Here is a 144,179-nt window from a genome sequence, read left to right on the forward strand (position 1 = left end):
CTAGCTTATTTGTTTGTGCTCTGATTTAGTTTACACAGATGACTTTAGCCATATGAAAAACCTTCCATAGCAAAATATACCTAGCAAGCTAGCTTCCTTTGCTTCTCATCTACTGGTGTTAGCTAATGTTAGCTAGCTACAGCTGTTAGCCTGCTACTAGCTAGCTGCTACACACAAACCTAATTTGTTGGTCCATGTTATTTAACACATCATTGGTTCTTAATGGACTGAAATGTGCATGAGAGCGATAAATTATACATTTAATAAAAACTGTTACACCTACAAACATATTCCGTCCAAATTCATTCAAGTCTAATTGTCACCTAATTGACTCTGTAGCGTCGTTTTAATACGAATTCTAGAATTTGACCTAGGTTTGGGCAAAAAATGTGTCTGACGTCCCTATGACTAAAAATCCAGTATAGTGGTTCTCTGTAACCACTATGACGGGAGACAGGGAGTGTGTTGTGTACCTCCAATCAAGTTGATTTGCTGATTTTCCTCGACATTGGTGTCATATTGGCTTAGACATGACGGTAGGGAGATTTGAATTTAACATTGAGATTCAATCAATCCCTACTATAGCGTGACTGTAATCAATCAAAATCTTGATTTCCCATGTAAGAAAAAGATAACAAAGAGTTATTGCTCTATAAGTGAGAGTATGAGGATTATAATTCAGTCATAGGTGTATGGGAAGAGATGATTATGGCTCCCCAACTTCCGTTTGTCAGAACTATATAGAAAGTCTATGAACATTTGTAACAATAGATTATTATAACATAGATTATTGTAACAGATTATTCTCCAATATTTTGTTTACCTCTACACCTATCGCTCTCTCTCGCTCCTCTGTCAATCGTTCAGTCAGTGAGGCGAGGTGTCTGTTTGAGGGAGACCCTAGAACGCTGGAATTGAAACCCCACACTATGAAAACACCTGAGCTCTCCCCGTCTCTGTGGAAACACACTAAGGTTATGAAAACAGGGTTGATTGGCATCAGAGTGTGTGTGTGTGTGTTGGTGTATGTGTCTGTGTTTGGGGTGATGTCTGGTGGAGTGATTGGCTGTGTGCGCGTGTTTGAGGTGACGACTGGTGGGATAGCGTTACAACTGCACTCTATGGGCAACCGCATGTGGACACCTGCTCTCGAACACCTCATTCCAAAATCATGGGCATTAATATGGAGTTGGTACCGCTTTTTCTGCTACAACAGCTTCCACTCTTCTGGGAAAGCTTTCCACTAGATGTTGAAACATTGCTGCTGGGACTTGCTTCCATTCAGCCACAAGAGCATTAGTGAGGTAGTGCACTGATGTTGGGTGACTAGGCCTGGCTTGCAGACGGCGTTACAATTCATCCCAATGGTGTTCGACAGGGTTGAGGTCAGGGCTCTGTGCAGTCCAGACAAGTTCTTCCACACCAAACTCGACAAACCATTTCTGTATGGACCTCGCTTTGTGGTCAGGGGCATTGTCATGCTGAAACAGGAAAAGGCCTTCCCCAAACTGTTGACACAAAGTTGAAAGCACAGAATCATCTGGAATGTCATTGTATGCTGTCGCGTTAAGACGTCCCTTCACAGGAACTAAGAGGCCTGGCCTGAATCATGAAAATCAGCCCCAGACCATAATTCTCCCCTCCACCAAACTTCACAGTAATTACTATGCATTCGGGAAGGTAGCATTCTGCTGGCATCCACCAAACCCAGATTCGTCCGTCGGACTGCCAGATGGTGAAGTGTGATTCAACACTTCAGAGAACGTGTTTCCACTGCTTCAGAGTCCAATGGCGGCGAGCTTTACACCACTCTAGCCAACACTTGGCATTGCGCATGGTGATCTTAGGCTTGTGTGCAGCTGCTTGGCCGTGGAAATCCATTTTATGGAGCTCCCAACGAACAGTTCTTGTGCTGACGTTGCTTCCAGAAGCAGTTTGGGACTCGGTAGTGAGTGTTGCAACTGAGGACAGACAAGTTTTATGCGTTACTCGCTTCTACAATCGACGGGCCCTTTCTGTGAACTTCTGTGGCCTACCACTTCGCGGTTGAGCTGTTGTTGCACCTAGATGTTTCCACTTCACAATAACAGCACTTACAGTTGACCAGGAAAACTCTAGCAGGGCAGAAATTTGACGAACTGACTTGTTGGAAAGATGGCATCCTATTAAGGTGCCAGGTTGAAAGTCACTGAGCTCTTCAGTAAGGCCATTCTACTGTCAATGTTTGTCTATGGAGATTTCATGGTGGTATGCTCGATTTTTTACACCTGTCAGCATCGGGTGTGGATGAAATAGCCAAATCCACTAATTTGAAGTGGTGTCCACATACTGCTGTATACGTATATAGTGTATCTTCAAGTGTTTTTGAAATAGCATGGTTGTATAACTGAAAATACACTGCATCTCAGTGCTCGAGGTGCCACTACAGTCCCTGGTTCAAATCCAAACTGAATCACATCTGGCCATTCTCAATAACAGACTTGCCTAGTTAAATAAAGGTTAAATAAATAAATAAAAAAATAAAAAAATAGTCCAAGGGCTTACCAAGTAAGTAATGACAATTGTCTAACCACCAACTAAACACTAATTCTAATCACCTTCTAACCCCCATGGGATTCTAACCACCTTCTAACCCCCATGGGATTCTAACCACCTTCTAACCCCCATGGGATTCTAACCACCTTCTAACCTCCATGGGATTCTAACCACCTTCTACCCCCATGGGATTCTAACCACTTTCTAACCCCCATGGGATGCAAATCATCTTCTAACCACCATGGGATTCAAATCACCTTCTAACCCCCATGGGATTCTAACCGGTCCTCTGGCAGTCTCTATGGGGGTGCCACAGGGTTCAATTCTCGGGCCGACTCTTTTCTCTGTATATATCAATGATGTTGCTCTTGCTGCGGGCGATTCCCTGATTCACCTCTACGCAGACGACACCATTCTATATACTTTCGGCCCGTCATTGGACACTGCTTTCTATTCCGCAACAAAGCCTCCTTCACTCACGCCGCCAAGCTTACCCTAGTAAAACTGACTATCCTACCGATCCTCGACTTCGGCGATGTCATCTACAAAATGGCTTCCAACACTCTACTCAGCAAACTGGATGCAGTTTATCACAGTGCCATCCGTTTTGTCACTAAAGCACCTTATACCACCCACCACTGCGACTTGTATGCTCTAGTCGGCTGGCCCTCGCTACATATTCGTCGCCAGACCCACTGGCTCCAGGTCATCTACAAGTCCATGCTAGGTAAAGCTCCGCCTTATCTCAGTTCACTGGTCACGATGGCAACACCCATCCGTAGCACGCGCTCCAGCAGGTGTATCTCACTGATCATCCCTAAAGCCAACACCTCATTTGGCCGCCTTTCGTTCCAGTACTCTGCTGCCTGTGACTGGAACGAATTGCAAAAATAGCTGAAGTTGGAGACTTTTATCTCCCTCACCAACTTCAAACATCTGCTATCTGAGCAGCTAACCGATCGCTGCAGCTGTACATACTGTCTATTGGTAAATAGCCCACCCATTTTCACCTACCTCATCCCCATACTGTTTTTATTTATTTACTTTTCTGCTCTTTTGCACACCAATATCTCTACCTGTACATGACCATCTGATCATTTATCACTCCAGTGTTAATCTGCAAAATTGTAATTATTTGCCTACCTCCTCATGCCTTTTGCACACATTGTATATAGACTCCCCCTTTTTTTTCTACTGTGTTATTGACTTGTTAATTGTTTACTCCATGTGTAACTCTGTGTTGTCTGTTCACACTGCTATGCTTTATCTTGGCCAGGTCGCAGTTGCAAATGAGAACTTGTTCTCAACTAGCCTACCTGGTTAAATAAAGGTAAAAAATAAATAAAAATAAAAATAAAAAATTCTAACCCCCATGGGATTCTAAACACCTTCTAACCCCCATGGGATTCTAACCACCTTCTAACCCCCATGGGATTCTAACCACCTTCTAACCCCCATGGGATTCTAACCACCTTCTAACCCCCATGGGATTCTAACCACCTTCTAACCCCCATGGGATTCTAACCACCTTCTAACCCCCATGGGATTCTAACCACCTTCTAACCCCCATGGGATTCTAACCACTTTCTAACCCCGATGGGATTCAAATCACCTTCTAAAGTCCAGGGAATGGAATTCAATGGAATTCTAACCACTTAAACTCAACAGAATTCTTACCACCTAAACTCCACAGAATTCTAACCACCTAACGCCATGAATTTCTAATCACCTTCTAAACAACATGGAATTCTTACCACCTAAACTCAATGGAATTCTAACCATGTAAACTCCATGGAATTCCAACCACCTAACTCCATGAATTTCTAACCATCTTCTAACACCCATGGGATTCTAGCCACCTTCTAAACTCTATAGAATTATAACCACCTTCTATCCCCCAAGGAATTATAACCACCTTCTACCCCCCAAGGGATTCTAACCACCTTCTAAACTCTATAGAATTATAACCACCTTCTAACCCCCCATGGAATTCTATCCACCTTCTAACACCCATATAATGCTACCTAGCTTCTAAACTCCATGGCAATGTAACTTCCTTCTAAACTCTGGAATTCTAACCATCTTCTAACCCCCATGGAATTCTAACCTCATTCTAAACTCCATGGAATTCTAACCACTTTATAACCCCCATGGGATTCTAAACACCTTCTAAACTCCATGGAATTCTAACCACCTTCTAAACTCCATGGACTTCTAACCACCTTCTAAATGCCATGGACTTCTAACCACCTTCTAAACTCCATGGAATTCTAACCACCTTCTAAATGCCATGGACTTCTAACCACCTTCTAAATGCCATAGACTTCTAACCACCTTCTAAGCTCCATGGAATTCTAACCATCTTTTAATGACCATGGAATTCTAACCATCTTCTAATGACCATGGAATTCTAATCATCTTCTAATCCCACATGAAATTCTAACCATCTTCTAAACTACATGGAATTCTAACCATCTTCTAAACTGCATGGATTATGCTAACTGTCTTCTAACCTCAATGGAATTCTAACCATCTTCTTAACCCCATTGAATTCTAATCATTTTCTAAACTCCATGAAATTCTAACCACCTTCTTATCTCCATGGAATTCTAGCTTCCTTCTAAACTCTATGGAATTCTAACCACTTTCTAACCCACATGGTCATCCAACCACTTTCTGAACTCTATTGAATTCTAACAACCTTCTAAACTCCATGGAATTCTAACCACCTAAACTCCACAGAATTCCAACAGCATAAACTCCATGGAATTCGAACCACCTCCAAAACACCATGGAAATATAACCACGTAAACTGAACGGAATTCTAACCACCTAAACTCCACGGAAATCAAACCAACTAAACTCCACAAAATTCCAACCAGCTAAACTCCACGGAATTCAAACCACCTAAACTCCATGGAGATCTAACCACCTTTTTAATCCCCTTGTAATTATAACCACCTTCTAAACACCCCATGGGATTCTAACCACCATCTAAACTCTGTGGAATTCTAACCACCTTCTAACCCCCATTTAATTATAAGCACCTTCTAACTCCCGATGGAATTCTAACCAATTTCTAAATTCCATTGAATTCTAACCATCTAAACTCTACAGAGTTCTAACCACCTTCTAAACTCCATGGAATTCTAACCACATAAATTCCATTGAATTGTAACCACCTTTTAAACTTCAATGGACATACTTGCGCACACACACACACACACACACACACACACACACACACACACACACACACACACACACACACACACACACACACACACACACACACACACACACACACACACACACACACACACACACACACACTCAGGAGTGCCCTGCATTCTCTATTCTCTGCCCTCTAACGTGGTGAATGTGTTAGATGCCACACACACACACACCTCATCATAAAGCTCCTTACTAAACAAGATATCCCTTCTCTCTCTGATGAGCTGCCAGGATGAGATGCAAATGTGAATACAAAATGGAATCATAGCCTACTTCCTCACATCAGTTCTACCTCCCATGAGATGATGGTGATAAAATGTGAGTCTGGCCAAAGTGGTTAAACTGTAACTCCCTTCTACATGTAATGAGAATGACGAATGCAGACGTCCTCTACGTGATATACAGAGTTTCTTGTAGACTGCTAATTACTGGAAGGATTTAGGCCTGAGTCCTAAATGGCACCCTATTCCCTATACAGTGCACTATATAAGGGGTAGAGTGCCATTTAGGATGCGGGCCTACACATTTTGTGATTCTTGGAAGTGAGGAGTCGGTGAGATTGAAATCAAGACCGTACCTTACTTAATTGACGTCTCTCTTTGGAGAAAACCACTTATCTACATCATTCCATATGTATGTGATCCACAACTCATTTTCTCTGCCCTTGTTAATTGCAACCCAGGAACCCAGAAGGGAGAGAGACTGCCAAATAATATATAACATTTAGCAGATACTTTTATCCAAAGTGAATAGTTATGCGTGCATACATTTTAGGTGTGGGTGGTCCCGGGAATCAAACCGACTACCCTGGCATTACAAGTACCATGCTCTACAAACTGAGCTACAAAGGATAATTTAGGACAGCAGTGCCTTATAAAGGCAGTAAGGGTTCATTTGGGATGCACATGTCTAGTTTACATAGAGACTGAAAAAAACTATTATTTAATGGGAAAAATGTTCACTTTCCCTGAGCTGAACCCTAATGCTGCTGTCTGTAACTGTGTTGGTTGAACGTTGTGCCTGCCATCAACCCAGCACCCTGACACTGCCAACTCATTTCGATGTTCAGATCGGGCCCTGCATCTCGGCCATTGGAATCTGACACAAGTAATGTAGACCTGGTCTTTAATGACACCCAGGAAAATACTACCCAGCCAGGACATAATAATAATAATAATAATAATAATAATAATAATAATAATAATAATAATGGAGAAGCATCTATCAGTGCCTGCGAAAACATTGCGTAATAAACCTTATTTCTGTGAAAGGACCGACGCCGCAGATGAGAACAGATACTGTACATGGAGTTGAAATGTAACTAGGAACAGACAGGAACAGCATCAGCACACGGATACACAGTGACAAATGACAATCAATGCAGCAGATGAGAACAGATACTGTACATGGAATTGAAATGTAACTAGGAACAGACGTAGAACAAGACAGGAACAGCGTCAGCACACGTATACAATGACAAACGACAATCAATGCAGCAGCGGAGAACAGAGATGGGGAACTGACAAATATAGGACAGGCAATAAACAGGTGATTGGGTCCAGGTGAGTCCAATAATACGCTGATGTGTGTGACGGGGAAAGGCAGGTGTGCATACTGATGGTAGCAGGAGTGTGTAATGCTGGGGGGCCTGGCGCCAGGGAGGAGGAGCGGGAGCAGGTGTGACACTGCCTGACACAGGCAGTCTGGGAATAAGTCAGCCTGCCATGGAAAGGGAGAAGGAAAGGGAGTTTGGCTGAATCATAAAAGGCACCACATTCCTTATATAGTGCACTACTTTTCACCAGAGCCCTATAGTGCACTACATAGAAAATAGGGTACCATTTGTGAAGCAGACGGAATCTGTTTGCTGTGGAGGCTCTGCTGTCTGCCTGCTATCACAGCGCTGGTTAGCAACGAATAAATATGCTGTTTAATTACATTTTAATAAGGTAAAGCTGACAGCACAGTCGAGAGCTCTAACACAAACACCTAGTTGTTTCAGAAAGACCTTGGCTTCAAAACATAGGAATATTACATGTGTTTTTACTGCAGAATTCTAGTGGAGTTAAGAACAAGGATATTGTTTATGTTTTGAATATGTATGCCCCATCCAGTGTTCACTGCAAACACACACACACACACACACACACACACACACACACATACACACTCTCCTAAATGTTAGCCACAGACTGCCCCCCTTAAATATTTTCCAAATGGTGTTAACTGGGTTCAGCTGCAAAGCTATTTTGGATCTCATCTCCACTTTGTTTTTTTAAGAGAGAGGACTTATTGTTGATGTCTGTTTCAGTTCTTGTTTAACTGACTGTTCTCACCAGCCACCAGCCACCAGCCACCTGCCACCAGTCACTAGCCACCAGCCAGCAGTCACCAGCCACCAGCCACCTGCTACTAGCCAACAGCCATCAGCCAGCTGTCACCAGTCACCAGGCACCAGCCACCATCCACCAGCCAGCTGACACCAGCCACTAGACACCAGTCACCAGCCACCTCTCAAATTCCCCATTGTACTCTAGAATGGCAGGGTGATGTCATTGGCTCCAGAACACCTGGGAAATCCTTGAGCTTATGATGTCAGAGATTGTTTGGACGAGTCTTTTCATGGTGTGCATCCCAAATGACACCCTATTCCCTGTATAGTGCAGTACTTTGGATCATATGGATCATATTTACTATATAGGGAATAGGGTTCCATTTGGGACACACAAGGCTGCTTGGTGGGGAGCCTGGTAGAGGACCAAATAAAATAAAACAAAATACAATTTTATTGGTCACATAAACATATTTAGCAGATGTTATTGCGGGTGTAGATACATGCTTCAGTTCTTAGCTCCAACAGTGCAGTAGTATCTAACAATTCACAACAATACACACAAATCTAAAAGTAAAAAAATGGAATTAAGACATATATAAATATTAGATTGAGCAATGTCAGAGTGGCATTGACTAAAATACAGTAGAATAGAATACAGTAAATACATATGAGATGAGTAACATTATTTAAATGTTATTAAAGTGACTATGTGTTCCATTATTAAAGTGGCCAGTGATTCCCAGTCTATGTATATAAGGCCTGTAAGGTGCAGGGTTGCGTAACTGGGTGGAAGCTGGCTAGTGATGGCTATTTAACAGTCTGATGGCCTTCAGATATAAGTTGTTTGTTAGCTGTGATTAACGGAGGCACCGGATGGGCTTAATCTATTGTACGGGTAGTGTCACGTGTGCTCCCTCTGCGGCTTCTAGGACACCAGGCTGCTCGTTATGGTGCTCACCTGTCACCATCGTTATGCTCACCTGCGCGTCATCAGACTCACCTGGACTCCATCACTTCCCTGATTACCTTCCCTATAAATGTTTCAGTTTCATGTCTGTGCGTTGTTCGTGTTTCGTTTATTGATTAAATCACTCACTCCCTGAACTTGCTTCCCGACTCTCAGCACACATCTTTATAGGTAGTAGTATTAGTCGGCATCCCAAATGGCACCCTATTCCCCAAATAGTGAACTACTTTGACCAAAATTCATAGGACTTTGGTTCAAATTAGTGCACTATGTAGGAAATAGGGTGCCATTTGTGACTAAGCCTTAGAGAGAGCAACAGAGGGAGCTGGATGTTTTGCCAGGTCTATATAATGGAACCTTGTGTCACTACAGTAGTGAGTCTGAAATTAAATATCTAGCTGTCACTTCTTGGTGTTGTAGACATTCATCTATTCCAACTCAATCAGTAACACACCAGTTATTATGACTACCATTAAACTGATCATTAGATGAGCTATTCCACTGTGTCTACTCTGCAAATCTCTTTCCATTCCAATTTTGTCAGTCAAATATAATGGCTCCTGTCACTGGGTTGGAGGCAGACAGACGAGAAGGCCTATGGCTCCAGTAGGGCTGGAAAAACATCACATTCATTCCACACACAGAGCCCCTTCTAACTTTCAACAGCATAACACAACCACAATTCCTCATCAAAACACCCATTTACAGTTACTGTAGTTATCTCTATTTGAGTTCTCCAGAGCCACCGCATCAATAAGGATTTGAATGGGTATTAGGAGTATGTTTGTCTGGGTCCCCTGTACCTTCAGAAATGATGTATGCTCCACCTCACAGACTGAGCCTCACAGGGGACAAATAGAAGAGCCAGAGCTTCAGGAAGACGACAGTTTTTGTTTCACTCATGCGATTCGTCCCAAATGGCACCCTATTCCCCATAGGGCTCTGGTCAAAAGTAGTGAACTATATAGGGTGCAATTTGGAAAAACATCTAATGCATCAGATTTAGGACAGCCTGAGCACTAGCAGCACATGAGCTTACTCAGAAATAAAGAGGAGTAAAAATAATTAACAATGATCATTGAGAACACATACTGTCAGGCCCTGACCTTAAAGAGCCTTGTTTATTCTCTATTTGGTTAGGTCAGTGTGTGACTTGGGTGGGCAAATCTGTTTCTATTTCTGTTGGCCTAGTATGGTTCCCTCAGAGGCAGCTGTTTATCGTTGTCTATGATTGGGGATCATACTCAGGCAGCCTTTTTCCCACCTTAGATTGTGGGATCTTGTTTGTGTGTAGTTGCTTTCGGCACTGCATGTAGCTTTACGTTCGTTTTTGTATTTGTGTTTTTTCGGTGTCATTTAAAATCAAATTAAAATGTACGCCTACCATGCCGCACCTTGGTCCAATCCATCTTTAAACGATTGTGACACGTACCGACTATACCACTTAGCTAAGCTAAGAATGACATATAGTTAATAAACTGGCAAGTTCAAATTATTAGTAGTCAACAAATGTTAGGTAGCTAGCTAACATAGCGGTACTTACTGCTGTAATGATATACTGTGATTCGTATGGAAAGCACAGAAATAATGTCCAATAATGTGCTTGAATACTTCGTATTTTGGTGAATTTAGTACAAGATCCGGGAACGTTTGGCATACTAACTATATCCATACCATGACCAATAAGCATACTACATACTCAATTTACATCACAAGTAGTATGGTTAGTGCTGTTAGTATGGCTAATGTGAGTATTCGAACACAGCTCAGGGCTGTTCAATTCCAATCCTGAAGGACTAAAACACTTCTGGTTTTTGTTCCTACCTAGTAGTTAATTCAAATAAAATAAAATAAAATAATATTTATCACATAAACCGATGACAACAGTGAAATGCTTACTTCCAAGCCCTTAACCAACAATACAGTTCAAGAAATAGAGTTAAGAAAATATTTACTAAATAAACTGACGTAATAAAAAGTAACACAAGAAAATTACATAACAATAATGAGGCTATATACACGGTTACCAGTACCAAGTCAATGTGCTGGGGTACAGGTTAGTCAAGGGAATTTGTACATGCAGGTAGGGGTAAAGTGACTATGCATTGATAATAAGCAGCGAGTAGCAGCGCTGTAAAAACAAAAGGAGGGGCGTAAATATAAATAGTATGGGTGGCCATTTGATTAATCGTTCAGCAGTCTTGTGGCATGGGGTAGACTTGGTGCTCCAGTACCGCTTGCCGTGCGGTAACAGAGAGAACAGTCTACGACTTGGGTGACTGGAGTCTTTGCACTGGTGACGTACTGAGGCATTACACACGATTGTGCAGCTGTAGAACTTTTTGAGGATATGGGGACACATGCCAAAAGGGAAAGGATGTTGTCGTGCCCTCTTCCCGACTGTCTTGGTGTGTTTGGACCATGATAGTTTGTTGGTGATGTGGTCGACAAGGAAGTTGAAACTCTCGACCTGCTCCACTATAGCCACGTCGATGTTAATGGAGGGCCGAACAGCCGAACAGCTCCTTTGTCTTGCTCACATTGAGGGAGAGGTTGTTGTCCTGTCTTCTCACTGTCAGGTCTCTGACCCCCTCCCTATTGGTTGTCTCATCATAGTCAGTGTTCAGGCAAATGGCAAATGTAAGGCGAGGGAGAGATTTGTATGCGTTTTTCTGTGTGGAGTAAAGGTGGTCTTGAGTTTTATTTCCTCTGCTTGCACATGTGACATGCTGGTAGAAATGATGTAAAACAGATTTAAGTTTCCCTGCATTAAAGTCCCAGGCCATTAGGAGCGTCCATTCAGGATGAGCATTTTCTTGTGTAATTATGGACTTCTACAGCTCGTTGAGTGCTGTCTTAGTGCCAGCATTGGTTTGTGGTGGTAAACAGATGGCAATGAATAATATAAGGGAGAACTCTATTGGTAGATAGTGTGGTCTACTGCTTATCATGAGGTATTTTACCTTAGACGAGCAATACCTTGAGACTTCTTTAATATTAGACATCACGCACCAGCAGTTATTGACAAATATACACACACCCCCACCCCTCATCTTATTAGACATACAATTGAAGTCAGAAGTTAACATACACCTTAGCCATATACATTTAAACTCCGTTTTTCACAATTCCTGACATTTAATCCTAGTAAAAAGTCCCTGTCTTAGGTCAGTTAGGATCACCACTTTATTTTAAGAATGTGAAATGTCAGATAAATGATTTATTCAATCTTTTATTTCTTTCGTCACATTCCCAGTGGGTCAGAAGTTTACATACACTCAATTATCATTTGGTAGCCTTGCCTTCAAATAGTTTAACTTGGGTCAAACGGTAGCCTTCCACAAGCTTCCCTCAATAAGTTGGGTGAATTTGGGCCAATTCCTCCTGACAGAGCTGGTGTAACTGAGTCAGGTTTGTAGGCCTCCTTGCTCGCACACACTTTTTCAGTTCTGCCCACAAATTCTCTATTGGATTGAGGTCAGGGCTTTGTGATGGCCACTCCAATACCTTGACTTTGTTGTCCTAAAGCCATTTTGCCACAACTTTGGAAGTATGCTTGGGGTCATTGTTCATTTGGAAGACCCATTTGCGACCAAGCTTTAACTTCCTGACTGATGTCTTGAGATGTTGCTTCAATATAACCACATAATTGTCCCTCCTCAAGATGCCATCTATTTGTGATGTTCACCAGTCCCTCCTGCAGCAAAGTACCCCCACAACATGATGCTGCCACCCCTGCGCTTCACGGTTGGGATGGTGTTCTTCGGCTTGCAAGCCTCCCCCTTTTTCCTCCAAACATAACAATGGTCATTATGGGAAAACAGTTCTACTTTTGTTTCATCAGACCAGAGGACATTTCTCCAAAAACGATGATCTTTGTCCCCATGTGCAGTCGCAAACCGTAGTCTAGCTTTTCTATGGCGGTTTTGGAGCAGTGGCTTCTTCCTTGCCGAGCGGCCTTTCAGGTTATGTCAATATTGGACTTGTTTTACTGTGGATATAGATACTTTTGTAACTGTTTCCTCCAGCATCTTCACAAGGTCCTTTGCGGTTGTTCTGGGATTGATTTGCACTTTTCGCACCAAAGTATGTTCATCTCTAGGAGACAGAATGCATCTCCTTCCTGAGCGGTATGATGGCTGTGTGGCCCATGGTAATTATACTTTGCGTACAATGTTTTTCTGAGGTCTTGGATGATTTCTTTTGATTTTCCCATGATGTCAAGCAAAGAGGCACTGAGTTTGAAGGTAGGCCTTGAAATACTCAAATTATGTCAGTTAGCCTATCAGACACTTATAAAGCCATGACATACATTTCTGGTATTTTCCAAGCTGTTTGAAGGCACAGCCAACTTAGTGTGTGTAAACTTCTGACCCACTGGAATTGTGAAATAATCTGTCTGTAAACAATTGGATGACAATTAGATGTCCTAACCGACTTGCCAAAACTATAGTTTGTTAACAAGACATTTGTGGAGTGGTTGAAAAATGAGTTTTATTGACTCCAACCTAATTGTATGCAAACTTCCGACTTCTGTAGCTGCTCTTCCCTGCCGATGCACGGAAAACCCTGCCAGCAATATATTATCCGGGTCGTTGTTCAGCCACGACTCAGAGAAACATAAGATATTACAGTTTTTTAATGTCCCGTTGGTAGGATATTCTTAATTGTAGATCGTCCAGCTTATTTTCCAATGATTGCACATTGGCCAATAGTATGCAGGGTAGTGGTGGTTTACCTACTCAGAAGTGTTTTGGCTCACCAGGACCGACATTGAACAGCCCTGGGTTAGACCTATACTTGAAATCGCTCATGATATTGCTCCTCCTCTGTGTCTGTAACAGTAAAAGGAACTCTTTCTGGTTTGTAGATGTGTGATTTCCATATCTCATTAGTAGGTGACAGTCAGTCCCCTGGTAAGCCTTGATGAGACAGGATGAATCCCTGCCTAACATGTCAGCCAGACATCACGCCCAAGCCAGGCCTCCAGTCCGCACATCCCCATACACAGCTGTCACCTTTCCTGTAAAACACACTTCCTGTAATACTTGGTTACATAATAATCTTACACATAATCACAACATATGAGTCATAAATCCAGCGGTGGCAAACTGTGAGGAAAATTACTCAGAAGATGAGCCATGATATGAAATTTCTAATAAAATATACCAACAATAATGGTAGACCTCAAGGGTTGCCATGGGTACACACTGCTTCATCATTGTTTCTGGTTGGTTGTGACCCATAGCCTGGTTAAACCAGCCTGAATGCTGGTCTGGTTTGATCCGGTTTAACCCGCAGCAGCATTCATTCTGGTTAAACAGGCTACAAAACCCGGACAGCTTCACATTAAACACACAGGACAGCTGACTCCTGCTACAGGCAAATCAAACCCAGATCAGGGGACTAGGATAATAGGGACTAATGGATGAGGGTGTGGTTTCAGATGTGAAACCCTGAATTTCCCCAGTGCATTGTGGGGTAAACTCTGGCATTCTGAAGCCCTCAATGTCCATTAAAATAGTTTTAAGCGTGGCTGTGTTTAGTAAATACATGTGAGCTAATGTCAATGTATACGCTGTATTTATGTTTGTTGTAAGGGCATCACCGTTATTTAACGCTGTCTTTCAAGTATAACTTCCGTTGTGATCTCTGTCCCAAACTTGTATTTCTTATCTGAACCATTTTGAGCACTTATAGAGTCCTATTGATAACAGGCATATAGTACAACAGCACACAGCTGGTCCAGCTATAACTGTAATGATAGAGCTGCCCTCTAGAGATGTCAGCTCTCCCTTAACAAACGTGAAAGCTTTCCATGAAGACTGCTGCTTCGTGTCACGTACAGCTCCCGCTCATCAACCTCTATCATCCTACAGTCTTCTTTCTGTTCTCCTCTCCCACTTTCCTCTTCCCCTCTCCCACTCTCCTCTTCCCCTCTCCTCTCCCCCTCTCCTCTCCCACTCTCCTCTCCCACTCTCCGATATTAGTCAAGGGAACATCACAAATGGCCTCCTGTTCCCTATATAGTGCCCTTTTCACCAAAGCCCCATGTGCCCAGGTCAGAAGTAGTGCACCATAAAGGGGATAGGGTACTATTTGTGATGCAAACAAAATCTTTGATCAACAGGAAGCATATTACTTGCCAGCTTTGTGGGTCCAGAGCCAGCTAATCCCTGACATGCTAAATGAGTAACGGGTTTACTAACCTCTGATCTGTTGAGTTAGGACACGCACCAGGCCAATTACACCCCTGGCTTATGAGAGGGGAACAAGGGGCTCATTGAGACACAGAAGGATTTGGTCTTTGTATTATAATGTGAGGGTCGTTTCGGTAGACTGTCAGCATGTACGTAACATATGGGAGTTGTGGGATTGGAATGCCAAAGGAAAATTGGGGTTTTGTTCATTAATGTCTAAAAGCATGTGTATGGCTTAGCTGCCCACCGTAGTTTAACACTATACTCTGGCCCTGAAGGACGTTAAAAACACACCACCACTACCATCACCACCACCACTACCACTACCATCACCACCACCACTACCATCACCACCACCACCACCAATATCATCACCACTACCACCACCACCACCACCATCACCAATACCACTACCACTACCACCACCAATACCACCACCACCACCACCATCACCACTACCATCACCACCACCACCATCACCACTACCATCACCACCACCACTACCATCACCACCACCACCACCACCACTACCACTACCACTACCATCACCACTACCATCACCTCCACTACCACCACTAACACTATCACCACCATCACCACCACCACTACTACCATCACCACCACCACCACTATCATTATCACCACTACCACTACTATATCACCACCACTACCATCACCACCACTACCACCACCACTACCTTAAGCACCACCATCACAACCACTACCACTACCACCACTACCATCACCACCACTACCACTACCTTCAGCACCACCGCTACAACTACCATCACCACCACCATCACCACCCCCACCATCACTTCCACCACCACCACTACCATCACGACTACTATATCACCACCACCACCACCACCATCATCACTACTACATCACCACCACCACTACCTTCAGCATCACCACTACCACCACTATCAACATCACTACTGAGATTTCAGATAAATTGTTTGTGGTTTAGGTTTCTGGCAGTGGGCAACGGTATGGCCCTTGAAAACAGCTGGGACAGTACTTCGAGTGCATAATAACGCTATTTATTAGAGTAAACTCAGATTTATGTAATGGATGACTGTTAGTGATCTGCTCTAAAATATGCATTGGCTTTGTCTTTGTGCCCTAGGAAAGGCTGCATTTCCACCAGCTGGGCTGCTATGGTACCAGGACACCCAGGAGTACATTGAGCTGTAATGGGCAGAGAAGTGACGAACACTCCCTGACAGCCAGCCAGCCCCAGTGTTGGGGTAGTGTAGGTGGGGGATGGTTGAAGGGTGGTTGGCGAGTAGATAAATGTTCACTAGGGGCTCAGTCAGTCAGTCAGTCAGTCAGAAAACAAGACTGTGATAGGAAACCTCTCCAACCCTCTGTTCAAACATGTCAAACCCCTGTTTATAACTAACTAAGCCACAGAAGATACAAAGCACTAATTTAGTTTCTAAAACTCAATCCGTCAGGAGATGGATTTGCATAGCTAATTAGAGAAAGTGCTACTCTTTCTCTCTCCTCCTCTCCTTGTCCTCCACTGCATCCTCCTTTTCTACGGGGACTCATTTTTGTAGTGACAGCAAAGGGAGGTTGAGACTTGTGCAAAGACCGTCTAAACTAATCTTATCTGGTAAAATGAAACACCATGCTTCCAGTGTAAATTATTATTGTAACAGGTCTTTCTCTGTCAATGTCAGTTTATAATTTCCTGCTGTTATGTTATTGTACATGCAAAGACGTTTTCGCTGATCTACTTTTATGCAGGGCATGTTTGTTTTATTTTGTCCTGGATTGCTTGTTTGGGTTGTGTCGTTGATTCATTTTAGTGTCACATTGTGTGGGTTGGAGCAGTGGGATTTTATCCCAAATGCCATTTGCAAACTAACTAAGGTCCCTCTGTGTTCCGGCCAACCATACTGACAGATTAGCCGTCTTCTGAGATGAGCATTATGAAGACATATTAAGATGTCTTTAACAGCATTCCCCTATATCTAACTCCCCTCAGCTCTCTCTCTGTCAGTCTATAGCCCACTCCAGTGCTCTCAGCTCTCTCATCTTTCTCTCTCCTCACCTCTCTCCCTCTCATCTTTCTCTCTCCTCACCTCTCTCCCTCTCATCTTTCTCTCTCCTCAGCTCTCTCTCAACACAGCTCACTTTCATAGAACTACATACAAACAGCATGATCCATTTGATGGTTGTATAAATCCTTCTTGAATCGACGCGCTCTCCTGATTTCACCTTTTCTCTTCACTTGTGGACTTCTGTGTACAACAAATCAGCTGTCTGTGACCAGGCAAAAAATACTTCCCAAACCAAAACCTTCATATCATAACCGCTAACCGCTATACACAGCCTACATTGTTGTCAACATATTAGCTAACGTCATAGTCAACATAGCTACTAGAACTAACACGTGAGTAAACCCACTACAATGATGAAGTACAGTGTACAGTCAGCAATCAGTTTAGCAGTTACACATGGTAATCCCTGATCCAGAGCTGAGTTGGCAATACATTAATAAACCCAAAAGCATACCTTGACTTGGAAGAGTTTCAGTGTTTGATAGCCATGGCCACCTAGCTAACATAGCCCTCTCTGTTTGAGCTGGGTGTTTGAGTAGGCTAAACTAGCTAGCTGCATTTGCTAGGTAAATAAAAGTGAACACAATTAAATTAAATATCTCTCTCTCTCTCTTGCTTCTTCTTAATTTTTAAGTCAACTACTCACCACATTTGATGCACTGCAGTTCTAGCTATCTGTAGTTTATGCTTTCAGTAATAGATCAATTCTTTGATCCTTTGGGTGGATCAACATGTCAGTTCATGCTGCAAGAGATCTGATAGGTTGGAGGACGTCCTCTGGAAGTTGTCATAATTACATTGTAAGTCTATGGAGGGGGTGAGAACCATGAGCCTCCTAGGTTTTGTATTGAAGTCAATGTACCCAGAGGTAGATAGAACCTAGCTGTCCTCCAGCTAAACCATGGTGCTACCCTACAGAGTGCTGTTGAGGCTACTGTAGACGTTCATTGCAAAACAGTGCGTCATTCACTTAATTGGTGACATTTTAATATATTGTGTATAATTTTATAAAAAATATATACATTTCTGAATGTTTCACTATTTAAAATAATATGAAATTCACTGAGGAGGATGGTTCATCCCTTCCTCCTCTGAGGAGCCTCCACTGCTATGAACAATATCTGTTATGGAAGTTATATACAGTGTGGCAAAAAAGTATTTAGTCAGCCACCAATTGTGCAAGTTCTCCCACTTAAAAAGATGAGAGAGGCCTGTAATTTTCATCATTGGTACACTTCAACTATGTCAAACAAAATATTTTTTTAAATCCAGAAAATCACATTGTAGGATTTTTAATGAATTTATTTTCAAATGATGGTGGAAAATAAATATTTGGTCAATAACAAAAGTTTATCTCAATACTTTGTTATATACCCTTTGTTGGCAATGACAGAGGTCAAACGTTTTCTCTAAGTCTTCACAAGGTTTTCACACACTGTTGATGGTATTTTGGCCCATTCCTCCATGCAGATCTCCTCTAGAGCAGTGATGTTTTGGGGCTGTTGCTGGGCAACACTGACTTTCAACTCCCTCCAAAGATGTTCTATGGGGTTGAGATCTAGAGACTGGCTAGGCCACTCCAGGACCTTGAAATGCTTCTTACGAAGCCACTCCTTCGTTGCCCGGGCGGTGTGTTTGGGATGATTGTCATGCTGAAAGACCCAGCCACGTTTCATCTTCAATGTCCTTGCTGATGGAATGAGGTTTTCACTCAAAATCCCACGATACATGGCCCCATTCATTCTTTCCTTTACACAGATCAGTCGTCCTGGTCCATTTGCAGAAAAACAGCCCCAAAGCATGATGTTTCCACCCCCATGCTTCATAGTAGGTATGGTGTTCTTTGGATACAACTCAGCATTCTTTGTCCTCCAAACACGACGAGTTGAGTTTTTACCAAAAAGTTCTATTTTGGTTTCATCTGACCATATGACATTCTCCCAATCTTCTTCTGGATCATCCAAATGCTCTCTAGCAAACTTCAGACAATTGCGACCTGGCCAAGATAAAGCAAAGCAGTTCGACAGATACAACGACACAGAGTTACATATGGAGTAAAACAAACATACAGTCAATAATACAGTATAATTGTGGCCAAAGGTTTTGAGAATGACAGAAATATTAATTTTCACAATGTTTGCTCCTTCAGTGTCTTAGATATTTTTGTCAGATGTTACTATGGAATACTGAAGTATAATTACAAGCATTTCATAAGTGTCAAAGGATTTTATTGACAATTAGATGAAGTTGATGCAAAGAGTCAATATTTGCAGTGTTGACCCTTCATTTTCAAGACCTCTGCAATCCGCACTGGCATGCTGTCAATTAACTTCTGGTCCACATGATGGCAGCCCATTCTTGCATAATCAATGCTTGGAGTTTGTCAGAATTTGCGGGGTTTTGTTTGTCCAACCGCCTCTTGAGGATTGACCACAAGTTCTCAATGGGATTAAGGTCTGGGGAGTTTCCTGGCCATGGACACTAAATATTGATGTTTTGTTCCACAAACCACTTAGTTATCACTTTTTCCTTATGGCAAGGTGCCCCATCATGCTGGAAAAGGCATTGTTTGTCATCAAACTGTTCCTGGATGGTTGGGAGAAGTTGCTCTCGAAGGATGTGTTGGTACCATTCTTTATTCATGGCTGTGTTCTTAGCCAAACATGTGAGTGAGCACACTCCCTTGGCTGAGAAGCAACCCCACACATGAATGGTCTCAGGATGATTTTCTGTTGGCATGACACAGGACTGATGGTAGTGCTCCCCTTGTCTTCTCCAGACAAGCTTTTTTTTCCAGATGTCCCAAACAATCGGAAATAGGATTCATCAGAGAAAATGACTTTACCCCAGTCCTCAGCAGTCCAATCCCTGTACCTTTTGCAGAATATCAGTCTGTCCCTGATGTTTTTCCTGGAGAAAAGTGCTTCTTTGCTGCCCTTCTTGACACCAGGCCATCCTCCAAAGGCTTTGCCTCACTGTGCATGCAGATGCACTCACACCTGCCTGCTGCCATTCCTGAGCAAGCTCTGTACTGGTTGTGCCCTGATCCTGCAGCTGAATCAACTTTATTTTATTGATTTATTTATTTAACTAGGCAAGTCAGTTAAGAACAAATTCTTATTTTCAATGACGGCCTATGAACAGTGGGTTAACTGCCTGTTCAGGGGCAGAATGACAGATTTGTACCTTGTCAGCTCGGGGATATGAACTTGCAACCTTTCGGTTACTAGTCCAACGCTCTAACCACTAGGCTGGAGATGGTCCTGGCGCTTGTTGGACATTCTTGGGCACCCTCAAGCAACAATTGCAACAAAACAACAATTGAACTCCTCTCGTTGAAGTTCTTGATGATCAAAATAAATTGTTAATTTAGGTCAAATCTTACTGGCAGCAATATCCTTGCCTGTGAAGCCCTTTTTGTGCAAAGCAATGATGACGGCATGTGATTCCTTGCAGGTAACACGAATGACAGAGGAAGAACAATGATTCCAAGCACCACCCTCCTTTTGAAGCTTCCAGTCTTTTATTCGAACTCAATCAGCAAGACAGAGTGATCTCCAGCCTTGTGCTCGTCAACACTCACACCTGTGTTAACGAGAGAATCACTGACATGATGTCAGCTGGTCCTTTTGTGGCAGGGCTGAAATGCAGTGGAAATGTTTTTTGGGGGATTCAGTTCATTTGCATGGCAAAGAGGGACTTTGCAATTCATTGCAATTCAACTGATCACTAATCATAACATTCTGGAGTATATGCAAATTGCCATCATACAAACTTAGGTGGCAGACTTTGTGAAAATGAATATTTGTGTCATTCTCAAAACCTTTGGCCACGACTGTGCACAAACCTTGGGTTCTCGTAGCTGTAAATGTTCTTTCGCCTATTAAGTCACTTTGATGACCCATACTGAAACCAATGGCTCCATCCAATAACAGTTTGTAGTCTGTTCTGTGTCTGTTTGTCTGTCAGACTCTCTCTAGCCCAAACCAGTTCTCTCTCTCTCTCTCTCTCTCTCTCTCTCTCTCTCTCTCTCTCTCTCTCTCTCTCTCTCTCTCTCCCTCCCTCCCTCCCTCCCTCCCTCCCTCCCTCCCTCCTCCTCCTCCTCTCAGAATATCTGTGGTGCTGGGAGACTTTGTACTGTGTGTTATCTTAATCATATGCCAATTATCCCCTCGACATTGATAAAATCCACAAGTCCTTTCACCTTCCCTCCATCTGCCCTGAGATTAAATCTGGATTGTGAAAAACCGCTTGAAAAAATCTGACTTACCATTTGTTGTTTATTTTCATTGCCAGGGATAAAAGTGTGGTGTCTTTATGCACTGTTTGTGTATGTTAAAGATCCTCAGTGATAGGCTATACCTTACTCCTATATTCCACAGTGGTGTAAAGTACTTAAGTAGTACTTTAAAGTATTTTTACTTAAGTAGTTTTTTGCGGTATCTGTACTGTACTTTACTATTTATATTTATGACAACTTTTACTTTTATTTCACTACATTGTAGTACTTTTTACACCATACATTTTCCCTGACACCCAAAAGTACTCGTTACATTTTGAACGCTTAGCAGGAAATGGTCCAATTTGCACACTTATCAAGAGAACATCCCTAGTCTCCCTCCCCACCCTCTCCCTCCCTCTCTTCACCCTCTCCGTCTCCCTCCTCACTCTCACATCACCCTTACTCTCCCTCTCATCACCCTCACTCTCCCTCTCCTCACTCTTTCCTTCCCTCTCCCTCCCTCTATTCACCCTCTCCTTCCCTCTTCTTATCCCTCCCTCTCCTCACCCTCTCCTTCCCTCTCCATCTCCTTCCTCACGCTTTCCCTGCCTTTCCTCACCCTCACACTCTCCGTCTCCCTCCTCACCCTCTCCATCTCCCTCCTCTCCCTCTCCTCAACCTCTCCCTTTTCTCTATGTCTCCCTCCTCATGCTCCATCTCCCTCCCTCCCTCTACCCACCCACTCACTCTCTTCACCCACTCTCTCCCTCTCTGTTTTCCACATCACATCAGAACCATGCAGCAGCTCCCTCCTGTCAGGCGAGCAGATCCCTGATCCAGAGCCACGCTGAAATAAATCACAGGTTGTGTTATTCTGAGTGAAACAGAGCAGGCTTGTAAACGATGGGCGAAACTTAGTTCAACTTCTCCTCCTTGTCCTTTTTGTCTCTCTCCCTCTCTCCTCAAGTCTCGCTTTCTCAATCTCACTCCGAGTCTCACTGGCTCTCGCTTTCCCTTCCTCCATGTCTCTCTTTCTAACTCTCCCTTTTCCATTTCTCTCTTTCTTTTTCAGTGTCCTTGACTGTGGGACGGACTCCTCCTGTAAACAAGCCAGGAATCACATTCCTGAAACAACTCTGGATTTGATTTTACAACCCAATTAAAGTGTGGCTGTAAATCAGTTGGGCTGCGCTGCTCAATGTTCCATTTAGTTTCTTTCTCCTCTCTCTTTTCAGTGGGCCCCCATGTGCCACAAACTGAACGTGTCCCTTTAAAACCAATAAGGCAGAGAATGGGAGGTGCCTGATGAGGGCGTTTACAGTCCTCCCAGCTTGGTATGTCACACACACTTGGTATGCCACACGCACATGCACACTGTTGTGATAGTCATGGTAGTTTCAGACTTGTCCCATTGCTGAAACTCCCATATGGACTTGGGAGAGGCGAAGGTCCAAAGCCATGTGCCCCCGAAACATAAGCCTACCAAACCGCAATGCTTCTTGACACACTGCTCGGTTAACCCAGAAGTCAGCTGCACCAATGTGTCAGAGGAAACACCAATCAAATTTTCCAAATACAACAGGTATTTGGTACAGACCTTTTTATTTTATATAACTAGGCAAGTCAGTTAAGAACAAATTCAAATTTTCAATGACAGCCTAGGAATAGTGGGTTAACTGCCTTGTTCAGGGGCAGAACAACATATTTTCCTTGTCAGCTCAGTGATTTGATCTTGCAACCTTTTGGTTACTAGTCCAACACTCTAACCACTAGGCTACCTTAGAGTAAAATGCTTACTTACAAGCCCAAACCAACAATACAATAAAAAAAAAAAATGATTCCCCCCCCCCTCAAAAAAAGAAGAATAAGAAATAAAAGTAACAAATAATTAAAGAACAGCAGTAAAATAACAATACTGAGGCTATATACAGGGGGTATCGGTACAGAATCAATGTGTGGGGGCACCGGTTAGTAATGAGGCTATATACAGGGGGTATCGGTACAGAATCAATGTGCAGGGGCACCGGTTAGTAATGAGGCTATATGCAGGGGGTATCGGTACAGAATCAATGTGTGGGGGCACCGGTTAGTAATGAGGCTATATACAGGGGGTATCGGTACAGAATCAATGTGCAGGGGCACCGGTTAGTCGAGGTAATTGAGGTAATATGTACATGTAGGTAGTGTATTAAAGTGAGAATGCATAGATAATAACAGTAGCAGCAGTGTAAAAGAGGGGGGGCAATGCAAGTAGTCAGGATGCATGCGCCCGGCCTGCCACAAGGAGTCACTAGAGCGCAATGGGACAAGGACATCCCAGACCGCCAAACCCTCCCATAACCCGGAAGATTTTGGGCCAATTGTACGCCACCTCATGGGTCTCCCAGACACGGCTGGCTGCGACACAGCCTGGGATCGAACACGGGTCTTTTGTGACGCCACTATCACTGTGATGCAGTGCCTTAGACCGCTGTGCCACTCAGGAGGCTAAAAAGGAATATTATTCCACTCTGCCAGCCTCACATAAATCAATATAGGAATATTATTCCACTCTGCCAGCCTCACATAAATCAATATAGGAATATTATTCCACTCTGCCAGCCTCACATAAATCAATATAGGAATATTCTTCCACTCTGCCAGCCTCACATTAATCTGAGGGGAGATGAATGTGTCACGCAGAGCAGTGGAGGAGGCGACCGCCCGACAGCCAAGGATTGTTTTTCATACCCGTCATACGTCCAAGACAGTAATTGTAGAAGCCAATCTATAGGGACGTCCACGATTGTCATTTTTCATTAACGAGACAACAGGATAAAGGAGCGTGTCAAACAAGAGAGAAATGTGTGTTAATGTCTTGTCAATAACTGGAGGATATATCTATTACTCATGGTGCAACAGTGAATGACTGAATGGTTACGTCTCAAATGGCACCCTATTCCGTATATAGTGCACTACTTTTGTCCAAGATCCCCAGAGTCAAAAATAGTACACTATGTAGGGAATAGGGTGCCATTTGGGATGTACTCTTGACTCTGTCACTAAGCAGTTCCAGACCTATCTCCCTTGTAATTTTCCCTCTTTCAAATTAGAGGAAAGACTTCACGTACCTCTACAGGAAAGCCTGACACAATGCAATTACTGGAATGCATTCAGTTTATTGTAATGTTTAGGCAGAAGTCAGATATCAGCTGAAGGATGTTGGACATCTTTTTAAATGGCAGTAGACAGACTTCTGACTTGAAAACTAAACTCAACAGAGATGCAACAATTATAGACTGACAGTGAAAATCATATTCTGCTTCTCCCTTTTTGATGGGCAGCGTAAATTGCAGTTGGTAGTTAATGTCATAGCACACACACACACACACACACACACACACACACGCACACACACACACACACGCACACACACACACACACCAGATGTATGTACATACAGTGTCTGGCATTCTGTTTTAAGTGATTCATATGACAAGCGCCTTACAAAGACTGGATGACAAATTTAGTTTGGCCCTGGTAGACTTGTCGGAGAAATGAGGTTCCGTGTTGCTGCATTGGCCTCACAAAGGCTCCATTATAGCAGGACTATGTTTTTCATCCTCCGGGCTGTTAAAACTGAAGGCTCCCAGCTCTCTCTCTCACACAACACACACACACACACATATATACACACACACACACATGCACACACTCAACACACAACACACACACCCACACAATGTATTTCAGGAATTGTCGTCTTAATGTTGGAGGCGTCACCGACAGAGGCATGAGACTAATCAATTTCCATCTCAACTCTTAACGCCAAACAACTGCCAAGGCACTTATAAAGGACACATCCTTCAAAATCAACGGGTGAATTTGTGCTGTATCCATATTATTGCAATGTTTTGGTTTGAATAGTGAGCATTGCATGGATAAATTTGGAATGGCAATTAGCAAAATGCAGAATGACAAGGTCTGTAATGTCTCCATAGCAATTCACTAGAAAATTAATTTAAGTGTTTCTTTCTCTTTTCGCAGGTTTTACGTGTTAGATTGGAATTTATCGCTATTAGGTAAATTAGAGTTTCAGGGACCAGGTTTTTAATAACAAATAGCTTTTGTATAGCATCTTTCTCTCACCCAGTGCCCACTCTACATTTGGCTTTTTTAAAGGAGCCCCCTCGACCCACCAACCTCGCTGGTCAGGGGTTGCAAGGAGAGCGAGACTAGACAGGTTTTTCAACATTATGTGGCTTTGACGCTTCTACACAAGACTGATTTCTTATGGACCTCAAGTTAAAGTAGGCCAACTTCTTGATGCATGACTGAAATGATGGATAACCATTGGATTCAAAGACTGATTCAACTAGAGGGATAGGCCTACTCCCCTGGTTTAATCTGAAACTAACCTAGGCCTACTCCCCTGGTTTAATCTAGAATCTAACCTAGGCCTACTCCCCTGGTTTAATCTAGAATCTAACCTAGGCCTACTCCCCTGGGTTAATCTAGAGTCTAACCTAGGCCTACTCCCCTGGTTTAATCTAGAATCTAACCTAGTCCCACCCCCCACTGGTTTAATCTAGAATCTAACCTAGGCCAACTCCCCTGAGTTAATCTAGAGTCTAACCTAGACCTACTCCCCTGGTTTAATCTAGAGTCTAACCTAGGCCTACTCCCCTGGTTTAATCTAGAGTCTAACCTAGGCCTACTCCCCTGGTTTAATCTAGAGTCTAACCTAGGCCTAATCCCCTGGTTTAATCTAGAGTCTAACCTAGGCCTACTCCCCTGGGCTAATCTAGAGTCTAACCTAGGCCTACACCCCTGGGCTAATCTAAAGTGCCATAGTTGATAACCTACCCATTAGACTGTTTCAATGGAGTGTGAAACACCAGATGAGTTAAATATGTGATGTGTTGTTACAGGTGTGTCCTTGCCAGAACAGAATATTTCTATAGAGCAGCCTGTCAGCCGAGCCGAGTCCCACCTGTGCATATAGTCATAGGGAGCGCTGGCTGAATAGTGTTAGATACATATAGATATAGAGAGAGCTGACAGAATAGTGTCAGATACATATAGATATAGAGAGTGCTGGCTGAATAGTGTTAGATACATATACTGTAGATATACAGTTGAAGTTTGAAGTTTACAAACACTTAGGTTGGAGTCATTAAAACTTGTTTTTCAACAACTCCACAAATGTCTTGTCAACGAATTATAGTTTTGGAAAGTCTGTAAGGACATCTACTTTGTGCATGACACAAGAAATCTTTCCAAAATTGTTTACAGACAGATGATTTCACTTATAACTCACTGTATCACAATTCCAGTAGGTCAGAAGTTTACATACACAAAGTTGACTGTGCCTTTAAACAGCTTGGAAAATTGAAGAAAATTATGTGATGGCATTAGAAGTTTCTGATAGACTAATTGACATTATTTGAGTCAATTGAAAGTGTACCTGTAGATGTATTTCAAGGCCTACCTTCAAACTCAGTGCCTCCTTGCTTGACATCATGGGAAAATGTTTTCCAAATGAACAAGCATACTTCCAAAGTTGTGGAAAAATGGCATAAGGACAACAAAGTCAAGGTATTGGATTGGCCATCACAAAGCCCTGACCTCAATCCTATAGAAAATTAGTGGGCAGAACTGAAAAGGTGTGTGCGAGCAAGGAGGCCTACAAACCTGATTCAGTTACACCAGCTCTGTCAGGAGGAATGAGCCAAAATTACAAAATTACTTATTGTGGGAAGCTTGTGGAAGGCTACCCAAAATGTTTGACACAAGATAAACAATTTAAAGGCGATGCTACCAAATATGTAAACTTCAGATCCACTGGGAATGTGATGAAAGAACTAAAAGCTGAAATAAATTATTCTCTCTACTATTATTCTGACATTTCACATTCTTAAAATAAAGTGGTGATCCTAACTGACCTAAAACAGGGAATTTTTTATAGGATTAAATGTCAGGAATTGTGAAAAACTGAGATTAAATGTATTTGGCTAAGGTGTATGTAATCTTCCGACTTTAACTGTAAATATATGAAGAGCTTGATGAATAGTGTTAGATAGATATAGAGAGGCTCCCTAAAAGGTTCTAGGTACATATAGTCATAGGGAGCGCTGGCTGAATAGTGTTAGATACATGTAGATATAGATATAGAGAGTGCTGGATGAATAGTGTAGATACATATACATATAGATATAGGGAGCGCTGGCTGAATAGTGTTAGATACATGGAGATATAGGGAGCGCTGGATGAATAGTGTAGATACATATACATATAGATATAGGGAGCGCTGGCTGAATAGTGTTAGATACATGGAGATATGGGGAGCGCTGGCTGAATAGTGTTAGATACATGGAGATATAGGGAGCGCTGGCAGAATAGTGTTAGATACATGGAGATATAGGGAGCGATGGCTGAATAGTGTTAGATACATGGAGATATAGGGAGCGCTGGCTGAATAGTGTTAGATACATGGAGATATGGGGAGCACTAGCTGAATAGTGTTAGATACATGTAGATATTGGGAGGCTCCCTGAATAGATATAGGGAGTGATGGCGGAATAGTGTTAGATACATGTAGATATTGGGAGGCTCCGTGAACAGTGTTAGAAACATATAGATATAGAGTGCGCTGGCTGAATAGTGTAAGAGACATGTAGACATAGATATAGAGAGCCCTGGTTGAATAGTGCTAGAGACATGTAGACATAGATATAGAGAGCCCTGGTTGAATAGTGCTAGAGACATGTAGACATAGATATAGAGAGCCCTGGTTGAATAGTGCTAGAGACATGTAGACATAGATATAGAGAGCCCTGGTTGAATAGTGCTAGAGACATGTAGACATAGATATAGAGAGCCCTGGTTGAATAGTGCTAGAGACATGTAGACATAGATATAGAGAGCCCTGGTTGAATAGTGCTAGAGACATGTAGACATAGATATAGAGAGCCCTGGTTGAATAGTGCTAGAGACATGTAGACATAGATATAGAGAGCCCTGGTTGAATAGTGCTAGAGACATGTAGACATAGATATAGAGAGCCCTGGTTGAATAGTGCTAGAGACATGTAGACATAGATATAGAGAGCCCTGGTTGAATAGTGCTAGAGACATGTAGACATAGATATAGAGAGCCCTGGTTGAATAGTGCTAGAGACATGTAGACATAGATATAGAGAGCCCTGGTTGAATAGTGCTAGAGACATGTAGACATAGATATAGAGAGCCCTGGTTGAATAGTGCTAGAGACATGTAGACATAGATATAGAGAGCCCTGGTTGAATAGTGCTAGAGACATGTAGACATAGATATAGAGAGCCCTGGTTGAATAGTGCTAGAGACATGTAGACATAGATATAGAGAGCCCTGGTTGAATAGTGCTAGAGACATGTAGACATAGATATAGAGAGCCCTGGTTGAATAGTGCTAGAGACATGTAGACATAGATATAGAGAGCCCTGGTTGAATAGTGCTAGAGACATGTAGACATAGATATAGAGAGCCCTGGTTGAATAGTGCTAGAGACATGTAGACATAGATATAGAGAGCCCTGGTTGAATAGTGCTAGAGACATGTAGACATAGATATAGAGAGCCCTGGTTGAATAGTGCTAGAGACATGTAGACATAGATATAGAGAGCCCTGGTTGAATAGTGCTAGAGACATGTAGACATAGATATAGAGAGCCCTGGTTGAATAGTGCTAGATGCATATACATATAGAGCACTGGCGGAATAGTGTTAAATACATATAGATGTAGGGAGGCTCCCTGAACAGTTGTAGATGCATATACATACAGTGCCTTGCGAAAGTATTCGGCCCCCTTGAACTTTGCGACCTTTTGGCACATTTCAGGCTTCAAACATAAAGATATAAAACTGTATTTTTTTGTGAAGAATCAACAACAAGTGGGACACAATCATGAAGTGGAACGACATTTATTGGATATTTCAAACTTTCTTTAACAAATCAAAAACTGAAAAATGGGCTTGCAAAATTATTCAGCCCCTTTACTTTCAGTGCAGCAAACTCTCTCCAGAAGTTCAGTGAGGATCTCTGAATGATCCAATGTTGACCTAAATGACTAATGATGATAAATACAATCCGCCTGTGTGTAATCAAGTCTCCGTATTAATGCACCTGCACTGTGATAGTCTCAGAGGTCCGTTAAAAGCGCAGAGAGCATCATGACGAACAAGGAACACACCAGGCAGGTCCGAGATACTGTTGTGAAGAAGTTTAAAGCCGGATTTGGATACAAAAAGATTTCCCAAGCTTTAAACATCCCAAGGAGCACTGTGCAAGCGATAATATTGAAATGGAAGGAGTATCAGACCACCGCAAATCTACCAAGACCTGGCCGTCCCTCTAAACTTTCAGCTCATACAAGGAGAAGACTGATCAGAGATGCAGCCAAGAGGCCCATGATCACTCTGGATGAACTGCTGAGATCTACAGCTGAGGTGGGAGACTCTGTCCATAGGACAACAATCAGTCGTATATTGCACAAATCTGGCCTTTATGGAAGAGTGGCAAGAAGTTAGCCATTTCTTAAAGATATCCATAAAAACTGTTGTTTAAAGTTTGCCACAAGCCACCTGGGAGACACACCAAACATGTGGAAGAAGGTGCTCTGGTCAGATGAAACCAAAATTTAACACAGCAACACAGCTCATCACCGTGAACACACCATCCCCACTGTCAAACATGGTGGTGGCAGCATCATGGTTTGGGCCTGCTTTTCTTCAGCAGGGACAGGGAAGATGGTTAAAATTGATGGGAAGATGGATGGAGCCAAATACAGGACCATTCTGGAAGAAAACCTGATGGAGTCTGCAAAAGACCTGAGACTGGGACGGAGATTTGTCTTCCAACAAGACAATGATCCAAAACATTAAGCAAAATCTACAATGGAATGGTGTCCTGACTCTCTGTGGTCACTAAAGATACCATTGCACTTAATGTAAGAGTATGGGTGTTAACCCTGGTGTCCCGGCTAAATTCCACATCTGTCCGTCATACCATCATGGTCACCTAATCATTCCCAGTTTAGAATTGTCTCATTCACCCCCCTCCTCTCCCCTGTAACTATTCCCCAGGTTGTTGCTGTAAATGAGAATGTGTTTTCAGTCAATTTACCTGGTAAAATAAGGGTTTTAATAAATACAAATAAAAATAAAACATCTAAATAACTCACATTCAAAAGCTTTTGCTGTCTGTAATCATTTTTTGGTCAAGTAGGAAATTCTTCCTGTTTCAAGGTCTCACCATAGAATCCTGGCTGTCCAACAACACAGAGAGGTCAATAAGAAGAATTCAAGAATGCTCGGAAATAAAGAGGGATTGATGTGAAGACTTTCCAAAAACAAAACGTTTTACAATGTCAGCAGAAATAGACTTTGCCGTGCCGGAGTAAAGCGACCACATTCTAAATATTATTCTAGGGCAGCTGCTAACAACGCCTCTGTGACATTATTTAGAAAAAGCAGCTAATTGGTGTTATGAAAACAATGGTCTATGAGATTATGTTCACTCACTACTAATCCACATCACATCCACAACATTATCCATTACACTGGCACTAGATAGTAATATATGCGCTGGTGACAATTCCACATCATAACCATCATACATTTTTTGTTGCTATTACATTTTGTTGCCATCAAATGGTAGGGGGGGGGGGGGGTCCTCGATCTACCCGCTACCCAGCCACACTCCGGGGCTGGGCACCCTGTCAACCCCCTGGAGGGGGGGTAACCAGGACAGGAACACTTACACCTCACCCTAGGAGTAGACAAAACAGGAGAGAAAAAAGGAGACCTGACAACCTCTCCTCCCTTGCGCTCTTCTGTCCATCTCTATCTATCTCCCTCTCCTCCAATCTCACTCTCTCTCTCGCTCTCTGTTCTGCTCTTCAAACAGAACAAATGAATGTGTTTATTTAGATTAGTATGTATCCACTAGATTAGAAATAGGGTTTTACCATTTTGTCCATGACCAGGCGTTTGGAAGGGAGGAGTGTGTGTGTGGGTGTGTGTGTGTGTGTGTGTCTGTGCACTTGCATGTGTGTGTATGTGCGTGTTTGTGCATGTGTGTGTAACATAATTGCTTCCGCCCATCTCCTCGCCTTAAACTGGGCTCGAAACAGGGACCCTCTGAGCACATCATCAACAGTCACCCTCGAAGCATTGTTACCAATCGCTCCAAAAAAGCCATGGCAACAACTACTTCAAGGTTTAAGTGCGAGTGACGTCACAACTAGCATGCACTGCCAACTAGCTAGTCATTTCACACCGTTTACAGGTGCATACAGTGAGTGTGTGTCTGGTGCTGAAGGAGACTGTGTGATTCACTCCTTATTTACATACGTACATATGACAACCATCTGTGCTAAAAAAAACTACGATGTCTCTATTAGATCTCCCTCCCAGCCAGGGACGTTACAGTACAGTCATGGCAAAAAAAGTTGAGAATGACACAAATATTAATTTTCACAGTTTGCTGCGTCAGTGTCTTCAGATATTTTTGTCAGATGTTACTATGGAATACTGAAGTATAATGTGATTTTCTGGATTTTTGTTTTAGATTCCATCCCTCACAGTTGAAGTGTACCTATGATAAAAATTACAGACCTCTACATGCTTTGTAAGTAGGAAAACCTGCAAAATCGGCAGTGTTTGAAATACTTGTTCTCCCCACTGTATACTGAGATCATGTGACAGATCATGTGATACTTAGATTGCACACAGGTGGACTTTATTTAATAACTAATTATGTGACTTCTGAAGGTAATTGGTTGCACCAGATCTTATTTAGGGGCTTCATAGCAAAGGGGGTGAATACATACGCACTCACCACTTCTCCGTTTTTTTTTGTGTTTTTTTTTTAAACATTTTTTTTTTTTACATTTCACTTTACCAATGTGGACTATTTTGTGTATGTTCATTACATGAAATCCAAATAAAACCTACATTTAAATTACAGGTTGAAATGCACCAAAATAGGAAAAACATCAAGGGGGATGAATACTTTTGCAAGGCACTGTACGTGCCAGCAGATGTCATCGCCGTTTAGTGAGAGTTACTGGCTGGACTGTGCTGGGCTGTGCTAGGCTGTGCTGGGCTGGCTTGTAAGGCAAGGTAGGATTTCAGGAGGTAGGATTTCAGGAGAAGGATTGACAGAGTGAAGGGAGGATATGAGGAGGTTTGACAGGCTGAAGGGATGATTTCAGGAGAACATGACAGAGTGAAGGGAGGATTTCAGGAGAAGGACTGACAGGTTGAAGGGAGGATTTCAGAAGGATGGACAGGGTGAAGGGAAGATTTCAGGATGTTTGACAGAGTGAAGGGATGATTTCAGGAGGGTTGACAGGGTAAAGGGAGGATTTCAGGAGAAGGATGACAGAGTGAAGGGAGGATTTCAGGAGAAGGACTGACAGGTTGATGGGAGAATTTCAGGAGAAGGACTGACAGGTTGAAGGGAGGATTTCAGAAGGATTGACAGGGTGAAGGGAAGATTTCAGGATGTTTGACAGAGTGAAGGGATGATTTCAGGAGGGTTGACAGGGTAAAGGGAGGATTCAGGAGAAGGATGACAGAGTGAAGGGAGGATTTCAGGAGAAGGATGACAGAGTGGAGGATTTCAGGAGAAGGAACACACACATTCACCTGTATAGTCAGTCGTGTAAGGTACTTATGAAAAAATACTTCAGTAGTTTTATTTTACGTTGCTATTTATATTTTTGAAAACTTTTACTTTTACTTCACTACATTCCTAAGGAAAATAATGTACCTTTTACACCACACACCAAAAGTACCTGTTACATTTGTATGCCTAACAGGACAGGAAAATGTCTCTGATCTAACTTACTGAACACATGCTTGTAAATGATGTCTGAATGTTGGAGTGCACCCCTGGCTATCTGTACATTTCAAAAACAAGAAAATGGTGCCCTCTGGTTTGCTTAATATAAAGAATTAGAGTAACTTTCTGTTAAGGTATCTTTATTTTTTACTCATGTATGACCAATGGGTACTTTTCACCACTGGTGCAGCACTTTCAAACTCAAACTAAATGCTGTCCTAAAATGTTCGCCACTGACAAGCTCTTGTACTACAGTTTCCACTATAGACCACCTTTGATGATATGCCACCTGTTAACTCACAAGTAATCCACTAAGTGGCTCACTGTCCAGCTCAGCACCACTGGAGATCTCCTCAGGCACCTGAAACAATCACCAACCTATGAAAATAGACTTAATAAGAAATAAACAGATTCATTCCACTCAGGAGGAAATTGATGTGAAAATACCCATAATGGTGTTCTAGAAAACTCCAGGCTGGATGCCTTAAGTGCAATGACTGTTCGATGCATGGGGATGCATCAAAATTAGTCTGTTATTTAAAAAATGTCTCCCCCAAAGTGATATATTATTTTGTGCTTGACAGGGGCCTGGGAAAGGCACCGAGGAGGATGCACTCAGTCAATAAGGAGTAGCCTGGTGGGCTCAGGGGGGCAGCAGGTGCTCAGATGCCCAGTTTTACATAGGATGTGTCCCAAATGGCATCCTATTCCCATTGTAGTACACTACTTTTGACGAAGGCTCGTGAGGCTCTGGGCAAAAGTAATGCACTATGACAGGAATAGAGTTCTATTTGTGATGCAAAAATAGTCCAGTCGTACATAGTTCGTGTTAGGGAAAAGCTGGCCATAATACCAGGCATTGTCAAAGAGGACTAAGTACTGGAGGTCCAAAACACAATGATCTGCTTGTCCCCAGTAGTAACATAATGATTGCCATTAAGAACAGGGTTGTTATTTTTAGAAGGAATTTCCCACTTCACTGGCCTCTTGAATCTGCTGTTTTGCCTGTGCCTTGTTATTTCATACATTGAGCCACAGTCAGTTTCAAGGTAGGTTATACACTACATGGCCAAAAGTATGTGGACACCTGCCTGTAGAACATCTCATTCCAAAATCATGGGTAAATATTTAACTCTATTTTCTTAAAACTGTATTGTTGGTCATTGGCATTTAAGTAAGCATTTCACGGTAAGGTCACACAGGTTGTATTCGGCTCATGTGATAAATAACATTTGATGCCGGTGAGCTTTACTCCACTCCAGCCGAAGCTTGGCCTTGTGCATGGTGATCGTAGGCTTGTGTACAGCTGCTAGGCCATGGAAACCCATTTCATGAAGCTCCTGACATACAGTTCTTGTGATGCCGTTGATTCAAGAGGACAGACAACTTTTACTGGCTACCCGCTTCAGCACCCGGCAGTCCAGTTCTGTGAACTTGTGTGGCCTACCACTTTGCAGTTGAGCCATTTTTGCTACTATACTTTTCTAATTCACAATAACAGTGCATACAGCTGAACAGGGCAGCTCTAGCAAGGCAGAAATTGGACAAACTGACTTGTTGGAAAGGTGGGATCCTATGAAGGTGCCACATTGAAAGTCACTAAGCTCTTCAGTAAGACCATTCTACTGCAATGTTTGTCTATGGGGATTGCATGGCTTTGTGCGCGATTCTATACACCTGTGTCTGAAATAGCAGAATTCACTAATTTAAAGGGTTGTCCACATATTTGAGTAAATATAGTGTATGTGACCTATAGGCTGGGGAAAACCTCCACTCTAAAAAATAATGGAGAGCTGGGTAAATATTGGACATTGTTTTCTACATGCTGGGATATTTTGACCCAACCAGTTGGGTTACGTTAATAACCCAACAAGTTGAGTTTTTGGGACTAGCCAAACATGGGTTAGTTTAACCATCATTTGGGTATTTTTTCATTCTCATTCTGGGTTGACCTAACAGCTGGGTCTTTTTGAATGTAATCCTTAGGTTATTTTCAGGAGCTGTGGCTTATTAAATTAATTACTTTGAGATGGATCTTATCTGCCACACGTGAGAGTAAATGTCATTCCTGTTCATCATGTTACGTTTCTGTACGACAAATACAAATTCTGTTTTTGCATTTTACACATTCTTCTAGAATATTACAATTATTTTTTACATATTATAAAAAAGTGGTATCTATCCCAACAATGGGATTTGAATAGGATTTTATGGAACTTATACACTTGTTATAGCCATATAACAGAACAGATGAAAACAAAGGATATTAACACTCAAGGGTGGCTAAACATTAATAGCTGAAAGCCATGCCCCTATTTGCATACAGTGCATTCGGAAAGTATTCAGACCGCTTGACTTCTTGCACATTTTGTTACGTTACAACCTAATTCTAAAATTGTTGAAATAGTTTTTTTCCTCATCAATCTACACACAATACCCCATAATGACAAAGCAAATACTGTTTTTAATACATTTTCACAAATGTATAAACAATGTAAAGATGAAATATCACTTTTACATAAGTATTCAGACCCCTTACTCAGTATTTTGTTGAAGCATCTTTGTCAGCTTTACAGCCTCAATTCTTCTTGGTTGTGACGCTACAAGCTTGGCACACATGTTGTCAGGTTGGATGGGGAGCGTTGTTGCACAGCAATGTTCAGGTCTTTTCAAAAATGTTAGATCGGGTTTAAATGCCAGGCTCTGGCTGAGCCACTCAAGGACATTCAGAGACTCCTGCATAGTCTTGGCTGTGTGCTTAGTGTCATTGTCCTGTTGTAAGGTCTGAGGTCCTGTACTTTTCTCTGTTAATTTCTCCCTCAATCCTGACTAGTCTCCTAGTCCCTGCCACTGAAGAACATACCCACACCTTGATGGTGCAACCACCATGCTTCGCCGTAGGGATGGTGCCAGGTTTCCTCCAGACATGAGGCTTGGCATTGAGGCCAAAGAGTTCAATCTTGGTTTCATCAGACCAGAGAATCGTGTTTCTCATGGTCTGAGTCCGTTATATGCCTTTTGGCAAACTCCAAGCGTGTTTTCATATGCCTTTTACTGAGGGGCTTTCGTCTGCCCACTCTTCCATAACGGCCTGATTGGTGGAGTGCTGCAGAGGTGGCTGTCCTTCTGGAAGGTTCTCCCATCGCCACAGAGGAACTGTAGAGCTCTGTCAGAGTGACCATCGGGTTCTTGGTCACATCCCTGACCAAGTCACTTATCCCCCGATTGTTCAGTTGTTCCAAACTTTTTCCATTTAAGATTGATGGACGGCACTGTGTTATTGGGGACCTTCAATGCTGCAGAAATGTTCCCTTTTCGCAAGTCTGTGCTTCAACACAATCCTCTCTCTGAGCTCTACAGACAATTCCTTCGACCTGGCTTGGTTTTTGGCTTGGTCCTTCGACCTGGCTTGGTTTTTGCTCTGACATGCACTGTCAACTGTGAAAACTTGTATAGACAGGTGTGTGCCTTTCCAAATCATGTCCAGTGAATTGAATTTACCACAGGTGTATTCCAGTCAAGTTGTGTAAACATCTCAAGGATAATCAATGGAAACAGGATGCACCTGAGCTCAATTTCGAGTATCATAGCAAAGGGTCTGAATACTTGAGCTAAATTAGATATTTCTGTTTTATATTTTTAATACCTTTCTAAACATTTCTAAAAACCTGTTCGCTGTTAAACTTTGTTATTATGGGGTATTGTGTGTAGATTGATGAGGAAAATGTTTTCTTTAATCCATTTTAGCGCAAGGCTGTAACGTAACAAAATGTGTAAAAAGTCAAGAGGTCTGTATACTTCTCTGAGTGCACTTTATGGTAGAGGCGGGGTGAACTAATACTATAGACTTGCCTAGTTAAAAAAAAAGCTTAAATATATATAAAAAATATATGGAGCAGGGTTTCCAAGTTTGGAAATGAAACACACGAAGAGAACAAAAATGGACTATCAGATACAGAAAGAGAGACGGGAAAGAAAGAGAGAGACAGATGCAGGGAAAAGAAAGAGAGCGACAGAGACAAGGAAAGAAAGAGAGAGACAGATGCAGGGAAAAGAAGGAGAGTGACAGGGGAAAGAAATAGAGAGACAGGGGAAAGAAAGAGAGAGACAGAAACAGGGGAAAGAAAGAGAGAAACAGAAACAGGGGAAAGAAAGAGAGAGACAGAGACAGGGGAAAGAAAGGGAGAAACAGAAACAGGGGAAAGAAAGGGAGAGACAGAAACAGGGGAAAGAAAGAGAGTGACAGGGGACAGAAAGAGAGAAACAGAGACAGGGGAAAGAAAGAGAGAAACAGAAACAGGGGAAAGAAAGAGAGTGACAGGGGACAGAAAGAGAGAAACAGAGACAGGGGAAAGAAAGACAGAAACAGGGGAAAGAAAGACAGAAACAGGGGAAAGAAAGAGAGAGAGAGAAACAGGGGAAAGAAAGGGAGAGACAGAAACAGGGGAAAGAAAGACAGAAACAGGGGAAAGAAAGAGAGAGACAGAGACATGGGAAAGAAAGAGAGAAACAGAAACAGGGGAAAGAAAGGGAGAGACAGAAACAGGGGAAAGAAAGAGAGTGACAGGGGACAGAAAGAGAGAAACAGAGACAGGGGAAAGAAAGAGAGAAACAGAAACAGGGGAAAGAAAGAGAGTGACAGGGGACAGAAAGAGAGAAACAGAGACAGGGGAAAGAAAGACAGAAACAGGGGAAAGAAAGACAGAAACAGGGGAAAGAAAGAGAGAGAGAGAAACAGGGGAAAGAAAGGGAGAGACAGAAACAGGGGAAAGAAAGACAGAAACAGGGGAAAGAAAGAGAGAGACAGAAACAGGGGAAAGAAAGAGAGTGACAGGGGACAGAAAGAGAGAAACAGAAACAGGGGAAAGAAAGAGAGAAACAGGGGACAGAAAGAGAGAGACAGGGGAAAGAAAGACAGAAACAGGGGAAAGAAAGACAGAAACAGGGGAAAGAAAGAGAGAGAGAGAAACAGGGGAAAGAAAGGGAGAGACAGAAACAGGGGAAAGAAAGACAGAAACAGGGGAAAGAAAGGGAGAGACAGAAACAGGGGAAAGAAAGAGAGAGACAGAAACAGGGGACAGAAAGAGAGAAACAGAAACAGGGGAAAGAAAGAGAGAAACAGAAACAGGGGAAAGAAAGAGAGAGACAGAAACAGGAGAAAGAAAGAGAGAAACAGAAACAGGGGAAAGAAAGAGAGAGACAGAAACAGAGGAAAGAAAGAGAGAAACAGAAACAGGGGAAAGAAAGAGAGAAACAGAAACAGGGGAAAGAAAGAGAGAGACAGAAACAGGGGAAAGAAAGAGAGACAGGGGAAAGAAAGAGAGAGACAGGGGAAAGAAAGAGAGACAGGGGAAAGAAAGAGAGAGACAGGGGAAAGAAAGAGAGAGACAGGGGAAAGAAAGAGAGAGACAGGGGAAAGAAACAGAGAGACAGAAACAGGGGAAAGAAAGAGAGACAGGGGAAAGAAAGAGAGAAACAGAAACAGGGGAAAGAAAGAGAGAGACAGAAACAGGGGAAAGAAAGAGAGAGACAGAAACAGGGGAAAGAAAGAGAGACGGGAAAGAAAGAGAGAGACAGGGGAAAGAAAGAGAGACAGGGGAAAGAAAGAGAGAGACAGGGGAAAGAAAGAGAGAGACAGGGGAAAGAAACAGAGAGACAGAAACAGGGGAAAGAAAGAGAGTGACAGGGGAAAGAAAGAGGGGGAAGGGGAAAGAAAGAGAGACGGGAAAGAAAGAGAGAGACAGGGGAAAGAAAGAGAGACAGGGGAAAGAAAGGGAGAGACAGAAACAGGGGAAAGAAAGAGAGTGACAGGGGACAGAAAGAGAGAAACAGAGACAGGGGAAAGAAAGAGAGAAACAGAAACAGGGGAAAGAAAGAGAGTGACAGGGGACAGAAAGAGAGAAACAGAGACAGGGGAAAGAAAGACAGAAACAGGGGAAAGAAAGACAGAAACAGGGGAAAGAAAGAGAGAGAGAGAAACAGGGGAAAGAAAGGGAGAGACAGAAACAGGGGAAAGAAAGACAGAAACAGGGGAAAGAAAGAGAGAGACAGAAACAGGGGAAAGAAAGAGAGAGACAGAAACAGGGGAAAGAAAGAGAGTGACAGGGGACAGAAAGAGAGAAACAGAAACAGGGGAAAGAAAGAGAGAAACAGGGGACAGAAAGAGAGAGACAGGGGAAAGAAAGACAGAAACAGGGGAAAGAAAGACAGAAACAGGGGAAAGAAAGAGAGAGAGAGAAACAGGGGAAAGAAAGGGAGAGACAGAAACAGGGGAAAGAAAGACAGAAACAGGGGAAAGAAAGGGAGAGACAGAAACAGGGGAAAGAAAGAGAGAGACAGAAACAGGGGACAGAAAGAGAGAAACAGAAACAGGGGAAAGAAAGAGAGAAACAGAAACAGGGGAAAGAAAGAGAGAGACAGAAACAGGGGAAAGAAAGAGAGAAACAGAAACAGGGGAAAGAAAGAGAGAGACAGAAACAGAGGAAAGAAAGAGAGAAACAGAAACAGGGGAAAGAAAGAGAGAAACAGAAACAGGGGAAAGAAAGAGAGAGACAGAAACAGGGGAAAGAAAGAGAGACAGGGAAAGAAAGAGAGAGACAGGGGAAAGAAAGAGAGACAGGGGAAAGAAAGAGAGAGACAGGGGAAAGAAAGAGAGAGACAGGGGAAAGAAAGAGAGAGACAGGGGAAAGAAACAGAGAGACAGAAACAGGGGAAAGAAAGAGAGACAGGGGAAAGAAAGAGAGAAACAGAAACAGGGGAAAGAAAGAGAGAGACAGAAACAGGGGGAAAGAAAGAGAGAGACAGAAACAGGGGAAAGAAAGAGAGACGGGAAAGAAAGAGAGAGACAGGGGAAAGAAAGAGAGACAGGGGAAAGAAAGAGAGAGACAGGGGAAAGAAAGAGAGAGACAGGGGAAAGAAACAGAGAGACAGAAACAGGGGAAAGAAAGAGAGTGACAGGGGAAAGAAAGAGGGGGAAGGGGAAAGAAAGAGAGACGGGAAAGAAAGAGAGAGACAGGGGAAAGAAAGAGAGACAGGGGAAAGAAAGGGAGAGACAGAAACAGGGGAAAGAAAGAGAGTGACAGGGGACAGAAAGAGAGAAACAGAGACAGGGGAAAGAAAGAGAGAAACAGAAACAGGGGAAAGAAAGAGAGTGACAGGGGACAGAAAGAGAGAAACAGAGACAGGGGAAAGAAAGACAGAAACAGGGGAAAGAAAGACAGAAACAGGGGAAAGAAAGAGAGAGAGAGAAACAGGGGAAAGAAAGGGAGAGACAGAAACAGGGGAAAGAAAGACAGAAACAGGGGAAAGAAAGAGAGACAGAAACAGGGGAAAGAAAAGAGAGAGACAGAAACAGGGGAAAGAAAGAGAGTGACAGGGGACAGAAAGAGAGAAACAGAAACAGGGGAAAGAAAGAGAGAAACAGGGGACAGAAAGAGAGAGACAGGGGAAAGAAAGACAGAAACAGGGGAAAGAAAGACAGAAACAGGGGAAAGAAAGAGAGAGAGAGAAACAGGGGAAAGAAAGGGAGAGACAGAAACAGGGGAAAGAAAGACAGAAACAGGGGAAAGAAAGGGAGAGACAGAAACAGGGGAAAGAAAGAGAGAGACAGAAACAGGGGACAGAAAGAGAGAAAACAGAAACAGGGGAAAGAAAGAGAGAAACAGAAACAGGGGAAAGAAAGAGAGAGACAGAACAGGGGAAAGAAAGAGAGAACAGAAACAGGGGAAAGAAAGAGAGAGACAGAAACAGAGGAAAGAAAGAGAGAAACAGAAACAGGGGAAAGAAAGAGAGAAACAGAAACAGGGGAAAGAAAGAGAGAGACAGAAACAGGGGAAAGAAAGAGAGACAGGGGAAAGAAAGAGAGAGACAGGGGAAAGAAAGAGAGACAGGGGAAAGAAAGAGAGAGACAGGGGAAAGAAAGAGAGAGACAGGGGAAAGAAAGAGAGAGACAGGGGAAAGAAACAGAGAGACAGAAACAGGGGAAAGAAAGAGAGACAGGGAAAGAAAGAGAGAAACAGGAAACAGGGAAAGAAAGAGAGAGACAGAAACAGGGGAAAGAAAGAGAGAGACAGAAACAGGGGAAAGAAAGAGAGACGGGAAAGAAAGAGAGAGACAGGGGAAAGAAAGAGAGACAGGGGAAAGAAAGAGAGAGACAGGGGAAAGAAAGAGAGAGACAGGGGAAAGAAACAGAGAGACAGAAACAGGGGAAAGAAAGAGAGTGACAGGGGAAAGAAAGAGGGGGAAGGGGAAAGAAAGAGAGACGGGAAAGAAAGAGAGAGACAGGGGAAAGAAAGAGAGACAGGGGAAAGAAAGGGAGAGACAGAAACAGGGGAAAGAAAGAGAGTGACAGGGGACAGAAAGAGAGAAACAGAGACAGGGGAAAGAAAGAGAGAAACAGAAACAGGGGAAAGAAAGAGAGTGACAGGGGACAGAAAGAGAGAAACAGAGACAGGGGAAAGAAAGACAGAAACAGGGGAAAGAAAGACAGAAACAGGGGAAAGAAAGAGAGAGAGAGAAACAGGGGAAAGAAAGGGAGAGACAGAAACAGGGGAAAGAAAGAGAGAGACAGAAACAGGGGAAAGAAAGAGAGTGACAGGGGACAGAAAGAGAGAAACAGAAACAGGGGAAAGAAAGAGAGAAACAGGGGACAGAAAGAGAGAGACAGGGGAAAGAAAGACAGAAACAGGGGAAAGAAAGACAGAAACAGGGGAAAGAAAGAGAGAGAGAGAAACAGGGGAAAGAAAGGGAGAGACAGAAACAGGGGAAAGAAAGACAGAAACAGGGGAAAGAAAGGGAGAGACAGAAACAGGGGAAAGAAAGAGAGAGACAGAAACAGGGGACAGAAAGAGAGAAACAGAAACAGGGGAAAGAAAGAGAGAAACAGAAACAGGGGAAAGAAAGAGAGAGACAGAAACAGGGGAAAGAAAGAGAGAAACAGAAACAGGGGAAAGAAAGAGAGAGACAGAAACAGAGGAAAGAAAGAGAGAAACAGAAACAGGGGAAAGAAAGAGAGAAACAGAACAGGGGAAAGAAAGAGAGAGACAGAAACAGGGGAAAGAAAGAGAGACAGGGAAAGAAAGAGAGAGACAGGGAAGAAAGAGAGACAGGGGAAAGAAAGAGAGAGACAGGGAAAGAAAGAGAGAGACAGGGGAAAGAAAGAGAGAGACAGGGAAAGAAACAGAGAGACAGAACAGGGGAAAGAAAGAGAGACAGGGGAAGAAAGAGAGAAACAGAAACAGGGGAAAGAAAGAGAGAGACAGAAACGGGGAAAGAAAGAGAGAGACAGAAACAGGGGAAAGAAAGAGAGACGGGAAAGAAAGAGAGAGACAGGGGAAAGAAAGAGAGACAGGGGAAAGAAAGAGAGAGACAGGGGAAAGAAAGAGAGAGACAGGGGAAAGAACAGAGAGACAGAAACAGGGGAAAGAAAGAGAGTGACAGGGAAAGAAAGAGGGGAAGGGGAAAGAAAGAGAGACGGGAAAGAAAGAGAGAGACAGGGGAAAGAAAGAGAGACAGGGGAAAGAAAGAGAGAGACAGGGGAAAGAAAGAGAGAGACAGGGGAAAGAAACAGAGAGACAGAAACAGGGGAAAGAAACAGAGTGACAGGGGAAATAAAGAGAGCGAGAGATAAGGGAAATAAAGACAGAGACCGGGACAGGGGAAAGAATGAAGCAAGGTAATGGTAAGGGAAAACTGCCAACATCAGAACTATCTCTTTACTACAATTCCCTCAACTATATACAAACAAAACTATTTCTAACTGCATGTCTTGGAGATACATTAAAGTCCCAAAATGAATGAGTTGAAGTGGACTCTCCAATGGGCTTTACCCTGGCAGTCTGAACTGGTATGTGTGCCAAATGGCACCCTATTCCCTATGTATTGCACTACTTTTGACTACTGGCCCTGGAAAAAAGTAGGGCACTACATAGGTAATAGTGTGCTATGTGGGAAACAAACCCTGAACTCTGCACCACTGTCTGCAGCCTCATAACTCTCTCATGTAACAGACTGGAGGGGTGGATAAAAACACTCTCCGTCCTTTATTTCCCTCAGGGATTTCCTTCATTCCCCTCTTCACCCAGACTGTTTGCTCAGTCGGAAGGATTCGCGACAGAACACGCTGCGTCTCAAATGAGACCTTATTCTCTACTTAGTGCCCAACTTTTGATCAGGACCTATACATTCTGGTAGTGCACCATATTGCGTACAGGGTACCATTTGAGATGCACACCACCACTTCCCATTCCTTTGACCTTCTATGGCTCTCCTCTCACCATGGAAAGGATCTGCAGCCTCTCTCCCCGTACATCGTGCCAGAGATTGCCTTAAACGATGAGTCCCCGAGGAGCACTTTGTGCCTGAGGAAGTCACTGTGAGTAGTTTTGGCGATTTTCTTTCTAGGACAGGGAGAGCGTTGAGATGGCTATACAGGTCTTCCCATTCTGTTCCTTTCCCACACCCACTCATCAAGATGTCCACCACTGGGAGGAAAGGAGAGATGGGGGGGAGTAGAGAGAGAGAGAGGGAGAGAGATGGGAAGAGAGAAATAGATGGGTAGAGAGAGAAATGGGAAGAGAGAGGGAGAGATGGGAAGAGAGAGAGAGAGAGGAGAGAGCGATGGGAAGAGAGAAAGAGATGGGTAGAGATTGATGGGAAGAGCGAGAGAGAGAGATCGATGGGAAGAGAGAAAGAGATGGGTAGAGAGAGAGAGAAGACTTGACTTTTTGTCTTTCTTTACTTAAACAATCTAATTTCATTTAACTCACCCCCCCCCCCCCCCCCTTAAAAATAAAAACACAAAAATATATCCTGTACTGCATACATTTACCATGCTCACCTTTCAATCTACCACATGATACAAACCAACATCACAATACGCACTCCGACAACTGAATATCCATAACATCTTCCCCAGCTATACAGACAGCCCTATCTCCTCAAACATCTCTACACATTTGATCATTTTCTAGAGCTCAAACTCAACCCTGAGACGCGCAAAGACCATCCCATTAAACAATAGTAAAGAGTCTGTTATCCCCCCACCTTTGACCCTGTTCCTTCTTGTTAGCCAAATAGCTAACTTTGCCTGAGCAAACAGGAAGTTCAACAAAACACGTTTGTCTTTCTCCTTACTCGAATACCTGTATCCCATTATGAACATCCCAACAGTAAAAAACCACCCCCAATCTCTCACACAGACATTCCAACAGAGATTAACCTGGTGCACACAGAAAACACATGAATCACAGTTTCTTTAATTTTACTGAAAAGACACCCCTGCCTGATTGCCGGTTCAACCCGTGCCAACCAGCTGTTAGTGGCCAGGGCTCCACGAAGAACCCTCCACTGGAGGTCCCCTGACCTCTTTGGTACTGGGGGTTTGTAGAGCCCCCTCCACCTAAAACCCACCATACTCTCCACCCCACATACCCACTGCCACTCATGTGCCTTCACTCCTGTTAGGCTTCTAATGTTCCTAACCTTAACGCAGAGGTTGTAGAGGGCTTTACCTCTCACATCCTCAAACTCCCCCAGGCTCGGAGTGGTAAAACCTAACAAGTCCTCCAGACCCCCTTGCCAGTCTCCAGTCTCTGCCGTCACCTGCAGTGGCGGAAACATTGGTGGCCCCTCCCCTCCCCCTTACCGGCTCAGACAGTGCCTCCTGGACCTCCTCCAGGAATCTCTCCAGCAGCCTAAGATACATTATTCCTGTTTGTTGTACCAAGACTTCTGGGGTTTTCCACCCCTCCTCTCCCAGCAGTCTCAGGTCACCCAGCCTTTGTAAACCCCCTCCCATCAGTTGCCACTGCAGGGTGGCCGACTGAACTGATCTCAAAGGGATGGCTGGGTTGTGGAAGATAAGCTCCTCCCATACCCACAGCCCAGGCTCCACACCTCCTTCTCGTATTGGCCTTAGCAGCTGCCAGGCCCTCAGCATTGCAGAGTAAAAATCTGAGAGACCTGCTGTACTCAGCCTCTCCAGATTTATGAGGAACAGCTGCTGGTCCAACCCTAATCCGCCAGCTCTCCTCAGCAGCACGCATGCTGGTTCCCTCCAGCCAACATCAGCATGGTACAGCAGTCTCTGCAACGCCTTTAGCCTGAAAGCAGCCATCCTGCGCTCAAGTTCCACAAGGCCCTGTCCTCCTTCATGAACGGTCATGTACAATACTGCAGCCTTCAGCCAGTGATGGCCCGACCAGAAGAAGTCCACCAGCTTGAGTTGCAGGTCTGCGAGCAGACTGAGGACAGCCAGTTTATGCCACAGGGAAGATGCTACCAGGTTGTTCATTATCAGCACCCTCCCTCTATATGACACTTGGGACAGGAGCCACCTCCACCTGGCCAGTCTTGACACCACTGCCTGTGACAGCCCCTCCCAGTTCTTCCTTACCCACTTCTCCGAGCCCAGGTACACCCCCAACACTTTAAGCCCTTCACAACCCCACTGCAAACCCCCTGGAAGCAGAGGAGGAGCCCTATCCCCCCATGCCCCACATAACAGAGCTTTGCTCTTGCCCCAGTTTACCTTAGCTGATGAAGCTCCCTCGTACACCTTCAGACTGGTCTCTAGTGCCTGCATACCCTGATCATCCCTGACCATTACAGAAACATCATCTGCATATGCTGACACTGCTATGCCTGTCACCACATCCATTCCTGTCCAGCACACTCCCTGCAGTCTCCTGCGTAGCAGTCCTAAAAAAGGCTCAATGGCTAATGTGTATAACTGCCCAGATAGAGGGCATCCTTGTCTAATGCCCCGTCTCTCCCAGACTGGCCTACTGAGCCCCCCTCCCACCTTGACCATACATGACGCCCCAGCATACAACAGCTTCACACATGTCAAAAAACGATTCCCAAACCCAAACACAGACATCACATTAAACAGATACTCATGGTCCACTCTATCAAAAGCCTTCTCTTGATCTAAAGAGACCAGTCCAAAGTTCACATTAGAACCTCTCGACAAGTCCAACATGTCCCTAATTAAGAGCACGTTGTCCGTTATTGAGCGTACACAATACGTTTGGTCCTTATGTACTATCGAGTCCAGATGGGACTTCTGTCTGGTAGAGAGGACTTTGGCAAATATCTTGTAGTTCGCACAGAGTAATGCCACAGGCCTCCAGTTCACACAAGTCCCCTTTTTTGGGCAGGAGAGTCAGAGCCACCCAACGGCAGCTCATCGGCAACTCTCCTACCTCGACGCATTCATGCAACACGCAAAAGAAGTCATGTCCAATTATTCCCCAGAATTTTTTATAAGATTCCACTGCGAGTCCATCGACCCCCGGTGCACGACCGGGGGACATCTGGGTTACGGCCTCTGCCAGTTCATGGGACAACAGACGAATGTCCATTTCATCCCTCTGTGCCAGAGAGAGCTTAGGGAGTCCTGTGAACAAGACTTGAGCACACATAGGATCACACACTTCGGCCCTATACAATTCAGTATAAAACTCCACAGTCCGCTCCCGCATCTCACGCACCACAGAGGTCACCCGCCCATCAGACAGCCATAGACAATGCAAACCCTTGGCATCACCGCTCTGTCTTTCCAAACCAAAGAAGAAGGAGCTGGGAGCATCCATCTCCTTGAGCATGGAGAACCTAGCTCTTACAAGTGCTGCCTTTACTTTAACCTGGAAAAAACTGCCCAGGTCCCTACGTAATTCGGCTAAATTAGCCTGGAGGCCTACATTGCCTTGCCCCACCATCTCTACCTCTATCTCACTAATACAACCCTCTAGTTCCCCCAATACTCAACCTAGCTTCTGAGGATGGGAGAGCTGTGTACTGTTGACAGAAAAGCCGAATTTGGACTTTCCCCACATGCCACCATTGACTCAGACTCCTCTATTCGCTGCCCCCACCTTTCCCAAAAGGCCTGGAAACCTGAGAAAAAAGTGGCATCTTGTACAAGCTTTACATTGAACTTCCAATAAGATGCCTGCCGGGGCCCTGGTGAAATAGACAGCTGAGCCATGGTTATGCGATGATCCGAAAACCCCACCGGGAGAATGGTAGCGCCCAGCAGCCTATTGCTCCGATTCATGTAAAAGCGAGGGCTGCACTCACCCTAGCACCAAAAACCTTCACCCATGTATACTGTCTTGTGTTTAGATATTTAGTTCTCCAAACATCCACTAGGTCAAACTGATTAATGATGTCCCTTAACACTTCCACTGAATGAGGCTCTTCCCCATTCCTGTCTTTTGTCAAATCCATTGTATAGTTCCAGCCCCCTCCGACCACCAGCGCCTCCTCAGGCGCTACCTGTGAGAGTTCCTGTCTAAGACTCACAAATAGAACCCCTCTTTCTCTCCCTGTGTTAGGCGCATACACATTTATAAAGACAAGACCCATGTTGTTAATTTCTGCTTTAACCAGTTGGATTTAGGGGCGCTATTTTAATTTTTGGATGAAAAACATTCACGAAAAGATGCTCGACTATGCATATAATTGACAGCTTTGGAAAGAAGACACTCTGACGTTTCCAAAACTGCAAATATATTGTCTGTGAGTGCCACATAACTGATGGACTGCCAACCCTGCACTAAGATTGTCCCATGGCTCAACACACAGACAACCCCGGGGCAAAAAGGACTGTCTCCCCTGCACTAAGATCTGTCCCATGGATCAACACACAGACAGCCCCGGTGCAAAAAGGACTGTCTCCCCTGCACTAAGATCTGTCCCATGGATCAACACATAGACAGCCCCGGTGCAAAAAGGACTGTCTCCCCTGCACTAAGATCTGTCCCATGGCTCAACACACAGACAGCCCCGGGGGCAAAAAGGACTGTCTCCCCTGCACTAAGATCTGTCCCATGGCTCAACACACAGACAGCCCTGGTGCAAAAAGGACTGTCTCCCCTGCACTAAGATTTGTCCCATGGCTCAACACACTTGCCCCTTTCCACTAGAGCCCCCAATCGACTTCATTCAACACATCACTATGCGTCTCCTGCAGAAACAACACCTGTACTTTTTTTTGTTTTACATATTCACCCAACACACTCCTCTTTCCCGCATCTCTGGCACCATTTATATTGAGCGAGCCTACCTGAAGAGTCTCCATAAGAAGTGGGAGAAAAACCAGCAGAGAAAGAGACCAAGAGCAAAACTCATAAAAGGCCCCAGTGTCAGAAAGAAAATATACATATAAACCATGTCTGAAGGTAAACATTTAGGCACTGTTGTGACCCACTTCCTCAACCTAAACCGTTTCCTGGGTGAGAGGACACCATGCCCCTCATTTTTCATAGCATGTTGTACTGATCTTACAAACTTTCTAGGATCAGAAAAAAAAGCCTCAAGATTAACTTTTTTCCCCTTAGTCTCATTCAGGAACCAAATCAACGTGTACTTAGACCCCTCTGCTTGACTGGCTGTCAGCTCCGGGCCCATTGAAGAAGAGTCTGAAAAAAATAACTCCTCCTCCTCTTCCTCAGACTCACTTTCCTCCTCATCTCTATCTCCCACCCTGACCACCTGCCCTTCCTCTCTGGTCAGGGCATCACCCACAGCAACAGGCCATTTCCATGGTGTCTTTCTCCACAACCTTTTTCCTTTTCTGCTTGACACCTACCTCCTCCCCCCTAATCTCTTACACTTCCCCACTATACTCTCCTCATCCACTAGAAGAACCTGACTAGACCCAGCATCATCTACACCACCCTCCATAGCATGACTAAGCCCAGAATCATCTACACCACCCTCTCTAGCATAACTAGGCCCAGCCTCAGCTATCCCACCATCTCTAGCCTGACTAGACCTAGCCTCAGCTACCCCACCATCTCTAGCCTGACTAGACCCAGCCTCCGCTACACCACCATTCATCGCCTGACTATACCCAGCCTCCGCTACACCACCATTCATAGCCTGACTATGCCCAGCCTCATCTACACCACCATCTCTAGCCTGACTAGGCCCAGCCTCATCTACACCGCCTTCCCTGGCATGACTAGGCCCAGCCTCATCTACATCACCTTCCCTGGCATGACTAGGCCCAGCCTCATCTACACCACCTTCCCTGGCATGACTAGGCCCAGCCTCATCTACACAACCTTCCCTGGCATGACTAGGCCCAGCTTCTGCTGTCTGCATCTCCTTACCCCCTGCACATTGACCTTGATTTCCCCCACTGGCGCTTGTACTCTCACCTTGTCTATGGGTTTTATGTTGGCACGCAAAGCTCTTATGCCCCAAATCCCCCCACTCAAAACACCGTAGACTATCTGTGCTGGCAAAACCTGCATAGAACCCCTCCCCATGCCACATTTAGCTGTTGCTCATTGTTGTTCAGAAAAATAAACACTTGCCTCCGGAACGAAACAACGTGCTTAACGGCTTCTGCCTGAAAGCCTGCTGACACAAAAACCGCTAGCAAACTTACCAAAACGACTCAGCTCTTTCCTGATTTGATCATCTGTAATAAACGGAGGCAAATTTGCAACTACCACTCTTGTCGAAGGGGTAGAGAGAGATGAAATTGACACCAACACATCCCTTACAAATATTCCGCTAGCAATTAGCCCTTTTCATGAACACAACCACAGCTTTGTTCATTCTAGAAGCAGAATGTATAAATTCAGGTCCTACCTGTTCACCGACCGCGAGCAGAACCTCCTCCACCTTAACTCCATTCTCAGGAACACACCTGAATCCATGCCGTATCGACAGCGTCTCCTCCACGCTAGGCTGAGAAGCCATCCCAGGAAAGTTACTCTGTCCTCTTCCACCCTAACTTTGAAAAAACTGTGGATACCGCTAAAACAAAGATTGCATTAACCCTCCACCATAGAAAATAACATGTAAAGAAAATAATCAAGAAAGCAAGTTAGGATAGAGCCCTCCACACCAAACACTCAAACACTCACTGCGAGAGAGAGAGAGAGAGAGAGAGAGAGAGAGAGAGAGATGGGAAGAGAGAGGGTGAGAGATGGGAAGAGAGAGAGAGAGAGAGAGAGAGAGAGATGGGAAGAGAGAGAGAGAAATGGGAAGAGAGGGAGAGAGATGGGAAGAGAGAGAGAGAGAGAGAGAGAGAGAGAGAGAGAGAGAGAGAGAGATGGGAAGAGAGAGAGAGAGAGAAATGGGAAGAGAGGGAGAGAGATGGGAAGAGAGAGAGAGAGAGAGAGAGATGGGAAGAGAGCGAGATGGGAAGAGAGAGAGAGAGAGAGAGAGAGAGAGAGAGAGAGAGAGAGATGGGAAGAGAGGGACTCGGACAAAGAAAATGAGAGTCTTCCATTAGGTGTTAGAGGCTAGAATGGATACATATCCCCTACCAGCTCCCCCTACTATCTCCAACCCTCTCATCTAACCTCCTCCTTCTTTTCAACTCAATTCAATTCAGAGAGTAAAGGAAACAAGTGAGATAGATAATAAACAAAAGTGAAATATACAATCAAAATGAACAGTAAACATTACGCTCAAAGGAATAGACACATTTCAGATGTCATATTATTGCTATGTACAGTGTTATAACGATGTGCAAATAGTTCAAGTACAAAAGAAAAAATAAATAAACAGAATAATGAGTTGTATTCACAATGATGTTTGTTCTTCACTGGTTGCCCTTTTTTGTGGCAACAGGTCACAAATCTTGCTGCTGTGATGGCACACTTTAGTATTCCACCCAAAAGATATGGGAGTTTATCCAAATTTGATTTGTTTTCAATTTGATTTTGTTTTTGTCTGTGTAGTCTTATGGAAATATGTGTCTCTAATATGGTCATACATTGGACAGGAGGTTAGAAAGAGCAGCTCCATTTCCACCTCATTTTGTGGACAGTGTGCACATAGCCTGTCTTCTCTTGAGAGCCAGGTCTGCCTACGGCGGCCTCTCTCAATAGCAAGGCTATGCTCACTGAGTCTGTACGTAGTCAAACCTGTCCTTAATTTTGGGTCAGTCACAGTGGTTAGGTATTCTGCCACTGCGTACTCTTTGTTTAGGGCCAATTAGAATTCTTGTTTGCTCAGTTTTTTTGTTAATTCTTTCCAATGTGTCAAGAAATTATCTTTTTGTTTTCTCATGATCTGGTTGGGTCTAATTGTGTTGCTGTCCTGGGGCTATATGGGGCCTGTTTGTGTTTGTGAACAGAGCCCCAGGAGCAGCTTGCTTAGTGGACTCTTCTCCAGGGTAAAGGGATAGGCGTCCCACTAGTGGGACACCAGCCGACAACAGTCGGTGAAAATGGAGGGCGCACAACTTAAATAAATAATTGTAATATTAAACATTCATGAACATGCAAGTATCTTATATAATTTAAAAGCTTAAATTATGGTTAATATAACTGCATTGTCCAATTTACAATAGGCTTTACGGCAAAAGCACACCATGCAATTGTCTGAGGACGATGCCCCAAATTAACATATTTTTCAACCAGCACAGGCTTCATATAATCACAGATAGTGATTTAATAACTCACTTACTTTTGAAGATCTTCTTCTATTTACAATCCCAAGGGTCCCAGCTACAACATGAATGGCCATTTTGTTTTATAAAAATCTTCTTTAAATCCCCCAAATTCTTCTTTAAATCTGTTTAGTTGGCGCCATCGATTTCAGTCATCCACAAATTCAACATACAGACAAAGGAGTCCAAAAAGCTACCGCTAAACTTCGTCCAAACAAGTCAAAAATGTTTCTATGTAATCCTCAGGTACTCTGAAATGTAAAAAACGATAATATTTTATACGGAAAGTAGTATGTTCAATAGGAAATCAAAACTAGTAGGTGTGCGTCCTCTCCCTCTCGCACCGACAGACTGATATTGTTCCGGTGCTCTCCTCACCAAAACTCCAAATACTGAATCCTTGAATAAAGACTGTTGACATCTAGTGGAAGCCATAGGAATTGCAACCTGGGAGACAGAATTACATAGGATCCATAGCTTTCCATTGTAAGAGCCTGGGACATAAAAAACAACAGCATTCTGGTGGTGTTTCTTCAGATTTTCACCTGCCATATCAATTCTGTTATAGTCTCAGACTTTATTTGAACAGTTTTAGAAACCTCAAAGTCTTTTCCATGCAATGTTACCAAAAATATGCAAATCCTGGTTTTTGGGCCTGAGTAACAGGTGATTTACTTTGGGCACGTCATGTCAGAATAATAGTAGAGAGAATTATTTATTTATTTTAATTCTTTCATCACAATCCCAGTGGGTCTGAAGTTTACATGCCCTCAATTAGTATTTGGTAGCATTGCTTTTAACTTGTATAACTTGGGTCAAATGTTCGGGAAGCCTCCCACAAGCCTCCCACAATAAGTTGGGTGAATTTTGTGCCATTCCTCCTGACAGTCAGGTTCGTAGGCCTCCTTGCTCGCATAGACTTTTTCAGTTCTGCCCACAACATTTCTATAGGATTGAGGTCAGGGCTTTGTGATGGCCTCTCCAATACCTCGACTTTGTTGTCCTTAAGCCATTGTCCATTTGGAAGACCCGGTTGCGACCAAGCTTTAACTTCCTGACTGATGTCATGAGATGTTGCTTCAATATTTCCACATCATTTTCAAGCCTCATGATGCCATCTATTTTGTGAAGTGCACCTGTTCCTCCTGCAGCAAAGCACACCCACAACATGAGGCTGCCACCCCCGTGCTTCACAGTTGGGATGGTGCTCTTCGGCTTGCAAGAGTCCCCCTTTTTCCTCAAACCATAACGATGGTCATTATGGCCAAACAGTTATATTTTTGTTTCATCAGTCCAGAGGATATTTCTCCAAAAACGATGATATTTGTCCTCATGTGTAGTCGCAAACCATAGTCAGTTTTTTTTGGGGCGGTTTTGGGGCAACATCTTCTTCCTTGCTGAGCGGCCTTTCAGGTTATGTTATACTTGTTTTACTGTGGATATAGATACCTTTGTACATGTTTCCTCCAGCATCTTCACAAGGTCCTTTGCTGTTTTTCTGGGATTGATTTGCACTTTTCGTGCCAAAGTATGTTCATCTCTAGGAGACAGAATGCATCTCCTTCCAGAGCGGTATGATGGCTGTGTGGCCCATGGTAATTATACCTTGCATACCAGATAAACATGGTGCCTTCAGGCATTTGGAAATTGCTCTCAATGATGAGCCAGACTTGTGGAGGTCTACAGTTTTTTTTCAAGGTCTTGGCTGATTTCTTTTGATTTTCCCTTGATGTCAAGCAAAGAGGCACCGAGTTTGAAGGTAGGCCTTGAAATACATCCACAGGTACACCTCCACTTGAGTCAAATTATGTCAATTAGCCTATCAGAAGCTTCTAAAGCCATGGCATCATTCTCTGGAATTTTCCAAGCAGTTTAAAGGAACAGTCAACTAAGTGTATGTAAACTTCTGACCCACTGGAATTGTGATACAGTGAAATAATCTGTCTGTCAACAATTGTTGGAAAAATTACTTTTGTCATGCACAAAGTAGAATTCCTAACTGACTTGCCAAGACTGTAGTTTGTTAACAAGAAATTTGTGGAGTGATTGAAAAACGAGATGTAATGTCTCCAACATAAGTGTGTGTAAACTTTCGACTGCAAAATATGTCATTATTAAATTGACAAGTGTTCCATTATTAAAGTGGCCAGTGATTTCAAGTCTATATAGGGCAGCAGCCTCAAATATTCTAGTGATGGCTATTTAACAGTATGATGGCCTTGAGATAGAAGCAGACCGCACCACCCTCTGGAAAGCCCTGCAGTTGCGAGTGGTTCAGTTTCTGTACCAGGTGGCGATATAGCCCGACAGAATGCTCCCAATTGTGCATCTGTAAAAGTTTGTGAGGGTTTTAGCCAAATTTCATCAGCCTCCTGTGTTTGAAGATGCTCTGTTGCTCCTTCTTCACCACATTGTCTGTGTGGGTGGACCATTTCAGTTTGTCACTGATGTGTACGCCGAGAAACTTGAAACTTTCCACCTTCTCCACTGCGTTCCTGTCGATGTGGGTGGGGGGTGTTCCCTCTGCTGTTTCCTGAAGTCCACAATCAGCTCTTTTGTTTTGTTGACATTGGGTGAGAGGTTATTTTGGCACCACACTCCAAGGATCTACACTTCTTCCCTGTAGGCTTTCTCATCATTGTTGGTAATCAGGCCTCTAATATCTGTTAGATGTGTCTGATTGATCGTCTCTGTTAGTGGTGTCTGATTTTTCATGTCTGTTAGATGTGGCTAATTTATCCGACTGTTGGATGTGTCCTATTAATCTGTCTCTTAGATGTGTCTGATTAATCCATCTGTTAGATGTGTCTGATTAATCCATCTGTTAGATGTGTCTGATGAATCCATCTGTTAGACGTGGCTGATTAATCCATCTGTTAGATGTGTCTGATTAATCCATCTGTTAGATGTGTCTGATTAATCCATCTGTTAGATGTGTCTGATTAATCCATCTGTTAGATGTGTCTGATTAATCCATCTGATAGATGTGTCTGATTAATCCATCTGTTAGATGTGGCTGATTAATGCATCTGTTAGATGTGGCTGATTAATCCATCTGTTAGATGTGGCTGATTAATCCATCTGTTAGATGTGTCTGATTAATCCATCTGTTAGATGTGTCTGATTAATCCATCTGTTAGATGTGGCTGATTAATCCATCTGTTAGATTTGTCTGATTAATCCATCTGTTAGATGTGTCTGATTAATCCATCTGTTAGATGTGTCTGATTAATCCATCTGTTAGATGTGGCTGATTAATCCATCTGTTAGATGTGGCTGATTAATCCATCTGTTAGATGTGGCTGATTAATCCATCTGTTAGATGTGGCTGATTAATCCATCTGTTAGATGTGGCTGATTAATCCATCTGTTAGATGTGGCTGATTAATCCATCTGTTAGATGTGGCTGATTAATCCATCTGTTAGATGTGGCTGATTAATCCATGACTGTTAGATGGATGGATAAATTGCAACACCGTGGCATGTAGTCTGCTGGATGAATGGATAAATAGCAACACCCTGGCATCTAGTCTGCTGGATGAATGGATAAATAGCAACACCCTGGCATCTAGTCTGCTGGATGAATGGATAAATAGCAACACCCTGGCATCTAGTCTGCTGGATGAATGGATAAATAGCAACACCGTGGCATCTAGTCTGCTGGATGAATGGATAAATAGCAACACCCTGGCATCTAGTCTGCTGGATGAATGGATAAATAGCAACACCCTGGCATCTAGTCTGCTGGATGAATGGATAAATAGCAACACCGTGGCATGTAGTCTGCTGGAAGAATGGATAAATAGCAACACCGTGGCATCTAATCTGCTGGATGAATGGATAAATAGCAACACCGTGGCATGTAGTCTGCTGGATGAATGGATAAATAGCAACACCCTGGCATCTAGTCTGCTGGATGAATGGATAAATAGCAACACCGTGGCATGTAGTCTGCTGGATGAATGGATAAATAGCAACACCGTGGCATCTAGTCTGCTGGAAGAATGGATAAATAGCAACACCGTGGCATCTAGTCTGCTGGATGAATGGATAAATAGCAACACCGTGGCATGTAGTCTGCTGGATGAATGGCTAAATAGCAACACCCTGGCATCTAGTCTGCTGGATGAATGGATAAATAGCAACACCGTGGCATGTAGTCTGCTGGATGAATGGATAAATAGCAACACCGTGGCATGTAGTCTGCTGGATGAATGGATAAATAGCAACACCGTGGCATCTAGTCTGCTGGATGAATGGATAAATAGCAACACCCTGGCATCTAGTCTGCTGGAAGAATGGATAAATAGCAACACCGTGGCATGTAGTCTGCTGGATGAATGGATAAATAGCAACACCGTGGCATCTAGTCTGCTGGATGAATGGATAAATAGCAACACCCTGGCATCTAGTCTGCTGGATGAATGGATAAATAGCAACACCGTGGCATCTAGTCTGCTGGATGAATGGATAAATAGCAACACCGTGGCATCTAGTCTGCTGGATGAATGGATAAATAGCAACACCGTGGCATCTAGTCTGCTGGATGAATGGATAAATAGCAACACCCTGGCATCTAGTCTGCTGGATGAATGGATAAATAGCAACACCGTGGCATCTAGTCTGCTGGATGAATGGATAAATAGCAACACCCTGGCATCTAGTCTGCTGGATGAATGGATAAATAGCAACACCGTGGCATCTAGTCTGCTGGATGAATGGATAAATAGCAACACCGTGGCATCTAGTCTGCTGGATGAATGGATAAATAGCAACACCGTGGCATCTAGTCTGCTGGATGAATGGATAAATAGCAACACCCTGGCATCTAGTCTGCTGGATCAATGAATAAACAGCAACACCGTGGCATCTAGTCTGCTGGATGAATGGATAAATAGCAACACCGTGGCATCTAGTCTGCTGGAAGAATGGATAAATAGCAACACCGTGGCATCTAGTCTGCTGGATGAATGGATAAATAGCAACACCGTGGCATGTAGTCTGCTGGATGAATGGATAAATAGCAACACCCTGGCATCTAGTCTGCTGGATGAATGGATAAATAGCAACACCGTGGCATCTAGTCTGCTGGATGAATGGATAAATAGCAACACCCTGGCATCTAGTCTGCTGGAAGAATGGATAAATAGCAACACCGTGGCTTCTAGTATGCTGGATGAATGGATAAATAGCAACACCGTGGCATGTAGTCTGCTGAATGAATGGATAAATAGCAACACCCTGGCATCTAGTCTGCTGGAAGAATGGATAAATAGCAACACCGTGGCATCTAGTCTGCTGGATGAATAGATAAATAGCAACACCGTGGCATCTAGTCTGCTGGATGAATGGATAAATAGCAACACCGTGGCATCTAGTCTGCTGGATGAATGGATAAATAGCAACACCGTGGCATCTAGTCTGCTGGATGAATGGATAAATAGCAACACTGTGGCATGTAGTCTGCTGGATGAATGGATAAATAGCAACACTGTGACATGTAGTCTGCTGGATGAATGGATAAATAGCAACACCCTGGCATCTAGTCTGCTGGATGAATGGATAAATAGCAACACCGTGGCATGTAGTCTGCTGGATGAATGGATAAATAGCAACACCCTGGCATCTAGTCTGCTGGATGAATGGATAAATAGCAACACCGTGGCATGTAGTCTGCTGGATGAATGGATAAATAGCAACACCCTGGCATCTAGTCTGCTGGATGAATGGATAAATAGCAACACCCTGGCATCTAGTCTGCTGGAAGAATGGATAAATAGCAACACCGTGGCATGTAGTCTGCTGGATGAATGGATAAATAGCAACACCGTGGCATCTAGTCTGCTGGATGAATGGATAAATAGCAACACCCTGGCATCTAGTCTGCTGGATGAATGGATAAATAGCAACACCGTGGCATCTAGTCTGCTGGATGAATGGATAAATAGCAACACCGTGGCATGTAGTCTGCTGGATGAATGGATAAATAGCAACACCCTGGCATCTAGTCTGCTGGATGAATGGATAAATAGCAACACCGTGGCATGTAGTCTGCTGGATGAATGGATAAATAGCAACACCCTGGCATGTAGTCTGCTGGATGAATGGATAAATAGCAACACTGTGGCATCTAGTCTGCTGGATGAATGGATAAATAGCAACACCGTGGCATCTAGTCTGCTGGATGAATGGATAAATAGCAACACCCTGGCATCTAGTCTGCTGGATGAATGGATAAATAGCAACACCCTGGCATCTAGTCTGCTGGATGAATGGATAAATAGCAACACCCTGGCATCTAGTCTGCTGGATGAATGGATAAATAGCAACACCGTGGCATCTAGTCTGCTGGATGAATGGATAAATAGCAACACCGTGGCATCTAGTCTGCTGGATGAATGGATAAATAGCAACACCCTGGCATCTAGTCTGCTGGATGAATGGATAAATAGCAACACCCTGGCATGTAGTCTGCTGGATGAATGGATAAATAGCAACACCGTGGCATCTAGTCTGCTGGATGAATGGATAAATAGCAACACCCTGGCATGTAGTCTGCTGGATGAATGGATAAATAGCAACACCGTGGCATCTAGTCTGCTGGATGAATAGATAAATAGCAACACCGTGGCATCTAGTCTGCTGGATGAATGGATAAATAGCAACACCGTGGCATCTAGTCTGCTGGATGAATGGATAAATAGCAACACCCTGGCATCTAGTCTGCTGGATGAATGGATACATAGCAACACCCTGGCATCTAGTCTGCTGGATGAATGGATAAATAGCAACACCGTGGCATCTAGTCTGCTGGATGAATGGATAAATAGCAACACCGTGGCATCTAGTCTGCTGGATGAATGGATAAATAGCAACACCGTGGCATGTAGTCTGCTGGATGAATGGATAAATAGCAACACCCTGGCATCTAGTCTGCTGGATGAATGGATAAATAGCAACACCGTGGCATGTAGTCTGCTGGATGAATGGATAAATAGCAACACCCTGGCATGTAGTCTGCTGGATGAATGGATAAATAGCAACACTGTGGCATCTAGTCTGCTGGATGAATGGATAAATAGCAACACCGTGGCATCTAGTCTGCTGGATGAATGGATAAATAGCAACACCCTGGCATCTAGTCTGCTGGATGAATGGATAAATAGCAACACCCTGGCATCTAGTCTGCTGGATGAATGGATAAATAGCAACACCGTGGCATCTAGTCTGCTGGATGAATGGATAAATAGCAACACCGTGGCATCTAGTCTGCTGGATGAATGGATAAATAGCAACACCCTGGCATCTAGTCTGCTGGATGAATGGATAAATAGCAACACCCTGGCATGTAGTCTGCTGGATGAATGGATAAATAGCAACACCGTGGCATCTAGTCTGCTGGATGAATGGATAAATAGCAACACCCTGGCATGTAGTCTGCTGGATGAATGGATAAATAGCAACACCGTGGCATCTAGTCTGCTGGATGAATAGATAAATAGCAACACCGTGGCATCTAGTCTGCTGGATGAATGGATAAATAGCAACACCGTGGCATCTAGTCTGCTGGATGAATGGATAAATAGCAACACCGTGGCATCTAGTCTGCTGGATGAATGGATAAATAGCAACACCCTGGCATCTAGTCTGCTGGATGAATGGATAAATAGCAACACCGTGGCATCTAGTCTGCTGGATGAATGGATAAATAGCAACACCGTGGCATCTAGTCTGCTGGATGAATGGATAAATAGCAACACCGTGGCATGTAGTCTGCTGGATGAATGGATAAATAGCAACACCCTGGCATCTAGTCTGCTGGATGAATGGATAAATAGCAACACCGTGGCATGTAGTCTGCTGGATGAATGGATAAATAGCAACACCCTGGCATGTAGTCTGCTGGATGAATGGATAAATAGCAACACTGTGGCATCTAGTCTGCTGGATGAATGGATAAATAGCAACACCGTGGCATCTAGTCTGCTGGATGAATGGATAAATAGCAACACCCTGGCATCTAGTCTGCTGGATGAATGGATAAATAGCAACACCCTGGCATCTAGTCTGCTGGATGAATGGATAAATAGCAACACCGTGGCATCTAGTCTGCTGGATGAATGGATAAATAGCAAACACCGTGGCATCTAGTCTGCTGGATGAATGGATAAATAGCAACACCCTGGCATCTAGTCTGCTGGATGAATGGATAAATAGCAACACCCTGGCATGTAGTCTGCTTGATGAATGGATAAATAGCAACACCGTGGCATCTAGTCTGCTGGATGAATGGATAAATAGCAACACCCTGGCATGTAGTCTGCTGGATGAATGGATAAATAGCAACACCGTGGCATGTAGTCTGCTGGATGAATGGATAAATAGCAACACCGTGGCATCTAGTCTGCTGGATGAATGGATAAATAGCAACACCCTGGCATCTAGTCTGCTGGATGAATGGATAAATAGCAACACCGTGGCATCTAGTCTGCTGGAAGAATGGATAAATAGCAACACCGTGGCATCTAGTCTGCTGGATGAATGGATAAATAGCAACACCGTTTCATGTAGTCTGCTGGATGAATGGATAAATAGCAACACCCTGGCATCTAGTCTGCTGGATGAATGGATAAATAGCAACACCGTGGCATCTAGTCTGCTGGATGAATGGATAAATAGCAACACCGTGGCATGTAGTCTGCTGGATGAATGGATAAATAGCAACACCGTGGCATCTAGTCTGCTGGATGAATGGATAAATAGCAACACCCTGGCATCTAGTCTGCTGGAAGAATGGATAAATAGCAACACCGTGGCATGTAGTCTGCTGGATGAATGGATAAATAGCAACACCGTGGCATCTAGTCTGCTGGATGAATGGATAAATAGCAACACCCTGGCATCTAGTCTGCTGGATGAATGGATAAATAGCAACACCGTGGCATCTAGTCTGCTGGATGAATGGATAAATAGCAACACCGTGGCATCTAGTCTGCTGGATGAATGGATAAATAGCAACACCGTGGCATCTAGTCTGCTGGATGAATGGATAAATAGCAACACCCTGGCATCTAGTCTGCTGGATGAATGGATAAATAGCAACACCGTGGCATCTAGTCTGCTGGATGAATGGATAAATAGCAACACCCTGGCATCTAGTCTGCTGGATGAATGGATAAATAGCAACACCGTGGCATCTAGTCTGCTGGATGAATGGATAAATAGCAACACCGTGGCATCTAGTCTGCTGGATGAATGGATAAATAGCAACACCGTGGCATCTAGTCTGCTGGATGAATGGATAAATAGCAACACCCTGGCATCTAGTCTGCTGGATCAATGAATAAACAGCAACACCGTGGCATCTAGTCTGCTGGATGAATGGATAAATAGCAACACCGTGGCATCTAGTCTGCTGGAAGAATGGATAAATAGCAACACCGTGGCATCTAGTCTGCTGGATGAATGGATAAATAGCAACACCGTGGCATGTAGTCTGCTGGATGAATGGATAAATAGCAACACCCTGGCATCTAGTCTGCTGGATGAATGGATAAATAGCAACACCGTGGCATCTAGTCTGCTGGATGAATGGATAAATAGCAACACCCTGGCATCTAGTCTGCTGGAAGAATGGATAAATAGCAACACCGTGGCATCTAGTATGCTGGATGAATGGATAAATAGCAACACCGTGGCATGTAGTCTGCTGAATGAATGGATAAATAGCAAAACCCTGGCATCTAGTCTGCTGGAAGAATGGATAAATAGCAACACCGTGGCATCTAGTCTGCTGGATGAATAGATAAATAGCAACACCGTGGCATCTAGTCTGCTGGATGAATGGATAAATAGCAACACCGTGGCATCTAGTCTGCTGGATGAATGGATAAATAGCAACACCGTGGCATCTAGTCTGCTGGATGAATGGATAAATAGCAACACCGTGGCATGTAGTCTGCTTAATGAATGGATAAATAGCAACACTGTGGCATGTAGTCTGCTGGATGAATGGATAAATAGCAACACCCTGGCATCTAGTCTGCTGGATGAATGGATAAATAGCAACACCGTGGCATGTAGTCTGCTGGATGAATGGATAAATAGCAACACCCTGGCATCTAGTCTGCTGGATGAATGGATAAATAGCAACACGTGGCATGTAGTCTGCTGGATGAATGGATAAATAGCAACACCGTGGCATCTAGTCTGCTGGATGAATGGATAAATAGCAACACCCTGGCATCTAGTCTGCTGGATGAATGGATAAATAGCAACACCGTGGCATCTAGTCTGCTGGAAGAATGGATAAATAGCAACACCGTGGCATCTAGTCTGCTGGATGAATGGATAAATAGCAACACCGTGGCATGTAGTCTGCTGGATGAATGGATAAATAGCAACACCCTGGCATCTAGTCTGCTGGATGAATGGATAAATAGCAACACCGTGGCATGTAGTCTGCTGGATGAATGGATAAATAGCAACACCGTGGCATCTAGTCTGCTGGATGAATGGATAAATAGCAACACCCTGGCATCTAGTCTGCTGGAAGAATGGATAAATAGCAACACCGTGGCATGTAGTCTGCTGGATGAATGGATAAATAGCAACACCGTGGCATCTAGTCTGCTGGATGAATGGATAAATAGCAACACCCTGGCATCTAGTCTGCTGGATGAATGGATAAATAGCAACACCGTGGCATCTAGTCTGCTGGATGAATGGATAAATAGCAACACCGTGGCATGTAGTCTGCTGGATGAATGGATAAATAGCAACACCCTGGCATCTAGTCTGCTGGATGAATGGATAAATAGCAACACCGTGGCATGTAGTCTGCTGGATGAATGGATAAATAGCAACACCGTGGCATCTAGTCTGCTGGATGAATGGATAAATAGCAACACCCTGGCATCTAGTCTGCTGGAAGAATGGATAAATAGCAACACCGTGGCATGTAGTCTGCTGGATGAATGGATAAATAGCAACACCGTGGCATCTAGTCTGCTGGATGAATGGATAAATAGCAACACCCTGGCATCTAGTCTGCTGGATGAATGGATAAATAGCAACACCGTGGCATCTAGTCTGCTGGATGAATGGATAAATAGCAACACCGTGGCATGTAGTCTGCTGGATGAATGGATAAATAGCAACACCCTGGCATCTAGTCTGCTGGATGAATGGATAAATAGCAACACCGTGGCATGTAGTCTGCTGGATGAATGGATAAATAGCAACACCCTGGCATGTAGTCTGCTGGATGAATGGATAAATAGCAACACTGTGGCATCTAGTCTGCTGGATGAATGGATAAATAGCAACACCGTGGCATCTAGTCTGCTGGATGAATGGATAAATAGCAACACCCTGGCATCTAGTCTGCTGGATGAATGGATAAATAGCAACACCCTGGCATCTAGTCTGCTGGATGAATGGATAAATAGCAACACCGTGGCATCTAGTCTGCTGGATGAATGGATAAATAGCAACACCCTGGCATGTAGTCTGCTGGATGAATGGATAAATAGCAACACCGTGGCATCTAGTCTGCTGGATGAAAAGATAAATAGCAACACCGTGGCATCTAGTCTGCTGGATGAATGGATAAATAGCACACCGTGGCATCTAGTCTGCTGGATGAATGGATAAATAGCAACACCCTGGCATCTAGTCTGCTGGATGAATGGATAAATAGCAACCACCCTGGCATCTAGTCTGCTGGATGAATGGATAAATAGCAACACCGTGGCATCTAGTCTGCTGGATGAATGGATAAATAGCAACACCGTGGCATCTAGTCTGCTGGATGAATGGATAAATAGCAAACACCGTGGCATCTAGTCTGCTGGATGAATGGATAAATAGCAACACCCTGGCATGTAGTCTGCTGGATGAATGGATAAATAGCAACACCGTGGCATGTAGTCTGCTGGATGAATGGATAAATAGCAACACCCTGGCATGTAGTCTGCTGATGAATGGTAAATAGCAACACCGTGGCATCTAGTCTGCTGGATGAATAGATAAATAGCAACACCGTGGCATCTAGTCTGCTGGATGAATGGATAAATAGCAACACACCGTGGCATCTAGTCTGCTGGATGAATGGATTAAATAGCAACACCCTTGGCATCTAGTCTGCTGGAATGAATGGATAAATAGCAACACCGTGGCATCTAGTCTGCTGGATGAATGGATAAATAGCAACACCGTGGCATCTAGTCTGCTGGATGAATGGATAAATAGCAACACCGTGGCATGTAGTCTGCTGGATGAATGGATAAATAGCAACACCCTGGCATCTAGTCTGCTGGATGAATGGATAAATAGCAACACCCTGGCATCTAGTCTGCTGGTGTGATGAATGGATAAATGTAGCAACACCGTATGGCATCTAGTCTGCTGGATGAATGGATAATAGCAACACACCGTGGCATCTAGTCTGCTGGATGAATGGATAATAGCACACCGTGCATCTAGTTGCTGGATGAATGGATAAATAGCACACGACCCTGGCATCCTAGTCTTCTGGATCCAATGAATAAACAGAACACCGTGGCATCTAGGTCTGCTGGATGAATGGATAAATAGCAAACACCGTGGCAGTCTAGTCTGCCTGGAGAAGAATGGATAATAGTCACACACCGTGGCATCTAGTCTGCTGGAGGAATGGATAAATAGCAACCACCGTGGCATGTAGTCTGCTGGATGAATGGATAAATAGCAAACAACCCTGGCATCTAGTCTGCTGGATGAATGGATAAATAGCAACAACCGTGGCATCTAGTCTGCTTGGATGAATGGATAACATAGCAAACACCCTGGCATCTAGTCTGCTGGAAGAATGGATAAATAGCAACACCGTGGCATCTAGTATGCTGGATGAATGGATATAAATAGCAACACCGTGGCATGTAGTCTGCTGACATTGAATGGATAAATAGCAAAACCCTGGATCTATGTCTGCTGGAAGAAATGGATAAATAGCAACACCGTGGCATCTAGTCTGCTGGATGGAATAGATTAAATAGCAACACCGTGGCATCTAGTCTGCTGGATGAATGGTAAATAGCAACACCGTGGCATCTAGTCTGCTGGATGAATGGATAAATAGCAACACCCGTGGCATCTAGTCTGCTGGATGAATGGATAAATAGCAACACCGTGGCATGTAGTCTGCTTAATGAATGGATAAATAGCAACACTGTGGCATGTAGTCTGCTGGATGAATGGATAAATAGCAACACCCTGGCATCTAGTCTGCTGGATGAATGGATAAATAGCACACCGTGGCATGTAGTCTGCTGATGAATGGATAAATAGCAACACCCTGGCATCTAGTCTGCTGGATGAATGGATAAATAGCCAAACACCGTGGCATGGTAGTCTGCTGGATGAATGGATAAATAGCAACACCGTGGCATCTAGTCTGCTGGATAATGGAATAAATACAACAACCCTGGATCTAGTCTGCTGGATGAATGATAAATAGCAACACCGTGGCATCTAGTCTGCTGGAAGAATGATAAATAGCAACCACCGTGGCATCTAGTCTGCTGGATGAATGGATAAATAGCCGAACACCGTGGCATGTAGTCTGCTGGATGAATTGGATAATAGCAACACCACCCTGGCATCTAGTCTGCTGGATGAATGGATAAATAGCAACACCGTGGCATGTAGTCTGCTGGATGAATGGATAATAGCAAACACCGTGGCATGTAGTCTGCTGGATGAATGGATAATAGCACAACACCGTGGCATCTAGTCTGCTGGATGAATGGATAAATAGCAACACCCTGGCATGTAGTCTGCTGGAATGAATGGATAAATAGCAACACCCTGGCATGTAGTCTGCTGGATGAATGGATAAATAGCAACACCGTGGCATCTAGTCTGCTGGGATGAATAGGATAAATAGCCAACACCGTGGCATCTAGTCTGCTGGATGAATGGATAAATAGCAACACCGTGCATCTAGTCTGCTGGATGAATGGATAATAGCAACACCGTGGCATCTAGTCTGCTGGATGAAGGATAAATAGCAACACCCTGGCATCTAGTCTGCTGGATGAATGGATAATAGCAACACCGTGGCATCTAGTCTGCGGATGAATGGATAAATGCAACCACCGTGGCATCTAGTCTGCTGGATGAATGGATAAAATAGCAACACCCGTGGCATGTAGTCTTGCTGGATGAATGGATAAATAGCAACACCCTGGCATCTAGTCTGCTGGATGAATGGATAAATAGCAACACCGTGGCATCTAGGTCTGCTGGATGAATGGATAAATAGCAACACCGTGGCATCTAGTCTGCTGGATGAATGGATAAATAGCAACACCCTGGCATCTAGTCTGCTGGATGAATGGATAAATAGCAACACCGTGGCATCTAGTCTGCTGGATGAATGGATAAATAGCAACACCGTGGCATCTAGTCTGCTGGATGAATGGATAAATAGCAACACCCTGGCATCTAGTCTGCTGGATGAATGGATAAATAGCAACACCCTGGCATCTAGTCTGCTGGATGAATGGATAAATAGCAACACCGTGGCATCTAGTCTGCTGGATGAATGGATAAATAGCAACACCGTGGCATCTAGTCTGCTGGATGAATGGATAAATAGCAACACCGTGGCATCTAGTCTGCTGGATGAATGGATAAATAGCAACACCGTGGCATCTAGTCTGCTGGATGAATGGATAAATAGCAACACCGTGGCATCTAGTCTGCTGGATGAATGGATAAATAGCAACACCCTGGCATCTAGTCTGCTGGATGAATGGATAAATAGCAACACCCTGGCATCTAGTCTGCTGGATGAATGGATAAATAGCAACACCGTGGCATCTAGTCTGCTGGATGAATGGATAAATAGCAACACCGTGGCATCTAGTCTGCTGGATGAATGGATAAATAGCAACACCTGGCATCTAGTCTGCTGGATGAATGGATAAATAGCAACACCGTGGCATCTAGTCTGCTGGATGAATGGATAAATAGCAACACCGTGGCATCTAGTCTGCTGGATGAATGGATAAATAGCAACACCGTGGCATCTAGTCTGCTGGATGAATGGATAAATAGCAACACCTGGCATCTAGTCTGCTGGATGAATGGATAAATAGCAACACCCTGGCATCTAGTCTGCTGGATGAATGGATAAATAGCAACACCGTGGCATCTAGTCTGCTGGATGAATGGATAAATAGCAACACCGTGGCATCTAGTCTGCTGGATGAATGGATAAATAGCAACACCCGTGGCATGTAGTCTGCTGGATGAATGGATAAATAGCAACACCCTGGCATCTAGTCTGCTGGATGAATGGATAAATAGCAACACCCTGGCATCTAGTCTGCTGGATGAATGGATAAATAGCAACACCGTGGCATCTAGTCTGCTGGATGAATGGATAAATAGCAACACCGTGGCATCTAGTCTGCTGGATGAATGGATAAATAGCAACACCGTGGCATCTAGTCTGCTGGATGAATGGATAAATAGCAACACCCTGGCATCTAGTCTGCTGGATCAATGATAAACAGCAACACCGTGGCATCTAGTCTGCTGGATGAATGGATAAATAGCAACACCGTGGCATTCTAGTCTGCTGGAAGAATGGATAAATAGCAACACCCGTGGCATCTAGTCTGCTGGATGAATGGATAAATAGCAACACCGTGGCATGTAGTCTGCTGGATGAATGGATAAATAGCAACACCCTGGCATCTAGTCTGCTGATGAATGGATAAATAGCAACACCGTGGCATCTAGTCTGCTGGATGAATGATAAATAGCAACACCCTGGCATCTAGTCTGCTGGAATGAATGGATAAATAGCCGTGCATCTAGTCTGCTGGATGATATGGATTAAAATAGCCCAACACCGTGCAATCTAGTTCTGCTGGATGAATGGCATAAATAGCAACACCGTGGCATGTAGGTCTGCTGGAATGAATGGATAAATAGCCAACACCCTGGCATCTAGTCTGCTGGATGAATCAGGGATAATAGCAACACCGTGGGCATTGTAGTCTGCTGGATGAATGGATAAATTAGCAACCACCCTGGCATGTAGGTCTGCTGGATGAATGGAATAAATAGCAACACTGTGGCATCTAGTCTGCTGGATGAATGAATGGATAAATAGCAACACCGTGGCATCTAGTCTGCTGGATGAATGGATGAAACTAGGGCCAACACCCTGGCATCTAGTCTGCTGGATGAATGGATAAATAGCAACACCCTGGCATCTAGTCTGCTGGATGAATGGATTAAATAGCAACACCGTGGCATCTAGCTCTGCTGGATGAATGGATAAATAGCAACACCGTGGCATCTAGTCTGCTGGATGAATTGGATAAATAGCAACACCCTGGCATGTAGTCTGCTGGATGAATGGATAAATAGCAACACCGTGGCATGTAGTCTGCTGGATGAATGGATAAATAGCAACACCGTGGCATCTAGTCTGCTGGATGAATGGATAAATAGCAACACCCTGGCATCTAGTCTGCTGGATGAATGGATAAATAGCAACACCGTGGCATCTAGTCTGCTGGAAGAATGGATAAATAGCAACACCGTGGCATCTAGTCTGCTGGATGAATGGATAAATAGCAACACCGTGCATGTAGTCTGCTGGATGAATGGATAAATAGCAAACACCCTGGCATCTAGTCTGCTGGATGAATGGATAAATAGCAACACCGTGGCATGTAGTCTGCTGGATGAATGGATAAATAGCAACACCGTGGCATGTAGTCTGCTGGATGAATGGATAAATAGCAACACCTGTGGCATCTAGTCTGCTGGATGAATGGATAAATAGCAACACCCTGGCATCTAGTCTGCTGGAAGAATGGATAAATAGCAACACCGTGGCATGTAGTCTGCTGGATGAATGGATAAATAGCAAACACCGTGGCATCTAGTCTGCTGGATGAATGGATAAATAGCAACACCCTGGCATCTAGTCTGCTGGATGAATGGATAAATAGCAACACCGTGGCATCTAGTCTGCTGGATGAATGGATAAATAGCAACACCGTGGCATCTAGTCTGCTGGATGAATGGATAAATAGCAACACCGTGGCATCTAGTCTGCTGGATGAATGGATAAATAGCAACACCCTGGCATCTAGTCTGCTGGATGAATGGATAAATAGCAACACCGTGGCATCTAGTCTGCTGGATGAATGGATAAATAGCAACACCCTGGCATCTAGTCTGCTGGATGAATGGATAAATAGCAACACCGTGGCATCTAGTCTGCTGGATGAATGGATAAATAGCAACACCGTGGCATCTAGTCTGCTGGATGAATGGATAAATAGCAACACCGTGGCATCTAGTCTGCTGGATGAATGGATAAATAGCAACACCCTGGCATCTAGTCTGCTGGATCAATGAATAAACAGCAACACCGTGGCATCTAGTCTGCTGGATGAATGGATAAATAGCAACACCGTGGCATCTAGTCTGCTGGAAGAATGGATAAATAGCAACACCGTGGCATGTAGTCTGCTGGATGAATGGATAAATAGCAACACCCTGGCATCTAGTCTGCTGGATGAATGGATAATTAGCAACACCGTGGCATCTAGTCTGCTGGATGAATGGATAAATAGCAACACCCTGGCATCTAGTCTGCTGGAAGAATGGATAAATAGCAACACCGTGGCATCTAGTATGCTGGATGAATGGATAAATAGCAACACCGTGGCATGTAGTCTGCTGAATGAATGGATAAATAGCAACACCCTGGCATCTAGTCTGCTGGAAGAATGGATAAATAGCAACACCGTGGCATCTAGTCTGCTGGATGAATAGATAAATAGCAACACCGTGGCATCTAGTCTGCTGGATGAATGGATAAATAGCAACACCGTGGCATCTAGTCTGCTGGATGAATGGATAAATAGCAACACCGTGGCATCTAGTCTGCTGGATGAATGGATAAATAGCAACACCCTGGCATCTAGTCTGCTGGATGAATGGATAAATAGCAACACCGTGGCATGTAGTCTGCTGGATGAATGGATAAATAGCAACACCGTGGCATCTAGTCTGCTGGATGAATGGATAAATAGCAACACCCTGGCATCTAGTCTGCTGGATGAATGGATAAATAGCAACACCGTGGCATCTAGTCTGCTGGAAGAATGGATAAATAGCAACACCGTGGCATCTAGTCTGCTGGATGAATGGATAAATAGCAACACCGTGGCATGTAGTCTGCTGGATGAATGGATAAATAGCAACACCCTGGCATCTAGTCTGCTGGATGAATGGATAAATAGCAACACCGTGGCATGTAGTCTGCTGGATGAATGGATAAATAGCAACACCGTGGCATCTAGTCTGCTGGATGAATGGATAAATAGCAACACCCTGGCATCTAGTCTGCTGGAAGAATGGATAAATAGCAACACCGTGGCATGTAGTCTGCTGGATGAATGGATAAATAGCAACACCGTGGCATCTAGTCTGCTGGATGAATGGATAAATAGCAACACCCTGGCATCTAGTCTGCTGGATGAATGGATAAATAGCAACACCGTGGCATCTAGTCTGCTGGATGAATGGATAAATAGCAACACCGTGGCATGTAGTCTGCTGGATGAATGGATAAATAGCAACACCCTGGCATCTAGTCTGCTGGATGAATGGATAAATAGCAACACCGTGGCATGTAGTCTGCTGGATGAATGGATAAATAGCAACACCGTGGCATCTAGTCTGCTGGATGAATGGATAAATAGCAACACCCTGGCATCTAGTCTGCTGGATGAATGGATAAATAGCAACACCGTGGCATCTAGTCTGCTGGAAGAATGGATAAATAGCAACACCGTGGCATCTAGTCTGCTGGATGAATGGATAAATAGCAACACCGTGGCATGTAGTCTGCTGGATGAATGGATAAATAGCAACACCCTGGCATCTAGTCTGCTGGATGAATGGATAAATAGCAACACCCTGGCATCTAGTCTGCTGGATGAATGGATAAATAGCAACACCGTGGCATCTAGTCTGCTGGATGAATGGATAAATAGCAACACCGTGGCATGTAGTCTGCTGGATGAATGGATAAATAGCAACACCCTGGCATCTGGTCTGCTGGATGAATGGATAAATAGCAACACCGTGGCATGTAGTCTGCTGGATGAATGGATAAATAGCAACACCCTGGCATGTAGTCTGCTGGATGAATGGATAAATAGCAACACTGTGGCATCTAGTCTGCTGGATGAATGGATAAATAGCAACACCGTGGCATCTAGTCTGCTGGATGAATGGATAAATAGCAACACCCTGGCATCTAGTCTGCTGGATGAATGGATAAATAGCAACACCCTGGCATCTAGTCTGCTGGATGAATGGATAAATAGCAACACCGTGGCATCTAGTCTGCTGGATGAATGGATAAATAGCAACACCGTGGCATCTAGTCTGCTGGATGAATGGATAAATAGCAACACCCTGGCATCTAGTCTGCTGGATGAATGGATAAATAGCAACACCCTGGCATGTAGTCTGCTGGATGAATGGATAAATAGCAACACCGTGGCATCTAGTCTGCTGGATGAATGGATAAATAGCAACACCCTGGCATGTAGTCTGCTGGATGAATGGATAAATAGCAACACCGTGGCATCTAGTCTGCTGGATGAATAGATAAATAGCAACACCGTGGCATCTAGTCTGCTGGATGAATGGATAAATAGCAACACCGTGGCATCTAGTCTGCTGGATGAATGGATAAATAGCAACACCCTGGCATCTAGTCTGCTGGATGAATGGATAAATAGCAACACCCTGGCATCTAGTCTGCTGGATGAATGGATAAATAGCAACACCGTGGCATCTAGTCTGCTGGATGAATGGATAAATAGCAACACCGTGGCATCTAGTCTGCTGGATGAATGGATAAATAGCAACACCCTGGCATCTAGTCTGCTGGATGAATGGATAAATAGCAACACCCTGGCATGTAGTCTGCTGGATGAATGGATAAATAGCAACACCGTGGCATCTAGTCTGCTGGATGAATGGATAAATAGCAACACCCTGGCATGTAGTCTGCTGGATGAATGGATAAATAGCAACACCGTGGCATGTAGTCTGCTGAATGAATGGATAAATAGCAACACCGTGGCATCTAGTCTGCTGGAAGAATGGATAAATAGCAACACCGTGGCATCTAGTCTGCTGGATGAATGGATAAATAGCAACACCGTGGCATCTAGTCTGCTGGATGAATGGATAAATAGCAACACCGTGGCATCTAGTCTGCTGGATGAATGGATAAATAGCAACACCGTGGCATCTAGTCTGCTGGATGAATGGATAAATAGCAACACCGTGGCAATCAGATACATCCCTATGTTCTCGTGTTATTATATAAAACAACAGTTGTTCACGTCTACAGGGACATTTCAGATTTTTGTATATTTGAACAGCAGGAGGACCAATCTACCTTGTTTTATTAGGTCTCTAAAGAAATACCCCCACCCACCATGGATTTAAAGTGCCCCCTCAGGCATGTCACCCTCTAGCCGGGCCTGAATATTGGTAAAGTTACCAGGTTGTTAGCTAGCTACTTAAGTCACAAACATGACTGAACAAGATGTAAAACAGTTAACACCCCATGACTGTGAGTATTTTTTGAGAAAACATTATCTGCCACAGTAAGAAAATACTGGGTCAGATCTTTTGAACTGTTTGTGCTAGAAACAAGCAGTTTTACATGTATTAATGGTGCAAGCATGACAGGAACTACTCTGGAAACAACAGTACAGACAAGCATTATCATAACAACAAAAACAACAATTTCAAGGCACACTGGTACTCCCATATAAAACGTTCCAGAATTTAGGAGCATTTGAACCAAAATGGTCATTAGAGCCCTGGTTGGGTACAAGGCCATCATTGATCCTGCCAAGCCCTTTACTTTTCTTGAATAGCTGTCCATTGAATGGAGGCTCTCAGGTCTAGTTAAAATGACACTCTCCAATATAGCATCATAATAGCCCATCTCTGAGAGGAGAGATGAGAGGGCTTGATTGATGCTAAGATGCCTAGTAACAGTCATATTGTTGACCTCACCAGTCTCCCTAACACAATCCCACTCCGTTCTGAGAGAAAGCTCTCTCTTCGCCTCCCCAAACCCCAGCCCATTGATTGTCCATAAAACTCTATTAGGCCCAATTTGAACAGGCTCCAACCACTGGCACAGCCTCCTGTAATGCGTAATGATGGACAAATCCCGGAACCCTGTGGAATTCCAGAATCCCAATCATGCTCCAAAGAACCATATTGGCCAATTAAAATGTCTAAGCTTGTTCAGAGATAAAGAAAGCCATTCATGGGTAAAGGAGAGGAAGGTTTCCTTTGGTTGGACCTGTCTCTAGGTTCCATTCATGCACCTCATCCATTACTGAGCTCCACCAAACAGAGTTTATTTTGGCAGATACGGCGTGTCTGACGCTGGATGGCTGGATGGTAATCAATGCTTTTATGGGACTGTTTTGTTTCACTGCGTTTGTGTTCTGTCTGAGGCCTACAACATGTAATCACACTCAGCTCTGTTCTGTTCTCAGAGCTGGAGGTGAGACCTTGGGAGTATGTTTTCCATGAAGGTTTAAAGCTTGAAACACTGCCAGTAAACATTGTATTTGTATATACGGATATCGAAGACAAAGTTTGACCATGGGAACCAGAATGTCTTATTGAGCAGTTCAAACAGTCTGACAGTCACTTTGTAAACAATGATTAATACAAGAATGTTGTCATGCCTTGGAGCGTCACAGTAAAAACAACATTTCACATTGTCAGGAACAAGCCTCACCAAGCCCTTTTGTGAAGTAGGAAGAAAAATGGCTCTAGATGAAAACCTCAATCAGTGATTTTTGATTCTTGTTCAGCAGTTGAATAGGTTGAATAGCCCAGAAGAAGAGAGATGATACTCTGAGCAGGTGAGAGCGGTGAGCGACACACACACACACACACACACACACACACACACACAAACACAAGTGTCATGAGAACACCATTCCTCCAAGCTGATAAATCAACCAGAGAAACAGGCTGTTGACGGAGGCCCCTCACACGGTAATTAGAGGTCGAAACGCTACGGTGGCAAAACATGAACAATCCTCTCCAATTCCCTCACGTCTCATGAGGCGCAACCCCCTGGGATTGGTGCAGGGGGCAAGAGAGGGGGTTCTTAGACAGGGGTCTACCTTCCTCCCTGGTGATGTGTCTCAATAGACCACAGAGAGGGTCTGAGAAGTGGGGTTTCCTTCTTCTTCAGCTGTTGTCTAAAAAAAAGAGCAAAAGAAGTAAGAAGAACAATTGAGCACATCCTCCAGTGTGTCCTGGCACAACCTCTCCGGAACATTCTTGCAAGCAACATTATTTCTATCTCTGTCATAATAAACTAATACATAATTTGGTTACTTCTACAAATAAATCATACAGTATGAAAATAAATAACCAAAATATATCACCAGTACAGGGGGTGAAGTGTGGTACAATCACTCTGTAAGGAAGGGAGGGGGTAATGATTTTTTAATTCATTAAATAACAGAGAACACTGAAGCAACGTGAAACTGAGGGGAACAGAACACAGGTGTTCCAAACCTGCTAATAATTTCTACAACTCCAAACGGAAACCTGATGAGCAGAAAGTGTGGCAAAAGGGCCAGACTATCAAAGAGCCTTCTGTATCCTGCTAAAAGCAAAGCAGCTGGACATGATGGACCACTGCAGTAAAAGCCCAACAGTACTCAACCTGGCTACCAGGCCCAGTACACAGGTCAAAACATGTTTCCATTTCAGTTGAAATAAATCACTATTTATAGGTGGCTTCTCACTGTTTGTGCCCACACATGGGCTTGACCAGGATACATCCAAAACATATCCTATAGACACTCACATACTGAACATTACATGAAGTGCTTGGAGGAATGTCACCATTGGCGTCGACTAATGGGGATCATAAGAAAAAAATAAAAATAAAATACAGTAGATCAGCTACAGTAATGTACCTACATCACCTCCTACCAGATCCCAGAGATTACATCCCAAATGGCACCCTATTCCCTAAATAGTGCATTCCTTTTACCAGGGCTCTGGCCAGAAGTAGCGCAATATAGAGAATAGAGGGCCATTTGGGACACAGCAGTAATGGCTCTGCCTCACAGTAAGTTTTTATACATCTTCTCAGCTTGATGTGCCCTTGTGGGGAGCATCTGACACAGACCCAAACACAGGGTGTTGCTGCGGTCTCCGAGGCGGACGAATGGTTAGGGTATAGGGCTCTTATTCACTGACCGTCTGGGACACAGAAGAACCACATCCCTATAAAATATCCCAGCATTCCCGAGTACATGGAATGTCCGTTGGTATCCCTCTCATCTTCCTCCCTTCCAAATATCTGTGTAGTGTACCGAGCCTCCACATAATGACAATTCCACCTGGCACATTTTGTTGTAAACAAAAACAAAATGAATCTAATTTGTTCTGCTGTCATCTACGCCTGAAGATATCTCCTCATGGGTCTCTCTACTTCAGCCATGATGAAATGGTCTTCAGTGAATAAAAGGAGAGTGCAATGCAGTCAGAGAGAAGGTGATTTAGGTAGCAAGGATAAAAACATCATGACACTGCGATTACAGATGTAGAATCTTAATTTGATCACTATTTTGTTGCCCACAAATGTTTCTGCAAAACAGGAAATGCAAATGTGTAGTGTATTTGAGTTTTAAAAAGGCTTCTAAAGTTTGACATTTTCACTTTGAAATTTCAGACTTGATTTGTCCTAATGGAAAATGTGTTAACCCCCAAAAATATTTCCATAAATTATATTCCACATAATAACTCACATGTCCTGTTGCTGCAGGACTATTTTCCCACTGTAAACTATCTCAAATTAAGATCCCACATCTGTATTTTCTCAGTCACACACTATCAATGTTTTCACCCAGCAATGACAGGGTGGATGACTGGGAGAAAGGCTTGTTTCATTTTCTTAAAGTAACAGGTGAACACTTTGGAATAAGGATGCACTTGATTCAGGCTGAACAAGTCAAGCAAGACTCTGGGTGGGTGTCCCAAATAGTACCCTATTCCATATATAGTGCACTACTTTTGACCAGAGCCCTATAGTTCATGGTCAAAATGAGTGCACTACAGAGGGTTCTATTTGGGAGGTAGTCTGGATGGGTACAGCACATGAAAGAGTGCCTTAATGAGGATCCAATTGGCCCCTGCAGTGTCACGTTTCAAACACACACTTCTAACCCCTATCTCATCATATATGCACATACACAGTCACGTGGGGACACACACACACACACAGAGAGACACACACACCATTCCTATATCAAATGAAGTGTGTTGCAAAGTGGACATGTAGACGTCCGTTAGACCATGGTCAGTTTCTGTATCAAGCAAAGGAATTCAGCATAATGAAACGTTTAAATGATTTCTGTAAAGGAGGTCAAATAAACCCAGAGGTCTTTAGAAAGACACTTAGGAAGACAGAGATGGATCACTGGCTAAAAGATACTTTGAAACCACAAAGTAAAAAAGCTACTTTTCATTAAAAAACTATCATCAAGAAATGTGAAATCCTGTCAGATCACCAACACTTCTCTAGAAATGTGAAATCCTGTCAGATCACCAACACTTCTCTAGAAATGTGAAATCCTGTCAGATCACCAACACTTCTCTAGAAATGTGAAATCCTGTCAGATCACCAACACTTCTCTAGAAATGTGAAATCCTGTCAGATCACCAACACTTCTCTAGAAATGTGAAATCCTGTCAGATCACCAACACTTCTCTAGAAATGTGAAATCCTGTCAGATCACCAACACTTCTCTAGAAATGTGAAATCCTGTCAGATCACCAACACTTCTCTAGAAATGTGAAATCCTGTCAGATCACCAACACTTCTCTAGAAATGTGAAATCCTGTCAGATCACCAACACTTCTCTAGAAATGTGAAATCCTGTCAGATCACCAACACTTCTCTAGAAATGTGAAATCCTGTCAGATCACCAACACTTCTCTAGAAATGTGAAATCCTGTCAGATCACCAACACTTCTCTAGAAATGTGAAATCCTGTCAGATCACCAACACTTCTCTAGAAATGTGAAATCGTGTCAGATCACCAACACTTCTCTAGAAATGTGAAATCCTGTCAGATCACCAACACTTCTCTAGAAATGTGAAATCCTGTCAGATCACCAACACTTCTCTAGAAATGTGAAATCCTGTCAGATCACCAACACTTCTCTAGAAATGTGAAATCCTGTCAGATCACCAACACTTCTCTAGAAATGTGAAATCCTGTCAGATCAGCAACACTTCTCTAGAAATGTGAAATCCTGTCAGATCAGCAACACTTCTCTAGAAATGTGAAATCCTGTCAGATCACCAACACTTCTCTAGAAATGTGAAATCCTGTCAGATCACCAACACTTCTCTAGAAATGTGAAATCCTGTCAGATCACCAACACTTCTCTAGAAATGTGAAATCCTGTCAGATCACCAATGCTTCTCAGGAAATGTGAAATCCTGTCAGATCACCAACACTTCTCTAGAAATGTGAAATCCTGTCAGATCACCAACACTTCTCTAGAAATGTGAAATCCTGTCAGATCACCAATGCTTCTCAGGAAATGTGAAATCCTGTCAGATCACCAACACTTCTCTAGAAATGTGAAATCCTGTCAGATCACCAACACTTCTCTAGAAATGTGAAATCCTGTCAGATCACCAACACTTCTCTTGAAATAAAACAGATCAATCAACACACACTGTTAGGGTGAAAAGAAACAACATTACAGATAACATTAGAGATAACATGAGACATAACATTAGAGATAACATGAGACATAACATTAGAGATAACATGAGAAACAACATGAGACATAACATTAGAGATAACATGAGACATAACATTACAGATAACATGAGAAACAACATGAGACATAACATTACAGATAACATGAGAAACAACATGAGACATAACATTAGAGATAACATGAGAAACAACATGAGACATAACATTAGAGATAACATGAGAAACAACATGAGACATAACATTAGAGATAACATGAGAAACAACATGAGACATAACATTAGAGATAACATGAGAAACAACATGAGACATAACATTAGAGATAACATGAGACATAACATTAGAGATAACATGAGAAACAACATGAGAAACAACATGAGACATAACATTAGAGATAACATGAGAAACAACATGAGACATAACATTAGAGATAACATGAGACATAACATTAGAGATAACATGAGAAACAACATGAGACATAACATTAGAGATAACATGAGAAACAACATTAGAAACAACCTTAGAAGTAACATTAGAGATACCATTAAAAACAACATTAGAGATGACAGATAACATTGGAAACAACACTAGAAACAACATTAGAGATAACATTAGAATCAACATTAGAGACAACATTTGAGATAATGTTAGAGATGACAAAAGAGATAACATTAGAAACAACATGAGAGCTAACATTTGAGATAACATTAAAGATACAATTGGATATAACATTAGACATAACCTTAGAGATAAAAATGTGAGATAACATTTGTTGGTGCTTTAATCTAACACCACATTTCATTTTAATTCTACAATTTATCCATAACTGTATGTCCCTGGCCCTCTTAAAAAGGACATAAGCAACGCTGTGCTCGAGACCACAGTCTACAGGAAATGACTTTGTAGGAAGGACAGGAAACTAACTACAGTGTAGTGCCACTCTGCCATCCATTACAGCAGAAGAAGATAACAACTATTGTAGGTGTTGAGGGATAGAAAACAGCATAGAAGCAGATTCCAACCACCTGCGCTGTGCTCCTCCCGGGCAGAGGCCTGCACATTCCTTTTCAGTGACACACACGGCACACTTAATTCCCACTATGCAAATGTTTTCTGTTAAAAATGAATTACTGACCATTGTTCAGAGAAATGTCGTGCCATATGAAAAAGAAAGGAAAAAGGAGGAGGGAGGTGGAAGATGGAAGGAGAGGTTTTTCATAGAGAAGTTTAAATGAGAAAAAGTGCAATGAATGAATTATAAGAGAGCCTATTGCATATCCGCCTTTTCCTCATTATCCCAAACCAGCAGAGGGGTAATTCCACTCATGCACTGATAGGATCCTCTCGTCTTCTGCCACCCTGCCTCTCTGGTGCTCTCTGTCATTCTGGCACTTCCTCCACAACCAGGAGTTCTGGTGAGGGTCGTGGGAAATGAAGTAATGTAGACTACAGTCAGTAGAACACCAGTGGATCAGGGTGGAGTGGAGTCGGTGGAACATGATGTAGACTACAGTCTGTAGACCACCAGTACAGGGAGTGGAGTGGGGTGCAGTAAATATATGTAATGTGTGAAACAGCTTGGTCCCTGTTGAATGAGAGCAGAATCCAGGAATGTTCCCTAGATGTCGCGCTCTGACATCTGACAGCTGCTCAGATTCATCCTTCATAAGGCTAACCATGCACACTGACCTGGGGCCATAGTGGTGGGTTGAGTCCCAAATGGCTCCCTATTACCTATATAGTGCACTGCTTTTGACCTGAGCTCTATTGTTGCTGGTCAAAACTAGTGCACTTTAAAGGGAATACAGTGCAATTTGGGATGCATCCAACAGCTATGGTCAATACCTTTTCATACAGGACCAGCATGTAGGACCAAGTGGATTGCATCAATACTGAAAGATGAAGCCCACATATTTTTCCAACTATCAAATAGAGCCAAACCTCACATATTTATTGTCCAGAGGAATATTCTGCTAACAATATGCTTAATATTGATATGATACAGAAGAGCTTGGTTTCATGTAGCCTACATTTTGCATTTATCGGACAGACATTTAGATTGCCCCGGGATGTAAAATGTGAGTATGGAGATGTCAACAGCTGTTTCTGAAATCAAAACTGAAAAGAGGATTGGGTTAAGATGTATGGTTTTATTGATGGGAAATGATCTCTCTCTTGAACCAATAAACATCAGGAAAACTAGGGACAGACTCTTCTATAAAAGCACCATTTTACTACGGGATGTTTTTGTGTTTCGTCGATTCTCCATGTCTGTGAATTCCATTTGTTTTACCTACGAGGGTTAACAAAGTGACAAGCAGTTAGACAGATATGTTTTCCATCTGCTAGTTGTCATTATGTTTACTATTGTGGTAGAGACATTGGTCGAGTCCTATAATCAGAAGCATTTAGCTATGTTTATAGACCAAAACTCATTAAATTGAAAAAAGTAAGCTTCAGAATGAAATGTACCGTATGCAATAATTCAAAGCATGCATGTTGTTCTCATCATTTTCTTTTGTTGTGATTCAAGCTACAGTACAAGCCCCAAGCCTCGAAATCTGCATTCAATCGCACACCAACATTGTCTCAAAAATCACATTTTATTTCAGCAGCTACCAGGAGAATATAAACATATTCCATATTGCAAATGGACTCTTGCAGATGCAATATCCTTGCTTGTTCCTCCTCGGTTCGTTCAGAGAGAATACACAGCAGAGAGAACTGATTCTGTTAGAGATGGTTGTGGATTTATGACATGGAGAACTAGTGTTTTGTTTTTTAACAGGACGACTGGACCAAGGGCGGCCGAGTTGCAGAATGTGCTCTCCTCTCATCCTGCCCTTGTCCTCCCCACATCCTAACCTTATCCTCCAGAGAGAGTTGTCTTTCCCCCCTCCCACTCCCCCACCCTACCTCCACCTAAACACCACCCCCTCCAACTAACCCCCACCCCCTCCACCTAACCCCCGCCACACCCCCTGGAGTACCAAGGCTGGGTTGTTGGACAAATACAGGCCAACTCGTTAGGGTCAATAAATAACATGTTTACAGACTGATGGGAAAGCCATATTGAGGCAAGCCAGGGCTCACAGTACACATGCAGGCAGTCTCTCTCTGGATGGATGTGGAGAAATGTGGAGAGCTTGCTGCGACCCCAGCAGAAACCTCATGTGCTGTTCAAATGTGTAAGCCCTTCGTTGCAATGTTTCACTGAGCGTGGTCTCAAACCCTAGACGGACAGTGAGAGTTCAGCTAAACCAAATAGATCCAGAACTGAACAGTGGCTGTGGGGTAACCCCTCTAGACCCAGCAATTTGGTTCTGCTTATGGGCTTGACTCGTTGACCCTATAAGTCCACAGGCTGTCTCCTTGTCCAGCACCACAACATGGAAAGGCCCTCGAGGCCCTCCACCAACTTACAGCCCCAGGTCCAGCCAGCATCCAATCCAAGATGATAAACTGCCCTCAAGGCCCTCCACCCACTTACAGCCCCAGGTCCAGCTAGCATCCAAAGCAAGATGATAAACTGCCCTCAAGGCCCTCCACCCACTTAAAGCCCCAGGTCCAGCTAGCATCCAAACCAAGATGATAAACTGCCCTCAAGGCCCTCCACCCACTTACAGCCCCAGGTCCAGCCAGCATTCAAACCAAGATGATAAACTGCCCTCAAGGCCCTCCACCAACTTACAGTCCCAGGTCCAGCCAGCATCCAAACCAAGATGATAAACTGCCCTCAAGGCCCTCCACCCACTTACAGCCCCAGGTCCAGCTAGCATCAAAACCAAGATAATAAACTGCCCTCAAGGCCCTCCACCCACTTACAGCCCCAGGTCCAGCCAGCATCCAAACCAAGATGATAAACTACCCTCAAGGCCCTCCACCCACTTACAGCCCCAGGTCCAGCCAGCATCCAAACCAAGATGATAAACTGCCCTCAAGGCCCTCCACCCACTTACAGCCCCAGGTCCAGCCAGCATCCAAACCAAGATGATAAACTGCCCTCAAGGCCCTCCACCCACTTACAGCCCCAGGTCCAGCCAGCATCAAAATAAAGATAATAAACTGCCCTCAAGGCCCTCCACCCACTTACAGCCCCAGGTCCAGCCAGCATCAAAATCAAGATAATAAACTGCCCTCAAGGCCCTCCACCCACTTACAGCCCCAGGTCCAGCCAGGATCCAAACCAAGATGATAAACAGCCCTCAAGGCCCTCCACCCATTTACAGCCCCAGGTCCAGCTAGCATCCAAACCAAGATGATAAACTGCCCTAAAGGCCCTCCACCCACTTACAGCCCCAGGTCCAGCCAGCATCAAAATAAAGATAATAAACTGCCCTCAAGGCCCTCCACCCACTTACAGCCCCAGGTCCAGCCAGGATCCAAACCAAGATGATAAACAGCCCTCAAGGCCCTCCACCCATTTACAGCCCCAGGTCCAGCTAGCATCCAAACCAAGATGATAAACTGCCCTCAAGGCCCTCCACCCACTTACAGCCCCAGGTCCAGCCAGCATCCAAACCAAGATGATAAAGTGAAATGAAATAAAACACTCTCGTTGTCACCCAGTTCATAAATCAGATGGGGAACGACTTCAAGTGAAAACAGCCAATTAAAATACTATTGGATTGGAGGCATTATTATGAAATTCAAACTGGAAACTAAAATACTTTTTGGGACCTGTGTAATAAGGAGGGTAATGAGGCTATGGTCCGCCCTCAGACTGTGTAATAGGGAGGATAATGAGGCTGTGGCCCGCCCTAAGACTTTGTAATAGGGAGGGTAATGAGGCTATGGTCCGCCCTCAGACTGTGTAATAGGGAGGGTAATGAGGCTGTGGTCCAGCCTCAGACTGTGTAATAGGGAGGGTGATGAGGCTGTGGTCCGCCCTCAGACTGTGTAAAAGGGAGGGTAATGAGGCTGTGGTCCACTCTCAGACTGTGTAATAGGGAGGGTAATGAGGCTGCGGTCCGCCCTCAGACTGTGTAATAGGGAGGATAATGAGGCTGTGGTCCGCCCTCAGACTGTGTAATAGGGAGGTTAATGAGGCTGTGGTCCGCCCTCAGACTGTGTAATAGGGAGGGTAATTTGAATGTGGCTATGGTCTGCCCTCAGACTGTGTAATAGGGAGGGTAATGAGGCTGTGGTCCGCCCTCAGACTGTGTAATAGGGAGGGTAATTGGGCTGTGGTCCGCCCTCAGACTGTGTAATAGGGAGGATAATGAGGCTGTGGTCCGGTCTCAGACTGTGTAATAGGGAGGGTAATGAGTCTGTGGTCCGCCCTCAGACTGTGTAACAGGGAGGGTAACGAGGTTGTGGTCCGCTCTCAGACTGTGTAATAGGGAGGGTAATGAGGCTGTGGTCCGCCCTCAGACTGTAAAAGGGAGGGTAATGAGGCTGTGGTCCGCTCTCAGACTGTGTAATAGGGAGGGTAATGAGGCTGTGGTCCGCTCTCAGACTGTGTAAAAGGGAGGGTAATGAGGCTCTGGTCCGCTCTCAGACTGTGTAATAGGGAGGGTAATGAGGCTGTGGTCCGACCTCAGACTGTGTAATAGGGAGGATAATGAGGCTGTGGTCCGGTCTCAGACTGTGTAATAGGGAGGATAATGAGGCTGTGGTCCGCCCTCAGACTGTGTAATAGGGAGGATAATGAGGCTGTGGTCCAATCTCAGACTGTGTAATAGGGAGGGTAATGAGTCTGTGGTCTGCTCTCAGACTGTGTAATAGGGAGGGTAATGAGGCTGTGGTCCACCCTCAGACTGTGTGTAATAGGGAGGGTAATGAAGCTGTGGTCCGCCCTCAGACTGTGTAAAACGGAGGGTTTTGAGGCTGTGGTCCACTCTCAGAGTGTGTAATAGGGAGGGTAATGAGTCTGTGGTCCGCCCTCAGACTGTGTAATAGGGAGGGTAACGAGGTTGTGGTCCGCTCTCAGACTGTGTAATAGAGAGGGTAATGAGGCTGTGGTCCGCCCTCAGACTGTGTAAAAGGGAGGGTAATGAGGGTCTGGTCCGCTCTCAGACTGTGTCATAGGGAGGATAATGAGGCTGTGGTCCAGTCTCAGACTGTGTAATAGGGAGGGTAATGAGGCTGTGGTCCACCCTCAGTCTGTGTATTAGGGAGGGTAATGAGGCTGCGGTCCGCCCTCAGACTGTGTAATAGGGAGGATAATGAGGCTGTGGTCCGCCCTCAGACTGTGTAATAGGGAGGTTAATGAGGCTGTGGTCCGCCCTCAGACTGTGTAATAGGGAGGGTAATTTGAATGTGGCTATGGTCTGCCCTCAGACTGTGTAATAGGGAGGGTAATGAGGCTGTGGTCCGCCCTCAGACTGTGTAATAGGGAGGGTAATTGGGCTGTGGTCCGCCCTCAGACTGTGTAATAGGGAGGATAATGAGGCTGTGGTCCGGTCTCAGACTGTGTAATAGGGAGGATAATGAGGCTGTAGTCTGCCCTCAGACTGTGTAATAGGGAGGATAATGAGGCTGTGGTCCAATCTCAGACTGTGTAATAGAGAGGGTAATGAGGCTGTGGTCCGCTCTCAGACTGTGTAATAGGAAGGATAATGAGGCTGTGGTCCAGTCTCAGACTGTGTAATAGGGAGGGTAATGAGGCTGTTGTCCGCTCTCAGACTGTGTAATAGGGAGGGTAATGAGGCCGTGGTCTGGGCTCAGACTGTGTAATAGGGAGGATAATGAGGCTGTGGTCCGCCCTCAGACTGTGTAATAGGGAGGATAATGAGGCTGTGGTCCAATCTCAGACTGTGTAATAGGGAGGGTAATGAGTCTGTGGTCCGCTCTCAGACTGTGTAATAGGGAGGGTAATGAGGCTGTGGTCCACCGTCAGACTGTGTAATAGGGAGGGTAATGAAGCTGTGGTCCGCCCTCAGACTGTGTAAAACGGAGGGTTTTGAGGCTGTGGTCCACTCTCAGACTGTGTAATAGGGAGGGTAATGAGTCTGTGGTCCGCCCTCAGACTGTGTAACAGGGAGGGTAACGAGGTTGTGGTCCGCTCTCAGACTGTGTAATAGGGAGGGTAATGAGGCTGTGGTCCGCCCTCAGACTGTAAAAGGGAGGGTAATGAGGCTGTGGTCCGCTCTCAGACTGTGTAATAGGGAGGGTAATGAGGCTGTGGTCCGCTCTCAGACTGTGTAAAAGGGAGGGTAATGAGGCTCTGGTCCGCTCTCAGACTGTGTAATAGGGAGGGTAATGAGGCTGTGGTCCGACCTCAGACTGTGTAATAGGGAGGATAATGAGGCTGTGGTCCGGTCTCAGACTGTGTAATAGGGAGGATAATGAGGCTGTGGTCCGCCCTCAGACTGTGTAATAGGGAGGATAATGAGGCTGTGGTCCAATCTCAGACTGTGTAATAGGGAGGGTAATGAGTCTGTGGTCTGCTCTCAGACTGTGTAATAGGGAGGGTAATGAGGCTGTGGTCCACCCTCAGACTGTGTGTAATAGGGAGGGTAATGAAGCTGTGGTCCGCCCTCAGACTGTGTAAAACGGAGGGTTTTGAGGCTGTGGTCCACTCTCAGAGTGTGTAATAGGGAGGGTAATGAGTCTGTGGTCCGCCCTCAGACTGTGTAATAGGGAGGGTAACGAGGTTGTGGTCCGCTCTCAGACTGTGTAATAGAGAGGGTAATGAGGCTGTGGTCCGCCCTCAGACTGTGTAAAAGGGAGGGTAATGAGGGTCTGGTCCGCTCTCAGACTGTGTCATAGGGAGGATAATGAGGCTGTGGTCCAGTCTCAGACTGTGTAATAGGGAGGGTAATGAGGCTGTGGTCCACCCTCAGTCTGTGTATTAGGGAGGGTAATGAGGCTGTGGTCCGGTCTCAGACTGTGTAAAAGGGAGGATAATGAGGCTGTGGTACAGTCTCAGACTGTGTAATGGGGAGGGTAAAGAGGCTGTGGACCAGTTTCAAACTGTGTAATAGGGAGGATAATGAGGCTGTGGTCCGGTCTCAGACTGTGTAAAAGGGAGGGTAATGAGGCTGTGGTCCACCCTCAGTCTGTGTATTAGGGAGGGTAATGAGGCTGTGGTCCGGTCTCAGACTGTGTAATAGGGAGGATAATGAGGCTGTGGTCCAGTCTCAGACTGTGTAATAGGGAGGGTAATGAGGCTGTGGTCCACCCTCAGTCTGTGTATTAGGGAGGGTAATGAGGCTGTGGTCCGGTCTCAGACTGTGTAATAGGGAGGATAATGAGGCTGTGGTACAGTCTCAGACTGTGTAATGGGGAGGGTAAAGAGGCTGTGGACCAGTTTCAAACTGTGTAATAGGGAGGATAATGAGGCTGTGGTCCGCCCTCAGACTGTGTAAAAGGGAGGGTAATGAGGCTGTGGTCCGCTCTCAGACTGTGTAATAGATAGGGTAATGAGGCTGTGGTCCGCCCTCAGACTGTGTAAAAGGGAGGGTAATGAGGCTCTGGTCCGCTCTCAGACTGTGTCATAGGGAGGATAATGAGGCAGTGGTCCAGTCTCAGACTGTGTAATAGGGAGGGTAATGAGTCTGTGGTCCGCCCTCAGACTGTGTAACAGGGAGGGTAACGAGGTTGTGGTCCGCTCTCAGACTGTGTAATAGGGAGGGTAATGAGGCTGTGGTCCGCCCTCAGACTGTGTAAAAGGGAGGGTAATGAGGCTCTGGTCCGCTCTCAGACTGTGTAATAGGGAGGGTAATGAGGCTGTGGTCCGACCTCAGACTGTGTAATAGGGAGGATAATGAGGCTGTGGTCCGGTCTCAGACTGTGTAATAGGGAGGGTAATGAGGCTGTGGTCTGCTCTCAGACTGTGTAATAGGGAGGGTAATGAGGCTGTGGTCCACCCTCAGACTGTGTGTAATAGGGAGGGTAATGAGGCTGTGGTCCGCCCTCAGACTGTGTAAAAGGGAGGGTAATGAGGGTCTGGTCCGCTCTCAGATTGTGTCATAGGGAGGATAATGAGGCTGTGGTCCAGTCTCAGACTGTGTAATAGGGAGGGTAATGAGGCTGTGGTCCACCCTCAGTCTGTGTATTAGGGAGGGTAATGAGGCTGTGGTTCGCCCTCAGACTTTGTAAAAGGGAGGGTAATGAGGCTGTGGTCCGGTCTCAGACTGTGTAATAGGGAGGATAATGAGGATGTGGTACAGTCTCAGACTGTGTAATGGGGAGGGTAAAGAGGCTGTGGACCAGTTTCAAACTGTGTAATAGGGAGGATAATGAGGCTGTGGTCCGGTCTCAGACTGTGTAATAGAGAGGGTAATGAGGCTGTGGTCCGCTCTCAGACTGTGTAAAAGGGAGGGTAATGAGGCTGTGGTCCGCTCTCAGACTGTGTAATAGATAGGGTAATGAGGCTGTGGTCCGCCCTCAGACTGTGTAAAAGGGAGGGTAATGAGGCTCTGGTCCGCTCTCAGACTGTGTCATAGGGAGGATAATGAGGCAGTGGTCCAGTCTCAGACTGTGTAATAGGGATGGTAATGAGGCTGTGGTCCACCCTCAGTCTGTGTATTAGGGAGGGTAATGAGGCTGTGGTCCGCCCTCAGACTTTGTAAAAGGGAGGGTAATGAGGCTGTGGTCCGGACTCAGACTGTGTAATAGGGAGGGTAATGAGGCTGTGGTCCGCCCTCAGACTGTGTAATAGGGAGGGTAATGAGACTGTGGTCTGCTCTCAGACTGTGTAATAGGGAGGGTAATGAGGCTGTGGTCCAGTCTCAGACTGTGTAATAGGGTGGGTAATGAGGCTGTGGTCTGCTCTCAGACTGTGTAATAGGGAGGATAATGAGGCTGTGGTCCAGTCTCAGACTGTGTAATAGGGAGGGTAATGAGGCTGTGGTCCAGTCTCAGACTGTGTAATAGGGAGGGAAATGAGGCTTTGGTCCAGTCTCAGACTGTGTAATAGGGAGGGTAATGAGGCTGTGGTACGCTCTCAGACTGTGTAATAGGGAGGATAATGAGGCTGTGGTCCGGTCTCAGACTGTGTAATAGGGAGGATAATGATGCTGTGGTCCGCCCTCAGACTGTGTAATAGGGAGGGTAATGAGACTGTGGTCCAGTCTCAGACTGTGTAATTGGGAGGATAATGAGGCTGTGGTCCGCCCTCAGACTGTGTAATAGGGAGGGTAATGAGGGTGTGGTCCAGTCTCAGACTGTGTAATAGGGAGGGTAATGAGGCTGTGGTCCGCCCTCAGACTGTGTAATAAGGAGGGTAATGAGGATGTGGTCCAGTCTCAGACTGTGTAATAGGGAGGGTAATGAGACTGTGGTCCAGTCTCAGACTGTGTAATTGGGAGGATAATGAGGCTGTGGTCCGCCCTCAGACTGTGTAATAGGGAGGGTAATGAGGATGTGGTCCAGTCTCAGACTGTGTAATAGGGACGGTAATGAGGCTGTGGTCCAGCCTCAGACTATGTTATAGGGAGGGTAATGAGGCTGTGGTCCGCCCTCAGACTGTGTAATAGGGAGGGTAATGAGGCTGTGGTCCGCTCTCAGACTGTGTAATAGGGAGGGTAATGAGACTGTGGTCCGCTCTCAGACTGTGTAATAGGGAGGGTAATGAGACTGTGGTCTGGTCTCAGACTGTGTAATAGGGAGGATAATGATGCTGTGGTCCGCCCTCAGACTGTGTAATAGGGAGGGTAATGAGACTGTGGTCCAGTCTCAGACTGTGTAATAGGGAGGATAATGAGGCTGTGGTCCGCCCTCAGACTGTGTAATAGGGATGGTAATGAGGCTGTGGTCCAGTCTCAGACTGTGTAATAGGGATGGTAATGAGGCTGTGGTCCAGTCTCAGACTATGTTATAGGGAGGGTAATGAGGCTGTGGTCCACCCTCAGACTGTGTAATAGGAAGGGTAATGAGGCTGTGGTCCGCTCTCAGACTGTGTAATAGGGAGGGTAATGAGGCTGTGGTCTGCTCTCAGACTATGTAATAGGGAGGATAATGAGGCTGTGGTCCAGTCTCAGACTGTGTAATAGGGTGGGTAATGAGGCTGTGGTCTGCTCTCAGACTGTGTAATAGGGAGGATAATGAGGCTGTGGTCCAGTCTCAGACTGTGTAATAGGGAGGGAAATGAGGCTTTGGTCCAGTCTCAGACTGTGTAATAGGGAGGGTAATGAGGCTGTGGTCCGCTCTCAGACTGTGTAATAGGGAGGGTAATGAGCCTGTGGTCCGCTCTCAGACTGTGTAATAGGGAGGGTAATGAGCCTGTGGTCCAGTCTCAGACTGTGTAATAGGGAGGGTAATTAGCCTGTGGTCCGCTCTCAGACTGTGTAATAGGGAGGGTAATGAGGCTGTGGTCCGCTCTCAGACTGTGTAATAGGGAGGGTAATGAGCCTGTGGTCCGCTCTCAGACTGTGTAATAGGGAGGGTAATGAGCCTGTGGTCCGCCCTCAGACTGTGTAATAGGGAGGGTAATGAGACTGTGGTCCAGTCTCAGACTGTGTAATAGGGAGGATAATGAGGCTGTGGTCCGCCCTCAGACTGTGTAATAGGGATGGTAATGAGGCTGTGGTCCAGTCTCAGACTGTGTAATAGGGATGGTAATGAGGCTGTGGTCCAGTCTCAGACTATGTTATAGGGAGGGTAATGAGTTTGTGGTCCACCCTCAGACTGTGTAATAGGAAGGGTAATGAGGCTGTGGTCCGCTCTCAGACTGTGTAATAGGGAGGGTAATGAGGCTGTGGTCTGCTCTCAGACTATGTAATAGGGAGGATAATGAGGCTGTGGTCCAGTCTCAGACTGTGTAATAGGGTGGGTAATGAGGCTGTGGTCTGCTCTCAGACTGTGTAATAGGGAGGATAATGAGGCTGTGGTCCAGTCTCAGACTGTGTAATAGGGAGGGAAATGAGGCTTTGGTCCAGTCTCAGACTGTGTAATAGGGAGGGTAATTAGGCTGTGGTCCGCTCTCAGACTGTGTAATAGGGAGGGTAATGAGCCTGTGGTCCGCTCTCAGACTGTGTAATAGGGAGGGTAATGAGCCTGTGGTCCAGTCTCAGACTGTGTAATAGGGAGGGTAATTAGCCTGTGGTCCGCTCTCAGACTGTGTAATAGGGAGGGTAATGAGGCTGTGGTCCGCTCTCAGACTGTGTAATAGGGAGGGTAATGAGCCTGTGGTCCGCTCTCAGACTGTGTAATAGGGAGGGTAATGAGCCTGTGGTCCGCTCTCAGACTCTGCATTTCTGTCTGCTACCCTTCCTCTAGAGGCAGTGTGGGGAAACATGTCTTCTACATATATGAAGAAAATTCACTAAAAAAGAAGATGGCTGTCAGGAGAGAGAGAGAGAACAGATGGACATGTCGGATGATGTCAGCTTCGTGCGTACATTTGGTTTCCTCCCAAAACCACTCGGTCAATCCAGCCCGAGACCTGATCCTTTTAGGGCCTTCAAGAGACTTACAACCTAGCATCCATTCCATGTTGTCTCGTTCCTCTTCCTGCCGTTGGGATGGGGACTGTTTGTGTCTGTGTGTGCGTGTTGCTCTGCTAGATTGATGATCCATAGCCAATTAGGAGCTTAGCCTCAGAGACACACGAAGACAGCCTGATGATCTCAGACAATAACACTGGGAGACAAGACACACTATATCTTCTTTCTAAAACAACACAAGCCCTGTTTGGGAGGTTTCAAATACTTCATTGGCTCAAAGCACTTTTGACTAAAGTCATTTTTCCCTCCTCAATAAGATGAAACCAAGGCAAGAGACATTGCCAGCCTCAGACTAATTCCATGGCTGATCCCTGTATTCCGGTATGGTGCCATCATCTCTGACAGAGGGGAGGGCGGGTGGCGGGAGGGAGGGAGGGATAGTCATTCCATTTGACACCCTGTAGTTGATGAGCTCCAGGAGCCAAAGAGTTAGTTTATTAGACAAATTCTGTCAAGACTCTGCCCTTGAAAAACAATTATAAAGAGGGAGCTTCCCTCCCTGCCTGCATAAAAAAACATGCTTCTGCTTGGGACTTTAGTAGCCGTTCATCCGTCTCTGTCTTTCTCTGTAATTCTCACAGTTTGTCTCTGTATGTCTGTCTCTTGTCTCTGTCTTACTGTATGCCTGCCTATGTCTGTCTCTGTCTTACTGTATGCCTGCCTATGTCTGTCTCTGTCTGCCTATGTCTGTCTCTTTCTGTCTTTCTGTACGTCTCTGTCTGCCTCTCTCTTTATCTGTCTGTATGTCTCTGTCTGCCTCCGTCCGTCAGTCTGTGTCCGTCCGTCTGTGTCTGTCATTTTGTCTGCCTCCGTCCGTCAGTCTGTGTCCGTCCGTCTGTGTCTGTCATTCTGTCTGCCTCCGTCCGTCAGTCTGTGTCCATCCGTCTGTGTCTGCCATTCTGTCTGTGTCTGTCTGTGTCTCTCTGTCTCCGTTCATCCGCCTGGTTGTCTGTCTGTCTAGGTCTCTTTATCTGCCTAGGTCTCTTTATCTGCCTAGGTCTCTTTATCTGCCTAGGTCTCTTTATCTGTCTAGGTCTCTTTATCTGTCTAGGTCTCTTTATCTGCCTAGGTCTCTTTATCTGCCTAGGTCTCTTTATCTGTCTAGGTCTCTTTATCTGTCTAGGTCTCTTTATCTGTCTAGGTCTCTTTATCTGCCTAGGTCTCTTTATCTGTCTAGGTCTCTTTATCTGCCTAGGTCTCTTATCTGCCTAGGTCTCTTTATCTGCCTAGGTCTCTTTATCTGTCTAGGTCTCTTTATCTGCCTAGGTCTCTTTATCTGCCTAGGTCTCTTTATCTGTCTAGGTCTCTTTATCTGCCTAGGTCTCTTTATCTGCCTAGGTCTCTTTATCTGTCTAGGTCTCTTTATCTGCCTAGGTCTCTTTATCTGTCTAGGTCTCTTTATCTGCCTAGGTCTCTTTATCTGCCTAGGTCTCTTTATCTGTCTAGGTCTCTTTATCTGTCTAGGTCTCTTATCTGTCTAGGTCTCTTTATCTGCCTAGGTCTCTTTATCTGTCTAGGTCTCTTTATCTGCCTAGGTCTCTTTATCTGTCTAGGTCTCTTTATCTGCCTAGGTCTCTTTATCTGTCTAGGTCTCTTTATCTGTCCAGGTCTCTTTATCTGTCTAGGTCTCTTTATCTGTCTAGGTCTCTTTATCTGTCTAGGTCTCTTTATCTGTCTAGGTCTCTTTATCTGTCTAGGTCTCTTTATCTGCCTAGGTCTCTTTATCTGTCTAGGTCTCTTTATCTGCCTAGGTCTCTTTATCTGTCTAGGTCTCTTTATCTGTCTAGGTCTCTTTATCTGCCTAGGTCTCTTTATCTGTCTAGGTCTCTTTATCTGCCTAGGTCTCTTTATCTGTCTAGGTCTCTTATCTGCCTAGGTCTCTTTATCTGCCTAGGTCTCTTTATCTGTCTAGGTCTCTTTATCTGCCTAGGTCTCTTTATCTGTCTAGGTCTCTTATCTGCCTAGGTCTCTTTATCTGTCTAGGTCTCTTTATCTGCCTAGGTCTCTTTATCTGTCTAGGTCTCTTTATCTGCCTAGGTCTCTTTATCTGCCTAGGTCTCTTTATCTGCCTAGGTCTCTTTATCTGTCTAGGTCTCTTTATCTGCCTAGGTCTCTTTATCTGTCTAGGTCTCTTTATCTGTCTAGGTCTCTTTATCTGTCTATGTCTCTTTATCTGTCTAGGTCTCTTTATCTGCCTAGGTCTCTTTATCTGTCTAGGTCTCTTTATCTGCCTAGGTCTCTTTATCTGTCTAGGTCTCTTTATCTGTCTAGGTCTCTTTATCTGCCTAGGTCTCTTTATCTGCCTAGGTCTCTTTATCTGCCTAGGTCTCTTTATCTGTCTAGGTCTCTTTATCTGCCTAGGTCTCTTTATCTGCTAGGTCTCTTTATCTGCCTAGGTCTCTTTATCTGTCTAGGTCTCTTTATCTGTCTAGGTCTCTTTATCTGCCTAGGTCTCTTTATCTGTCTAGGTCTCTTTATCTGCCTAGGTCTCTTTATCTGCCTAGGTCTCTTTATCTGTCTAGGTCTCTTTATCTGCCTAGGTCTCTTATCTGTCTAGGTCTCTTTATCTGTCCTAGGTCTCTTTATCTGCCTAGGTCTCTTTATCTGCCTAGGTCTCTTTATCTGCCTAGGTCTCTTTATCTGTCTAGGTCTCTTTATCTGTCTAGGTCTCTTTATCTGTCTAGGTCTCTTTATCTGTCTAGGTCTCTTTATCTGTCTAGGTCTCTTTATCTGTCTAGGTCTCTTATCTGTCTAGGTCTCTTATCTGTCTAGGTCTCTTTATCTGTCTAGGTCTCTTTATCTGCCTAGGTCTCTTTATCTGTCTAGGTCTCTTATCTGTCCAGGTCTCTTTATCTGTCTAGGTCTCTTTATCTGTCTAGGTCTCTTTATCTGTCTAGGTCTCTTTATCTGCCTAGGTCTCTTTATCTGTCTAGGTCTCTTTATCTGTCCAGGTCTCTTTATCTGTCTAGGTCTCTTTATCTGTCTAGGTCTCTTTATCTGTCTAGGTCTCTTTATCTGCCTAGGTCTCTTTATCTGTCTAGGTCTCTTTATCTGTCTAGGTCTCTTTATCTGCCTAGGTCTCTTTATCTGTCTAGGTCTCTTTATCTGTCTAGGTCTCTTTATCTGCCTAGGTCTCTTTATCTGTCTAGGTCTCTTTATCTGTCTAGGTCTCTTTATCTGCCTAGGTCTCTTTATCTGCCTAGGTCTCTTTATCTGCCTAGGTCTCTTTATCTGTCTAGGTCTCTTTATCTGCCTAGGTCTCTTTATCTGTCTAGGTCTCTTTATCTGTCTAGGTCTCTTTATCTGTCTAGGTCTCTTTATCTGCCTAGGTCTCTTATCTGCCTAGGTCTCTTTATCTGCCTAGGTCTCTTTATCTGTCTAGGTCTCTTTATCTGCCTAGGTCTCTTTATCTGCCTAGGTCTCTTTATCTGCCTAGGTCTCTTTATCTGCCTAGGTCTCTTTATCTGTCTAGGTCTCTTTATCTGTCTAGGTCTCTTATCTGCCTAGGTCTCTTTATCTGCCTAGGTCTCTTTATCTGCCTAGGTCTCTTTATCTGCCTAGGTCTCTTTATCTGTCTAGGTCTCTTTATCTGTCTAGGTCTCTTTATCTGTCTAGGTCTCTTTATCTGTCTAGGTTCTTTATCTGTCTAGGTCTCTTTATCTGTCTAGGTCTCTTTATCTGTCTAGGTCTCTTTATCTGTCCTAGGTCTCTTATCTGTCCTAGGTCTCTTTATCTGTCTAGGTCTCTTTATCTGTCTAGGTCTCTTATCTGTCTAGGTCTCTTTATCTGTCTTAGGTCTCTTTATCTGCCTAGGTCTCTTTATCTGTCTAGGTCTCTTTATCTGTCTAGGTCTCTTTATCTGCCTAGGTCTCTTTATCTGTCTAGGTCTCTTTATTGTCCTAGGTCTCTATATCTGCCTAGGTCTCTTTATCTGTCTAGGTCTCTTTATCTGCCTAGGTCTCTATATCTGCTAGGTCTCTTTATTCTGTCTAGGTCTCTTTATCTGCCTAGGTTCTCTTTATCTGTCCTAGGTCTCTTTATCTGCTAGGTCTCTTTATCTGCCTAGGTCTCTTTATCTGCCTAGGTCTCTTTATCTGCCTAGGTCTCTTTATCTGTCTAGGTCTCTTTATCTGTCTAGGTCTCTTATCTGTCTAGGTCTCTTTATCTGCCTAGGTCTCTTTATCTGCCTAGGTCTCTTTATCTGCCTAGGTCTCTTTATCTGCCTAGGTCTCTTTATCTGCCTAGGTCTCTTTATCTGCCTAGGTCTCTTTATCTGCCTAGGTCTCTTTATCTGTCTAGGTCTCTTTATCTGTCTAGGTCTCTTTATCTGTCTAGGTCTCTTTATCTGCCTAGGTCTCTTTATCTGCCTAGGTCTCTTTATCTGCCTAGGTCTCTTTATCTGCCTAGGTCTCTTTATCTGTCTAGGTCTCTTTATCTGCCTAGGTCTCTTTATCTGTCTAGGTCTCTTTATCTGTCTAGGTCTCTTTATCTGCCTAGGTCTCTTTATCTGCCTAGGTCTCTTTATCTGCCTAGGTCTCTTTATCTGCCTAGGTCTCTTATCTGTCTAGGTCTCTTTATCTGCCTAGGTCTCTTTATCTGTCTAGGTCTCTTTATCTGTCTAGGTCTCTTTTATCTGCCTAGGTCTCTTTATCTGTCTAGGGTCTCTTTATCTGCCTAGGTCTCTTTATCTGTCTAGGTCTCTTTATCTGCCTAGGTCTCTTATCTGCCTAGGTCTCTTTATCTGTCTAGGTCTCTTTATCTGTCTAGGTCTCTTTATCTGCCCTAGGTCTCCTTTATCTGTCTAGGTTCTTTATCTGTCTAGGTCTCTTTATCTGCCTAGGTCTCTTTATCTGTCTAGGTCTCTTTATCTGTCTAGGTCTCTTTATCTGTCTAGGTTCTTTAATCTGCTCTAGGTCTCTTTATCTGCCTAGGTCTCTTTATCTGTCTAGGTCTCTTTATCTGTCTAGGTCTCTTTATCTGCCTAGGTCTCTTTATCTGTCTAGGTCTCTTTATCTGCCTAGGTCTCTTTATCTGTCTAGGTCTCTTTATCTGTCTAGGTCTCTTTATCTGCCTAGGTCTCTTTATCTGTCTAGGTTCTCTTTATCTGTCTAGGTCTCTTTATCTGCCTAGGTCTCTTTATCTGTCTAGGTCTCTTTATCTGTCTAGGTCTCTTTATCTGCCTAGGTCTCTTTATCTGTCTAGGTCTCTTTATCTGTCTAGGTCTCTTTATCTGTCTAGGTCTCTTTATCTGTCTAGGTCTCTTTATCTGCCTAGGTCTCTTTATCTGCCTAGGTCTCTTTATCTGCCTAGGTCTCTTTATCTGCCTAGGTCTCTTTATCTGTCTAGGTCTCTTTATCTGTCTGTAATTCTCTGTCTGCATCTGTCTGTCTGTCTCCGTCATTCTGTCTGTCTGTCTCCGTCATTCTGTCTGTCTGTCTCCGTCATTCTGTCTGTCTGTCTCCGTCATTCTGTCTGTCCGTCTGTCTCAATGTCTCTGTCTGTCTCAATGTCTCTGTTTGTCTCTGTCTATCTGAATGTATCTGTCTGTCTGAATGTATCTGTCTGTCTGAATGTTTCTGTCTGTCTGAATGTCTCTGTCTGTCTATGTCATTCTGTCTTTCTATGTCATTCTGTCTGTCTGTCTGTCTGTCTCTGTCTGTCTCCGTCATTCTGTCTGTCCCCGTCATTCTGTCTCCCTCAGTCATTCTGTCTCAATCTGTCTGTCTGTCGATCTCTCTCTGTCTGCCACTGTCTGTCTGTCTGTCATTCTGTCTGCCTCCCCCTGCCTGTCTGTCTCTGTCATTCTGTCTGTCTGCCTCCCTCTGTCTGTCTGTCTCTGTCATTCTGTCTGCCTCCCTCTGTCTGTCTGTCTCTGTCATTTTGTCTGCCTCCCTCTGTCTCTGTCTGTCTCTGTCATTCTGTCTGCCTCCCTCTGTCTGTCTGTCTCTGTCATTCTGTCTGCCTCCCTCTGTCTCTGTCTGTCTCTGTCATTCTGTCTGCCTCCCTCTGTCTCTGTCTGTCTCTGTCATTCTGTCTGCCTCCCTCTGTCTCTATCTGTCTCTGTCATTCTGTCTGCCTCCCTCTGTCTCTGTCTGTCTCTGTCATTCTGTCTGCCTCCCTCTGTCTCTGTCTGTCTCTGTAATTCTGTCTGCCTCCCTCTGTCTGTCTGTCTCTGTCATTCTGTCTGCCTCCCTCTGTCTCTGTCTGTCTCTGTCATTCTGTCTGCCTCCCTCTGTCTCTGTCTGTCTCTGTCATTCTGTCTGCCTCCCTCTGTCTCTGTCTGTCTCTGTCATTCTGTCTGCCTCCCTCTGTCTCTGTCTGTCTCTGTCATTCTGTCTGCCTCCCCCTGTCTGTCTGTCTCTGTCATTCTGTCTGCCTCCCTCTGTCTGTCTCTGTCATTCTGTCTGCCTCCCTCTGTCTGTCTGTCTCTGTCATTCTGTCTGCCTCCCTCTGTCTCTGTCTGTCAGTCTCTATCTCTATCGGTGCCTCTGTCCCGCTCTGTTACACACGCCTCTTGGGAGGAAGGAATGCAACATCCTGCTACACTCATCCCCTCGTGGAGTAAAAGAGGTTTGTGACTTAAGGTGCGGGTAAGGATGACTGAGACAGATCATTTTACCGTTTACATGGAATTTATTTCCTTCACACATTAATTGGGGAAAAGGGTCTGGACAGAACCAAAGCAAAGGAAGTCAAAGTTAGAGAGCCCCCTCTCCTACCTTACCTACCCACAACTTCCCTAACTAGCACCAACTGGCGCACTAAACAAAATACAGAGGATGGTCCGCCCCAGGTCTTACCTAGTGTGCATAGACATAGTACATACTACGGGTATATGTATGTCCGCAGGCCTCTTGCTGAAGCACTCCCAAGGTGCCTTCCCCTTCCCCCCTGGGAACAAATGGAAAATAATTATACAAACTCTAAAGCGAATTTCACTAATCAAAAATACAGTCCTATAGCAAACACAAACATCAGCAGGACCGGCTACAAAATACTTCACTAAAATCCATACAGACCAACAACAAAACACAGGACATACCAAGAAGCTCTCTCCTCCTAACAAAGGAACACTGGCTTTTAAAGCTGCCGAAGGAGTCGGAAATTGAAAACAGCTGTATCTCCTGACGAGAGGGCGTGGTCAGAGCGCCAATCATTAATGGGGCTGACCAATCAGCTGCTTAGTATCCGGGAAGCCTTTTCCTGAAACACACACATACGAACCCAACAACATTACAGAAACTGGGGAACGTAACAGTCTGTCCGCCTCTGTCAGTCTCTCTCTGTCATTCTGTGTCTGTGTCTATCGCTCTGTCTGTCTCTTTCTGTTTGTCTCAGGTTGTCTCTTTCATTCTGTCTGTCTATCTGTCTTTATTTATCTCTCTCTGTCCGTCTCTGTCTGTCTGCCTCTGTCTCTCTGTTTCTGTCTGCCTGTTTTTCTCTGTGTTTCTGTGTCTGTCACTCTGTCTGTCGCTCTGTCTGTCTGTCTGTTGTCTCTGTCTGTTTGTCTCAGGTTGTCTCTTTCATTCTGTCTGCCTGTCTGTCTTTATTTATCTCTCTCTGTCCGTCTCTGTCTGTCTGCCTCTGTCTCTCTGTTTCTGTCTGCCTGTTTTTCTCTGTCTGTGTCTGTCTTCCTGTCTCTGTCTGTCTGTTTTTCTCTGTCTTTCTGTGTCTGTGTCTGCCACTCTGTCTGTCGCTCTGTCTGTCTGTCTGTTGTCTCTGTCTGTTTGTCTCAGGTTGTCTCTTTCATTCTGTCTCTGTCTGTTTGTCTCAGGTTGTCTCTTTCATTCTGTCTGCCTGACTATCGGTTTTTCTCTGGATTTCTAACTGTCCGTCTGTTTTGTCTCTAACCCTTCTTTCTGTCTCTGTCTCTGCCCCTTCTTTCTGTCTCTGTCTCTGCCCCTTCTTTCTGTCTCTGTCTCTGCCCCTTCTTTCTGTCTCTGTCTCTGTCTCTGCCCCTTCTTTCTGTCTCTGTCTCTGCCCCTTCTTTCTGTCTCTGTCTCTGTCTCTGCCCCTTCTTTCTGTCTCTGTCTCTGTCTCTGTCTCTGTCTCTGTCTCTGTCTCTGCTCCTTCTTTCTGTCTCTGTCTCTGTCTCTGCCCCTTCTTTCTGTCTCTGTCTCTGTCTCTGCCCCTTCTTTCTGTCTCTGCCCCTTCTTTCTGTCTCTGTCTCTGTCTCTGCCTCTGTCTCTGCCCCTTCTTTCTGTCTCTGCCTCTGTCTCTGCCCCTTCTTTCTGTCTCTGTCTCTGCCCCTTCTTTCTGTCTCTGTCTCTGCCCCTTCTTTCGGTCTCTGTCTCTAACCCTTCTTTCTGTCTCTGTCTCTGCCCCTTCTTTCTGTCTCTGTCTCTGCCCCTTCTTTCTGTCTCTGTCTCTGTCTCTGCCCCTTCCTTCTGTCTCTGTCTCTGCCCCCTTCTTTCTGTCTCTGTCTCTGCCCCTTCTTTCTGTCTCTGTCTGTCTCTGCCCCTTCTTTCTGTCTCTGTCTCTGCCCCTTCTTTCTGTCTCTGTCTCTGCACCTTCTTTCTGTCTCTGTCTCTGTCTCTGCACCTTCTTTCTGTCTCTGTCTCTGTCTCTGCCCCTTCTTTCTGTCGCTGTCTCTGTCTTGCCCCTTCTTTCTGTCTCTGTATCTGTCTCTTCTTTCTGTCTCTGTCTCTGCCCCTTTTCTGTCTCTGCCTCTGTCTCTGCCCCTTCTTTCTGTCTCTGTCTCTGTCTCTGCCCCTTCTTTCTGTCTCTGTCTCTGTCTCTGCCCTTCTTTCTGTCTCTGCCTCTGTCTCTGCCCCTTCTTTCTGTCTCTGTCTCTGCCCCTTCTTTCTGTCTCTGTCTCTGCCCCTTCTTTCTGTCTCTGTCTCTAACCCTTCTTTCTGTCTCTGTCTCTGCCCCTTCTTTCTGTCTCTGTCTCTGCCCCTTCTTTCTGTCTCTGTCTCTGTCTCTGCCCCTTCCTTCTGTCCTCTGTCTCTGCCCCTTCTTTCTGTCTCTGTCTCTGCCCCTTCTTTCTGTCTCTGTCTCTGCCCCTTCTTTCTGTCTCTGTCTGTCTCTGCCCCTTCTTTCTGTCTCTGTCTCTGCAACTTCTTTCTGTCTCTGTCTCTGTCTCTGCCCCTTCTTTCTGTCGCTGTCTCTGTCTTGCCCCTTCTTTCTGTCTCTGTCTCTGTCTCTTCTTTCTGTCTCTGTCTCTGCCCCTTCTTTGTCTCTGTCCTCTGCCCCTTCTTTGTCTCTGTCTCTGTCTCTGCCCCTTCTTTCTGTCTCTGTCTCTGTCTTTGTCTCTGCCCCTTCTTTGTCTCTGTTTCTGTCTCTGCCCCTTCTTTCTGTCTCTGTCTCTGCCCCTTCTTTCTGTCTCTGTCTCTGCCACCTTCTTTCTGTCTCTGTCTCTGTCTCTGCCCCTTCTTTCTGTCGCTGTCTCTGTCTATGCCCCTTCTTTCTGTCTCTGTCTCTGTCTCTTCTTTCTGTCTCTGTCTCTGCCCCTTCTTTGTCTCTGTCTCTGTCTCTGCCCCTTCTTTGTCTCTGTCTCTGTCTCTGCCCCTTCTTTCTGTCTCTGTCTCTGCCCCTTCTTTCTGTCTCTGTCTCTGCCCCTTCTTTCTGTCTCTGTCTCTGTCTCTGCCCCTTCCTTCTGTCTCTGTCTCTGCCCCTTCTTTCTGTCTCTGTCTCTGCCCCTTCTTTCTGTCTCTGTCTCTGCCCCTTCTTTCTGTCTCTGTCTGTCTCTGCCCCTTCTTTCTGTCTCTGTCTCTGCCCCTTCTTTCTGTCTCTGTCTCTGCACCTTCTTTCTGTCTCTGTCTCTGTCTCTGCCCCTTCTTTCTGTCGCTGTCTCTGTCTATGCCCCTTCTTTCTGTCTCTGTCTCTGTCTCTTCTTTCTGTCTCTGTCTCTGCCCCTTCTTTGTCTCTGTCTCTGTCTCTGTCTCTGCCCCTTCTTTGTCTCTGTCTCTGTCTCTGCCCCTTCTTTCTGTCTCTGCCCCTTCTTTCTGTCTCTGTCTCTGTCTCTGTCTCTGCACCTTCTTTCTGTCTCTGTCTCTGTCTTTGTCTCTGCCCCTTCTTTCTGTCTCTGTCTCTGCCCCTTCTTTCTTTCTCTGCCCCTTCTTTCTGTCTCTGTCTCTGCCCCTTCTTTCTGTCTCTGTCTGTCTCTGTCCCTTCTTTCTGTCTCTGTCTCTGCCCCTTCTTTCTGTCTCTGTCTGTCTCTGCCCCTTCTTTCTGTCTCTGTCTCTGCCCCTTCTTTCTGTCTCTGTCTCTGCACCTTCTTTCTGTCTCTGTCTCTGTCTCTGCCCCTTCTTTCTGTCGCTGTCTCTGTCTATGCCCCTTCTTTCTGTCTCTGTCTCTGTCTCTTCTTTCTGTCTCTGTCTCTGCCCCTTCTTTCTGTCTCTGTCACTGCCCCTTCTTTGTCTCTGTCTCTGTCTCTGCCCCTTCTTTCTGTCTCTGTCTCTGCCCCTTCTTTCTGTCTCTGTCTCTGTCTCTGCACCTTCTTTCTGTCTCTGTCTCTGTCTCTGTCTCTGTCTCTGCCCCTTCTTTCTGTCTCTGTCTCTGTCTCTGCCCCTTCTTTCTTTCTTTCTCTTCCCCTTCTTTCGGTCTATGTCTCTGTCCCTTCTTTCTGTCTCTAACCCTTCTTTCTGTCTCTGTCTCTGTCTCTAACCCTTCTTTCTGTCTCTGTCTCTGTCTCTAACCCTTCTTTCTGTCTGTCTCTGTCTCTGCACCTTCTTTCTGTCTCTGTCGCTGTCTCTGCCCCTTCTTTCTGTCTCTGTCTCTAACCCTTCTTTCTGTCTCTGTCTCTGTCTCTGCCCCTTCTTTCTGTCGCTGTCTCTGTCTATGCCCCTTCTTTCTGTCTCTGTCTCTGTCTCTTCTTTCTGTCTCTGTCTCTGCCCCTTCTTTGTCTCTGTCTCTGTCTCTGTCTCTGCCCCTTCTTTGTCTCTGTCTCTGTCTCTGCCCCTTCTTTCTGTCTCTGTCTCTGCCCCTTCTTTCTGTCTCTGTCTCTGCCCCTTCTTTCTCTCTGCCCCTTCTTTGTCTCTGTCTCTGTCTCTGCCCCTTCTTTCTGTCTCTGTCTCTGCCCCTTCTTTCTGTCTCTGTCTCTGTCTCTGTCTCTGCACCTTCTTTCTGTCTCTGTCTCTGTCTTTGTCTCTGCCCCTTCTTTCTGTCTCTGTCTCTGCCCCTTCTTTCTTTCTCTGCCCCTTCTTTCTGTCTCTGTCTCTGCCCCTTCTTTCTGTCTCTGTCTGTCTCTGCCCCTTCTTTCTGTCTCTGTCTCTGCCCCTTCTTTCTGTCTCTGTCTCTGCACCTTCTTTCTGTCTCTGTCTCTGTCTCTGCCCCTTCTTTCTGTCGCTGTCTCTGTCTATGCCCCTTCTTTCTGTCTCTGTCTCTGTCTCTGCCCCTTCTTTCTGTCGCTGTCTCTGTCTATGCCCCTTCTTTCTGTCTCTGTCTCTGTCTCTTCTTTCTGTCTCTGTCTCTGCCCCTTCTTTGTCTCTGTCTCTGTCTCTGTCTCTGCCCCTTCTTTGTCTCTGTCTCTGTCTCTGCCCCTTCTTTCTGTCTCTGCCCCTTCTTTCTGTCTCTGTCTCTGTCTCTGTCTCTGCACCTTCTTTCTGTCTCTGTCTCTGTCTTTGTCTCTGCCCCTTCTTTCTGTCTCTGTCTCTGCCCCTTCTTTGTCTCTGTCTCTGCCCCTTCTTTGTCTCTGTCTCTGTCTCTGCCCCTTCTTTCTGTCTCATGTCTCTGTCTTTGTCTCTGCCCCTTCTTTGTCTCTGTTTCTGTCTCTGCCCCTTCTTTCTGTCTCTGTCTCTGCCCCTTCTTTCTGTCTCTGTCTCTGCACCTCTTTCTGTCTCTGTCTCTGTCTCTGCCCCTTCTTTCTGTCGCTGTCTCTGTCTATGCCCCTTCTTTCTGTCTCTGTCTCTGTCTCTTCTTTCTGTCTCTGTCTCTGCCCCTTCTTTGTCTCTGTCTCTGTCTCTGCCCCTTCTTTGTCTCTGTCTCTGTCTCTGCCCCTTCTTTCTGTCTCTGTCTCTGCCCCTTCTTTCTGTCTCTGTCTCTGCCCCTTCTTTCTGTTCTGTCTCTGTCTCTGCCCCTTCCTTCTGTCTCTGTCTCTGCCCCTTCTTTCTGTCTCTGTCTCTGCCCCTTCTTTCTGTCTCTGTCTCTGCCCCTTCTTTCTGTCTCTGTCTGTCTCTGCCCCTTCTTTCTGTCTCTGTCTCTGCCCCTTCTTTCTGTCTCTGTCTCTGCACCTTCTTTCTGTCTCTGTCTCTGTCTCTGCCCCTTCTTTCTGTCGCTGTCTCTGTCTATGCCCCTTCTTTCTGTCTCTGTCTCTGTCTCTTCTTTCTGTCTCTGTCTCTGCCCCTTCTTTGTCTCTGTCTCTGTCTCTGTCTCTGCCCCTTCTTTGTCTCTGTCTCTGTCTCTGCCCCTTCTTTCTGTCTCTGCCCCTTCTTTCTGTCTCTGTCTCTGTCTCTGTCTCTGCACCTTCTTTCTGTCTCTGTCTCTGTCTTTGTCTCTGCCCCTTCTTTCTGTCTCTGTCTCTGCCCCTTCTTTCTTTCTCTGCCCCTTCTTTCTGTCTCTGTCTCTGCCCCTTCTTTCTGTCTCTGTCTGTCTCTGTCCCTTCTTTCTGTCTCTGTCTCTGCCCCTTCTTTCTGTCTCTGTCTGTCTCTGCCCCTTCTTTCTGTCTCTGTCTCTGCCCCTTCTTTCTGTCTCTGTCTCTGCACCTTCTTTCTGTCTCTGTCTCTGTCTCTGCCCCTTCTTTCTGTCGCTGTCTCTGTCTATGCCCCTTCTTTCTGTCTCTGTCTCTGTCTCTTCTTTCTGTCTCTGTCTCTGCCCCTTCTTTCTGTCTCTGTCACTGCCCCTTCTTTGTCTCTGTCTCTGTCTCTGCCCCTTCTTTCTGTCTCTGTCTCTGCCCCTTCTTTCTGTCTCTGTCTCTGTCTCTGCACCTTCTTTCTGTCTCTGTCTCTGTCTCTGTCTCTGTCTCTGCCCCTTCTTTCTGTCTCTGTCTCTGTCTCTGCCCCTTCTTTCTTTCTTTCTCTTCCCCTTCTTTCTGTCTATGTCTCTGTCCCTTCTTTCTGTCTCTAACCCTTCTTTCTGTCTCTGTCTCTGTCTCTAACCCTTCTTTCTGTCTCTGTCTCTGTCTCTAACCCTTCTTTCTGTCTGTCTCTGTCTCTGCACCTTCTTTCTGTCTCTGTCGCTGTCTCTGCCCCTTCTTTCTGTCTCTGTCTCTAACCCTTCTTTCTGTCTCTGTCTCTGTCTCTGCCCCTTCTTTCTGTCGCTGTCTCTGTCTATGCCCCTTCTTTCTGTCTCTGTCTCTGTCTCTTCTTTCTGTCTCTGTCTCTGCCCCTTCTTTGTCTCTGTCTCTGTCTCTGTCTCTGCCCCTTCTTTGTCTCTGTCTCTGTCTCTGCCCCTTCTTTCTGTCTCTGTCTCTGCCCCTTCTTTCTGTCTCTGTCTCTGCCCCTTCTTTCTCTCTGCCCCTTCTTTGTCTCTGTCTCTGTCTCTGCCCCTTCTTTCTGTCTCTGTCTCTGCCCCTTCTTTCTGTCTCTGTCTCTGTCTCTGTCTCTGCACCTTCTTTCTGTCTCTGTCTCTGTCTTTGTCTCTGCCCCTTCTTTCTGTCTCTGTCTCTGCCCCTTCTTTCTTTCTCTGCCCCTTCTTTCTGTCTCTGTCTCTGCCCCTTCTTTCTGTCTCTGTCTGTCTCTGCCCCTTCTTTCTGTCTCTGTCTCTGCCCCTTCTTTCTGTCTCTGTCTCTGCACCTTCTTTCTGTCTCTGTCTCTGTCTCTGCCCCTTCTTTCTGTCGCTGTCTCTGTCTATGCCCCTTCTTTCTGTCTCTGTCTCTGTCTCTGCCCCTTCTTTCTGTCGCTGTCTCTGTCTATGCCCCTTCTTTCTGTCTCTGTCTCTGTCTCTTCTTTCTGTCTCTGTCTCTGCCCCTTCTTTGTCTCTGTCTCTGTCTCTGTCTCTGCCCCTTCTTTGTCTCTGTCTCTGTCTCTGCCCCTTCTTTCTGTCTCTGCCCCTTCTTTCTGTCTCTGTCTCTGTCTCTGTCTCTGCACCTTCTTTCTGTCTCTGTCTCTGTCTTTGTCTCTGCCCCTTCTTTCTGTCTCTGTCTCTGCCCCTTCTTTCTTTCTCTGCCCCTTCTTTCTGTCTCTGTCTCTGCCCCTTCTTTCTGTCTCTGTCTGTCTCTGTCCCTTCTTTCTGTCTCTGTCTCTGCCCCTTCTTTCTGTCTCTGTCTGTCTCTGCCCCTTCTTTCTGTCTCTGTCTCTGCCCCTTCTTTCTGTCTCTGTCTCTGCACCTTCTTTCTGTCTCTGTCTCTGTCTCTGCCCCTTCTTTCTGTCGCTGTCTCTGTCTATGCCCCTTCTTTCTGTCTCTGTCTCTGTCTCTTCTTTCTGTCTCTGTCTCTGCCCCTTCTTTCTGTCTCTGTCACTGCCCCTTCTTTGTCTCTGTCTCTGTCTCTGCCCCTTCTTTCTGTCTCTGTCTCTGCCCCTTCTTTCTGTCTCTGTCTCTGTCTCTGCACCTTCTTTCTGTCTCTGTCTCTGTCTCTGTCTCTGTCTCTGTCTCTGCCCCTTCTTTCTGTCTCTGTCTCTGTCTCTGCCCCTTCTTTCTTTCTTTCTCTTCCCCTTCTTTCTGTCTATGTCTCTGTCCCTTCTTTCTGTCTCTAACCCTTCTTTCTGTCTCTGTCTCTGTCTCTAACCCTTCTTTCTGTCTCTGTCTCTGTCTCTAACCCTTCTTTCTGTCTGTCTCTGTCTCTGCACCTTCTTTCTGTCTCTGTCGCTGTCTCTGCCCCTTCTTTCTGTCTCTGTCTCTAACCCTTCTTTCTGTCTCTGTCTCTGTCTCTGCCCCTTCTTTCTGTCGCTGTCTCTGTCTATGCCCCTTCTTTCTGTCTCTGTCTCTGTCTCTTCTTTCTGTCTCTGTCTCTGCCCCTTCTTTGTCTCTGTCTCTGTCTCTGTCTCTGCCCCTTCTTTGTCTCTGTCTCTGTCTCTGCCCCTTCTTTCTGTCTCTGTCTCTGCCCCTTCTTTCTGTCTCTGTCTCTGTCTTTCTCTCTGCCCCTTCTTTGTCTCTGTCTCTGTCTCTGCCCCTTCTTTCTGTCTCTGTCTCTGCCCCTTCTTTCTGTCTCTGTCTCTGTCTCTGTCTCTGCACCTTCTTTCTGTCTCTGTCTCTGTCTTTGTCTCTGCCCCTTCTTTCTGTCTCTGTCTCTGCCCCTTCTTTCTTTCTCTGCCCCTTCTTTCTGTCTCTGTCTCTGCCCCTTCTTTCTGTCTCTGTCTGTCTCTGCCCCTTCTTTCTGTCTCTGTCTCTGCCCCTTCTTTCTGTCTCTGTCTCTGCACCTTCTTTCTGTCTCTGTCTCTGTCTCTGCCCCTTCTTTCTGTCGCTGTCTCTGTCTATGCCCCTTCTTTCTGTCTCTGTCTCTTCTTTCTGTCTCTGTCTCTGCCCCTTCTTTCTGTCTCTGTCACTGCCCCTTCTTTGTCTCTGTCTCTGTCTCTGCCCCTTCTTTCTGTCTCTGTCTCTGCCCCTTCTTTCTGTCTCTGTCTCTGTCTCTGCACCTTCTTTCTGTCTCTGTCTCTGTCTCTGCCCCTTCTTTCTGTCTCTGTCTCTGTCTCTGCCCCTTCTTTCTTTCTCTTCCCCTTCTTTCTGTCTATGTCTCTGTCCCTTCTTTCTGTCTCTAACCCTTCTTTCTGTCTCTGTCTCTGTCTCTAACCCTTCTTTCTGTCTCTGTCTCTGTCTCTAACCCTTCTTTCTGTCTGTCTCTGTCTCTGCACCTTCTTTCTGTCTCTGTCTCTGGCTCTGCCCCATCTTTCTGTCTATGTCTATGTCTCTGCCCCTTCTTTCTGTCTCTGTCTCTAACCCTTCTTTCTGTCTCTGTCTCTGTCTCTAACCCTTTTTTCTGTCTCTGTCTCTGTCTCTAACCCTTCTTTCTGTCTATGTCTCTGTCTCTAACCCTTTTTTCTGTCTCTGTCTCTGTCTCTAACCCTTCTTTCTGTCTCTGTCTCTGTCTCTGCCCCTTCTTTCTGTCTCTGTCTCTGTCTCTGCCCCTTCTTTCTGTCTCTGTCTCTGTCTCTGCCCCCTTCTTTCTGTCTCTGTCTCTGTCTCTGCCCCTTCTTTCTGTCTCTGTCTCTGTCTCTGCCCCTTCTTTCTGTCTCTGTCTCTGCCCCTTCTGTCTCTGTCTCTGTCTCTGCCCCTTCTTTCTGTCTCTGTCCCTTCTTTCTGTCTCTGTCTCTGTCTCTGCCCCTTCTGTCTCTGTCTCTGCCCCTTCTGTCTCTGTCTCTGTCTCTGTCTCTGTCTTTCTGTCTCTGTCTCTGTCTCTGTCTCTGCACCTTCTTTCTGTCTCTGTCTCTGTCTCTGCCCCATCTTTCTGTCTCTGTCTCTGCCCCTTCTTTCTGTCTCTGTCTCTGTCTCTGTCTCTAACCAACCTTTCTGTCTCTGTCTCTGTCTCTGCCCCTTCTTTCTGTCTCTGTCTCTAACCCTTCTTTCTGTCTCTGTCTCTGTCTCTAACCCTTCTTTCTGTCTATGTCTCTGTCTCTGCCCCTTCCTTCTGTCTCTGTCTTTGTCTCTAACCCTTCTTTCTGTCTCTGTCTCTAACCCTTCTTTCTGTCTCTGTCTCTGTCTCTGCACCTTCTTTCTGTCTCTGTCTCTGTCTCTGCCCCTTCTTTCTGTCTCTGTCTCTGCCCCTTCTTTCTGTCTCTGTCTGTCTCTGCCCCTTCTTTCTGTCTCTGTCTCTGCCCCTTCTTCTGTCTCTGTCTCTGCACCTTCTTTCTGTCTCTGTCTCTGTCTCTGCCCCTTCTTTCTGTCGCTGTCTCTGTCTATGCCCCTTCTTTCTGTCTCTGTCTCTGTCTCTTCTTTCTGTCCCTGTCTCTGCCCCTTCTTTCTGTCTCTGTCACTGCCCCTTCTTTCTGTCTCTGTCTCTGCCCCTTCTTTCTGTCTCTGTCTCTGTTCTCTGCACCTTCTTTCTGTCTCTGTCTCTGTCTCTGCCCCTTCTTTCTGTCTCTGTCTCTGTCTCTGCCCCTTCTTTCTTTCTCTTCCCCTTCTTTCTGTCTCTAACCCTTCTTTCTGTCTCTGTCTCTGTCTCTAACCCTTCTTTCTGTCTCTGTCTCTGTCTCTAACCCTTCTTTCTGTCTGTCTCTGTCTCTGCACCTTCTTTCTGTCTCTGTCTCTGTCTCTGCCCCATCTTTCTGTCTATGTCTATGTCTCTGCCCCTTCTTTCTGTCTCTGTCTCTAACCCTTCTTTCTGTCTCTGTCTCTGTCTCTAACCCTTTTTTCTGTCTCTGTCTCTGTCTCTAACCCTTCTTTCTGTCTATGTCTCTGTCTCTAACCCTTTTTTCTGTCTCTGTCTCTGTCTCTAACCCTTCTTTCTGTCTCTGTCTCTGTCTCTGCCCCTTCTTTCTGTCTCTGTCTCTGTCTCTAACCAATCTTTCTGTCTCTGTCTGTCTCTGCCCCTTCTTTCTGTCTCTGTCTGTCTCTGTCCCTTCTTTCTGTCTCTGTCTCTGCCCCTTCTTTCTGTCTCTGTCTGTCTCTGCCCCTTCTTTCTGTCTCTGTCTCTGCCCCTTCTTTCTGTCTCTGTCTCTGCACCTTCTTTCTGTCTCTGTCTCTGTCTCTGCCCCTTCTTTCTGTCGCTGTCTCTGTCTATGCCCCTTCTTTCTGTCTCTGTCTCTTCTTTCTGTCTCTGTCTCTGCCCCTTCTTTCTGTCTCTGTCACTGCCCCCTTCTTTGTCTCTGTCTCTGTCTCTGCCCCTTCTTTCTGTCTCTGTCTCTGCCCCTTCTTTCTGTCTCTGTCTCTGTCTCTGCCCCTTCCTTCTGTCTCTGTCTCTGTCTCTGCCCCTTCTTTCTTTCTCTTCCCCTTCTTTCTGTCTCTAACCCTTCTTTCTGTCTCTGTCTCTGTCTCTAACCCTTCTTTCTGTCTCTGTCTCTGTCTCTAACCCTTCTTTCTGTCTGTCTCTGTCTCTGCACCTTCTTTCTGTCTCTGTCTCTGGCTCTGCCCCATCTTCTGTCTATGTCTATGTCTGCCCCTTCTTTCTGTCTCTGTCTCTAACCCTTCTTTCTGTCTCTGTCTCTGTCTCTAACCCTTTTTTCTGTCTCTGTCTCTGTCTCTAACCCTTCTTTCTGTCTATGTCTCTGTCTCTAACCCTTTTTTCTGTCTCTGTCTCTGTCTCTAACCCTTCTTTCTGTCTCTGTCTGTCTCTGTCCCTTCTTTCTGTCTCTGTCTCTGCCCCTTCTTTCTGTCTCTGTCTGTCTCTGCCCCTTCTTTCTGTCTCTGTCTCTGCCCCTTCTTTTCTGTCTCTGTCTCTGCACCTTCTTTCTGTCTCTGTCTCTGTCTCTGCCCCTTCTTTCTGTCGCTGGTCTCTGTCTATGCCCCTTCTTTCTGTCTCTGTCTCTTCTTTCTGTCTCTGTCTCTGCCCCTTCTTTCTGTCTCTGTCACTGCCCCTTCTTTGTCTCTGTCTCTGTCTCTGCCCCTTCTTTCTGTCTCTGTCTCTGCCCCTTCTTTCTGTCTCTGTCTCTGTCTCTGCACCTTCTTTCTGTCTCTGTCTCTGTCTCTGCCCCTTCTTTCTGTCTCTGTCTCTGTCTCTGCCCCTTCTTTCTTTCTCTTCCCCTTCTTTCTGTCTATGTCTCTGTCCCTTCTTTCTGTCTCTAACCCTTCTTCTGTCTCTGTCTCTGTCTCTAACCCTTCTTTCTGTCTCTGTCTCTGTCTCTAACCCTTCTTTCTGTCTGTCTCTGTCTCTGCACCTTCTTTTCTGTCTCTGTCTCTGGCTCTGCCCCATCTTTCTGTCTATGTCTATGTCTCTGCCCCCTTCTTTCTGTCTCTGTCTCTCTAACCCTTCTTTCTGTCTCTGTCTCTGTCTCTGCCCCTTCTTTCTTTCTGTCTCTGTCTCTGTCTCTGCCCCTTCTTTCTGTCTCTGTCTCTGTCTCTGCCCCTTCTTTCTGTCTCTGTCTCTGTCCTGCCCTTCTTTCTGTCTCTGTCTCTGTCTCTGCCCCTTCTTTCTGTCTCTGTCTCTGCCCCTTCTGTCTCTGTCTCTGTCTCTGCCCCTTCTTTCTGTCTCTGTCCCTTCTTTCTGTCTCTGTCTCTGTCTCTGCCCCTTCTGTCTCTGTCTCTGCCCCTTCTGTCTCTGTCTCTGTCTCTGTCTCTGTCTTTCTGTCTCTGTCTCTTTCTCTAACCCTTCTTTCTGTCTGTCTCTGTCACTGTCTCTGTCTCTGCACCTTCTTTCTGTCTCTGTCTCTGTCTCTGCCCCATCTTTCTGTCTCTGTCTCTGCCCCTTCTTTCTGTCTCTGTCTCTGTCTCTGTCTCTAACCAACCTTTCTGTCTCTGTCTCTGTCTCTGCCCCTTCTTTCTGTCTCTGTCTCTAACCCTTCTTTCTGTCTCTGTCTCTGTCTCTAACCCTTCTTTCTGTCTATGTCTCTGTCTCTGCCCCTTCCTTCTGTCTCTGTCTTTGTCTCTAACCCTTCTTTCTGTCTCTGTCTCTAACCCTTCTTTCTGTCTCTGTCTCTGTCTCTGCACCTTCTTTCTGTCTCTGTCTCTGTCTCTGCCCCTTCTTTCTGTCTCTGTCTCTGCCCCTTCTTTCTGTCTCTGTCTGTCTCTGCCCCTTCTTTCTGTCTCGTCTCTGCCCCTTCTTTCTGTCTCTGTCTCTGCACTTTCTTTCTGTCTCTGTCTCTGTCTCTGCCCCTTCTTTCTGTCGCTGTCTCTGTCTATGCCCCTTCTTTCTGTCTCTGTCTCTGTCTCTTCTTTCTGTCTCTGTCTCTGCCCCTTCTTTCTGTCTCTGTCACTGCCCCCTTCTTTCTGTCTCTGTCTCTGCCCCTTCTTTCTGTCTCTGTCTCTGTCTCTGCACCTTCTTTCTGTCTATGTCTCTGTCCCTTCTTTCTGTCTCTAACCCTTCTTTCTGTCTCTGTCTCTGTCTCTAACCCTTCTTTCTGTCTCTGTCTCTGTCTCTAACCCTTCTTTCTGTCTGTCTCTGTCTCTGCACCTTCTTTCTGTCTCTGTCTCTGTCTCTGCCCCATCTTTCTGTCTATGTCTATGTCTCTGCCCCTTCTTTCTGTCTCTGTCTCTAACCCTTCTTTCTGTCTCTGTCTCTGTCTCTAACCCTTTTTTCTGTCTCTGTCTCTGTCTCTAACCCTTCTTTCTGTCTATGTCTCTGTCTCTAACCCTTTTTTCTGTCTCTGTCTCTGTCTCTAACCCTTCTTTTCTGTCTCTGTCTCTGTCTCTGCCCCTTCTTTCTGTCTCTGTCTCTGTCTCTAACCAATCTTTCTGTCTCTGTCTGTCTCTGCCCCTTCTTTCTGTCTCTGTCTCTGTCTCTGCCCCTTCTTTCTGTCTCTGTCTCTGCCCCTTCTTTCTGTCTCTGTCTCTGCCCCTTCTTTCTGTCTCTGTCTCTGTCTCTGCCCCTTCTTTCTGTCTCTGTCTCTGTCTCTGCCCCTTCTTTCTTTCTCTTCCCCTTCTTTCTGTCTATGTCTCTGTCCCTTCTTTCTGTCTCTAACCCTTCTTTCTGTCTCTGTCTCTGTCTCTAACCCTTCTTTCTGTCTCTGTCTCTGTCTCTAACCCTTCTTTCTGTCTGTCTCTGTCTCTGCACCTTCTTTCTGTCTCTGTCTCTGGCTCTGCCCCATCTTTCTGTCTATGTCTATGGTCTCTGCCCCTTCTTTCTGTCTCTGTCTCTAACCCTTCTTTCTGTCTCTGTCTCTGTCTCTAACCCTTTTTTCTGTCTCTGTCTCTGTCTCTAACCCTTCTTTCTGTCTCTGTCTCTGTCTCTGCCCCTTCTTTCTGTCTCTGTCTCTGTCTCTGCCCCTTCTTTCTGTCTCTGTCTCTGTCTCTGCCCCTTCTTTCTGTCTCTGTCTCTGTCTCTGCCCCTTCTTTCTGTCTCTGTCTCTGTCTCTGCCCCTTCTTTCTGTCTCTGTCTCTGCCCCTTCTGTCTCTGTCTCTGTCTCTGCCCCTTCTTTCTGTCTCTGTCCCTTCTTTCTGTCTCTGTCTCTGTCTCTGCCCCTTCTGTCTCTGTCTCTGCCCCTTCTGTCTCTGTCTCTGTCTCTGTCTCTGTCTTTCTGTCTCTGTCTCTGTGTCTGTCTCTTTCTCTAACCCTTCTTTCTGTCTGTCTCTGTCTCTGTCTCTGTCTCTGCACCTTCTTTCTGTCTCTGTCTCTGTCTCTGCCCCATCTTTCTGTCTCTGTCTCTGCCCCTTCTTTCTGTCTCTGTCTCTGTCTCTGTCTCTAACCAACCTTTCTGTCTCTGTCTCTGTCTCTGCCCCTTCTTTCTGTCTCTGTCTCTAACCCTTCTTTCTGTCTCTGTCTCTGTCTCTAACCCTTCTTTCTGTCTATGTCTCTGTCTCTGCCCCTTCCTTCTGTCTCTGTCTTTGTCTCTAACCCTTCTTTCTGTCTCTGTCTCTAACCCTTCTTTTCTGTCTCTGTCTCTGTCTCTGCACCTTCTTTCTGTCTCTGTCTCTGTCTCTGCCCCTTCTTTCTGTCTCTGTCTCTGCCCCTTCTTTCTGTCTCTGTCTGTCTCTGCCCCTTCTTTCTGTCTCTGTCTCTGCCCCTTCTTTCTGTCTCTGTCTCTGCACCTTCTTTCTGTCTCTGTCTCTGTCTCTGCCCCTTCTTTCTGTCGCTGTCTCTGTCTATGCCCCTTCTTTCTGTCTCTGTCTCTGTCTCTTCTTTCTGTCTCTGTCTCTGCCCCTTCTTTCTGTCTCTGTCACTGCCCCTTCTTTCTGTCTCTGTCTCTGCCCCTTCTTTCTGTCTCTGTCTCTGTCTCTGCACCTTCTTTCTGTCTATGTCTATGTCTCTGCCCCTTCTTTCTGTCTCTGTCTCTAACCCTTCTTTCTGTCTCTGTCTCTGTCTCTAACCCTTTTTTCTGTCTCTGTCTCTGTCTCTAACCCTTCTTTCTGTCTATGTCTCTGTCTCTAACCCTTTTTTTCTGTCTCTGTCTCTGTCTCTAACCCTTCTTTCTGTCTCTGTCTCTGTCTCTGCCCCTTCTTTCTGTCTCTGTCTCTGTCTCTAACCAATCTTTCTGTCTCTGTCTGTCTCTGCCCCTTCTTTCTGTCTCTGTCTCTGTCTCTGCCCCTTCTTTCTGTCTCTGTCTCTGCCCCTTCTTTCTGTCTCTGTCTCTGCCCCTTCTTCTGTCTCTGTCTCTGTCTCTGCCCCTTCTTTCTGTCTCTGTCTCTGTCTCTGCCCCTTCTGTCTGTCTCTGTCTCTGCCCCTTCTGTCTCTGTCTCTGTCTCTGCCCCTTCTTTCTGTCTCTGTCTCTGCCCCTTCTGTCTCTGTCTCTGTCTCTGTCTCTGTCTCTGTCTTTCTGTCTCTGTCTCTGTCTCTGTCTCTAACCCTTCTTTCTGTCTGTCTCTGTCTCTGTCTCTGTCTCTGCACCTTCTTTCTGTCTCTGTCTCTGTCTCTGCCCCATCTTTCTGTCTATGTCTATGTCTCTGCCCCATCTTTCTGTCTCTGTCTCTAACCCTTCTTTCTGTCTCTGTCTCTGTCTCTGCCCCTTCTTTCTGTCTCTGTCTCTGTCTCTGTCTCTAACCAATCTTTCTGTCTCTGTCTCTGTCTCTGCCCCTTCTTTCTGTCTCTGTCTCTAACCCTTCTTTCTGTCTCTGTCTCTGTCTCTAACCCTTCTTTCTGTCTATGTCTCTGTCTCTGCCCCTTCCTTCTGTCTCTGTCTTAGTCTCTAACCCTTCTTTCTGTCTCTGTCTCTAACCCTTCTTTCTGTCTCTGTCTCTGTCTCTGCACCTTCTTTCTGTCTCTGTCTCTAACCCTTCTTTCTGTCTCACTGTCTCTGTCTCTAACCCTTCTTTCTGTCTCTGTCTCTAACCCTTCTTTCTGTCTCTGTCTCTGTCTCTAACCCTTCTTTCTGTCTCTGTCTCTGTCTCTAATCATTCTATCTGTCTCTGTCTCTGTCTCTAACCCTTCTTTCTGTCTCTGTCTCTGTCTCTGCCCCTTCTTTCTGTCTCTGTCTCTGTATCTGCCCCTTCTTTCTGTCTCTGTCTCTAACCCTTCTTTCTGTCTCTGTCTCTAACCCTTCTTTCTGTCTCTGTCTCTGTCTCTAACCCTTCTTTCTGTCTCTGTCTCTGTCTCTAACCCTTCTTTCTGTCTCTGTCTCTGTCTCTAACCCTTCTTTCTGTCTCTGTCTCTGTCTCTGTCTCTAACCCTTCGTTCTGTCTCTGTCTCTGTCTCTAACCCTTCTTTCTGTCTCTGTCTCTGTCTCTAACCCTTCTTTCTGTCTCTGTCTCTGTCCCTTCTTTCTGTCTCTGTCTCTAACCCTTCTGTCTCTGTCTCTGTCTGCCCCTTCTTTCTGTCTCTGTCTCTAACCCTTCTTTCTGTCTCTGTCTGTCTCTGCCTTTTGTCTTTATTTATCTCTGCCTGCCTGCCTGCCTGCCTGACTGTCTGTCCATCTCGCTTGTCCGTTTCTGTCTGTCTGTCTCTGTCATTCTGGCTGTCTGCTTCTCTCTGTCATTCTGGCTGTCTGCTTCTCTCTGTCTTTCTGGCTGTCTGCTTCTCTCTGTCATTGTGGCTATCTGTTTCAAGGTTATTCTGGCTGTCTGTTTCTCTCTGTCATTCTGGCTGTATGTGTCTCTCTGTTATTCTGGCTGTCTGCTTCTCTCTGTCATTCTGGCTGTCTGCTTCTCTCTGTCATTCTGGCTGTCTGCTTCTCTCTTTCATTCTGGCTGTCTGCTTCTCTCTGTCATTGTGGCTATCTGTTTCTCTCTGTCATTCTGGCTGTCTGCTTCTCTCTGTCATTCTGGCTGTCTGCTTCTCTCTGTCATTCTGGCTGTCTGCTTCTCTCTGTCATTCTGGCTGTCTGCTTCTCTCTGTCATTGTGGCTGTCTGCTTCTCTCTGTCATTGTGGCTATCTGTTTCTCTCTGTTATTCTGTCTGTCTGTTTCTCTCTGTCATTCTGGCTGTATGTGTCTCTCTGTCTGTCTTTTTTTTCTGACTCAACATAACAGTTGAAATAGCCATCCCCAGGGGATTAGTGATGGGGCTTAAGCATGTGGGACATTGCTTGTGATTCAGCCACAATGAACTGGGGTGATGACAGGTCCAGGAGGCCACGGTTACCTGACTAGGGCATTTAGTGGAGGGTTTTACACACACACACAGAGATAGCGAGAGGGGGGCTCCTCCTCATTATCTGTGCTTTGTGCTTTCTCTGCTGCATTGAACGTGTTAAACAAAATGTAAAAAATGGTTAGACTGATGGGCGTTGGGGAATAACATATGGGGTTTCTGCTCTGGACTGGAGCCCCCTAAGTCATGAAGTCTATTAATAATGGCCTTTTAGCGCTTTGATTACACACCCTGGTGCCAAAGTTACCTTCAACTGATACAACATGCCCCCTTTTCACCGCCGAGCGCAAGGGTTCTGTGTTTAAATTAGCAAGCTGGGTAAATTCCTAGGCCACTTGAAATTTGCAAAAAGAGCCCCTTTTCCCCGCTGGCCGCTTGGCCACACAGATTTCACAGCAGCCCGGACAACTGAAGAGACCCTAACATTGTCCTGGCCCACCAATCTTCTTTAACAGCTTCTTTCTCGTGTATAATGGATCATGTTTGTTCACCGTTAATCTCAGTGGTCCCACACATTTCATTTCACAAATGAGGGAAAACCTTTGGGCAAGGTTGGTCTATCTCTAGAGAGAAAAGACAAAAAATCTAAACTCAAACCAGATATTAGTCTAAACTAAACTCAAACCAGATATTAGTGTAAACTAAACCAGATATTAGTCTATAGCTGTCTCAACAATAGCATGCAGGGTAGCCCAGAAATATGGACTTCAATTAATCAATAAACCAACATATGAATTATCTGCCTATTCTTAGCAGTTATATTTCTGTACCTAAATCATGTGGATAATTGATCAAGAATGAATAGAAGTAATCAGAGGTTCTCCAGTAAGCAATAGAGGATTACTGTTTTTCATTTTAAAAAGGTTTTTCCAAATGTGCTTTTTCTTTTCCCAATACACAACTATCTCAGTGTTCCCATTTGTTGCCAGGAGGTGAGTTGGTATACATTTCTTTCTGAACACTCTCTGAGAGCTGTAGTGTTCCAGTCTTGTTTACCTCAATGATGCCAACCTGGCAAATCCATCTCGCAACGAAAATATGTTCTGCTTGGACCAGAGGAATTTCCCCTTTCACTGACATAGCCTACTACTGAACATTCCCTCAGCAACCTGTTAAATGACTGTGGTGAAACACTGATCTGTCACCACTCCAACATGTCTGAATCACAATACACACTATAACCCTCAACGGGCTCCTCTTGTTCCTCAGAGAGGATGTTTACAGTCTTGTCAAGATGGTAAAGCGGCAAGATAAAAGAGCTGCACATTGACACCACCGTCGGCTGTGGATTAAATCATTGTCTAGGCCTTTTGAGAGGCTCCTTGTGTTGAGCAGACCTTTCCAAATCAGCCCATTGTTCTTGGGCCTTGTGGGTCATGCATTTCATCAAAGTGACCATCTGCCTCGCTGTCGACCCAATGGCTTGAAGAGGTGAGGAGAAGGAGTGGAGATGAGACCCTCACATCATAGAGAGGAGGAAGACAGGAGACCCCACATCATGGAGAGGAGGAGAGGTGGTTGAGACACCACATCATGGAGAATAGGAGGAGGAGAGGAGGAGACCCCAGATGATGGAGAGGAGGAGGAGGAGACGAAAACCCACATCATGAAGAGGAGGAGAGGAGACCCCACATCACAGAGAGGAGGAAGAGGAGGAGGAGAGGAGGAGACCCCAGATGATTGAGAGGAGGAGGAGGAGTAGATGAGAACCCACATCATGAAGTGGAGGAGGAGACCCCACATCATGGAGAGGAGGTGGAGGAGACCCCACATCATGGAGAGTAGGAGGAGGAGACCCCACATAATGGAGAGGAGGAGGAGGAGGAGGAGACCTCACATCACGGAGAGGAGGAGGAGGAGGAGACCCCGCATCATGGAGAGGAGGAGGAGAGGAGACCCCACATCATGGAGAGGAGGAGGAGGAGAGAACCCACATCACGGAGAGGAGGAGGAGACCCCACATAATGGAGAGTAGGAGGAGGAGGAGGAGACCTCACATCACGGAGAGGAGGAGGAGGAGGAGACCCCGCATCATGGAGAGGAGGAGGAGGAGAGAACCCACATCACAGAGAGGAGGAGGAGGAGACCCCAAATCACGGAGAGGAGGAGGAGGAGACCCCACATCATGGAGAGGAGGAGGAGGAGGAGACCCCACATCATGGAGAGAAGGAGGAGGAGAGGAGACCCCACATCACGGAGAGGAGGAGGAGGAGGAGGTGAAGGAGGAGGAGGAGGAGGAGGAGCAGAAGGAGGAGGAGAGGAGACCCCACATCACGGAGAGGAGGAGGAGGAGGAGGTGAAGGAGGAGGGGGAGGAGGAGGAGGAGCAGAAGGAGGAGGAGAGGAGACCCCACATCATGGAGAGAAGGAAGAGGAGACCCCACATCACGGAGAGGAGGAGGAGGAGACCCCACATCTTGGAGAGGAGGAGAAGGAGAGGAGACCCATATCACGGAGAGGAGGAGGAGCAGAGGAGACCCCACATCACGCGGAGGAGGAGGAGGAGGAGGAGAGGAGACCCACATCATGGAGAGGAGGAGGAGGAGGAGGTGAAGGAGGAGGAGGAGGAGGAGGAGCAGAAGGAGGAGGAGAGGAGACCCCACATCATGGAGAGTAGGAAGAGGAGACCCCACATCACGGAGAGGAGGAGGAGGAGACCCCACATCTTGGAGAGGAGGAGGAGGAGAGGAGACCCATATCACGGAGAGGAGGAGGAGCAGAGGAGACCCCACATCACGCGGAGGAGGAGGAGGAGGAGGAGGAGGAGGAGGAGAGGAGACCCACATCATGGAGAGGAGGAGAAGGAGACCCCACATAATGGAGAGGAATAGGAGGAAACCCCACATCATGGAGAGGAGGAGAGGAGACCACACATCATGGAGAGGAGGAGGTGAGGAGACCCCACATCGTGGAGAGGAGGAGGAGGAGACTCCACCTTATGGAGAGGAGGAGGAGGAGATCCCACATCATGGAGAGGAAAAGGAAGAGATGAGACCACACATCATGGAGAGGGAAAGGAAGGGATGAGACCCCACATCATGAAGAGGGAAAGGAAGGGATGAGACCCCACATCATGGAGAGGGAAAGGAAGGGATGAGACCCCACATCATGGAGAGGGAAAGGAAGGGATGAGACCCCACATCATGGAGAGGGAAAGGAAGGGATGAGACCCCACATCATGGAGAGGGAAAGGCAGGGATGAGACCCCACATCATGGAGAGGGAAAGGAAGGGATGAGACCCCACATCATGGAGAGGGAAAGGAAGGGATGAGACCCCACATCATGGAAAGGGAAAGGAAGGGATGAGACCCCACATCATAGAGAGGAGGAGGAGGAGACCCCACATCATGGAGAGGGAAAGGAAGGGATGAGACCCCATATCATGGAGAGGGAAAGGAAGGGATGAGACCCCACATCATGGAGAGGGAATGGAAGGGATGAGACCCCACATCATGGAGAGGGAAAGGAAGAGATGAGACCCCACATCATGGAGAGGAAAAGGAAGAGATGAGACCACACATCATGGAGAGGGAAAGGAAGGGATGAGACCCCACATCATGAAGAGGGAAAGGAAGGGATGAGACCCCACAACATGGAGAGGGAAAGGAAGGGATGAGACCCCACATCATGGAGAGGGAAAGGAAGAGATGAGACCCCACATCATGGAGGGGGAAAGGAAGAGATGAGACCCCACATCATGGAGGGGGAAAGGAAGAGATGAGACCCCACATCATGGAGAGGGAAAGGAAGGGATGAGACCCCACATCCTGGAGAGGGAAAGGAAGAGATGAGACCCCACATCATAGAGAGGAGGAGGAGGAGACCCCACATCATGGAGAGGCAAAGGAAGGGATGAGACCCCACATCATAGAGAGGGAAAGGATGAGATGAGACCCCACATCATGGAGAGGGAAAGGAAGGGATGAGACCCCACATCATGGAGAGGGAAAGGAAGGGATGAGACCCCACATCATGGAGAGGGAAAGGAAGAGATGAGACCCCACATCATGGAGGGGGAAAGGAAGAGATGAGACCCCACATCATGGAGAGGGAAAGGAAGGGATGAGACCCCACATCCTGGAGAGGGAAAGGAAGAGATGAGACCCCACATCATAGAGAGGAGGAGGAGGAGACCCCACATCATGGAGAGGCAAAGGAAGGGATGAGACCCCACATCATAGAGAGGGAAAGGAAGAGATGAGACCCCACATCATAGAGAGGGAAAGGAAGAGATGAGACCCCACATCATGGAGAGGGAAAGGAAGGGATGAGACCCCACATCATGGAGAGGGAAAGGAAGGGATGAGACCCCACATCATGGAGAGGGAAAGGAAGGGATGAGACCCCACATCATGGCATGGAAAAGGAAGAGATGAGTCCCCACATCATGCAGAGGAGGAGGAGGAGATGAGACCCCACATCATGCAGAGGAGGAGGAGGAGGATATGAGACCCCACATCATGCAGAGGAGGAGGAGGAGATGAGACCCCACATCATGCAGAGGAGGAGGAGGAGGATATGAGACCCCACATCATGCAGAGGAGGAGGAGGAGATGAGACCCCACATCATGCAGAGGAGGAGGAGGAGATGAGACCCCACATAATGGAGATGAGGAGGAGGAAACCCCACATCATGGAGAGGAGGAGGAGGAGACCCAACATCATGAAGAGGAGGAGGAGAAGACCCCACATCATGGAGTGGAAAATGAAGAGATAAGAACCCACATCATGGAGAGGAGGAGGAAGAGACACCACATTATGGAGAGGAGGAGGAGGAGACCCACATCATGGAGAGGAGGAGGAGACCCCACATCATGGAGAGGAGGAGGAGGAGACCCCACATCATGGAGAGGAGGAGGAGACCTCACATCATGGAGAGGAGGAGGAGACCCCACATCATGGAGAGGAGGAGGTGAGACCCCACATCATGGAGAGGAGGAGGAGACCTCACATCATGGAGAGGAGGAGGAGACCCCACATCATGGAGAGGAGGAGGAGGAAACCCCACATCATGGAGAGGAGGAGGAGACCTCACATCATGGAGAGGAGGAGGAGACCCCACATCATGGAGAGGAGGAGGAGGAAACCCCACATCATGGAGAGGAGGAGGAGGAGACCCCACATCATGGAGAGGATGAGGAGACCCCACATCATGGAGAGGCAAAGGAAGAGATGAGACCCCACATCATAGAGAGGGAAAGGAAGAGATGAGACCCCACATCATGGAGAGGGAAAGGAAGGGATGAGACCCCACATCATGGAGAGGGAAAGGAAGGGATGAGACCCCACATCATGGAGAGGGAAAGGAAGGGATGAGACCCCAAATCATGGATAGGGAAAGGAAGGGATGAGACCCCACAACATGGAGAGGGAAAGGCAGGGATGAGACCCCACATCATGGAGAGGGAAAGGAAGGGATGAGACCCCACGTCATGGAGAGGGAAAGGAAAAGATGAGACCCCACATCATAGAGAGGAGGAGGAGGAGACCCCACATCATGGAGAGGGAAAGGAAGAGATGAGTCCCCACATCATGCAGAGGAGGAGAGGAGACCCCACATCATGCAGAGGAGGAGGAGGAGATGAGACCCCACATCATGCAGAGGAGGAGGAGATGAGACCCCACATCATGCAGAGGAGGAGGAGGAGAGGAGACCCCACATCATGCAGAGGAGGAGGAGGAGATGAGACCCCACATCATGGAGATGAGGAGGAGGAAACACCACATCATGGAGAGGAGGAGAAGGAGACCCCACATCGTGAAGAGGAGGAGGAGAAGACCCCACATCATGGAGAGGAGGTGGAGGAGACCCCACATCATGGAGTGGAAAATGAAGAGATGAGAACCCACATCATGGAGAGGAGGAGGAGGAGACCCCACATCATGGAGAGGGAAAGGAAGGGATGAGACCCCACATCATAGGGAAGGGGAGGAGGATACCCCACATCATGGCATGGAAAAGGAAGAGATGAGTCCCCACATCATGCAGAGGAGGAGGAGGAGATGAGACCCCACATCATGGAGAGGAGGGGAGGAGACCCCACATCATGCAGAGGAGGAGGAAGGGATGAGACCCCACATCATAGAGAGGAGGAGGAGGAGACCCCACATCATGGCATGGAAAAGGAAGAGATGAGTCCCCACATCATGCATTGGAGGAGGAGGAGATGAGACCCCACATCATGGAGTGGAAAATGAAGAGATGAGAACCCACATCATGGAGAGGAGGAGGAAGAGACACCACATTATGGAGAGGAGGAGGAGGAGACCCACATCATGGAGAGGAGGAGGAGACCCCACATCATGGAGAGGAGGAGGAGGAGACCCCACATCATGGAGAGGAGGAGGAGACCTCACATCATGGAGAGGAGGAGGAGACCCCACATCATGGAGAGGAGGAGGTGCAGACCCCACATCATGGAGAGGAGGAGGAGACCTCACATCATGGAGAGGAGGAGGAGACCCCAAATCATGGAGAGGAGGAGGAGGAAACCCCACATCATGGAGAGGAGGAGGAGACCTCACATCATGGAGAGGAGGAGGAGACCCCACATCATGGAGAGGAGGAGGAGGAAACCCCACATCATGGAGAGGAGGAGGAGACCCCACATCATGGAGAGGAGGAGGAGACCCCACATCATGGAGAGGAGGAGACCCCACATCATGGAGAGTAGGAGACCCCACATCATGGAGAGGAGGAGGAGACCCCACATCATGGAGAGGAGGAGGAGAGCCCACATCATGGAGAGGAGGAGGAGGAGACCCCACATCATGGAGAGGAGGAGGAGAAGACCCCACATCATGGAGAGGAGGTGGAGGAGACCCCACATCATGGAGTGGAAAATGAAGAGATGAGAACCCACATCATTAAGAGGAGGAGGAGGAGACCCCACATCATGGAGAGGGAAAGGAAGGGATGAGACCCCACATCATAGGGAGGGGGAGGAGGATACCCCACATCATGGCATGGAAAAGGAAGAGATGAGTCCCCACATCATGCAGAGGAGGAGGAGGAGATGAGACCCCACATCATGGAGAGGAGGGGAGGAGACCCCACATCATGCAGAGGAGGAGGAAGGGATGAGACCCCACATCATAGAGAGGAGGAGGAGGAGACCCCACATCATGGCATGGAAAAGGAAGAGATGAGTCCCCACATCATGCAGAGGAGGAGGAGGAGAGGAGACCCCACATCATGCAGAGGAGGAGGAGGAGATGAGACCTCACATAATGGAGATGAGGAGGAGGAAACCCCACATCATGGAGAGGAGGAGGAGGAGACCCAACATCATGAAGAGGAGGAGGAGAAGACCCCACATCATGGAGTGGAAAATGAAGAGATGAGAACCCACATCATGGAGAGGAGGAGGAAGAGACACCACATTATGGAGAGGAGGAGGAGGAGACCCACATCATGGAGAGGAGGAGGAGACCCCACATCATGGAGAGGAGGAGGAGGAGACCCCACATCATGGAGAGGAGGAGGAGACCTCACATCATGGAGAGGAGGAGGAGACCCCACATCATGGAGAGGAGTAGGTGCAGACCCCACATCATGGAGAGGAGGAGGAGACCCCACATCATGGAGAGGAGGAGGAGGAGACCTCACATCATGGAGAGGAGGAGGAGACCCCACATCATGGAGAGGAGGAGGAGACCTCACATCATGGAGAGGAGGAGGAGACCCCACATCATGGAGAGGAGGAGGAGGAAACCCCACATCATGGAGAGGAGGAGGAGGAGACCTCACATCATGGAGAGGATGAGGAGACCCCACATCATGGAGAGGAGGAGGAGACCCCACATCATGGAGAGGAGGAGGAGACCCCACATCATGGAGAGGAGGAGGAGGAGACCTCACATCATGCAGAGGAGGAGGAGACCCCACATCATGGAGAAGAGGAGGTGCAGACCCCACATCATGGAGAGGAGGAGGAGGAGGAGACCTCACATCATGGAGAGGAGGAGGAGACCCCACATCATGGAGAGGAGGAGGAGAAGACCCCACATCATGGAGAGGAGGAGGAGACCCCACATCATGGAGAGGAGGAGGAGGCCCCACATCATGGAGAGGAGGAGGTGCAGACCCCACATAATGGAGAGGAGGAGGAGACCTCACATCATGGATAGGAGGGGGAGGAGACCCCACATCATGGAGAGGAGGAGGAGACCTCACATCATGGAGAGGAGGAGGAGGAGACCCCACATCATGGAGAGGAGGGGGAGGAGACCCCACATCATGGAGAGGAGGAGGAGGAGACCTCACATCATGGAGAGGAGGAGGAGACCCCACATCATGGAGAGGAGGAGGAGGAAACCCTACATCATGGAGAGGAGGAGGAGGAGACCTCACATCATGGAGAGGAGGAGGAGACCCCACATCATGGAGAGGATGAGGAGACCCCACATCATGGAGAGGAGGAGGAGACCCCACATCATGGAGAGGAGGAGGAGACCCCACATCAAGCAATGTATCTCTTTTATGAATTTCGTTCACAGGAGGTTGGTAGCACCTTCATTGGTGAGGATGGGCTCATGGTGATGGCTGGAGCGGATTAAGTGGAATGTTATCAAACCTATGGTTTCCATGTATTTGATGCCATTTTATTTACTCCGTTCCAGACATTATTGTGAACTGTCCTCCCCTCAGCAGCCTCCACTGGTTGCATTGAGCACAAAAGGCACTGTGCTGTGATCCAATCAGATCTGGGTATCCCATCCCATTCCAGTCATCCCATTTCCCTGATTCATCTCATTCATTACAGCTTCCTGCAGGGGACTGATGGAAATAATACACAGAAGGATTGCAATTCCAAATGGCACCCTATTCCCTGGGCCATCTACGGGCTCTGGTCAAAAGTAGTGCACTACATTGAGAATAGTGTGCCATTTGGGCCACAGACCCAGGCCATCCCAGAGCCAGCTACACAGAACCTTTATTACAGGACAACGATTATGTGCTGCCCTCTGACCCATTCAAACTCTTTTGTTTGAGTGTAGATATGTGTGATAAAATGTTTTATAATGTTGTTTTACACCACTCCCTTGTTTCATGTTGAAGTTTTAACCTTATCTTCATGCTATGTGTGTGTGTGTGTGTGTGTGTGTGTGTGTGTGTGTGTGTGTGTGTGTGTGTGTGTGTGTGTGTGTGTGTGTGTGTGTGTGTGTGTGTGTGTGTGTGTGTGTGTGTGTGTGTGTGTGTGTGTGTGTGTGTTGAGCTGGAACCTCACCTCAGGCCCTGGAGTTTCAGTGGAGCAGTCCCCGCACCTATTTCCAGTGCAGATGAGATGAGTGACATACAGCCCCAGTATAACGTTATAGGGCCTCTCATGTTAACAATCAGACTTATTAATAACCATGAGGAGCAGAGCTGGCTGCCCTGCCTCTCAGGGTTAATTATGGGACTAATATTTGTTTATATAATTTAGGGATAATTCATCCTGATCCAATGCATTACAAAGGCTTGGACAGAGGAGAGTACCGCAGGGGAATTATTTCCAGCATTCAGATCTCCCCATTTCCCCGGCTGGCCGTGAGGGCAAAAGGAGAGGTAATACTGTGGTCAGTGTTGTTGACCTGAATAGCATGGTTTGGAGTTGAGGTACTGTGTGGAGATTTCATTCAATGTACAACTCCCAATAGCCAACAAACACTCTCTCCTGCATATCCAGATAGCTCAGGGATGGGGAGGAGTGACATACACGTTGCTCCTGATGACATACCTCCTCTGGCAGATAGCCCTGATGGAGGCACTGTCCAAGGGGACAGAGAAACAACGACTGGACAATGGGAAGGAGACTTCCCTACCATTGACTTCTCTACCATCACATGGTCTTCCTAACAGATATTGGAAACCAGGACAGATGAAGAACGGTAGAATGGCCTTGACAGCAACGGCGGCAAACCTAGAAGAAATTAAAAAATCACCTCCCGCTGGCAAAACCACAAGAAAGTGGGTTGATGCAGAAAATCCGGACATCTGTTACCAACTGGGGTAGCTACAATGAAGAAACTACCCCAGAATCAAACATTGACCCAACATTTTGAAATGTAACAAAAAATGGCTGGTATAAGTTGGCTCAGTGGGCCAGCCAAAAATACCATAGAATGGACAATTGTGTAATGCGTAGAAAATCCCCCATGACAGGCATATTAATTGTATACTGTGTAGAAAATCCCCCATGACAGGCATATTATTTGTATACTGTGTAGAAAATCCCCCATGACAGGCATATTAATTGTATACTGTGTAGAAAATCCCCCATGACAGGCATATTAATTGTATACTGTGTAGAAAATCCCCCATGACAGGCATATTAATTGTATACTGTGTAGAAAATCCCCCATGACAGGCATATTAATTGTATACTGTGTAGAAAATCCCCAATGACAGGCATATTAATTGTATACTGTGTAGAAAATCCCCCATGACAGGCATATTAATTGTATACTGTGTAGAAAATCCCCCATGAAACTTGTTCATCATGCTGATATGTTCATCATGCTGACCCAATTGTCTGTGCTACAGTTGAAGTTGGAAGATTACATACACCTTAGCCAAATATATTTATACTCAGTTTTTCACTATTCCTGACATTTAATCCTGGCAAAAATTCCCTGTCTTAGGTCAGTTACGATCACCACTTTATTTTAAGCATATGAATTGTCAGAATAATAGTAGAGAGAATTATTTATTTCAGCTTTTACTTCTTTCAAAACATTCCCAGAGGGTCAGAAGTTTACATACACTCAATTAGTATTTGGTAGCATTGCTTTTAACTTGTTTAACTTGGGTCAAACATTTAGGAATTTTGGCCCATTCCTCCTGACAGAGCTGGTAGGCTAATGTCATCCTGCAAATCCAATAACAACTAACCACAGGCTGTTTTAATTATAACAACAAATTAACTGAATTAATTCATTTTCAATCAAAATGATTATATAAATGACATATTCAAACAGCGAGCGGTCAAACATTCCTAAACAATAGAGTAGACGTGTGGGTGTTTGTTCATTTGTTTTGCACAAATAGGCCTTGAGGCCTTGTATATTTTTTATTTTAATAAAGAAAATTCAGTTAAGAATTACGTCTTGGCCTTTTTTAATTTGTTTAGAGAAAAACATGAAATCGAGTTATATATATATATATATCGTGAATCGTCCAAACCGCTGAAAAAAAATTGAGATATTACTTTTAGGCCATGTCGCCCAGCCCTACTTCATGGCGTTCCTTTTTCACCGCGACCAGTTTTCCCACCAATTATTTTTTAACACTACATCACTGACTACCGGTATGCCTATTTGATGTTCATGGTAAGACACATTGTAGCCTAGTTTAGTAAGTTGACTGTGTTAGGGTGGACATCATGTTTTTCACGGGACAGTTTCTGCCCCGCTACATGTGTCTTGACTCTTCAGGATACAAAAAAGGTCAATTTGTCATCAAGACGCATCAATTAATGAAGGACTAATCAATGGCAATCACTGAATGCACACCTTTCTGTGTTTTGTAAAAAGATGTCTATTTCCGTTCATCAGAGTGTACATGCATTGCACTGTTTGGATTATTTTTTAATGGACGGTCATGCACAGGTAACATGCATTTTGAAGTGATTTGTTTGACAATCAGATGAAAGCATCATGACTGGTTGTGTTCTTGCCACTATAAAAGGTAATTCACCATTAAACTCTGGCCAATAACATTTTCCGTGCAGTGCAATCACCCCCCCCCCCCACACATTGTAATTCACATTCTGTCCATCCTATATCAACGATGTTTGGACAGGACAATGAGACTGTCATCAAGACATCGCCCAACCCTAACATACACAGGATTAGCTATATTATAATCGTAGCCTGAGTCATGGGCAGTCACTTCTTATTGATAAAAAAACAACGAGCAAGATATTACATTTTAGCGTCTCAGTTGCATGAATGGAAATAGACTTCTACATGTACACTCTGATGAATGGAAATAGTCTTCTACATGTACACTCTGATGAATGGAAATAGACTTCTACATGTACACTCTGATGAATGGAAATAGACTTCTACATGTACACTCTGATGAATGGAAATAGACTTCTACATGTACACTCTGATGAATGGAAATAGACTTCTACATGTACACTCTGATGAATGGAAATAGACTTCCACATGTACACTCTGATGAATGGAAATAGACTTCCACATGTACACTCTGATGAATGGAAATAGACTTCCACATGTACACTCTGATGAATGGAAATAGACTTCCACATGTACACTCTGATGAATGGAAATAGACTTCTACATGTACACTCTGATGAATGGAAATAGACTTCCACATGTACACTCTGATGAATGGAAATAGACTTCCACATGTACACTCTGATGAATGGAAATAGACTTCCACATGTACACTCTGATGAATGGAAATAGACTTCCACATGTACACTCTGATGAATGGAAATAGACTTCCACATGTACACTCTGATGAATGGAAATAGACTTCCACATGTACACTCTGATGAATGGAAATAGACTTCCACATGTACACTCTGATGAATGGAAATAGACTTCCACATGTACACTCTGATGAATGGAAATAGACTTCCACATGTACACTCTGATGAATGGAAATAGACTTCCACATGTACACTCTGATGAATGGAAATAGACTTCCACATGTACACTCTGATGAATGGAAATAGACTTCCACATGTACACTCTGATGAATGGAAATAGACTTCCACATGTACACTCTGATGAATGGAAATAGACTTCCACATGTACACTCTGATGAATGGAAATAGACTTCCACATGTACACTCTGATGAATGGAAATAGACTTCCACATGTACACTCTGATGAATGGAAATAGACTTCCACATGTACACTCTGATGAATGGAAATAGACTTCCACATGTACACTCTGATGAATGGAAATAGACTTCCACATGTACACTCTGATGAATGGAAATAGACTTCCACATGTACACTCTGATGAATGGAAATAGACTTCCACATGTACACTCTGATGAATGGAAATAGACTTCCACATGTACACTCTGATGAATGGAAATAGACTTCCACATGTACACTCTGATGAATGGAAATAGACTTCCACATGTACACTCTGATGAATGGAAATAGACTTCCACATGTACACTCTGATGAATGGAAATAGACTTCCACATGTACACTCTGATGAATGGAAATAGACTTCCACATGTACACTCTGATGAATGGAAATAGACTTCTACATGTACACTCTGATGAATGGAAATATACTTCCACATGTACACTCTGATGAATGGAAATATACTTCTACATGTACACTCTGATGAATGGAAATAGACTTCTACATGTACACTCTGATGAATGGAAATAGACTTCTACATGTACACTCTGATGAATGGAAATAGACTTCTACATGTACACTCTGATGAATGGAAATAGACTTCTACATGTACACTCTGATGAATGGAAATAGACTTCCACATGTACACTCTGATGAATGGAAATAGACTTCTACATGTACACTCTGATGAATGGAAATAGACTTCCACATGTACACTCTGATGAATGGAAATAGACTTCTACATGTACACTCTGATGAATGGAAATAGACTTATACATGTACACTCTGATGAATGGAAATAGACTTCCACATGTACACTCTGATGAATGGAAATAGACTTCTACATGTACACTCTGATGAATGGAAATAGACTTCTACATGTACACTCTGATGAATGGAAATAGACATATGTTTACAAAACACAAAACAGTGTACGTTCAGTGCCACCTAACCATGTTGTGTGCCAATGTGAACGTATGATGTTCACTGCCTGTATGTTCAAAGGAGGAATATCTGCCATAATGTGCCAATGACAGACCACCTTTATCTTCACTCACTATCTGCCCTCTCCCTCTGCAGTATGTGATGAGGAGTAACAATGTCTTCTCTCAGAGAGCTGAACCTAAGCAGACAGCCATCTTGACCGTCCTGGAGGACCATCGTGGTGGTGTGGACAGACAGATCCAGCAGGTCCCAATCATTGACCATATGCCTGTGGTCACCGTTGTCACACCACCTCCGCAACAGCCAGAGAGCGCAACCACAAATGTGACCAAAACACCTGTCTCAAGTCCTGTCTCGACTGTGGCAGCACAGGAGATACTTGCTCTGTTGAAACCAACATCCAGCAAGGCTGTGTCACCACCACGGTCTTCCAGCACAGCAGTGTCTGGGACTGAGATGTTAGAGGTGCCCCATCTGCGGGTGGAGTCTGACGAAGCCAGGGAGGCTCGGCTGGACAGGCAGTGGACGGTGCTGAAGGTGGACATGGCTGAACTTCCAGTCAAAATTAAACTCACAGGTATGACATGGACCAGGAACATGTATCAGTGTTTCTTAATGTTTGTGCATATCCTTGATAAAAAAATACTTGGCCTAGGGCATTGCTTCGCCTTTCACAAAGATGGGAACTTTTACCACAGAGAGAAAAATGAACCAGATGTTTCACTGGATGTATAAATGTGAAGCATCTGCTTGGCGTTCCCAATCTCTACCAAATATGGTGATGAGAGGGAAGCCCAGTGGCCGGCAGTGGGAGAAGATGGAGCCAGATAGATTTTGGCCATTTTTGCAAATTTTCACATCGATTAAACGTTTTACTGCAATACAGTTTCCTGTTCCTGAAACTAAAAGTTTCTAGTTTATATCTAACAGAGTAGATATCCCCCCCCCCGCCCTGTTTAGGAGTGCAAGGGCGAATTTTGTTATATTAAATACAGGGAGTACCAGATCAATGTGGAGATATTTACAGGGAGTACCAGTACTAGATCAATGTGGAGCTAAATACAGGGAGAACCAGATCAATGTGGAGTTATATACAGGGAGTACCAGTACTAGATCAATGTGGAGCTAAATACAGGGAGTACCAGTACCAGATCAATGTGGAACTAAATACAGGGAGTACCAGATCAATGTGGAGTTATTTACAGGGAGTACCAGTACTAGATCAATGTGGAGCTAAATACAGGGAGTACCAGATCAATGTGGAGTTATTTACAGGGAGTACCAGTACTAGATCAATGTGGAGCTAAATACAGGGAGTACCAGATCAATGTGGAGTTATATACAGGGAGTACCAGTATCAGATCAATGTGGAGTTATATACAGGGAGTACCAGTATCAGATCAATGTGGAGTTATATACAGGGAGTACCAGTATCAGATCAATGTGGAGCTATATACAGAGAATACCAGTATCAGATCAATGTGGAGTTATATACAGGGAGTACCAGTATCAGATCAATGTGGAGTTATATACAGGGAGTACCAGTATCAGATCAATGTGGAGCTATATACAGGGAGTACCAGTATCAGATCAATGTGGAGCTACATACAGAGAGTACCAGTATCAGATCAATGTGGAGCTATATACAGGGAGTACCAGTATCAGATCAATGTGGAGTTATATACAGAGAGTGCCAGTATCAGATCAATGTGGAGTTATATACAGGGAGTACCAGTATCAGATCAATGTGGAGTTATATACAGAGAATACCAGTATCAGATCAATGTGGAGATATATACAGGGAGTACCAGTCGTAGATCAATGTGGAGTTATGTACAGGGAGTACCAGTATCAGATCAATGTGGAGTTATATACAGAGAATGCCAGTATCAGATCAATGTGGAGTTATATACAGGGAGTACCAGTACTAGATCAATGTGGAGTTATGTACAGGGAGTACCAGTATCAGATCAATGTGGAGTTATATACAGAGAATACCAGTATCAGATAAATGTGGAGTTATATGCAGGGAGTACCAGTAGTATATCAATGTGGAATTATATACAGGGAGTACCAGATCAATGTGGAGTTATATACAGAGAATACCAGTATCAGATAAATGTGGAGTTATATACAGAGAGAACCAGTAGTATATCAATGTGGAATTATATACAGGGAGTACCAGTAGTATATCAATGTGGAATTATATACAGGGAGTACCAGTAGTATATCAATGTGGAATTATATACAGGGAGTACCAGTAGTATATCAATGTGGAATTATATACAGGGAGTACCAGTAGTATATCAATGTGGAGCTATATACAGGGAGTTCCAGATCAATGTGGAGCTATATAAAGGGATTTCCAGTACTAGATCAATGTGGAGCTATATACAGGGAGTACCAGTACCAGATCAATGTGGAGCTATATACAGGGAGTACCAGTACCAGATCAATGTGGAGCTATATACAGGGAGTACCAGTACCAGATCAATGTGGAGCTATATACAGGGAGTACCAGTACCAGATCAATGTGGAGCTATATACAGGGAGTACCAGATCAATGTGTAGTTATATACAGCGAGTACCAGTTCCATATCAATGTGGAGTTATATACAGGGAGTACCAGTACCAGATCAATGTGGAGCTATATACAGGGAGTACCAGATCAATGTGGAGTAATATACAGGGAGTACCAGATCAATGTGGAGTTATATACAGGGAGTACCAGGTCAATGTGGAGCTACATACAGGGAGTACCAGATCAATGTGGAGGTATATACAGGGAGTACCAGATCAATGTGGAGTTATATACAGGGAGTACCAGGTCAATGTGGAGCTATATACAGGTAGTACCAGATCAATGTGGAGCTATATTCAGGGAGTACCAGGTCAATGTGGAGCTATATTCAGGGAGTACCAGATCAATGTGGAGCTATATTCAGGGAGTACCAGGTCAATGTGGAGCTATATTCAGGGAGTACCAGGTCAATGTGGAGCTATATTCAGGGAGTAACAGTACTAGATCCTTGTGGAGCTATACACAGAGAGTACTAGTACCATGTCAATGTGGAACTATATACAGGGAGTACCATATCAATGTGGAGCTATATACAGGAAGTACCAGTAGATAATAATGAGGTATTTGAGGTAGATATGTACATGAAGGTAGGGTAAAGTGACTAAGCATAAGGATAGATAATAATGAGGTATTTGAGGTAGATATGTACATGAAGGCAGGGTAAAGTGACTCGGCATAAGGATAGATAATAATTAGATATTTGTGGTAGATATATACAGTACTTGAAGGCAGGTTAAAGTGACTTTATTTGTGTGTGTGTGTGCGTGCGTGCGTGCGCGTGGAGTCAGTACAAATAGTCCGGGTAACCATTTCGTTAACTATTTATCAGTCTTATGGCTTAGGGTTTGAAGCTGTCTCAGAGCCTGTTGGTCCGAGAGCTGACGCTCCTGTACTGTTTGCTGGATGGAATCGGTAGTGAACCTTCTATGGGTTGGGTCACAGCTTTGTGGGTGTGTGTGTGTGAGTGTCCAAATTGTGGTGCAGAATTGCTGTGTTTAGCCTGCCTGGACTCTCTTGATTTGGGGTCAGACATTGTCTTGGTATTGCAGTGAGATACGACCTCGATAAACGACTGAAGAAAAGCCCAATTATTGAGAATGTTTTCCCCCCTCCATGATGACCATTGTTTTACATGGCAAACAAAACCCACGTCTTTGGGTTCTGTCACTGTATGGGTGGGTAATGGCTCAGAAAAACATTATTTAACATCTTCCCCTGCTCTAGTCATCGGTCTACTGGTCTCTTTGTTATTTCTCTTAAGTTGTTTCTCTGAAAGATGGATGAGGCCTCATTTCAACGGCTGGCAGGATTACAGTTGGGTTCTGCGACGCATAATGGGTTTTCATTGCACTTTACACAAACACGAACTCACTGGCTGAAAGACGTGCACATACACACACACACTAGTACACACAGTGCTGTCGCTCACCGCGCACTTGTTGTTGTTCTAGAAAACATTTCAGGAGCCAATGATGACCCTTTGGACTATAGTCTCATTGCTTTCTCGCTGCGTATCACATTAACAGGGACTCACACTCTAATACTGTTATTATTTGACTGCTGAAAGGTTTTTGATAATGAAAGATAAAGAAGAGACTGCTGCGCTGGACACTTAAACGGTCTGGAATATTCAGGCTGCACTGGGTTGCCGAGTGTTGACGCTGTCTGCTGGAATGCGCTCCGTGACTTAAGAATATTAGTTTAATGGGCGACCTCTCCCTGAGCCCTGGGTTGATCCCCATTTAGCTGCGGTCCTCAGCCTGTAATTTGGCCAAGGCCCTGATTACACTGCAGGTTCCCTGTGCTAGGGGTCAGACAGCAATGTTGCGTTTACTAGTCACCAAACAAACGCACAATGAACTGAACCTATGATTTGTCCCAGCACTCCAAAGCTCTTGGACCTTTCTGTGCAGGCATGTAGTATTGTTTTCTCTAGCCTAGTGTGTCATGGTCAGGGTTACGTCTGTGGATATGAATGTGCGGTGGGAGTATGAATAGCATCAATCCATGAAACGTAAATACATAGAGGGAAAAAACATAGTTTTCCTGTCAAGGACTTCTTGGAACTATGCTCTGCCTGCCCTCTTCCATGTAGCCTACCTCTTTACCTGTCTCCCTTACACTACAGCGGGTGTGTAAATGTCCTCCAAGTATGACAACTATGTCTCCTCTAAAGGCAGGTTGGCAGTCTCCAGGGCCCCAGCTGCAGTGCTCCAGCCCTCAGAAGTTCAAAGTGTTGAGAGATGGGAGAGGCGGAAGCTACATTTGCTACACTGACTGGGTGTTCATGCCCATTTCTGTTTCTGTGGGCCCACCTTCAATTCAACCCTTGTCAATATGTATTTTCTCTATAGAAATGGCTCGGGGCAGTGTTTGACATTAACATGGGGAGAACATGTATTTGATACACTGCCGATTTTGCAGGTTTTCCTACTTACAAAGCATGTAGAGGTCTGTCATTTTTCATAGGTACACTTCAACTGTGAGAGACGGAATATAAAACAAAAATCCAGCAAATCACATTGTATGATTTTTAAGTATTTAATTTGCATTTTATTGCATGACATAAGTATTTGATCACCTACCAACCAGTAAGAATTCTGGATCTCACAGACCTGTTAGTTTATCTTTAAGAAGCCCTCCTGTTCTCCACTCATTACCTGTATTAACTGCACCTGTTTGAACTCGTTACCTGTATAAAAGACACCTGTCCACACACTCAATCAAACAGACTCCAACCTCTCCACAATGGCCAAGACCAGAGAGCTGTGTAAGGACATCAAGGATAAAACTGTAGACCTGTACAAGGCTGGGACGGGCTACAGGACAATAGGCAAGCAGCTTGGTGAGAAGGCAACAACTGCAATTATTAGGAAATGGAAGAAGTTCAAGATGATGGTCAATCACCCTCGGTCTGGGGCTCCATGCAAGATCTCAACTCGTGGTGCATCAATGATCATGAGGAAGGTGAGGGATCAGCCCAGAACTTTACGGCAGGACATGGTCAATGACCCGAAGAGAGCTGGGACCACAGTCTCAAAGAAAACCATTAGTAACACACTACGCCGTCATGGATTAAAATCCTGGAGCGCACGCAAGGTCCCCCTGCTCAAGCCAGCGCATGTCCAGGCCCGTCTGAAGTTTTCCAATGACCATCTGGATGATCCAGAGGAGGAATGGGAGAAGGTCATGTGGTCTGATGAGACAAAAATAGAGCTTTTTGGTCTAAACTACACTCGCTGTGTTTGGAGGAAGAAGAAGGATGAGTACAACCCCAAGAACACAATCCCAACCGTGAAGCATGGAGGTGGAAACATCATTTTTGGGGATGCTTTTCTGCAAAGGGGACAGGATGACTGCACCGTATTGAGGGGAGGATGGATGGGGCCGTGTATCGCGAGATCTTGGCCAACAACCTCCTTCCCTCAGTAAGAGCATTGAAGATGGGTCGTGGCTGGGTCTTCCAGCATGAAATTGACCTGAAACACACAGCCAGGGCAACTAAGGAGTGGCTCCGTAAGAAGCATCTCAAGGTCCTGGAGTGGCCTGGCCAGTCTCCAGACCTGAACCCAATAGAAAATCTTTGGAGGGAGCTAAAAGTCCGTATTGCCCAGCGACAGCCCCGAAACCTGAATGGTCTGTAGAAGGTCTGGAGGAGTGGGCCAAAAACCCTGCTGCACTGTGTGCAAACCTGGTCAAGAACTACAGGAAACGTATGATCTCTGTAATTGCAAACAAAGGTTTCTGTACCAAATATTAAGTTCTGCTTTTCTGATGTATCAAATACTTATGTCATGCAATAAAATGCAAATGAATTACTTAAAAATCATACAATGTCATTTTCTGGAATTTTGTTTTAGATTCCGTCTCTCACAGTTGAAGTGTACCTATGAGAAACATTACAGACCTCTGCTTTGTAAGTAGGAAAACGTGCAAAACCGTCAGTGTATCAAATACATGTTCTCCCCACTGTATCTGTCATTTACTAGGTCACTCTCCTTTCATCATCTCCCTGTACAGCAGTCACCTGCCCGGCCTAGTCACAACAGAAGCCTGGGGCTAGGCAGCCTTGCAGTCAGGCTATGTGTAGGTTGGAGGTGGGGGTTTGGGGCTGTAGTTTGGGAGGCTTTGGGAGCGGGTTGGCCCCTGTTCTGAAGTGGCTGTGTGGAACATGTAGACTACCCTCAACCGGACATGAGGGGTACTAGACTGGTGAGGTAGTGTTACCCTCAACCGGACATGAGGGGTACTAGACTGGTGAGGTAGTGTTACCCTCAACCGGACATGAAGGGTACTAGACTGGTGAGGTAGTGTTTACAGTAGGGAAGAACAAATGGGCACCCTGTAGATTTGTTTCGTTTGATGTGCCTCTGCTTTGATGTCCTAATGGGCCAGCCGGACCAGTGCCTTGCGGGTGGGTGGTTGTGTGCACTTGGCCAACTGAAACCCGTTTGTTTATTCATGCTGGCAAAGAGACACACACAGGAAGAAAATTGTGGAGATAAAAATGCCACTGAATCTGAGGTGATTGGATCACTGTAAATGGTCTTTGAAAGTGAGAAGGGATTACCAACAAAATTACTAATTCAAGGTAGAAAGGAGTTGAAGCACTCCACAAAAAAAGCAGAGATGTATTTATTTTAGCTCAATAATCCCCTGTACAGGATGCGAACAGGTGACGTTTCAACATCAAGCTGACGTCTTCCTCAGAGATCTTCGAAAGTAAATACAGATATCTTGTTGTACTCTGCAAACCTCAAAATGTTGTTTTCCTCCCTTTTAATATGGATGGCCTTGTTTTCCTCAGACCTTACGTAAGCAGAGCCTGAGTCTCCTCACCGTTCTGTCTGGAATCTGAGAGCATTACATCTTAAGGCCAGGGCTTCTCTTTCTTGTGGCCAGCAGCAGCTTCACACCACACAAGGCTATCTGCCCCCATGTCCCTTCTCTTTTTCAATGGTCCTCTGTGGTTAAGAAGCCCTGTGGTTTCATCCTAGGTTTAATTGGCAAGTTTGGAGGGATTGGATAAACATTGAGTACGGTTACATGCCCACAATAATGTGATTTTTGTTCATAATCAGATTAATACAATAGTTCTATTAAAATGTTTTCATGCTTTGCAAAAGTAATGATTTCCCTAATAATCATGTTTACATGGAAACATCAGAAATCAGGCTACTTGATGGCACTCTGATAAATGCAGAAAATCTCAAACCAAACTAAACGTTCTACCATGTTATTTTTGGGAAGCATATTTGATTCTGAGTTCTGACATAGAGAGTTTGTATGTGAAAACTACTCCTAAGACACGCATACATTCAGTTGTTCTGAACTCACTTGAGGGAGGCTCGCTGGGAAGAGAGCCACCTGGTTCAAGGAGCCCATTCCATCTAGTGGGCTTCCCAAATGGTGTCCTATTCCCTGCATAGTGCTTTTGACCAGATTTAAAGTGTACACTGTATAGGTTATAGCATGGCATTTGGGATGTAGTCCTAACCTATAATAGTAGTATGCCTACTAGGGCTGGGAATTTCCAGGGACCCCAAAATACCATATTATCACTGTACTTAGGTGCCAATATGATATGAATTGCGATTCAATGGGGATTTTATTTAGATTCGATGTTCCATACATATGGGAAAATGGCGCCGGAGGAGATGGCGGCCGTTTTACGGTCTCCTAACCAATTGTGCTATTATGTGTTTTTATCCGCGATATTTGGTGGTGGTCTGTGCATATTTGTAAATAACAGCTGGTGCACGAAATCTAAGGAAGTCTCTAGATTTTGCTCGCCTGAACATTGTGGAATACACCACATCAGTCACTGGCTTTATCAATAAGTACATTGAGGACGTCGTCCCCACAGTGACTGTATGTACATACCCCAACCAGAAGTCATGGATTACAGGCAACATTCCTACTGAGCTAAAGGATAGAGCTGCCGCTTTCAAGATGCAGGACTCTAACCCGGAAGCTTACAAGAAATCCCGCTATGCCCTGTGACGAGCCATCAAACAGGCCAAGTGTCAATACAGGGCTAAGATTGAATCATACTACACCGGCTCCGAAGCTCGTCGGATGTGGCAGGGCTTGCAAACTATTACAGACTACAAAGGGAAGCACAGCTGCGAGCTGCCCAGTGACACAAGCCTACCAGACGAGCTAAATCACTTCTATGCTCGCTTCAAGGCAAGCAACACTGAGGCATGCATGAGAGCATCAGCTGTTCCGGAAGACTGTGTGATCACAATCTCCGTAGCCGACGTGAGTAAGACCTTAGAACAGGTCAACATTCACAAGGCTGCAGGGTCAGATGGATTACCAGGACGTGTGCTCCGGGCATATGCTGACCGACTGGCAGGTGTCTTAACTGACATTTTCAACATGTCCCTGATTGAGTCTGTAATACCAATATGTTTCAGGCAGACCACCATAGTACCTGTGCTCAAGAACACAAAGGCAACCTGCCTAAATGACTACAGACTCGTGGCACTCACGTCTGTAGCCATGAAGTGCTTTGAAAGGCTGGTAATGGCTCACATCAACACCATTATCCCAGAAACCCTAGACCCACTCCAATTTGCATACCGCCCAAACAGATCCACAGATGATGCAATCTCTATTGCACTCCACACTGCCCTTTCCCACCTGGACAAAAGGAACACCTATGTGAGAATGCTATTCATTGACTACAGCTCAGCGTTCAACACCATAGTACCCTCAAAGCTCATCACTAAGCTAAGGATCCTGGGACTAAACACCTCCCTCTGCAACTCCACGACGCATATAAGGCCCTGCCCCGCCACCCTTTCGGAAAAGCTGACCACGACTCCATTTTGTTGATCCCTGCCTACAGACAGAAACTAAAACAAGAGGCTCCCACGCTGAGGTCTGTCCAACGCTGGTCCGACCAAGCTGACTCCACACTCCAAGACTGCTTCCATCACGTGGACTGGGATATGTTTCGTATTGCGTCAGATAACAATATTGACGAATACGCTGATTCGGTGTGCGAGTTCATTAGAACGTGCGTTGAAGATGTCGTTCCCATAGCAACGATTAAAACATTCCCTAACCAGAAACCGTGGATTGGCAGCATTCGCGTGAAACTGAAAGCGCGAACCACTGCTTTTAATCAGGGCAAGGTGACTGGTAACATGACCGAATACAAACAGTGCAGCTATTCCCTCCGCAAGGCTATCAAACAAGCTAAGCGTCAGTACAGAGACAAAGTAGAATCTCAATCCAACGGCTCAGACACAAGAGACATGTGGCAGGGTCTACAGTCCATCACGGACTACAAGAAGAAATCCAGCCCAGTTACGGACCAGGATGTCTTGCTCCCAGGCAGACTAAATAACTTTTTTGCCCGCTTTGAGGACAATACAGTGCCACTGACACGGCCTGCAACGAAAACATGCGGACTCTCCTTCACTGCAGCCGAGGTGAGTAAGACATTTAAACGTGTTAACCCACGCAAGGCTGCAGGCCCAGACGGCATCCCCAGCCGCGCCCTCAGAGCATGCGCAGACCAGCTGGCCGGTGTGTTTACGGACATATTCAATCAATCCCTATACCAGTCTGCTGTTCCCACATGCTTCAAGAGGGCCACCATTGTTCCTGTTCCCAAGAAAGCTAAGGTAACTGAGCTAAACGACTACCGCCACGTAGCACTCACTTCCGTCATCATGAAGTGCTTTGAGAGACTAGTCAAGGACCATATCACCTCCACCCTACCTGACACCCTAGACCCACTCCAATTTGCTTACCGCCCAAATAGGTCCACAGACGATGCAATCTCAACCACACTGCACACTGCCATAACCCATCTGGACAAGAGGAATACCTATGTGAGAATGCTGTTCATCGACTACAGCTCGGCATTCAACACCATAGTACCCTCCAAGCTCGTCATCACGTTCGAGACCCTGGGTCTCGACCCCGCCCTGTGCAACTGGGTACTGGACTTCCTGACGGGCCGCCCCCAGGTGGAGAGGGTAGGCAACAACATCTCCTCCCCGCTGATCCTCAACCTGGGGCCCCACAAGGGTGCGTTCTGAGCCCTCTCCTGTACTCCCTGTTCACCCACGACTGCATGGCCACGCACGCCTCCAACTCAATCATCAAGTTTGCGGACGACACAACAGTGGTAGGCTTGATTACCAACAACGACGAGACGGCCTACAGGGAGGAGGTGAGGGCCCTCGGAGTGTGGTGTCAGGAAAATAACCTCACACTCAACGTCAACAAAACTAAGGAGATGATTGTGGACTTCAGGAAACAGCAGAGGGAACACCCCCCTATCCACATCGATGGAACAGTAGTGGAGAGGGTAGCAAGTTTTAAGTTCCTCGGCATACACATCACAGACAAACTGAATTGGTCCACTCACACAGACAGCATTGTGAAGAAGGCGCAGCAGCGCCTCTTCAACCTCAGGAGGCTGAAGAAATTTGGCTTGTCACCAAAAGCACTCACAGACTTCTACAGATGCACAATCGAGAGCATCCTGGCGGGCTGTATCACCGCCTGGTACGGCAACTGCTCCGCCCTCAACCGTAAGGCTCTCCAGAGGGTAGTGAGGTCTGCACAACGCATCACCGGGGGCAAATTACCTGCCCTCCAGGACACCTACACCACCCGATGTTACAGGAAGGCCATAAAGATCATCAAGGACATCAACCACCCGAGCCACTGCCTGTTCACCCCGCTATCATCCAGAAGGCGAGGTCAGTACAGGTGCATCAAAGCTGGGACCGAGAGACTGAAAAACAGCTTCTATCTCAAGGCCATCAGACTGTTAAACAGCCACCACTAACATTGAGTGGCTGCTGCCAACACACTGACACTGACACTGACTCAACTCCAGCCACTTTAATAATGGGAATTGATGAGAAATGATGTAAATATATCACTAGCCACTTTAAACAATGCTACCTTATATAATGTTACTTACCCTACATTATTCATCTCATATGCATACGTATATACTGTACTCTATATCATTGACTGCATCCTTATGTAATACATGTATCACTAGCCACTTTAACTATGCCACTTTGTTTACATACTCATCTCATATGTATATACTGTACTCGATACCATCTACTGTATCTTGCCTATGCTGCTCTGTACCATCACTCATTCATATATCCTTATGTGCATATTCTTTATCCCCTTACACTGTGTATAAGACAGTAGTTTTGGAATTGTTAGTTAGATTACTTGTTGGTTAGTACTGCATTGTCGGAACTAGAAGCACAAGCATTTCGCTACGCTCGCATTAACATCTGCTAACCATGTGTATGTGACAAATAAAATTGGATTTGATTTGATTTGGATCCTGGACTTCCTGACGGGCCGCCCCCAGGGGGTGAGGGTAGGTAGCAACACATCTGCCACGCTGATCCTCAACACTGGAGCTCCCCAGGGGTGCGTGCTCAGTCCCCTCCTGTACTCCCTGTTCACCCACGACTGCATGAACAGGCACAACTCCAACACCATCATTAAGTTTGCTGATGACACAACAGTGGTAGGCCTGATCACCGACAACGACGAGACAGCCTATAGGTAGGAGGTCAGAGACCTGACCGGGTGGTGCCATAATAACAACCTATCCAAATCAAATCAAATCAAATCAAATGTATTTATATACCCCTTCGTACATCAGCTGATATCTCAAAGTGCTGTACAGAAACCCAGCCTAAAACCCCAAACAGCAAGCAATGCAGGTGTAGAAGCACGGTGGCTAGGAAAAACTCCCTAGAAAGGCCAATACCTAGGAAGAAACCTAGAGAGGAACCAGGCTATGTGGGGTGGCCAGTCCTCTTCTGGCTGTGCCGGGTGGAGATTATAACAGAACATGGCCAAGATGTTCAAATGTTCATAAATGACCAGCATGGTCGAATAATAATAAGGCAGAACAGTTGAAACTGGAGCAGCAGCACAGTCAGGTGGAAGTTGAAACTGGAGCAGCAGCATGGCCAGGTGGACTGGGGACAGCAAGGAGTCATCATGTCAGGTAGTCCTGGGGCATGGTCCTAGGGCTCAGGTCAGTTGAAACTGGAACAGCAGCATGGCCAGGTGGACTGGAGACAGCAAGGAGTCATCATGTCAGGTAGTCCTGGGGCATGGTCCTAGGGCTCAGGTCCTCCGAAAGAGAGAAGGAGAGAATTAGAGAACGCACACTTAGATTCACACAGGACACCGAATAGGACAGGAGAAGTACTCCAGATATAACAAACTGACCCCAGCCCCCCGACACATAAACTACTGCAGCATAAATACTGGAGGCTGAGACAGGAGGGGTCAGGAGACACTGTGGCCCCATCCGAGGACACCCCCGGACAGGGCCAAACAGGAAGGATAAAACCCCACCCACTTTGCCAAAGCACAGCCCCCACACCACTAGAGGGATATCTTCAACCACCAACTTACCATCCTGAGACAAGGCTGAGTATAGCCCACAAAGATCTCCGCCACGGCACAACCCAAGGGGGGGGCGCCAACCCAGACAGGATGACCACAACAGTGAATCAACCCACTCAGGTCACGCACCCCCTCCAGGGATGGCATGAGAGAGCCCCAGCAAGCCAGTGACTCAGCCCCTGTAATAGGGTTAGAGGCAGAGAATCCCGGTGGAAAGAGGGGAACAGGCCAGGCAGAGACAGCAAGGGCGGTTCGTTGCTCCAGAGCCTTTCCGTTCACCTTCCCACTCCTGGGCCAGACTACACTCAATCATATGACCCACTGAAGAGATGAGTCTTCAGTAAAGACTTAAAGGTTGAGACCGAGTTTGCGTCTCGGACATGGGTAGGCAGACCGTTCCATAAAAATGGAGCTCTATAGGAGAAAGCCCTGCCTCCAGCTGTTTTCTTAGAAATTCTAGGGACAATTAGGAGGCCTGCGTCTTGTGACCGTAGCGTATGTGTAGGTATGTACGGCAGGACCAAATCAGAGAGATAGGTAGGAGCAAGCCCATGTAATGCTTTGTAGGTTAGCAGTAAAACCTTGAAATCAGCCCTTGCTTTGACAGGAAGCCAGTGTAGAGAGGCTAGCACTGGAGTAATATGATCAAATTTTGTGGGTTCTAGTCAGGATTCTAGCAGCCGTATTTAGCACTAACTGAAGTTTATTTAGTGCTTTATCCGGGTAGCCGGAAAATAGAGCATTGCAGTAGTCTAACCTAGAAGTAACAAAAGCATGGATTAATTTTTCTGCATCATTTTTGGACAGAAAGTTTCTGATTTTTGCAATGTTACATAGATGGAAAAAAGCTGTCCTCAAAATGGTCTTGATATGTTCTTCAAAAGAGAGATCAGGGTCCAGAGTAACGCCGAGGTCCTTCACAGTTTCATTTGAGACGACTGTACAACCATTAAGATTAATTGTCAGATTCAACAGAAGATCTCTTTGTTTCTTGGGACCTAGAACAAGCATCTCTGTTTTGTCCGAGTTTAATAGTAGAAAGTTTGCAGCCATCCACTTCCTTATGTCTGAAACACATGCTTCTAGCGAGGGCAATTTTGGGGCTTCACCATGTTTCATTGAAATGTACAGCTGTGTGTCATCCGCATAGCAGTGAAAGTTTACATTATGTTTTCGAATAACATCCCCAAGAGGTAAAATATATAGTGAAAACAATAGTGGTCCTAAAACGGAACCTTGAGGAACACCGAAATTTACAGTTGATTTGTCAGAGGACAAACCATTCACAGAGACAAACTGATATCTTTCCGACAGATAAGATCTAAACCAGGCCAGAACATGTCCGTGTAGACCAATTTGGGTTTCCAATCTCTCCAAAAGAATGTGGTGATCGATGGTATCAAAAGCAGCACTAAGGTCTAGGAGCACGAGGACAGATGCAGAGCCTCGGTCCGATGCCATTAAAATGTCATTTACCACCTTCACAAGTGCCTTCACAAGTATCCCTCAACGTAACCAAGACTAAGGAGATGAGTGTGGACTACAGGAAATGGAACACCGAGCACGTCCCCATTCTCATCGACGGGGCTGTAGTGGAGCAGGTTGAGAGTTGAGAGCTTCAAATTCCTTGGTGTCCACATCAACAACAAACTAGAATGGTCCAAACACACCAAGACACAGTCATGAAGAGGGCACAACAAAGCCTATTCCCCCTCGGGAAACTAAAAAGATTTGGCATGGGTCCTGAGATCCTCAAAAGGTTCTACAGCTGCAACATCGAGAGCAGACTGACCGGTTGCATCACTGCCTGGTACTGCAATTGCTCAGCCTCTGACCGCAAGACACTTCAGCGGGTCGTGCGTACGGCCCAGTACATCACTGGGGCAAAGTTGCCTGCCATCCAGAACCTCTACACCAGGCGGTGTCAGAGGAAGGCCCTGAAAATTGTCAAAGACCCCAGCCACCCCAGACTGTTCTCTCTACTACCGCATGGCAAGCGATACCGGAGCGCCAAGTCTAGGACAAAACGACTTCTCAACAGTTTTTACCACCAAGCCATAAGACTCTTGAACAGGTAACCAAATGGTTCCCCGAACTATTTGCATTGTGTGCCTCCCCGCAACAGCTGCTGCTACTCTCTGTTTATCTTATATGCATAGTCACTTTAACTATTCATTCATGTACATACTACCTCAATTGGCCCAACCAAACAGTGCTCCCGCACATTGGCTAACTGGGCAATCTGCATTGTGTCCCACCACCCGCCAACCCCTCTTTTTACGCTACTGCTACTCTCTGTTCATCATATTTGCATAGTCACTTTAACCATATCTACATGTACATACTACCTCAATAAGCCTGACTAACCAGTGTCTGTATGTATGTAGCCTTGCTACTCTTATTTTCAAATGTCATTTTACTGTTGTTTTATTTCTTAAGAACAAATTCTTATTTTCAATGACGGCCTAGGAACAGTGTGTTAACTGCCTTTTCAGTGGCAGAACATAGATTTGTACCTTGTCAGCTCGGGGATTTTGAACTTGCAACTTTCCAGTTACTAGTCCAACGCTCTAACCACTGGGCTACCCTGCCGCCCCATATAATTTTATGTGTGGGGCACAGAGACGAGGTAGTCATTCAAAATGTATATTAAACACTATTATTGCACACAGATTGAGTACATTACATTTATTGTGACTTGTTAAGACATTTTTACTCCTGAACTTATTTAGGCTTGCCATAACAAAGGGGTTGAATACTTTCAAATTTCATTTTACTGTTGTTTTATTTCTTAAGAACAAATTCTTATTTTCAATGACGGCCTAGGAACAGTGTGTTAACTGCCGCCCCATATAATTAACCCTAATTAACCCCTTAACAAAGGGGTTGAATACTTATTGACTCAAGACATTTTAGCTTTTAATTTTTAATTACTTTGTAAAAAACATCTAAAAACAGAAAATTATGGGGTATTGTGTGAAGGCCGGTAACACAATCACAATTAAATCCGTTTTAAATTCAAGCCATAACACAACATTTTCAAAAGGTCAAGGGGTGTGAATACTTTCTAAAGGCACTGTAAATTAGGCTTCATGCTCATTGCACATTTATAAAACCCAGACTAAACAACTAGTTTAACAGTCTGTGGCTAAAACGCTGCTAGCAGTACATGGTACCACAATTCTGAACGCAACAGAAACTGAACATTCATTTTCCACAATCATGGTCATTGATACTTCCGTTTTAGTAGGATCTGTCCGTTCAAATTTATATTTTATTTTACGTAAAAATTGTATTGTTAGAAGGGGAATCGACTGA

The sequence above is a fragment of the Oncorhynchus kisutch genome, linkage group LG11 (assembly GCF_002021735.2).
Source record: "Oncorhynchus kisutch isolate 150728-3 linkage group LG11, Okis_V2, whole genome shotgun sequence".
Lineage (NCBI taxonomy): Eukaryota > Metazoa > Chordata > Actinopteri > Salmoniformes > Salmonidae > Oncorhynchus > Oncorhynchus kisutch.